Here is a 110,881-nt window from a genome sequence, read left to right on the forward strand (position 1 = left end):
AGGAGATTGAAACGCCCACCCACCCTCCCTATTGGAGGTGGAAGTAGGGGGAAGTGTTGGTGTTTTTGTTTTTTATGTGTCGCGGCAGTCGTGGAGGCGGGGGAGGTCCTTGAAGTGGAGGAATATGGTGGTACCTGAGGATGGGAGGGCCCCGCGGGAGGGGCTGGACTCTCATTGAGGAGCTGGTAGGAACTAATTACGCGTCCATCAGTTGCTGCCTCCGAGCTGGGTTCAACGGCTGGGGGCAAGATGGTGACGTAGGTGTTCCAGTGTTATAAAGTTATTGGGGCTTCTAGGACCTCCCTCGTCATTGGTTAACTTATTTTATATATTTTGTATTTATTCAATAAACGGCTGCTGTGGCCGATTAAATCTAAGCAGTGGTGTGGTGTGTTTATTTCTATGGGTTTGGGGGGAGGGGCTGTGAGTAAGGTGATGGGTAATTTAGTGGGACCGAACAAATAGCCAATGCCCTCTTCATGCACTTTAACTGATTGGAAGCCAATATATGCACTACTCTTTTTGGAGATTTGAGCCCTACCCTATTTTACCATCAATAGATATTTGTCACGAGGTTATCGAGAACCACGGCTGACTCCGTTATACCCGGGGTCAGGAAGTCGCAGCGGTTGGCTGCACACTCTATTTAAGATAGGGCTGTTTTCCTTATGGTAGCTTTCTGGGTTTGCTTTGCAAACCCTTTTGGCTCACTCAGGGATCCGTAGCTCCTTCTGCTCAGCTGTTCCTTGTCCAGCACTCCCAAACCTCCTTATATTCCTCTCTCACACTTCTCTGGTTGCCAGAGATAGAGCTTCCTGCCTGGACATCTATTCTGACCAACTGGAGCTGTGTTGCTGCGTTCTCTGATTGTTGATTCAGAACGCTACCCTCCGGATCCCTGTTGGACCTTTGTGGTCTGCTGTGGTCGCCCACCTGGGTGTTTGTGTTTTGTCTGTGTTTGTCTGTCCTCTCCCTGGTGTTTCCCTCTTAGTGCAGTGGTGCGGACTAGCGATCCCACCGGCCCGTTCACTATCTAGGGCTCATTTCAGGGAAAGCCAGGGTTTAGGCACGTGATCGCCGCACGGGTGAGGAACCCGTCTAGGGACGTCAGGGCAGTCAGGTGCCAGCCGCAAGGTGAGTTAGGGGTCACCACCTTTCCCTCTCCCTTGGGCAGGGCTTTCCCTGTTTTCCTCCCTGTGTGTGACGTCGGTCATTACATTATCTCTGGCCCTTATTTTGTGTAGGTAAAAAAAAAATTTTTTTTTTTTTTTTTTACCTACTTAGAATCCGGTATGGATCAAATTGCTGCTCTGTCCAAACAATTTCATGGCCTGTCTTTGGAGGTGGTAGGATTAAAGGCGTTGGTCCTCTCGCAACAGCAGCAATTACAACAGACCGCAAGCCCAGCGGTTGCTACTGGTAACCAGGTTGTTGCGGAACCCAAGGTCCCTCTCCCTGACAGATTTTCTGGGGGAAGGGACAAGTTTTTGACATTCCGTGAGGCCTGTAAGTTATATTTTAAACTGCGCCCTTACTCCTCTGGTAATGAAGTTCAGCGGGTGGGGGTTGTTATTTCCCTGCTGCATGGGGACCCGCAGTCCTGGGCGTTCTCTTTACCTACTGATTCCCAGGCTCTTCGGTCAGTGGATGAGTTTTTCGGGGCCTTGGGTCTCATATATGACGACCCTGACTGAGTAGCACTGGCTGAATCAAGATTACGGAGACTCTTACAAGGAGAGCGGCCGGTAGAGGAGTATTGCTCTGAATTCCGTAGGTGGGCTACGGATACCCAATGGAACGACCCGGCTCTCAGGAGTCAGTTCTGCTCTGGGTTATCCGAAAGGGTTAAGGATGCGCTTGCATTATATGAGACCCCCTTTTCCCTTGATGCGGTTATGTCCCTTTCTATCCGTATAGAGAGACGCCTTAGGGACAGGTTGAAAGAACCGGAGAAATTGGTAACCCCTCCCAAGCAGCAGTTAGTCTGTACGGACTTAGACGAGCCTATGCAGCTAGGAGGAACTACTCGTCAGGTCCGTCCTCCTGAGGCTCGCCGTAGGCGTGGGGTTTGTTTTTTTTTGTGGGGAGAGGGGTCATTTCATTAATGTCTGTCCTTCTTTCCTCAGAAACAAAAGACCGTCGGAAAAACTACTAACCCCAGGCTGTGTGGAGGATGTCAGCCGGGGGGTATACGTCTCCTCCGTACGTACATCGCAATTTGTGTTGCCAGCGGTTATTATTTTTGGTGATAAGACGGAGACTATTTCTTTCTTTCTAGACAGTGGAGCAGGGGTAAATTTGATAGATGCCCATTTTGCCCGCACTTTGGGTTTGTCTCTCTGTACGTTGCAGAGACCCATTCCCATATTCGCTATTGATTCTGCTCCCCTGTCTCAGAGAAACCTCACCCACATTGTTCATAATTTACACCTTCGGGTAGGAGACCACCATAACGAGATGCTTTCAGGTTATGTTCTGGAGGGGCTTCCCACTCCAGTAGTGCTGGGTCTTCCCTGGTTGGTAGCGCACAATCCAGTAGTGGATTGGCAGGCCAGGGAGATATTGGAGTGGAGTGAGCAGTGCAGAGAAAATTGCTTAAATAGCAATTGCTTAGTCGCCTCCATAACTACCCTACCTACATTTATTTCGGATTTTGAGGATGTTTTTTCTGAAAAGGGTTGTCAGAAGTTACCACCTCATTGTCCTTATGATTGGGGGCGGAGCTTGGCAGCATAGCGAGACACACATGTCGGTGTGAGCTCTGCTCTGGGTCCGGTGAAAACGAGGTTCATTTGCACAGACCAAAGCCAGAAAATGGGCAAGACACTTAGAGATAGGTCCAAGGACACACCAGGACCGAACAAATCCAGCTCTAGGCACGGAGAGATGGATAAATTTGTCCGCAAGCAGAGCGTGGCGGGAGGCAAGCAGGCTTCCAAGATGGCGCCGAGAGCGGAAACTCCTGCAGCATCGGAGGCTTCGGCCGAATCTGACAGGGACAGCGATCATGAACAGGAGCGGGAAGGTGACAATCTGCCGCTATCTCGTAAATTTATGAAGGAGCTCCTGGCTGACACTATTTCCCCTCTCCGAAAAGACCTACAGGACTTTAAGAAAGATCTAAGGCAAGTGAAGGAGACGGTGGAAGGGGTTGAAAGCCGACAAGAGGCACATGTTCTGCACAGCGCGGCGGTGGCAACCTGTTTGGATAGAACACAGGCCCATATTAACCACCTGTATGAGATGGTGGAGGATCAGGACAACCGCGGCCGCCGCAATAATATCAGGCTGAAAGGCCTACCAGAAGAGATAGGGCCTGAAGCCTTGCGTGACGCGGTGACCGAGATGTTCACAGCTCTGGTGGGCCCCGATTCTGTGGGAGATCTCACTATGGATAGGATTCACAGGGCTTTGCGTCCCCCCCCCGAAACAGGGGGAGCCCCCAAGAGATGTGATTTGCCGGCTGTCTAGCTTTTTGTCCAAAGACCAGATAATGAGAGCAGCCAGAGCTAAGAAATCGATTCCTTATGGGGATGTGGAGGTACAGATTTTCCAGGATTTGTCACCAATTACCCTACAAAAAAGAAGATTGCTGAAACCTCTCCTGGACATCTTGAGGAACAAGAGCATTACCTATCGCTGGCTTCACCCTTTCGGCCTGCTGATCAACGCACCCGGCAGAAAGTTAACAGTGCGATCACCTGCGGACATTCCTTTAGTCTGTGATGTTCTAGGAGTGGGCTCGGTTGAGGTCCCGAACTGGCATGCGGCCAGGGATTTGACCGATTTACCGGACTTACCAGGAGGAGAACCGTGGATCCAGGTGAGCCGCCCGAAGGAACGCCGCAGGGGTAGGAGGTCCGGAGACCCCTTGCTGGCTAATCCAGGAGTGGACACTGAGTGAGAAGTCTCTTCTAAGTTATACATCTGATGTGGGACTTTCTTAATGGGCCGATCTGGGCCGGTATTGTCGCCTGTGTTCCAGTGGGTTGACTGTTATATTGACCAATTAGGAGTTCAGTTACCCCTATAGTTTAACCCTCCCAGTTGGAAAGGAATTTGTAGCTATGGTGCGACAGTGAGAGCGCCGCCTTACATGCGCTCTCTTCCGGTCGGCTGCAGGGTGATTTCACTAAGGTGACTTCACTATGGTTTTTTGATTTTTTGACTAGGTCTTACCATTTATGTCATGATACTCGTTATTCACACATAGGACCCGTTTCTTGGTCCTCTCTACCCCCTATAGATGCCCACAGTAGCGTTGCTTAATTCCAAATGTTCTGTTGGGAGCAGACAGTGGGTTTTTGAGGTTTTATCTCTGGAAATCTCATTGTCCTTATGATTGCCCGGTTAACCTTATTCCTGGCGCAAAATTACCCAAGACCAGGTTATATAATCTTTCGGGTCCAGAGAGACAAGCCATGAAAGATTATATCTCCGAGAGCTTGGCTAAGGGACACATCAGACCCTCTTCTTCACCCGTGGCTGCAGGGTTTTTCTTTGTTAAAAAGAAAGATGGGGGCCTGCGTCCTTGCTTAGATTTTTGCGAATTAAATCGGATAACCATCCGAGACCCATACCCTCTTCCTCTCATTTCTGACCTGTTTAACCAGATTGCGGGTGCTAGGTGGTTCTCCAAACTTGATCTTAGGGGGGCCTACAATCTGATTCGTATTAAGGAGGGGGATGAGTGGAAGACAGCGTTTAACACCCCTGAGGGGCATTATGAAAATCTAGTTATGCCTTTCGGTCTGACCAATGCTCCTGCCGTCTTTCAACATTTCGTTAATGACATTTTTAGTCATCTAATCGGCAGGTTTGTGGTAATATACCTAGATGATATTTTTATTTATTCGTCTGATCTGAAAACACATGAGGTGCATGTCAGACAAGTACTGCAGGTCCTACGGACGAATGAATTATATGCTAAGATTGAAAAATGTGTCTTCGCCGTTCAGGAGATACAATTCCTGGGTTATTTTTTATCTGCTTCAGGTTTCCGTATGGATCCTAGGAAGGTCCAGGCAATTTTAGATTGGGATCTTCCTGAGAACCTCAAAGCACTACAACGGTTCTTGGGCTTCGCGAATTTCTATAGAAAATTCATTAAAAATTATTCACTTATTGTAAAACCGCTTACTGACATGACTAGGAAGGGGACTGATTTTTCTAAATGGTCTGACGCCGCTAAAGTTCCTTTTTCCTCTCTAAAAGAGAGGTTTACCTCGGCACCTGTACTAGTCCAAACTGATGTCTCTCAGCCTTTTATTGTTGAAGTCGATGCGTCAGAGGTGGGAGTGGGGGCGGTGCTGTCCTGTCTCAGGGTCCGTCTCCTGGCAAATGGCGCCCTTGTGCTTTCTTTTCTAAAAAACTATCTGCAGCAGAAAAGAACTACGATATTGGCAATAGGGAACTATTAGCTATTAAACTTGCGTTTGAGGAGTGGCGTCACTTCTTAGAGGGGGCAGTCCACCCCGTCACTGTGATTACGGACCACAAAAATCTCCTGTACCTCGAATCAGCTAAGCGTCTCACCCCTAGACAGGCTAGGTGGTCGCTATTTTTTACCAGGTTTAACTTTGTGATTACCTATCGTCCTGGGGCAAAGAACACCAAGGCTGATGCACTATCTCATTGTTTCCCTGGAGGGGGTAATCCGGTGCCCATTCTACAAAGAGGAGTGGTTGTCTCTGCGGTACACTCTGTTTTGGAGGGGAAGGTGTTAGAGGCCCAGGGGGACGTCCTGGTCTCTTGCCCCTCAGAGAAATTGTTTGTACCGTTGAACCTACGTTTCGAATTATTAAAGGAACATCATAATTCGGCACTTGCTGGGCACCCGGGTAGTAAAGCAACCTTGGAGCTATTGTCTTGTCGTTTTTGGTGGCCAAGGTTGCGTCAGGATGTATTGGATTTTGTGTCTTCTTGTTCTACCTGTGCGCGCGCAAAAGTTTCACATACACGTCCTGCAGGGTCTCTATTACCACTCGTCATTCCCAATAGACCGTGGACACATCTGTCAATGGATTTTATCACTGACTTACCTTTGTCTGCGGGCAAAACTGTTATTTTGGTAGTAGTGGACAGGTTTAGCAAAATGGTACACTTCATTGCATTACCCGCACTACCTAATGCTAAGACTCTTGCTCAGGTATTCATCAGTGAAATCGTGAAGCTTCACGGGGTCCCCTCCGATGTTGTTTCGGATCGGGGTACCCAGTTTATTTCTAAATTTTGGAAAGCTTTTTGTTCCCGTTTGGGGGTACACCTGTCCTTTTCCTCAGCTTTCCATCCTCAGTCGAATGGACAGACTGAGCGTACCAACCAAAACCTTGAGACATATCTAAGATGTTTTGTGTCTGAAAATCAAGAGTTGTGATCATCATATTTACCGTTAGCTGAGTTTGCCATAAATAATCGTTGTCAGGAATCCACTGGCAAGTCATCATTTCTTGGTGCATATGGTTTTCATCCCCAATTCTGTACTTTCAAAGAGGGGGGGTCTTCTGGGGTTCCCGAAGAGGAACGTTTTTCGTCATCTCTTTCATCGGTATGGCAGAAGGTGCAAGCTAACTTGAAAAATATGGGAGGTAAATACAAATGCATGGCTGATAAGAGACGGTCGCCAGGTCCGGACCTAGGAGTGAATGACTATGTGTGGTTGTCTACTAGGAATATTAAATTAAAGGTTCCCTCTTGGAAACTGGGTCCTAGGTTTATTGGCCCTTACAAAATTGTAGCAATCATCAACCCCGTGGCTTTTCGCCTGGAGTTACCTCAGACTTTTAAAATTCATAATGTTTTTCATAAGTCGTTACTCAAAAAATATGTTCCACCTCTATAACCATCACCGCTGCCACCCCCTCCTGTTGTCGTGGATGGTAATCTAGAATTTCAGATATCCAAAATTGTTAATTCTCGTCGGGTCCGCCGCTCTCTTCATATCTGGTGCATTGGAGAGGTTACGGTCCCGAGGAAAGAATGTGGGTTCCTGCCTCTGAGGTAAACTCCGACAGGTTAGTTCGGGTTTTTCATGCCTCTCATCCTGAGAGACCTGGTCCTGAGTGTCCGGAGGCCCCTCGTAGAGAGGGGAGTACTGTCACGAGGGTATCGAGAACCACGCCTGACTCCGTTATACCCGGGGTCAGGAAGTCGCAGCGGTTGGCTGCACGCTCTATTTAAGATAGGGCTGTTTTCCTTATGGTAGCTTTCTGGGTTTGCTTTGCAAACCCTTTTGGCTCACTCAGGGATCCGTAGCTCCTTCTGCTCAGCTGTTCCTTGTCCAGCACTCCCAAACCTCCTTATATTCCTCTCTCACACTTCTCTGGTTGCCAGAGATAGAGCTTCCTGCCTGGACATCTATTCTGACCCACTGGAGCTGTGTTGCTGCGTTCTCTGATTGTTGATTCAGAACGCTACCCTCCGGATCCCTGTTGGACCTTTGTGGACTGCTGTGGTCGCCCACCTGGGTGTATGTGTTTGTCTGTATTTGTCTGTCCTCTCCCTGGTGTTTCCCTCTTAGTGCAGTGGTGCGGACTAGCGATCCCACCGGCCCGTTCACTATCTAGGGCTCATTTCAGGGAAAGCCAGGGTTTAGGCACGTGATCGCCGCACGGGTGAGGAACCCGTCTAGGGACGTCAGGGCAGTCAGGTGCCAGCCGCAAGGTGAGTTAGGGGTCACCACCTTTCCCTCTCCCTTGGGCAGGGCTTTCCCTGTTTTCCTCCCTGTGTGTGACGTCGGTCATTACAATATTGCTGTAAATTACTTTGTATGCATTTTGGTTAAAATCATGTTCATTAGATTTTTTGCTCTTCCTATATCTATCATGTATTACCACCTATTGGTCGTCGTCGTCCCCCCCTTTCCCCCATTGTGTGTATGTTTTTATTCCACTGAATCATGCACACTCCATTGTATCTCCTATATTAATTGTATTCAATAAAGATTTTTTGTCAATTAAATGGTCATGTGTATTTCCATGACCTGGGTATGTACATGTAGCTGTAGGTCTTAAATATGAAGCAAGCCTAGTGAAGGTTAGAGCTGAGTCTGGCCTATGGACTTCACAAGCACAAGTGACCAAGAGTTACTTTCCAAGTTCCTGGACACGACTGGATGATTAAAAGCCATAATTATCCTTATTCACTAGAAGCCTTCCGGGATATGGTGAACCTGAATACTTCAGGAGAGGATCCTGCAAATAATGTTGCAGAGAGTTTGCCTGCCGTGAAGGAGAAACACCCTTATTGGATAGCTTAACATAAATAGAAAACAGTATATTTAGTACCTGAGGGCTATAGTTTGGACCTAGAATAATTATAGAAGTCTTGCCTGTAAAGTGTCAGCCTTAAAGAGAACTCCTTAACTGATAATTGCCTAAACCTGATAAAAGGAATACTACTGAACCTATTTCTGAGTCATCACTCATGCCATACAAATGAACTGTTTCTGTACTGACTACCTAAAGACAATTGATTCAGTAAATGTTCAACTGTTTGATTACAACCGACTCCTCATCATTTCTACTACTACACTCTACTTTTGCACCTTGTGGTGTTGGCGTCACGAACACAGGGGCCCGGCCACCAAAGCACCTTAAACACCTATACCATCAAGGGCACCTCAATTTCCATCTGGCTGGTGTTCCCTGCAATAGAGTGCCCTGGAGGATTTAGTGCTGTCTTCCCATCCACTGCAGTGCCGACCCAGGGAGGCTCTGCTAACCGTGAGTACAAACAACTACTACCCCCATCAGCTCACCGTAGCCTCACGTGTTTCCCCTGCAGTCCGGCTCGCTGCATTAAGACCGGCGTCTAAAACGCTGTTCTTAATAATTGACCCCCTTAATGCCCAGAGATCTGATCACTGCCGGTCCTTGCTGACTATGCAGTGCTGACTGGTTAATTCCTCATCTTTATGCATACCTCCCAACTTTGTAAACGAACAAAGAGGGACACACTGTGCGGAGAGCGAAGCGCACCGCAGCAGATTTTTGCCGCACTAGGCCACGCCTCTATCTCTATCCAAAACACAATTATACACTTAATCATACCTAGTCCCTTTAATGCCCCACATAGTAATTATTCCCCCTTCATGCCACCACACAGTATTTATGCCCACATTGTGGCTCCTTCACAGAATTATGCCCAGCTGTGCCCCTAGGAATATGCCCAGTTATGTGCCCCTAATAATATCCCCAGTTATGTGCCCACAGTAATATGCCCAGCTGAGCCCCCAGTAATATGCCCTTATGTGCCCCAGTCATATTGTCACGGATGTTCCCGTGGCAGGTACCAAGAGATCAGAGAGACTGGCAACACGTGTGTTAAATTGACAAGTTCCTTGTGGATCTTATTGTGTCTGTGTTTTGGTGAATGCTACACCCTTTGCTTCAGGTGTTGCTTTTTGGTAATTTACCTTCCCCATAAGTAGCCGCTTCTCACTTTTGGAGGTGCGGTTTATAGATTTTCTTCCTGTCTTCTTACTAGCTGGTCTGTTGTACAGTGTGGTGCTTCTGGGGTTACCTGTTTTCTACTTTAAGCCAAGTCTTGTCTTTTCTTATTGTGTTGTTTGTATCTGGGCCTGAGACAGAGACTTCCATTCGTCCATCTGGGGAGGAATGGGTTGTCTCTGGTCCTAACTGTATTCCAGGGCCTTATAGGGAAATAAGGGCCTAGGTATACTGCATATGAATTTTCCTGAAATTAAAATAAACAGCCTCTGTGAAAGATCAAGGTTGCCAGTCACATGGGTTGAACTGCAAAGGTTTTATTGTACTTACAGGATATAAGAAGGTAACAGGGTATAAGAGTATAAAAATCAATCACCCGACCTGGGTTTCGCTTCAGAAAGCTTTGTCAGGTTGAACGTACCTTGCTCTCTGGCACCCGCATCGCTTCTGATGCCGGCATGGCCTCCCTAGCATCAATAGGATAGGGGTAACTATCAGTTCAGTGGGGGTCCTACCGCTGAAACCCCCACCGATCACACGAAAACTGTGTGTGTGTGTGGGGGGGGGGGGGGTTTGTACCCCATGTTGCCCCCGGAAATGGATGGAGTGGCTGGTCAGAAAAGCATGTCATCGCTCCATTCATTCCTATGGGAGTTCTGGAGTAGGGACAACTTTATATACCCAGAATACCCAGTCAGCACCACCCAGGTCCACGAATTGTGTCTGGTACTATGGTTCAGCTCCATGAAAATAAATGGGGCTGAACTGCAATTTCACACACAATCAGTGGACAGGTGTGGCACTGTTTTTGGAAAAAAACAACAACACAGATATGATTTTCTAAGGCACGCATATGCGCTGCGAACTCCAGCAGTCTATTCCAGCGGAGCAACAGGCCGCTTTCCGGTAGATATGCTGACTTACAGCTGGTTATATTTTTTATCTGGCCAAAAGCCAGCATATATACAGTGGGGCATATTTACTAAGCTCACCTTTTTTTTGGAGTTAAAATAAACAGGAGTATTGCAAAGTTTGTCTTCAATTTGCGCCTCAATTATTATCCCTTAATAAATCTGGTTTGTCTTTTTGGTTTAAAGGGGTTATCCCATCTTAGACAATGGGGGCATATCGCTAGGATATGCCCCCATTGTCTGATAGGTGCTGGTCCCACCTCTGGGACCCGCACCTACAACGAGAACGGAGCCGGGGAGAGTTGTGGCTGGAGGACCCCGGGTTTCCCAGGGTCCATCCACCACCAGGCACAGCTCCCCGCCTCTCCCATTGAAATGAATGGGAGCGCAACGCGCATGCGCGGCCAACGCTCCCTTTCATTTCTATGGGGCCGACGGAAATAGCCAAGCCAGCACTCGGCTATTTTCGGCGGCTTCATAGAAATGAACGGAGGGCGGCTGCGCATGCGCAGTGTGCCCTCCTCCACTTTCTCTGCTCCGTTCTCCTTGTAGGTGCGGGTCCCAGCGGTGGGACCCGCACCTATCAGACAATGGGGGCATATCCTAGCGATATGCCCCCATTGTCTAAGATGGGATAACCCCTTTAAGTCTGACATCTAGTGGTTGTTTCTTGTAAGACAGATACAAATTCACTAAACTGGTCAAAATAGGATGCGCATGAAAATGTGGCGCAAGTGAGCTGGATTTTGGTGCACATCTCCATGAAAGTAGGTAAATTGTGGTACAACTCACCACTCAAAACAGAGGCAGAAAAGTACGCCAGCCCTGGGGTGGCGTCAAAATTGTCCACTATTTTTATGTCAAAATCTGGCGCAAAATAAGGCATGCATACATAAATAGGACGGAAATTAGGTGCATAAGTTAGAAAACGTCTGAATTTTTCTTAAAAAACTCAAAATAGGCGCAACAGGTGCAATGCCTCCAAAATAGGCACAAAAATAGTTTGTAAATGAGACTTAAAAAATAAGACAGTTGTAAACAGGCTTTTTAACTCATGAAAACAGATGGCGACACTTTAGTAAATGTGCCCCAGTGACCGGATCAGAGTGGTAGAGTTCACAATGCAGATGTGAACCCAGCCTTAGGCCTCATTCACACAATCAGTGTTCGGCCAGTGATTTCCATCAGTGATTTTGAGCGAAAACCAGGTGTTGGTCTAAATAGAACAAGTGCAGATTTTTCCCTTAGGGCTCATGCACACGACCGTATGGCTTTTTCAGTGTTTTGCGGGCCGTTTTTAACGGATCAGTTTTTCGTTTCAGTTGTGTTTTCGGTTCCGTTCCGTTTTTCCGTATGGCATATACAGTATACAGTAACTACATAGAAAAAATTGCCTGGGCATAAAATTTCCAATAGATGGTTCCGCAAAAACGGAACAGATACGGAAGACATATGAAGTACATTCCGTATGTGTTCCGTTTTTTTTTTGCGGACCCATTGACTTGAATGAAGCCACGGAACGTGATTTGCGGGCAATAATAGGACATGTTCTGTTTTTTTAACGGAACGGAAAAATGGAAATACGGAAACGTAATGCATACGGACTACATTCTTTTTTTTTGCGGAACCATTGAAATGAACGGTTCCGTATACGGAATGCAAAAAACGTCCCGTATACGGAACGCAAAAAACATTTGCGTGAACGTTCCCTAAGTAACACATACTGAACTAAAAAAAAAAGCCAGTATACTGAACGCAAAAAACATTAGTGTGCATGAGCCCTTATACCTTATGTCTGTGGAGGCTCCATTCCTGGTTTTGGCTCACAATCACTGATGGAAATCACTGACCAAACACTGATGTGTGAATAAGGCCTTAAGCACACAACCCTATTCATTTTAATGTGTGTATTCACACATCAGTGTTTCAGCATGGTCCGTAGGTCTGTTTTTTTTAACCACGGATGCATGCTCTATTTTGTCTGTGTTCACGGATCCATCACACCTATTATAGTCTATGGGTCCGTGAAAACCATGGAGGCCATCCGTGTTTCAAGGATCATTAACAAGAAAGTCTTTGAAAATTATTTTTCAGCTGTTGAGTGTTAGTGAAACACTGATGCAACACAGACAACAAAAAACGGACCCATGGACCCAACACGGATCTGCCACGGGAGAAAACACGGATTGAACACGGTCCGTGTTACCACTGATCCAAAACTGACACGGACGTCTGCATGAGGCCTTACCCATGTAAATTCTGATTGATCCCTTCATAGCACGTACTGCAGCACTGCTCCACTTGTGTGTGTTCTGCAGGGTGTGGTGCTTCAGGTTACTTAGCAAACAGGTTTAGGCTACTTTCACACTAGCGTTCGGCTAGCGTTCGATCGGATCCGTTCTGAACGGATCCGATCATAATAATGCAGACGGAGGCTCCGTTCAGTACGGATCCGTCTGCATTATTTTAGCAAAAAAAAGCTAAGTGTGAAAATAGCCTAGTACGGATCCGTCCAGACTTTCAATGTAAAGTCAATGGGGGACGGATCCGCTTGAAGATTGAGCCACATTGTGGCATCTTCAAACGGATCCGTCCCCATTGACTTACATTGAAAGTCTGGACGGATCCGCACGGATCCGCACGCCTCCGAACGGCCAGGCGGACACCCGAACGCTGCAAGCAGCGTTCAGCTGTCCGCCTGTCCGTGCGGAGGCGAGCGGAGCGGAGGCTGAACGCCACCAGACTGATGCAGTCTGAGCGGATCCGCCTCCATTCAGACTGCATCAGGGCTGGACGGCTGCGTTCGGGTCCGCTCGTGAGCTCCTTCAAACGGAGCTCACGAACGGAAACCCGAACGCTAGTGTGAAAGTAGCCTAAGTCTAGATAAGACTTTGTTTCAATAAATGCACGTACCAACTGAATACAGAAGTACCTAAGTACTACAGTACAGTACAGTACCTAGTACTACAGTAGCCATCTTCCCCTTACATGGACTTCTATTAGCTCTTCCATTCTGACAAAAAAAAAAAAAAAACAGAGACACTGATCAGGGTGTCATATCCTGCAAAATCCTGGAAACCCTTCAAAGGATTGTTCAAGATTCTGTGTTAAGGCCTCTTGCACACGACCGTATTTTCATTCTGAGTCCATTCCGTTTTTTTTGTGGACCGTATACGAAACCATTCATTTCAATAGATCCGAGTCCATTCCGTTTCTTTATTTCCGTTCTGCAAAAATATAGAACATTTTCTATTATTGTCCGCATTACGGACAAGGATAGTACTGTTTTATTAGGTTCCGCAAAATACGGAATGCACATGGATGTCATCCTTATTTTTTGCAGATCCGTTTTTTGCGGACCGCAAAATACATACTGTCGTGTGCATAAGGCCTAAACCTGTAAAAAAAGAAAAAAAGAAAAAGAAACTTTGTAATATATTGACCTTAAAATAATTTTCTTCCACCTTTAATTTTTCAGAGACCCTTTGAAAATAAAAACTGCCACCGAATTTACTGCAATGGGCAACTACCGTATTTTTCACTTTATAAGACGCACCTGATTATAAGACACACCTAGGTTTTAGAAGAGAAAAATCTGAAAAAAAATGTTTTCATCAAATCTCAGATAAGACCCCGCCAACCAGACCTCCACACTTTATCAGACCTCAGATCAGACCCTGAATCTTTATCAGACCCCGCCAACCAGACGCCCAAACTTTATCAGACCTCAGATCAGACCTCCAATCCTCCTCAGACCTCAGATCAGACCTCCAATCCTCCTCAGACCTCAGATCAGACCTCCAATCCTCCTCAGACCTCAGATCAGACCTCCAATCCTCCTCAGACCTCAGATCAGACCTCCAATCCTCCTCAGACCTCAGATCAGACCTCCAATCCTCCTCAGACCTCAGATCAGACCTCCAATCCTCCTCAGACCTCAGATCAGACCTCCAATCCTCCTCAGACCTCAGATCAGACCTCCAATCCTCCTCAGACCTCAGATCAGACCTCCAATCCTCCTCAGACCTCAGATCAGACCTCCAATCCTCCTCAGACCTCAGATCAGACCTCCAATCCTCCTCAGACCTCAGACCAGACCTCCAATCCTCCTCAGACCTCAGATCAGACCTCCAATCCTCCTCAGACCTCAGATCAGACAAAAAATGTATTAATTAATTTACTACTCCTACACCTGGGGCCTGCGCTGCACTGTGATTTGACAACGCACAGCATCAGGTCATAGTGCACGTCTACGGCCGCACTCCTGGAAAAAGACGAGGGAACAGTGAGTACAGCCAGCGCTAGCAACGCTACAATCACCGCTGCCCGTGCCTCCTGCATGTTAATGAGAGCTTCCATAATGGATAATGGAAGAGCCAATTAGTATTCGCTTTATAATAGAAGACTATATGGCAGTGGGTCTTATAAAGCGAATATTACCGTTCTCCATTCTTGCTTTGCACCAATTTTCATCAATTTCTCCCACTGTCTTCAGGCCTGATGGGGGATGTAAGTATATGAGATTGTCTTTCTTTTCCCTACAGGTTTATACCCTTTGGGGGAAATTGTTGGAACATTGGACGACCTCTTTGACAGGGGCTGTGAAATCACAGCAGATCACTGTTCAGACTGCACTCATCTGCTTCACTGAAGCAGTCATTTTAGTTGCCGGCTGAAAGACAGGCTCGCAACACTTTACTCATCCACAGGGTGACTGCTAGCACCTTTAGGTTAGGGCTACAGGCGACATTTGTCACGAGACAACAGTGGCAAAGAATCCATCCCAGTGTCACATCGCAGTTGCAGCATGTCGCAGTGCGACACCATTGACTATCATGACAAAAAATGCCACGCGACACATGTCGCAATGTAATTGTACCCTTTTTGTCACACAACTTATTGGTGCGCGACACGTGTAGCCCTAGCCTTACACAGGGCAAGTATCTGGGACGAGCATTTGTACAAATGCTGGTGCCCGATAATTGGCCTGATTATTAGTGATGAGCGGCAGGTGCCATATTCGATTTCGACGAAATTCGCGAATATTCGTTTTATATTCGTCGAAATCGAATATTCGTCTTTATTCTAGTTATCGCGATTAATATGCGATTTAAATAATCGCGTATTGCGATTTTAACTTAAGGCTACTCCGCTATTGTAATAGCAATGCGATTAATTCAAGTTATAATAATCGACTTTCGATTTCAACTTAGCTCTGCTATATTCCATATTCGTTAATTCTAGCCTAATATGGAATATAGCAGGTCCAAGTTGAAATCGCAATTCGATTATTATAACTTGAATTAATCGAATTGGGATTTCAGCTTAGCACTGCTATATTCCATATTAGGCTAGAATTAACCAATATGGAATATAGCAGTGCTAAGTTGAAATTGAAAGTCGATTATTATAACTTGAAATAATCGAATTGCGATTTCAACGTAATTCTCAAATCCGACAGTACATTCTAGTATATGGAGACGTTCCCATGGTGATGGGAAGTCGGCAGAAGCGGCAACAGGCACTGACTGGAGCAGCCAGGAATCCAAAGGACAGGTAAGAACAACTTTAGGGAAGTGGAAAAGGAAAAAATATAACAATAAAAAAAAAAAAAAGAATATTCGAAATATCGAATTTATAGCACTATATTCGAAATATTCGCGAATTAGCAAAGTGCCGATATTCGCAAAAAAATTCGATATTCGAATATTCGCGCTCAACACTACTGATTATCACTCTACGATGTAGTTTTTTTTTTTCTGTGCGGATTTTAAAATCCGCAGTATGTCAATTTATTTTATTTTTTCCTGACGGGATTTTCTCCATTCATTTCAATGGGGAGAGGAAAATCCGCACCAAATCCGCATGTAAATCTGCACCAATTGATGCGGATTGTCCGCACGGATTTCAGTGCAGATTCTGAACGTGTGCATTTACCCTAAGGGGGTTATCCGGACTGCGTTGCGATGGCCACTACCGGGATCACATGCCACACACTGGGCACATGATCCTTGGCTGGGGTTAGAACCTGCCTCACAAGCGGGAGTGAGTCTGAATCTTTTAGCACAGCACTAGTGAGAGATTCAGATTTACGCATGCGCTGCAGGTTTTAACCTCAGGCTAGGATCATGTGCCCAATGTGTGGCATGTGATCCTGGAAGTGGCCATCTCAAGACCTCACAGCGCTACCCAGATAAACCCTTTAAGTCACAGTTCTAAAAAAAGATTCATCCAGGCTTTTGCAATTTGAAAATTGTGTAACGCCTGCAAATTCCCACAAAATGTCATGCATGCTCACTCATTGTGCGCGGTGTCTTTGGGTTGATGGAGGTACTTCCGTCTGCACTGTCCTCACTATTATATTATATTATATTATATGATCAGATCTCATCAGTCAGATAACAATCATTTGCTCTTCACAGAATTCATATTACAGACGTCATGTCCGTAATTTTACAGCAGATCGTGCAGCATTATAGGAGTTTACTGGAATTTTACTCAAAAAGGCATTAAAAAGGTTTGATTTCTTTAGGGTTTTTTCATATTTTTTAGACTTGTTTCAGATCTTCAAATAAAATCTAACATGGCATTTACCTGTAACATAGGGCATCTTATAGCTTCCTTTAGGTACCGTACACCGTTAGGCCCCTTTCACATGAGTGAGTTTTCCACGAATGGTGTGATGCGTGAAGTGAATGCATAGCACCCGCACTGAATCCTGACCCAATTATTTCTATAGCGTTTTTTTTTTTTTTCACACGCATCTGCCGCGACCGGGCCGCAGGGGCAACACGTGAGCTTCAGTGGGCAGATGGGGGTAGTAGTAGTTTTACTCACGGTTAGCATAGCAGTGATGGGGAAGACAGCACTAAATCCTTCGGGGCACTCTCTAGTACAGGGATCACCAGCCAGATGGTAGTTGAGGTGCCCGTGATGGTGTAGGTGTTTAGTGGGCTTTGGAGGCTGGGACCCCGAGTTGTTCGTGACACCATCACTGTAAGGTGCAAATGAAGTTGGTAGAAAGGATGAGGAGTCAATTGTAGTAAACAAAATAACTTTTACTAGATCAATTGTCTTCAGGTAGTCAGTACAGTTCATGTAAATGGCAAAGCAATAATCCAAATATTGGTTCAGCTGTAATCCTTGTAACAGGCTTGGCAATTGTAAGTTGAGGAGTTTTAACTTCCTTCCACACACTTAACTTAATCAGAATCTCTATATGTGTGTATATATATATATATATATATATATATATATATATACAGTACAGACCAAAAGTTTGGACACGCCTTCTCATTCAAAGAGTTTTCTTTATTTTCATGACTATGAAAATTGTACATTCACACTCAAGGCATCAAAACTATGAATTAACACATGTGGAATTATATACATAACAAAAAAGTGTGAAACAACTGAAAATATGTCATATTCTAGGTTCTTCAAAGTAGCCACATTTTGCTTTGATTACTGCTTTGCACACTCTTGGCATTCTCTTGATGAGCTTCAAGAGGTAGTCACCTGAAATGGTCTTCCAACAGTCTTGAAGGAGTTCCCAGAGATGCTTAGCACTTGTTGGCCCTTTTGCCTTCACTCTGCGGTCCAGCTCACCCCAAACTATCTCAATTGGCTTCAGGTCCGGTGACTGTGGAGGCCAGGTCATCTGGCGCAGCACCCTATCACTCTCCTTCATGGTCAAATAGCCCTTACACAGCCTACAGATGTGTTTGGGGCATTGTCCTGTTGAAAAATAAATGATGGTCCAACTAAACGCAAACCGGATGGAATAGCATGCCGCTGCAAGATGCTGTGGTAGCCATGCTGGTTCAGTATGCCTTCAATTTTGAATAAATCCCCAACAGTGTCACCAGCAAAGCACCCCCACACCATCACACCTCCTCCTCCATGCTTCATGGTGGGAACCAGGCATGTAGAGTCCATCCATTCACCTTTTCTGCGTCGCACAAAGACACGGTGGTTGGAACCAAAGATCTCAAATTTGGTCTCATCAGACCAAAACACAGATTTCCACTGGTCTAATGTCCATTCCTTGTGTTCTTTAGCCCAAACAAGTCTCTTCTGCTTGTTGCCTGTCCTTAGCAGTGGTTTCCTAGCAGATATTCTACCATGAAGGCCTGATTCACACAGTCTCCTCTTAACAGTTGTTCTAGAGATGTGTCTGCTGCTAGAACTCTGTGTGGCATTGACCTGGTCTCTAATCTGAGCTGCTGTTAACCTGCGATTTCTGAGGCTGGTGACTCGGATTAACTTATCCTCCGCAGCAGAGGTGACTCTTGGTCTTCCTTTGTAGTGCTTGATGGTTTTTGTGACTGCACTTAGGGACACTTTTAAAGTTTTCCCAATTTTTCGGACTGACTGACCTTAATTTCTTAAAGTAATGATGACCACTCATTTTTCTTTACTTAGCTGCTTTTTTCTTGCCATAATACAAATTCTAACAGTCTATTCAGTAGGACTATCAGCTGTGTATCCACCTGACTTCTCCACAACGCAACTGATGGTCCCAACCCCATTTATAAGGCAAGAAATCCCACTTATTAAACCTGACAGGGCACACCTGTGAAGTGAAAACCATTTCAGGTGACTACCTCTTGAAGCTCATCAAGAGAATGCCAAGAGTGTGCAAAGCAGTAATCAAAGCAAAAGGTGGCAACTTTGAAGAACCTAGAATATGACATATTTTCAGTTGTTTCACACTTTTTTGTTATGTATATAATTCCACATGTGTTATTTCATAGTTTTGATGCCTTCAGTGTGAATCTACAATTTTCATAGTCATGAAAATAAAGAAAACTCTTTGAATGAGAAGGTGTGTCCAAACTTTTGGTCTGTACTGTATATATGTATGTATATATACTGTATATATATGTAATGCCAGCACCACCTAGGGGTGAATAGATGTAATGACACGCCTAGTAACAGCCTGATAATAGGAATCACAGCTTGATACCACAATACATTAAATATGACAGTTCAAAAGTTTAAAGTGCCCACATACAACACATAGTGGGACACTGCACATCATTTCTGACGTTGCGTGAGAATCTCAGCATGTTCTATATATTTAGCGTTTTTTCACGCAGCCCTGGCCCCATAGAAGTGAATGGGGCTTCAGTAAAAAAAGGCATTGCATCTGGATGCAGTCCGGGTGCAATGTGTTTTTCACTAATGGTTGCTAGGCGATGTTGTTTGTAAACCTTCAGGGTTTTTTTTCGACGCACGTGAAAAACGCATCAAAACGCATTGCACCCGAGCAGGAAAAAACTGAGCGCAAACGCAGACAAAACTGACTGAACTTGCTTGCAAATTGGTGCGAGTTTCACTGAACGCATCCTGAGCCAATCTGTATTGTTCGTGTGAAAGAGGCCTTAGGCCATGCAGGCTCAGATGAAAGAGCATGTTTATTTCAGCAGGTAGAAAGGAATGAACCGCTGCCAGACTCTCTCCAGTGTGAAAAAGTATCAGATATAAAATCCAGCATGTGTGATCCTTCTTTCCACCAAAATCTATTGTAATAACCCGGAGTGCCATGACCACTTCTTTTGGCACCTAGCTACCATTTCCTATATCCTAACGTATAACATCTAATGTATTTAATGTCATCGCCTAATGATGTGCATATTTATTCCTGAAACTGTTATGTTCAAGTGTAAAAACCTGGTCCACCAGCAGATGGCGGCAGCAATTGACAGAGATAGTTTCTATGCAGAGGAACCCTTTGGTTTCTCCCAGCCCTCTCTAGCGAGGGAGGAGTTAGTGAGCAGTACTAGTCCACCCTCCTTAGGAAGAGGTTGTGTGCTGGCTAGCAGAGCACTGTCTGCTCTGCTAGGCCCAGAGGCCCTGCCTCTGAAGTCTACATGGTTGCTTGTCCCCTCCTGGGCTTGAAATGCCTCCTTCCAAACTGAGCCAAAGCTTAAGATACTCTAAAGCCAGGATTAGAAGTTCCTAGGATTATAAATCAGAGACAGACTACAGCTAACTTAAAGGGAACCTGTCACCTGGATTTTGTGTATAGAGCTGAGGACATGGGTTGTTAGATGGTCGCTAGCACATCCGCAATACCCAGTACCCATAGCTCAGTGTGCTTTTATTGTGGAAAAAAAAACAATTTGATACACATGCAAATTAACCTGAGATGAGTCCTGTACGTGAGATGAGTCAGGGACAGGACTCATCTCAGGTTAATTTACATATGTATCAAATTGGTTTTTTTCCACAATAAAAGCACACAGATCTATGAGGACTGAGTATTGCGGATGTGCTAGCGGCCATCCAGCAACCCATTTCCCCCGCTCTATACACAAAATCCTGGTCACAGGTTCCCTTTAAGTTCCAGCAGAAGAGGAAGAGTTTCCTATTTATCCAGCCAAGTATAGCAGAGCAGAGAGAGCTACTGCATAGCAAAGCTGAGATTGTTGCAGAGAAGTATTTGCCTGCCAAAGTTAAGCCAATACCTGGTGATGACCAATATATTGTTTGGAAGCTGTTTGGATTACCAATTTATACCATGTAAAAGCAACTGTTCAACGTTACTACAAAGTGTGGATTCAACTTTGTTCTACACCATCCAAGTTCACCTACCCCCTTTTGCGCTGCTTCGGACCACATGACGTCTGGGATTCACGGATATCCAGGTAGGAACACCGTGACACGTGTATATAACATCTACAGAGACTGTAGGCCACCCTGCACCACTCTGGCAATCCTACCTCTGGGTACCAACATTACCATCTACAAAGGGAGCCTTGTGCTTCCGCTGCTTAACCGCAGCTGGCGTCACGTTTACTTGCTCTATAAGAGGGACATAATTCGTAGAAACCTCCTAAGAGGCAAGGGATCCCCCGGGCGCGGCCTTAGTGGGCCCGTTGCACTACTGTCAAGGGAGAGGGGTACAAGACCCCCGTAAGCATTTCTATTGCTCAATGTTGCCAAAATTGGCATTTTGGCCCCATTTCTTTTAATGATATGTGATGGCCACCTTAACTTTACATTAAAGCCTATGTAAACCTTTGGGAATTTTTTTTTTTAATTATTGCATTCTACTTGGATAAAAAAATGATTTTTATTCGTTATTAAAAATTTTCAACAGTTTTTTTTCTACAACCTTCAGTTTCACTACATCTGCAGACGGATCCTTCTCCTCAGTAAATCGGTCTGAGAGCCGCACTGTTGGCTTGATCTGTAGTCCTTATCTCTAGTTCTCTGACAGCTCATAAGTACTCATTGAAAATGGGTTTTCCAAAATCTTGATATTGATGACCTATCCTCAGATCATCAATATCAGATCGGCGGAGGTCCGATACCCAGGAACCCCGCCGATAAGCTGTTTGGGGATGCTGCGCCACGCTAGTGAGCGCCACAGCCGCCTCGCAGTTTTGAATTTAAATTAGTTAATTTAGAATTAGAATGAGCGATTGACATCAGATCAGTGGTGACAGGGTCAGAAATTGAATGGACACACACTACTGACAAGTTTAAAGGGGTTGTCCAATCCTTTTGTATTGATGTCCTATCCTCAGGACAGCACATCAATATCTGATCGGTGGGGGTCCGACTCCTGGCATCCCTTCTGATCAGCTGTTTTGCTGTAGATCTGGACCACACCAGATATTTATGGCCCATAAAAGGACCGTAAAACCCCTTCAGTGGCCTCATCCAGCAGTACATTTCCATGTTTCGTGGTGTGTGAGTGTAAAAAGAACATAGAAGGACCTCCTGTGTGTTTCCTAATCCATGCGGCTGCTTCCCAAAAGATAGGACATGTCCTACCTATACTTTGCCGCAAAAACATTCAGACCACGGAACCATTGAATCAATCGATCTGCACCATGATGGAGTGTGCACACATACAGCATCCATGTTTTTCAGACCGTACTACACGACTGTATGAATGAGTCAGCATCCATTCCGCAATTTTGCGGAACGGGTGCGGACCCATTCATTTCAATGGGGCCGCAAAAGATGCAGCCCCACAAACAATATAGAGCAGGTCCTATTCTTGTCCGCAATCGCGGACAAGAGTAGGCATTTACCATGCGTTCCGTTGCGCAAATTGTGGAACACACAGAGACGGCATCCGTGCTTTGTGGATCTGCAATTTATGGATCGCAAAACACTGTGCAGTCGTGTGAATGCACCCTATGACATCCCCTTTGATATATCTGGGTTGCTCTGAGCCATGTCCCCTCCCCAGCTGCAAAAAGTGTTTAAAATGCATATTTTACAATATTAGGCCTTACGCACACAGCCGTTGCCTGGCTGTGCCCGTATTGCGGCCCCCAAATCCTGCATCACTTGAATGGCTCTGCAATCCGGAAGGTCCGGTGTGGAATGGAGGCACAGAACCCCACGGACGCACCATGGGGTGCTGCTGGGGGGTTTCTCTCCGAGCCTCCGCACCGCAAAAAAGTAGTGCATGCAAAGCTTTTTTTTGCGGTGCAGACGGTTCACTGGGTCTGGATCCGTCTGCGGAATCCGCACGGATGTTGCCCACAAATTGCAGTCCCCAATGGACGGAATGGCCGTGTGCATGAGGCCTTAGGGTGGATTCACAAACATATTTTTTTTCTGCACTTTTTTGTGTGGTGTTTTTTTGCACAAGGTTATTGGTGCATTTTTAAGGCTACTTAAAAATCCGTCTGAGACGGATCCGCTCATATAATGCAGACGGTGGATCCGTTCAGAACGGATCCGTCTGCATTATATTGTAAAAAAAATTCTAAATGTCAAAGTAGCCTCAGACGGATCCGTCCAGACTTTACATTGAAAGTCAATGGGGGACGGATCCGTTTGAAAATTGAGCCATAGTGTGTCATATTCAAACGGATCCGCCCCCATTGACTTACATTGTAAGTCTGGACGGATCCGTTTGCCTCCGCACGGCAAGGCAGACACCCGAACGCTGCAGGGCTGGACGGAAGCGTTCGGGGCCACTTGCGAGAGCCTTTGAATGGAACTCACAAGCGGAGCCCCGAACGCTAGTGTGAAAGTAGCCTTACTGGAAAACGTGATTATTTTTTTTGTCAACCTTGGTGGCATTTTACCTTTTTTATGCAGCACGTTGAAGAAATGGCATTTGTTCATTATTATCTTCTTTATAAGTAAAAACAGCAGCTGAAAGAAATGGCATAAAAAACTAAACGCAGTATAGAGTAAAAAAGTATTTAAGTGGTTAAAAAAAAAAAAAAAACATTTGCATGTGAAGAAATTCTAAAGACTTATTTTACTTAGTAGTAGGGTTGTTGCAGGTATCGAAATTTCGATACCCAATCAATACTTTTGTCCCGAGATCGATACGATACCGGGATTTCCATTTTTTCGATACTTTTCGAGTCTAGTATCTCTGAACATGAGCGTGCTGCTGTGAGCATGCTCATGTTCCCTCAGCAGCACAGGGGAGGAGGAAGCAGTCTCTCCCTCCCCCCTGTGCCGCTGCCACCAATGAGGAGAGAGGGGCGGGCGCACTGGTTACCATGGCAGCCAGGACGCTACCGAACCCCTGGCTGCCATAGTCTGCTCCCTGCTGCTGTGTGCACTATGCACAGGGCAGCAGGGACAGTGTGAAGTCCTATTCACCCTGATAGAGCTCTATCAGGGTGACTAGGACAAGGGATTAAAAGATCCCAGGTTCTAGCCCCTAAGGGGGAAATAGTAACTAAATAAATTGTAAAAAAAAACAAAAAACACACCAAGTATAAATCACCCCCTTTCCCAATTTTATATATAAACAATAAATAAATAAACATATCGCCACGCCCGAAAAGTCCAAACTATTAAAATATTTAAAAAATCTATGCAGTGAATGCCGGAACAGAACAAATAAAATATAAAAACTCTGCGATTCTCCATTTTTTAAAATTTGGAATGCACATGTTTTTTTGGGTGTTTTCTTTTTTTCGCGTGGTATCGAATGGTATCAAGTATCGCAATACTTCTTTATGGTATCGAAACCGAATCTAAATGTTGGTATGGCAACAATTCTACGTAGTAATCCTCCCACTAGGGGGCCTCAGATAAGCGACCTACTTGTCTATTGCAATCATTTTTTAGTTCAGGAGAAGCTTGCTATGTACAATGACCATGTTCCTAACACACTTTTAATACATGAGTCCTAGACTCTACATACAGAGTAGTTGTAGGCAACCTCCAGCTGTTGTGTAACTACAACTCCCAGCATGCACACTTGCTGGGAATTGTAGTTTCACAGCAGTGGCGTCTCTAGTAGGGATGAGCGAACCCGAACTGTATAGTAAAAGTCCGGGTTCAGGTTCGGTGTTCGTCGCTTTCTTGGCGCTTTTTCAAAGCAGCCAAACAACAAGCGTCATACTACTTGCCCCAAGAGGCCGTCACAGCAGGGGCGTACCTAGAGCATTTGGCACCCGGGGCGAACCCTTTGTTCCTTTGTTTGGCACCCCCCCCCCCCCCAAGAAAGTTAAGAAAACATGCACAAACTTTTTTCAATGTTTTCAATAATATTTATTAAAAATTTTCGGATCCGCAAAACACATGCGGACGTCTGAATGGAGCCTTACAGGGGGGTGATCAATGACAGTGGGGTGATCACCCATATAGACTCCCTGATCACCTCCATCATTGATCACCCCCATGTAAGGCTCCATTCAGACGTCCATATGATTTTTTACGGATCCACGGATACATGGATCGGATCCGCAAAACACATGCGGACGTCTGAATGGAGCCTTACAGGGGGGTAATCAATGACAGAGGGGTGATCACCCATATAGACTCCCTGATCACCTCCATCATTGATCACCCCCTTGTAAGGCTCCATTCAGACGTCCGCATGTGTTTTGCGGATCCGATCCATGTATCAGTGGATCCGTAAAAATCATACGGACGTCTGAATGGAGCCTTACAGGGGGGTGATCAATGACAGGGTGGTGATCAATGACAGGGAAGTGATCAGGAAGTCTATATGCGTGATCACCCCCTTGTCATTGATCACCCCCCTGTAAGGCTCCATTCAGACACCCGCATGTGTTTTGCGGATCCGATCCATGTATTAGTGGATCCGTAAAAATCATACGGACGTCTGAATGGAGCCTTACAGGGGGGTGATCAATGACGGAGGTGATCAATGACAGGGGGGTGATCAATGACGGAGGTGATCAGGGAATCTATATGGGGTGATCAGGGGTGATCAGTGGTTCATAAGGGGTTAATAAGTGACAGGGGGGTGTAGTGTAGTGTAGTGGTGTTTTGTGGTACTTTACACAGCTACCTGTGTCCTCTGGTGGTCGATCCAAACAAAAGGGACACCAGAGGACCAGGTAGCAGGTATATTAGACGCTGTTATCAAAACAGCGTCTAATATACCTGTTAGGGGTTAAAAAAAATCACATCTCCAGCCTGCCAGCGAGCGATCGCCGCTGGCAGGCTGGAGATCCACTCGCTAACGCTTACCTTCCGTTCCTGTGAGCACACGCGCCTGTGTGCGCGTGTTCACAGGAAATCTCGCGTCTCGCGAGATGACGCGTACATGCGTCGCTGTGCGCAGCGCTGCCACCTCCTGACCGCACATCTGCGTTAGGCGGTCCGGAGGTGGTTAATAAAATAAAAACCTGCACCCCCTTAAAAAAATCCAAATCCCCATCAATAAAATGAACAAATCCTGCACCCCCCCCTTAATTACACCCTCTCTTCTCCCCTTAATAACACCCCCCCTTAATTACACCCCCTCCCTGCCCACCTTAATTACACGGTACACCCCCCCTTAATTACACAATTATTTACTTTACTCGTGTCTCACATTTATTTTGATGATGCCCGCCGTCCGACCGCTGGTATAATGGATGGATCCTTCTTCTGATCCGTGAAGGCGGCGGCGCGGCGTCAGCGTCGTGACGTCGTCACGTCATGTTGCGCGCCGCCTGCCGCCGCAATAATCCTTCCACCGGACCGAAGCTGGCGCCTGGCGGAGTCGCGTCGCAGCAGTGGATGGAGCCGGGGACGGGTGACTCCGTCAGGCACCCCCCTTGTGAGTGGCACCCGGGGCGGCCCGCCCCCCCCTTGGTACGCCACTGTGTCACAGCCATGCCTACTATTGGCATGGCTGTGATTGGCCAGTGCAGCATGTGACCCAGCTTCTATTTAAGCTGGAGTCACGTAGCGCCGCACGTCACTCTGCTCTGATCAGTGTAGGGAGAGGTTGCAGCTGCTGCTGTTAGGGTGAGATTAGGCAGTGATTAACTCTGAGAAAACACTTAAGTCAGTGATCGATCTACAGCTGTGGATCATTGAACTGCTGCTATTCAATTGCTCACTGTTTTTAGGCTGCCCAGAGCGTTTTTCAGTCACTTTTTTCTGGGGTGATCGGCGGCCATTTTGTGTCTTGTGGTGCGCCAGCACAAGCTGCCACCAAGTCCATTTAACCATCAATAGTGTGGTTATCTTTTTGCTATATTCTACATCAGGGGCAAGCTGCCACCAAGTCCATTTAACCATCAATAGTGTGGTTATTTTTTTGCTATATCCTACATCAGGGGCTTGGCTGTGCTTGCTATTTTATTGAGGGGTGAAATACAATTGCCAAAATAGCAGTACCCTAAATCTGGTGTTTTAGCTGTGGCCAGCCAATTGTAATACTGTCTGCTGTCTGGAAAAGGATATATTTTTGTTCTGGGTTGAAATACAATTCCCAACTTAGCAATTCTCTAAATTAGTGGTTTCTGCTGTATCAGGCCAAGTTTAAATCTATCCATAAAAGGGTATATTAGATTGAAGGTGCGGATAGGGTCATTCTCAATAACTTCACACACACGCTACTGTGCATTTCCAAGTCTAATTCTGTCCGTAACTGTATACCTGTCACCCAGCGCCTAAATACTAGGCCTCAAATTTATATTCAGCTAAATCTGTGTTTATTGCTGAGGCTTGTCAATTAATTTAGTGTCTGCCAAAGCACAGTTTTTGTTCTGGGTTGAAATACAATTCCCAACTTAGCAATTCCCTAAATCAGTTGTTTCTGCTGTATCAGGCCTACTTTAAATCTATCCATAAAAGGGTATATTAGATTCAAGGTGCTGATAGGGTCATTCTCAATAACTTCACACGCTACCGTGCATTTCCAAATCGAATTCTGCCCGTAAACGTATACCTGTCACCCAGCGCCTAAATACTAGGCCTACAATTTATATTCAGCTAAATCTGTCGTTACTGCTGTGCCTGTATTAGTGTAATACGGTACCTAAATAGATAGCCAGATAGTGTGAGGTGTCTGTAAAAAAAAGGCCTGAATTTGAATAATATTTTTCTTATTGTGGTGAACGGTAACAATGAGGAAAACATCTAGTAAGGGACGCGGACACGGACATGGTCGTGGTGGTGTTAGTGGACCCTCTGGTGCTGGGAGAAAACGTGGCCGTTCTGCCACAGCCACACGTCCTAGTGTATCAACTACCTCAGGTCCCAGTAGCCGCCAGAATTTACAGCGATATTTGGTGGGGCCCAATGCCGTTCTAAGGATGGTAAGGCCTGAGCAGGTACAGGCATTAGTCAATTGGGTGGCCGACAGTGGATCCAGCACGTTCACATTATCTCCCACCCAGTCTTCTGCAGAAAGCGCACAGATGGTGCCTGAAAACCAAGCCCATCAGTCTGTCACATCACCCCCATGCATATCAGGGAAACTGTCTGAGCCTCAAGTTATGCAGCAGTCTCTTATGCTGTTTGAAGACTCTGCTGGCAGGGTTTCCCAAGGGCATCCACCTAGCCCTTCCCCAGCGGTGGAAAACATAGAATGCACTGACGCACAACCACTTACAGTACAGACCAGAAGTTTGGATACACCTTCTCATTCAAAGAGTTTTCTTTATTTTCATGACTATGGAAATTGTAGATTCACACTGAAGGCATCAAAACTATGAATTAACACATGTGGAATTATATACATAACAAAAAAGTGTGAAACAACAGAAAATATGTCATTTTCTAGGTTCTTCAAAGTAGCCACCTTTTGCTTTGATTTACTGCTTTGCACACTCTTGGCATTCTCTTGATGAGCTTCAAGAGGTAGTCACCTGAAATGGTTTTCACTTCACAGGTGTGCCCTGTCAGGTTTAATAAGTGGGATTTCTTGCCTTATAAATGGGGTTGGGACCATCAGTTGCGTTGTGGAGAAGTCAGGTGGATACACAGCTGATAGTCCTACTGAATAGACTGTTAGAATTTGTATTATGGCAAGAAAAAAGCAGCTAAGTAAAGAAAAACGAATGCCATCATTACTTTAAGAAATGAAGGTCAGTCAGTCCAAAAAATTGGGAAAACTTTGAAAGTGTCCCCAAGTGCAGTCACAAAAGCCATCAAGCGCTACAAAGAAACTGGCTCACATGCGGACCGCCCCAGGAAAGGAAGACCAAGAGTCACCTCTGCTGCGGAGGATAAGTTCATCCGAGTCACCAGCCTCAGAAATCGCAGGTTAACAGCAGCTCAGATTAGAGACCAGGTCAATGCCACACAGAGTTCTAGCAGCAGACACATCTCTAGAACAACTGTTAAAGAGGAGACTGTGTGAATCAGGCCTTCATGGTAGAATATCTGCTAGGAAACCACTGCTAAGGACAGGCAACAAGCAGAAGAGACTTGTTTGGGCTAAAGAACACAAGGAATGGACATTAGACCAGTGGAAATCTGTGCTTTGGTATGAGTCCAAATTTGAGATCTTTGGTTCCAACCACCGTGTCTTTGTGCGACGCAGAAAAGGTGAACGGATGGACTCTACATGCCTGGTTCCCACCGTGAAGCATGGAGGAGGAGGTGTGATGGTGTGGGGGTGCTTTGCTGGTGACACTGTTGGGGATTTATTCAAAATTGAAGACATACTGAACCAGCATGGCTACCACAGCATCTTGCAGCGGCATGCTATTCCATCCGGTTTGCGTTTAGTTGGACCATTATTTATTTTTCAACAGGACAATGACCCCAAACACACCTCCAGGCTGTGTAAGGGCTATTTGACCATGAAGGAGAGTGATGGCCTGGCCTCCACAGTCACCGGACCAGAACCCAATCGAGATGGTTTGGGGTGAGCTTGACCGCAGAGTAAAGGCAAAAGGGCCAACAATTGCTAAGCATCTCTGGGAACTCCTTCAAGACTGTTGGAATACCATTTCAGGTGACTACCTCTTGAAGCTCATCAAGAGAATGCCAAGAGTGTGCAAAGCAGTAATCAAAGCAAAAGGTGGCTACTTTGAAGAACCTAGAATATGACATATTTTCAGTTGTTTCACACTTTTTTGTTATGTATATAATTCCACATGTGTTAATTCATAGTTTTGATGCCTTCAGTGTGAATCTACAATTTTCATAGTCATGAAAATAAAGAAAACTCTTTGAATGAGAAGGTGTGTCCAAACTTTTGGTCTGTACTGTATGTTTCCTGATGATGAGGACATGGGGATACCACCTCAGCACGTCTCTGATGATGACGAAACACAGGTGCCAACTGCTGCTTCTTTCTGCAGTGTGCAGACTGAACAGGAGGTCAGGGATCAAGACTGGGTGGAACACGATGCAGGGGACGATGAGGTCCTAGACCCCACATGGAATGAAGGTCGTGCCACTGACTTTTTACAGTTCGGAGTAAGAGGCAGTGGTGAGACCGAGCCAACAGCGTAGCAAAAGAGGGAGCAGTGGGCAAAAGTAGAACACCCGCCGCCAAGAGACTCCGCCTGCTACTGACCGCCGCCATCTGGGACCAAGCACCCCAAAGGCAGCTTCAAGGAGTTCCCTGGCATGGCACTTCTTCAAACAATGTGCTGACGACAAGACCCGAGTGGTTTGCACGCTGTGCCATCAGAGCCTGAAGCGAGGCATTAACGTTCTGAACCTTAGCACAACCTGCATGACCAGGCACCTGCATGCAAAGCATGAACTGCAGTGGAGTAAACACCTTAAAAACAGTGCAGCATGTGACCCAGTCAGTGGGCTGGCGGTAAACAGTGAGAAGGCCGCGGCGCTACTGGAGCGCCGGTGCCTTCTCAAGCAGCTGATCGGCGGGGGTCCAGAGTATAGATCATCAATTAAATTAAAGTGCAGAACCCCTTTAACTTTTAAATCAGGAAGATTCTGGGGCAGCCGCCAGCCAGCTCTCCTCTCAGACTCAGTCAGAGTCAGATCTAATCTCTCTAGTTAGAATAGAAAGAGACCTAGTCAGTCCACTCAGTCACTACTTGTAAGTTGTACCTTATTATTATTAAGTTAACCTGCTACACACCGTCACCACTAGGTAAGGCTCAGTCCAGTCTGTTCGGTATCGGTAGGGTAGGGTAGGGCCACGCCACACACTGTCTTTTCTCTAGTCTGGGCCTGGCCGGCTTAAAGGGCTTCTGTCACCCCACTAAAGTCATATTTTTTTTTTTGCCAACTTAAATTCCTTATAATGCGATATATCAATATATAATCACGATGTAAAGAGAGGAAAATAATAAAGTTGCGGCACTCACCAGGATGTAAGCAGGTATCTTTATTCAAACTCCCTTAGAAGTCGATACAATGGGGGTCCAGGGGCGGACACAGTGTTGCAAGCGGCGACGGCCGTTTCGCGCGTGAGATTGCGCTTCCTCAGGCCGCTGGATACGTCATGACGCAAATACGCGTTTTAAAGAGGCGGACAGGGGACGGCCGACGCCGTCAACCACAGCTGTGCGCCCTAGGATAAATGACATATATTAAAAACATGCAAGCAGCAGTAATAGATGCGGATACAATCAGATAAGCACAAAAACAAATATGATTCACTTGCTACTACCCACACCGACTGGGACATAAGTGCGAGGTCATAAACAGGTGGCGTGGATATAGTACGAGATCAGTACATATAATGATTCAATGGATGAGGGAAGCGCATTATGTTGGCGCAGTCAGAGACGGCCGTATGACAGAGGGCAAGGGATAGAAGCAAAACGCACCAGATAGGAAACAGAAAAATCTGGATATGGGCTGGTAGAGTATCGAGAGACTGAAACCTATGGGCGTGTGTCCACAAATATTGAGCACATACAAATTATAGAAAGACGGACATATCGTTCCTGTCATTCATGCCCGCTGGGCCCATAGCGCCCGTCTGCATTATCCACCTTGCCTCCCTCTGCAGGAGTAGGCGGTGCCGGTCACCCCCACGAGGGATGGGACGGACATGCTCCACCCCCGCAAAGGAGAGGCAACGTGGATGAGCATCATGGGCAGTACGGATGTGGTCAATGAGACGTGGGCGAATACGCTCAAAGAGAGGGCGAATAGTTTTACCTATATAAAACCGTCCACAGGGACAAAAAACTACATACACCACGTAAGATGTGCGGCAGTTAATAAATTCCCGCACTGTGTGTGTTACCCCCCCTATGTGTAGATGTTTGCTGCATACATTGAGTGTGCAAAACGAACAATGACTGCATTTAAAGTTGCCCTTTGGCTTACTAAGCCAGGTCTCGCTCTTGGGTGTAGAGAAGACACTCCTGACGAGTTTATTTTTAAGTGTTGGGCATCTCCTAAATGTGATCAAGGGTTGTTCGTCCGTCACACTACTGAGAGAAGAATCCCCTCTCAAGAGGTCCCAGTTCTGATTTATCACCCGTTTAACTGTGTCTGCGGCAGCACTGTATTGAAATGAAAAAGCGAAGCGAGATTTTGTGGAACTAATTCCTCTCTCCTTAAGTAGGGAGATGCGATCCAATTTGGCGGCTTTATAAAGAGCCGCTGAAACATCATTCGATGGATAACCCCTATCCAGGAGTCTATTACGAAGCTCCCTGGCTTTCCTAAAAAAGCCTTCATCAGTGTCATTGATCCTACGTAATCGGACAAACTGTCCATAAGGGACAGCACGTTTAACTGAGGGTGGATGAAAACTGGTCTGGCTGGCCCTGTCTGCATTCAAAATCTGGCGCCTGCGCCGTACCGGTCTTCAGTAGGTGCAGGCGCACTGAGAGGAGGACGCTCGCTCGGCCGCTCCTTCCTCAGTGCACCTGCGCCGGGTGTAGATGTGATGTCATCGGCGCATTGAGGAAGGAGCGGCCGAGCGAGTGTCCTCCTCTCAGTGCGATTGCGCCAACTGAAGACCGGTACGGCGCAGGCGCCAGATTTTGAACGCAGACAGGGCCAGCAGAGGACGAGCGCATTCGCTGGCCCTGTCAATCAACATGAGGAGGGGGCATCTTTATGAAAGGAGGATGCGGCTGCTATGAGCAAGTAACCGCCCTACTTGCTGGTAGAGAGCTCATTTACATATTATAAAAGTCAGTTTTTTTAAGAAACTGCCCAACCAAAATGAGTAAGAGCATTATATATTGATAAATCGCATTATAAGGAATTTAAGTTGCCCCAAAAAAAAATATGACTTTAGTGGGGTGACAGAAGCCCTTTAAGAAGCTGCTGCCAGTAGTTGAATGAATCAGAATCAGCTAGTCTCGACTAGCGGCATGCTGATTTATGCACAGCACTGCCACTGAGTTTGACTGAGTCTGACTCAACTTGTCAGGTCCTGGGGCCGGGCGGAGCTGGGGGCGGGGCCGGGGCGGAGCCGGGGACACGGCAGCGGTGGGTGGAGACTAGAGAGTGAGACCACAACGGCACCAAGTCCGAGACTCAGTCAGATCATCAGATGTGAAGAAGATGTCCGGTAGGGCTGCCTAGTGCCTACACAGTGCACAGCAGCGCAGCATAGACCATCCACCACCAAAATGAATGGGGGACATTTTAGTTGGGGGGGCACATGGGGGGCACAGCTTGATGTAGGGGGGGCCGTGGCCCCCTTTGGCCCCCCCTGGCGACGCCACTGGCTGTTAACCCTTGCTTTGTGTAACAGATCTGGAACCCCGACTCGATAGATGCTCCTAGTGCTTTCCGAGGACTCCAAGCACTCCACTTGACACCGTACGCACTGCAGACCCCACGAACCGCCGAAGCTTGGTTGAGGTCTCACCGTCTCCTACCCACCCTGGACCTACGAGAAGGCTCCAGGCTCCAGTGGGTGAACCTCTCCTAAAACCAGAGAGCAGGAACAGCTCTTACAAGAGCTAGTAGTTATGCCAGGGGAGTATAGCAAATCTTCAGCATATAGCAATCCCCCAGTGTCGATCAGTTACCCAAACACCAGCCTCAACATGGTAAAGGGTAAAAACAGGAACTCTTTATTTGAACACACAGCATTGATTTATACACATCTTCCAACAAGGTTACCACCCACAGGGTTTTGTAAAAACAGCCAATAACCACGTACAATACACTCAGACACTCCCACACAAAATCCTCCCCTCTGCATGTGATACAATTACCTCACACTGGGTTGATGTAATCATCACAGGCAGGAGAATACACAATGTCTTCTGTCCTGGAGACAACCGAGACGTAATTCAATTATCTCTCAAGACAAAGGGGCATCGCCAATACACACAGAGAGACAATGGAACAGACCTCACTACTCAACGTATACAGTGTCCCACCCTTTAAAATACACATAGACATTTAATATCCCAAAATGGCACGAATTAGATCAGGGGTTCAAGTTAGTATAAGTCCTTTGTGAACAAAGGAGGCCTGGCTGATGAGAGGGCCCGTAATCCAGGGGCAGGAGGCGGGCAAACAGCCCCCTCCAAAACACCGTAGCGAAGTGGCTTTCGCCACACTTTGTAACTGGAAAAAAATATTAAAATGGAAAATCTGCCAAAAAAGTGACATTTTGAAATTGTACCTCTATTTTCCATTAATTCTTGTGGAACACCTAAAGGGTTAACAACGTTTGTAAAATCAGTTTTGAATACCTTGAGGGGTGTAGTTTCTAGAATGGGGTCATTTTTGGGTGGTTTCTATTATGTAAGCCTCACAAAGTGACTTCAGAGCTGAATTTCAAAATTTACTTCTAAACTTGTAACGTCCCCCAAAAATAAAATGTCATCCTAACATGATCCTAACATGAAGTAGACATATGGGGAATGTAAAGTAATAACTATTTTTGTAGGTATTACTATGTATTATAGAAGTAGAGAAATTGAAACATGGAAATGTGCAAATCTCAGAATGGCCTGAATAAGTCAAAGCGTTTTAAAGTTATCACCACTTGCATAAAATGGCCGTGTCCTTAAGGTGAAATAAGGCTGTGTCCTTAACCCCTTAAGGAATAGGCTCATTTTCAACTTCAGGACCAGGCCATTTTTTGCAAATCTGACCATTGTTACTTTATGTGGTGATAACTTTAAAACGCTTTGACTTATCCAGGCCATTCTGAGATTGTTTTTTCGTCACATATTGTACTTCATGACACTGGTAAAATGGAGTAAAAAAAAAATCATTTTTATTTATAAAAAAATACCAAATTTGCCCCAGAATTTGCTAAATTTGCAAATTTCCAAGTTTCAATTTCTCTACTTCTATAATACATATTAATACCTACAAAAATAGTTATTACTTTACATTTCCCATATGTCTTCTTCATGTTAGGATCATTTTGGGAATGACATTTTATTTTGGGGGGATGTCACAAGGCTTAGAAGTTTAGAAGTAAATCTTGAAATTTCTCAAAAAAAACTACTTTTTAAGGACCAGTTCAGGTCTGAAGTCACTTTGTGAAGCTTACATGATAGAAACCACCCAAAATGACCCCATTCTAGAAACTACACCCCTCAAGGTATTCAAAACTGATTTTTACAAACGTTGTTAACCCTTTAGGTTTTCCACAAGAATTAATGGAAAATAGAGATTTTTGGCAGATTTTCCATTTTTATATTTTTTTTCCAGTTACAAAGCAATGGTTAACAGCCAAACAAAACTCATTATTTATGGCCCTGATTCTGTAGTTTACAGAAACAACCCATATGTGGTTGTAAACTGCTGTATGGGCACACGACAGGGCGCAGAAGGAAAGGAATGCCATACGGTTTTTGGAAAGCAGATTTTGCTGGAATGTTTTTTTTGACACCATGTCCCATTTGAAGCCCCCCTGATGCACCCCTAGAGAAGAAACTCCAAAAAAGTGACCCCATTTTAGAAACTACGGGATAGGGTGGAAGTTTTGTTGGTACTAGTTTAGGGTACATATGATTTTTGTTTGCTCTATATTACACTTTTTGTGAGGCAAGGTAGCAAGAAATCGCTTTTTTGGCACTTTTTTTTTGTTATTTACAACATTCATCTGACGGGTTAGATCATGTGGTATTTTTATAGAGCAGGTTGTCACGGACGTGACGATACCTAATATGTATACAATTTTTTTTATTTATGTAAGTTTTACACAATGATTTCATTTTTGAAACCCAAAAAAATCATGTTTCACTGTCTCCATAGTCTGAGAGCCATATTTTTATATATATTATCCTAGGTAGGGTCTAATTTTTTGTGGGATGAGATGACGGTTTGATTGGCACTATTTTGGGGTGCATATGACTTTTTGATCGCTTGCTATTACACATTTTGCGACGTAAGTTGAAAAAAAAATGGCTTTTTTTACACCTTTTTTTTTTTTTACGGTGTTCACCTGAGGGGTTAGGTCATGTGATATTTTTATGGAGCCGGTCGATACGGACGCAGCGATACCTAATATGTATACTTTTTTATTTATTTATTTAAGTTTTACACAATGATTTCATTTTTGAAACAAAAAATATCATGTTTTAGTGTTTCCATAGTCTAAATGCCATAGTTTTTTCAGTTTTTGGGCGATTATCTTGGGTAGGGTATGATTTTTGCGGGATGAGATGACGGTTTGATTGGCGCTATTTTGGGGTGCATATGACTTTTTGATTGCTTGCGATTACACTTTTTGTGATGTAAGGTGACAAAAAATGGTTTATTTAGCACCATTTTATTTTTTATTTTTTACGGTGTTCATCTGAGGGGTTAGGTCATGTGATATTATTATATAGCTGGTAGATACGGACGCGGCGATACCTAATATGTATACTTTTTTTATTTATGTAAGTTTTACACAATGATATCATTTTTGAAACAAAAAAAAAATTCATGTTATATTGTCTCCATAGTCTGAGACCCATATTTTTTTTTTTTTTTTTTTTTGGCCCATTGTTTCATGTAGGGGCTCATTTTTTGTGGGATGAGGTGACGGTTTGATTGGTACTATTTTGGCGTACATGGCGTACTTTTATTACCTTTTTTGGAAAGTAAGGTTGGCAAAATTTCAATTTCCTCATAGTTTTTATTTTTTTATGGAGTTCACCGTGCAGGTAAAGTAACATGACCGTTTTATAGATCAGGTCGTTACGGACGCGGCGATACCTAATATGTTTAATGTATTTTATTTTTAATTTTTATTCAGTGATAAATGTATTTTTTTAATCTTGACTTTTTTCACCTTTTAAAAAAAAAATTGACCCAGACCCACTTGGTTCTTGAAGATCCAGTGGGTCTGATGTCTGTATAATACAGTACAGTACACTATATAGTGTATTGTACTGTATTTTACTTACACTTTGTCTGAACAGATCTATGCCTTTAGCACAGATCTGTTCAGTACCATGGACAGCAGGATGCCTGAGAATGCGTCATGTTGCCATGGGAACCTTCCCCGTCTGCCACAACTGAGCAGACGGGGAAGGGGAAGGAGGAGGGCTCCCTCCCTCTGTGACACCATCCTGTCTGGGGGCTGCAAAGGCACAGCAGCCCCCCGATGGGAGAGGGAGGGAGCTCCCTGACTGTTAACCTTTTCCATACCGCGGTCCGTACGGACCGCGGTATGGAAAGGGTTAAACGGATGACATCACAGCACAGATGCCAGCCGTTTATACCAGAGTGTCAGCAATGTGCTTACACTCTGGTATACCCACTGGACGCCAATGAATATTCAATTCCCCCTGCACCACCCGCCGGCATAAAATCATTCAGGGGTGCAGGGGGGGTGAAAAAATCTTTATTTGGGGCATTTTAAAGTTTCTGTCAGGGACCGTGGGGATCAGAAACTGCAGAAAGGCCTGCAAAGAATTGACCTGTGGTCTGCTGTGATCGCCGATACGGGGGGTCACATGACCCCCCCCGGCGTTGTGACAGGATGCCCGCTGAATGATTTCAGCGGGCATCCTGTTCCGATTAACCCGCGCCACAATCGCGTTTTAAACCCATGACGTACCGGTACGCCATGTGTCCTTAAGGACTCGGGAAACATGCCGTACCGGTACGTCATGTGTCCTTAAGGAGTTAAGGAGTTAATCTGTATTTTGTAGAAGCAGGTATAACGCACCCCTCAATCAGTATTTTGTGGAAGCCGGTGTATCATAGGCCTCAATCAATATTTGGTGGAAGCAGGTATATAGAACCCCTTAATCAGCATTTTGCAGAAGCATGTATATCCCACCCCTTAATCAGTATTTTGTGGAAACAGGTATATAGAACACCTAAAACAATATTTGGTGGAAGCAGGTATATCGTACCCCTCAATCAGTATTTTGTGGAAGCAGGTATAGCAAACCCCTTAATCAGTATTTTGTGAAAGCAGGTATATCGAACCCCTCAATCAGTATTTTGTGGAAGCAGGTATAGCAAACCCCTTAATCAGTATTTTGTGGAAGCAAGTAAATCTCACCCTTCAATCAGTATTTTGTGGAAGCAGGTATATCGCACCCCTTAATCGGTATTTTGTGAAAGCAGGTATATCGCACCCCTCAATCAGTATTTTGTGGAAGCAGGTATATAGAACCCTTAATCAGTATTTTGTAAAAGCAGGTAAACCGCACCTCTCAATCAGTATTTTGTGAAAACAGGTATATAGAACACCTGAATTAATATTTGGTGGAAACAGGTATATCGCACCCCTCAATCAGTATTTTGTGGAAGCCGGTGTATCGCAGGCCTCAATCAATATTTGGTTGAAGCAGGTATATAGAACCCCTTAATCAGCATTTTTCAGAAGCAGGTATATCCCACCGCTCAATCAGTATTTTGTGGAAACAGGTATATAGAACACCCGAATCAATATTTGGTGGAAGCAGGTATATCAAACCTCTTAATCAGTATTTTGTGGAAGCAGGTATATCGCACCCCTCAATCGGTATTTTGTGGAAGCAGGTATATCGCACCCCTCAATCAGTATTTTATGGTAGCGGGTATAGCGCACCCTTCAATCAGTATTTTGTGGAAGCCAGTATATCGCAGGCCTCAATCAATATTTGGTGAAAGCAGGTATATCACACCCCTCAATCAGTATTTTATGGAAGCCAGTATATCGCAGGCCTCAATCAATATTTTGTGAAAACAGGTATATAGAACACCTGAATCAATATTTGGTGGAAGCAGGTATATCGCACCCCTCAATCAGTATTTTGTGGAATCAGGTATATCGCACCCCTCAATCAGTATTTTGTGGAAGCAGGTATATAGAACCACTTAATCAGTATTTTGTAGAAACAGGTATATCGCACCCATCAATTAGTATTTTGTTGAGACAGTTGTATAGAACCCCATAATCAATATTTGGTGGAAGCAGGTATATAGAACCCCTTAATCAGTATTTTGTGGAAGCAGGTATATAGAACCCCTTAATCAGTATTTTGTGGAAGCAGGTATATCGCACCCCTCAATCAGTATTTTGTAGAAGCCGGTGTATGACGGGCCTCAATCAATATTTTGTAGAAGCAGGTATATGGCACCCCTTAATCAGTATTTTGTGGAAACAGGTATATAGAACCCCTTACGCCTCATGCAGACGTCAGTGTTTCACGGATGTGTGCTGTACGTGTTCTCCACAGACAGCACACGTCCCTATTTATATTAATGTGTGTATTCACACATCAGGATCTGGAACTGCTGCAAAAAAATAAAAAATCACTGCAGCAGATGTTCCAGATGTTGTTCTCTTTTTACAGGTACCAATAAAAGCTGTGGTGGTGCACGACAAGTCCCAGCAGGCAAATTTACAGCACAGAGGGGCACAGGTCCGCTCCGCATGCAGTCGCCAGCTAGAATGGCTGCCTGCAGAGGGATTCTTCCTGTTCCCTCTAATACTGTAGCGCTGCCATTGGCTGAAGCATTGTTCCAGCAAATCGCAGCACCGCCAGGCGACGCCAAACACTGAAGTCCCCTGCCTGACCTCTAGGGAAACTGGTGCTGACTAGTTCAGCACCGGTCACCTCCCCATGACCTCCCCCCGATGCAGCTCCATACTGATTCAGGCGCTGCAATGGTCCGGTCTTCATTGACCGGCCAATCGCAGCACTTGGAGCTGCAGGGGGGCGGAAAGACACTGTGCTGCCCTTAGCCAGCATGGAAGCCTGCCGGTAAGAGCAGCCATCCCGCCCCGATTCCCCCGCGATCTTCCCCCAGAACCCGACGGACCTTGCGCCGTACATGTACGGCGCTCTGGTCCTTAAGTAACACCCATCTGCGCCGTACATGTATGGCGTGGGTCCTCTATGGGTTAATATTATGCCTGTGAATAATAAAGTAATACTTTTTAGGCACAAAAAATCCTATGCCTATTTTTTATTTTATTACAATTAGGGCTCATTCACACGCCCATATGAACGGATCCGCACGGTCTGCGGATCCATTCATTTCTATGGGCCCTCAAAAGATGTGGACAGCACACCGTGTGCTGTCCGCATCCGTTATTCCGTACCGTGGCTTCGCAGAAAAAATAGAACATGTCCTATTCTTGCAGACAAGAATAGGCATTTTCTATTATGGTTGCGCCCATGTGCGGTCCGCAAATTGCAGAACGCACATGGCCGGTATCTGTGTTTTGCAGATCTGCAATTTGCGGATCCGCAAAGCACTACGGCTGTCTGAATAGGCCCTTAATGTTAATAAAAATTAAGGGGCAAAATCAACATTATCGGTAAACAGCGTAAATAAACATGATGCAAACTTTTTTCCCTTCTTAAGCACAGAATATTACATCTTTCCAACATGTCAGGTGTATAGTGTAATGGTAAGGATTCTGCCTGCCATACAGAAGATTTGGGGTTTAAATCACCCCAGAGGCCTATAAATTTATTTCTTTAGTAAAAGTCTATGTTCTGGGATAGGACCCCTGACTGCAGTACTGCCCTGATGGCGGCCCTTCATGTATTTGTGATGCTGTCTTGTACTAATAAGCATTATTACATTCCCCATGTATTATATTCAGTGTCGGACTGGGGTACTTCCACAAGCACTGTGAAGTCATGGATATGGATTATCGCACACGGTAATGCCACAGTATCGGAATGATTTGTACATAATAGGCAAAATAAACCTCATGATGTCACAGCTAAGGGTGGCAGTGATGTCACAGCACAGAGATAATAATCACAGGTGATAATACAAGGATAATGTTCACAGTGATGTCACACTAGAACAGTAATACATACAGCGACATCACAGAACTGGAATAATGAATATGGAGATATAGTTAAATGCCTGGTAGGAGGACCCTAAATCAAACTCATGTAGCAGAATGTCCTGTGAACTCCTATGTCAGATGATGATGATCAATGTCTCTGCTCTGTCTTTAAAGGGGATGTCTGCTTTAAGCAATCCCTTTTTGTTCATAGAGGGATCCCATGAGATGTGCAAATGTTGTCCTGAGGCAACCAACTGCAATCTGTTGGAGAACTCTGCAGCACCTCCACAGGATAGATGAGGTATTACACTGTTCTTAATTAAATCAGTGTGCTATCTTTGAAGCCACTCACCGCGTCTAACAGATGAGGGCATTGAATAAGAGACCCTATTTATCATACTTGGAAATATGTCTAGTCCCTGTGTCCCGATTACTAGTAAAGCTATGTAGAATGGTTGCCGCACAATTTCACTGAAGACATGAGACATGCTAAAATACCATAAAGGATAACACTAATAGAACGCAGCATACATTATAGGAAGATAAAATACTGCTGCACATGTGGCCATAAAAGCTAACCAGATGTGTTATAAAACATATGGATCATACTCTCCAGCTGGGGAAGGAATTATCACCTTATTCCAGGAATGTGTTGTGTTTTAGGTACTGCCATCAAAGAGGAGAACATCTGAAATAGTCTGTATTCTCAGAACAGGAAATTACTGATATTTTATTTCCTACCACAAATGGTCCATGTGCAGGAAATAAATCAGAAAGGCAGATACTGATGCCAGGACCTCCACTGAGCTAAAGTGCATCATTTGACCACCTCCATGCAGGGCTGCCATCAGGAATTTCAGTGGTCCATACAGGCAAGTTTTGTGCCCCCTCCCACGCTCCTAACGGCCCACATTGCATGTGCCCATCCCTTCCCTGTACACCTACCTTCGGCATGTTGTCTGGTCATACAAGTGAACACAGCACTACATACCTCTTACATCCAGCTGCTCTTTCCGCATCTTCTCCATTTGGACCAGACTGCCATGATGACTTATTTTAGCCACGTCTCGCCTCTGCAGGGTTTATTGCACAGACATTTTAGATTCCTCACTTTTCCATCAGTGTCCCCACCTTCTCAACACAAACCCCCGACCCTGGCGCTACCCTAGCGCTTTGCCCGCTGTGCTCCTCATAACCCCAAATGCTATTCTTCAGAAAAAAATTGTGCCCCAAAGTAATCCTAGTATTAATAATGCCCCTTATCATGCACCCAATAATAATAATCCCCCCTATCATGCCCCCAGTAATGATGTCCCCTTCATAGCCCCAAGTATTAATAATGTCCCCTATTGTTCCCTCAGTTATAATAATGTCCCTGTAGCACCTCCTGCAATAATAACAATGCCGCTTATCATGATCCCAGTAATAATGCTGCTATAGTACCCACCAATTCCACTAATGTCCCCTATTGTGCACCTAGTTATAAAAGAGCCCAGAGTAATGTTCTTTAATGCCCCCAGAATTAAACATTTCCCCATAGCGTCCCAGTAGCCCCCTATAGTGCCACAGTATAAGGCATATCCCCATAGGGAATCCAATTAGTGTCCCCAGGATTAGACATGTTCCCATAGTGCCCCCTATGGTCCCCAAGTGACCAGGAAAAAAAAAATCTAATCCCCACCTGGGTCCCGTTCCCCAATGTTGTCTACGGAGTAGTTCACAGGACTCTTCCCACTTGCAGTCTGATGTGGGCGGTTGTGAAAATGTCATTGCTTATGCCTGAGGAGTTGAGGATGGCAATGCATTTGAATTTAGAATGTGGACCTATGGCTGCCAGCTAGTTACATGAGTACCTAACGCCGGAATGTTATGACATCAGAATGCCATGTAGTCGGACGGTGGCCCCTTAGTGGGGCCAGAGCCCAGTGTTGATTGTGCCAGCTGCTGGGTCCCCCAAGCTTAGATTCTCATTGAGCCCTTGATAGGAGTGTCGCTAGTACTGCCTTGACTATATGGAGTACCTAGACTACGAAGAGTGTCAGTTATTGTCCACTGCAGGGTTAAGCATTCCAGTTTATGAAAAGCCTAATTTGTCTCATAGGTCGACTGAAGGCAATCAAACCATTCAAATAACTTTCAACCTCCCCTGGGTCCAAATCTCCCATGACTTCCTCTACAAGTCTCGGTAATGTTGTTGACCCACAGAAATCCGCCAAGGAGGTCATACAGTCATTTGTGGTGCCCTGTGGATTACGTTTACTCATGGTCGACCCTTTCAGACTCCGGACTGCGCTAATACTCTAAGCCAGAGGTGGTCAACCCAGACATATTCTGCGGGGCTTTGAAAATGATTCTTGACTCCATCAAAGGCAGCATAACACAGGGCTTTGCTTCAGGTTTGCAAGAAAAAGAAAAAGGTTAAAAAGCATTTTTTTTATTATTCATTTAAATTTATTTTGGGCTAAAAACATTTAAAGTTGAAGCTTGATTTGAGCATAAATTAGGAGAGATGATCGTACAGGAGAGGTCAGAGTCCTGGAGACAGTTGTTAGACAAGTCTAGTGGAGATTTGTTACAGACAGCTTTCCGCCGCTGCTGTGTATTGGGAAATATAGAAGCTGCAGAAGCCAAACAGTTAAAAAAAAAATAATAAAACCCTATTACAAGCATTTTCCCCTACTTTTCTACGCTCCAATGCTCCCATTGGTCAGTAAATATGATCAAAGCTAAAGTTATCCTAGAGATTATACATGGTGACCAACCTAGTTTTAAAGCGGTTGTCTCACTTCAGTAAGTGGCATTTATCCTGTAGAGAAAGTTAATACAAGGCACTTACTAATGTATTGTGATTGTCCATATTGCTTTCTTTGCTGGCTGGATTATTTTTTCCATCACATTATACACTGCTCATTTCCATGGTTACAGACCATCCTCCAATCCATCAGTGGTGGTCGTGCTTGCACAATATAGGAAAAATCACCAGCCTATGTGCGCTCCCATGGTCCCCGCCACCAGAGAGGCTGATGCTTTTTCCTATAGTGTGCAAGCACGACCACCACTGATGGATCGCAGGAAACGAGCAGTGTATAATGTGATGGAAAAATGAATCCAGCCAGCAAAGGAAGCAATATGGACAATCACAATACATTAGTAAGTGCCTTGTATTAACTTTCTCTACATGATACATGCCACTTACTGAAGTGAAGTAATAGCAGAATACGGATATAAGCATATCTCAGAATAGCATATAGCAATAAGGCTACATCCAAACAACAGTTAAAAATGGCTGTCTGATGGCCTTTTCAAGAACAGAAGCAGTCTATGGGATTATTCATACAGGTTGTTATTTTTATGGTCTGTGTATAACATAGGACAGGTCCAATTTTGTCCGATTTCATGGACCAACATCTCCCATAGTGGGGGGGGGGATGTTTTTCAGTGGAACAAAAAAACACCCCATTTTACCCAAGATACTTGTCTTTTGAATCTTTGAGTTATAGCCACATCGTGATAGAAAGTTCTTTTTCTTGGGCAGAAGAGACCACCTTGTAAATCCAAATGGAATTTTTACTTAGTCTTTCCATATGTCCAAAAGTAAAAGGAATCCAAAGTGGCTAAGAAGGATTTACTGAACATAATGAGAAAAACAAAAAAGCATTTAAAATGCCGAAGGCCGAGGGTCCAGAAAAAAAAGAAGCATTCTGGACAGCTGAACAGGAAATGTAAATGGATAAAAACATTAGCTACAGGTAATTGCTAATAACATTAAAATAAATCCCCAAAACTTTTATAAATATATAAATCCAAAAAAGGTAATAATACTTGCCCTCTAAAAGTTAACCATGGGAATATAATAGTAGAAGACAAAGGGAAGGCAGAAATATTAAGCTCTTAGGCCCCTTGCAGACGAGCGTGTCCGGATTAGGTCCGGATGCGTCCCGGTGCATTGTGGCAAACCCGCGCGCGTAGGTACGCAATAGCAGTCAGTTTTGACTGCGATTGCGTTCCGTTGTTCAGTTTTTATCGCGCGGGTGCAATGCGTTTTGCACACGCATGATAAAAAAATGACTGTGGTACCCAGACCCGAACTTCTTCACAGAAGTTCAGGTTTGGGTTCAAGGTTGTGTAGATGTAACTATTTCCCCTTATTACATAATTATAGCATTCTAAATACAGAATGCATAGTAAAAAAGGGCTGGAGGGGTTAAAAAATTTTAAAAAAATGATTTAACTCACCTTAATCCACTTCTGTCTTCACCTCTGAGGAAAAGTACCTTTGATGACATCACTACGCTCATCACATGGTCAGTCACATGATCCATCACCATGGTGATGGATAATGTGACGGACCATGTGATGAACATATAGGAAAAAGAGAAAATCCAGCTTCCAAACGACCAATTGAATGCTTTAATGAAAAAACGTGCTAAAATCCGGACATGTACACCAGGTCAAATGTGATGAATGTGATGTCATGAACGCAGTGACGTCATCAAAGGTCGTATTCCTCACAGAACAAGACAGAAGAGATGCCGGCAGCGCGAACAAGTGGATTAAGGTGAGTTAAATTATTATTATTTTTTTTTTAACCCCTACTATGCATTCTGCATTCAGAATGCTATTATTTTCCCTTATAACCATGTTATAAGGGAAAATAAGAATGATCGCGTCTCCATCCCGATCGTCTCCTAGCAACCGTGCGTGAAAATTGCACCGCATCCGCACTTGCTTGCGATTTTCACGCAACCCCATTCATTTCTATTGGGCCTGCGTTACATGAAAAACGCACAAAGAGGAGCATGCTGCGATTTTCACGCAACGCACAAGTGATGCGTGAAAATCACCGCTCATGTGCACAGCCCCATAGAAATGAATGGGTCCGGATTCAGTGCGGGTGCAATGCGTTCACCTCACACATTGCACCCGTGTTCACCAGTGAGCTGCCAGTGCCAGATATCATTCAGGGGGGCAGTAATCAAGGATCTCTGTCAAATATCACCGTCTTAGCAAATTAAATATGGATAAAGCCCATGGCCCAGATGGTATACATTCATGGGTACTGAGGGAACTGAGTTTCGTAGTTGATAGACCATTGGATCTCATCTTCTTAGACTCTTATTTATCAGGGTCAGTGCCACAGGACTGGAGGGCGGCTGATGTGATGCCAGTATTTAAGAAAGGTAAGCTGGAAGCGTCCGGTAAGTTTGACATCTGTGATAGAATACCTTCAAAAACTTTATATAAGAGATAAGATCATAAGAATAAAGTAATAGCTGATGACCAGCATCGATTCACACAGGACTGGTCCTGCCCAACTGTATAGCCAGGTATTTTAGTGGTTCTCTCACCTTTAATTCCTTGTATACTTCGAGGCCGCATTCTTGAGATCTGAAGTAGCTGTGCATGCCCTACACCTTTAGTAGGAGCCAGGAGTCTAGAAAACATCTAGCTATGTAACAAAGAGTTTAGCTCTACTGAGGACAACATCAGGGTAAGATGTGTTTTTCTACCACCATCTCTTGGTGTCATACGAATGTCGGCCGGGTGCCATGTTGGGAAATGGTGGATGGGGAGCTCGCTCATCTGTTCACGGCTTTGGTGACTTTACTCTGTATGTCATCTTTTGTAGATATCTTTTATCATAGTTTAGTAAACTCTTTATGCACCTAAGTCAGATCTCACAGTAATACACTAACCAACACGTGTTTCTATAAGGAAGCAAATTTGGATGTTGGTTATGGTGCAGATGTGATATATCTGGATTTTCCAAAAACATTTGATACTATACCACACAAGAACCTTGTGCTAAAGCTACAAATGCAGGGACTAGACGACAAGGTATATGCTCATGGGTAAAGAATTGTTTATGGGACAGAAAACAGAGTTGTTGTACATGATACATACTCAAAGTCAGCAGCGGGGTACCACACGAATCCGTTAGCCCCTTTGGATCGAATAGAGAATATATTGTTAGTTTTTGCAGAGGAGACAGAACTGTGTAGGATACTTTAAACTCAGCTTGGTTGTAAAATATTACCTGCATACTGCCGAGAAAATACAGCTGCGTACAGAACTCTGGTACCCATGGCAGAAACCCGGCGGACCCCATTATAGTGGTTCAGATCCATTGAGTGCCGGTGGTGTCTGGCATATGGCGGATACAGCAATTCTAGTATTCTGTGTCGGAACAGAATACCGAAATTTTTAACGTCAATGTGAACATAGCCTAATACAGTTGCTCTCACTGCTGGGGATTGGAGATAACTCCAATCCCAGTTGTTAGATGTACCTAGACTGCCATAGATTTCAATGTTTTTACACCAGAAAACTGGCATAAAAGATGATAAATATGCCACACCAGCTGTCCCCGCCCCCTCCTCAGAAAGTAACGGGGCGACACAAACGTCACTAGCGCCATCATTTAGGTTTAAAAAGTCGAAAAAACACAGTGAGACAAGTAAAGAAATTAATAATTTTTTATTGAAGTTAGTGATCTCAGTTTACCGAAGATTTGCAGAAAAAAATAAAAATACATTTCGTTGTGCATAAATCAATCACACTGTGTGACATACAGCGGAAATATGCGAGATCACATGGCAGGAGTCTCACGAGGGACACGATGATGACTGAGGCCACAGATCTGATAAAACGTTCTTCATTTATAAAATAAAAACACCCTTCAGAAAAATGGAGAATAATTGGATTCCAGTGCTAATAACCGCCCTGAGACAAGGACCCGTTCATAGGAGACACACAGGTGAGGAGGACACAAGAGTTTGGTCAAGGAAGCGCAGTCGTTGTAGAGCAGATTGCACACGACGTGCTCCGGGATCTTGAAGTAGACCCCAATAAATATTGTGTGGTCACAATCTCTCTTTAGAAAGGCTCGTGGTTAAGAAAGCGGCTCAACATGACAAAGGCAGAGCTGGGCTTGTCTGTAGGCACCATATGACCCGCTCCCTGGCAGAAGAAAAAATAAAAGTGAATATAGACTGTAGAACGTGACAAGCATAACATAACACAGACACTATGAGGGTCATTTATTAGACACAGACGTTTTACGCTGGTCTTTGATAGACCTTGTGCTGCCGGAGGATGCAGGCCTCACCATTTTAGGGTGCATCCTCCGCCAGTCCATGCGCCTAGAGTGAAATATGCTCCAGCATTTGACTGGAGTACATTTCAAGCTTAACCCTTTCACACATGTACGTCATCGGGAGTGTGTTTAAACATGGCCCCCGCTGCGGGAGCGCCATGGTCGCGGGTGGCTGCCTGCTTCTTTTAGCAGACACCCGCGGCTAATGTCCACAACCGGCAGTAATGCCGATCGCAAACATTTAACCCCTCAGATGCCGTGGTCATCCTGAACACGGCATCTGAGCAAGCTGAAAACCGAAAGCTTTCGGTTGTGCTCCGGCTCCCCCAGTGTGGCGATTGGAGGAGCCGAAGCGTGTTTGCAGCAGCCCTTGTCTTTATGAATGACAGGAGGCAGCTGCATAGTATCTCCTATGGAGCCCTTGCCTGTAATAGGGCTCCATAGGAAACATGCAATTTTCTCCTAGATTCCAATGCAAGTGCATTGGAGTCTATGAGAATAGCAATCAGAAGATTGCATGTTAAAGTTCCGTAAGGGAAACTATAACAAAATATAATATATAGTATAAAAATATAATAATAAAAAATATATTCCCTATACGGCAAACAACAAAACGGATAAAAGCGTCCAAAATAGCTGATTTGCTGTTTTTAGTCGCTTCATTTTCTACAATTTTTTTTTTTATAAAAAAGTGATCAAAAAGTTACACACCCCAGAATGGTATCAATAAAAAGTTCAGATCACCCCCCAAAAAATGAGCCCCCATACAGCTCGGTAAACATAATTACAAAAAAGTTATAGGGGTCAAAATATGGTGACAAAAAAACGCTAGAAAAACTGTACATATAAAAAAGGTATCGCCGGATTCGTACTGACCTGTAGAATAAAAGTAACTGGTCAGTTTTAACGCGCATCGAACGTAAATAAAATAAAAAAAAAAAATAAAAAAAAACTTTCACCCCATTTGGAATTTTTTCCTCGCTTCCCACATTATATGCAATATTAAATGGTGGCGTTGGAAAGTACAACTTGTTCTGCAAAAAACAAGCCTCATATGGCTATGTGAACAGACCAATAAAAATAAGTTATGGCTCTGGGAAGGCAAGGAGCACAAGACGGAAGGGAAAAAAAAAAACACTCCGGAAGGGTTAAATATTGGCGATATGGGCCTGGCACATTCACACCACCAGTGTCGAGGACAGAGTGAAAATACAGCATGCAACTAAATATAGTCACGTGGGCTTTAAAAACTTGCAAAATGGGGTCCTGCAATGCTTATTACCACCTAAAAACTGTTGTAAGAATGGTTAATAAATGACCCCCTATAAGCCCCTCAGACCTCTCCATAGCTCAATTTGATGAAATTGGGACTGGCAGTTAAAGGGGTTATCCCATGATTCATGTAAAAAAGGAGAATTATACATAAACTAGTACATGACAACCTCCACCTAACAAAGCTGGAACCAGCCCTGTACCTCACATGGATCCAGAGATCTCCTATTCATTGCTAATTGTTCTGCTAGATTTATATCAAGCTGTCAGCTATGGGGGAGGGGGTGTACTTTCTTAGAAGGCATGTCCTTTCTGCTGCAGCTGGTGACAGTTGAAGGATGGAACTGAACATGTGCATCCACCTCAGTGAGCAGGACAGAGAAATTAGAACACGAGCAAACAGCAGGTGGCGCTATACAGATAGAGGTCATTGAAAAACTCAATTTTTAATTACTTGCAATTTCTTAAGTATTCAGATCCAGGTACTGGCTTTAAAACTGTAGAATATTATTTATGGGACAGCCCCTTGAACTTCAGCGGAAATAGCCAAAAGTGGCCATCTGTCTATTGAGACTCAGTGGTAAAAGTGAATGCTGGCGGCGGTCTTGGTTCACCTAATGTAATGGCACCCCCCATCAGTCATTTATAGCATAGCCTGTGGACATGCTGTGAAAGCTTGGACAGGAATAGCCTGAAGTGCCAGCGGCACACGTCTAGGTTCATACAGGTTTTACGATACCTTGATTGTAAGGAAACTTAGGTTGGAGAACTCCTTCACAAACCCTCCAATCTGCTGCTGGCCTCCATCTGGATAAAGCCATGGCCGGCGCTTTACCTGCAGCTAAACATCGGAAAGGGGTCAAATCAGTAAATAGATACGTATTTTGCCTTTACTTATGTGGTTTATTTGACCACAATGCAGTGTAAGCGCCCATGAACACGACCGTATGCCGCCCCCCCCCCCCCCTCCCCCCGAGATATACGGCCATATGTCCCGGAGCAGCATTCATCGTGTGCATGGGAGGTTACTATGACGTTGTGAGCGTCAGGACGCCCATGGGACTACTGTCCCGCACTCTTAAAACATATGCATTATAGAACTGGTCATCAAGAATATATTAGGCCAGGCATGCTCAACCTGCGGCCCCCCAGCTGTTGTAAAACTACAACTCCCACAATGCCCTGCTGTAGGCTGTTCGGGCATGCTGGGAGTTGTAGTTTTGCAACAGCTGGAGGGCCGCAGGTTGAGCATGCCTGTATTAGGCGATTGCTTTAAAGGGGTTGTCACTTCAGTAAGTGGCATTCATCATGTAGAGAAAGTTAATACAAGCCACTTACTAATGTATTGTGATTGCCCATATTGCTTCCTTTGCTGGCTGGATTCATTTTTCCATCACATTATACACTGCTTGTTTCCAGGTGTTACGGCCACCGCTATATGAGGTTTAGGGGACAGGAGCTGCTGCATGTCTATGTACGCTCTTAAAGTCCTGCCCACCAGACAGGATGGCGGTTATTCCTATAGTGTGCAAGTGTGACCACCTCTGCTGGATAGCAGGGTAGTCGTAACCATGGAAACGAGCAATGTATAATGTGATGGAAAAATGAATCCAGCCAGCAAAGGAGGCAATATGGACAATCCCAATACATTAGTAAGTGCCTTGTATTAACTTTCTCTACATGATAAATGCCGTTTGCTGAACGGAGACCACCCCTTTAAGTAAATGTGAAACCTTGAAAAATGATTTTGTTTACATTTTTTGAATCTCAACAGGTCTAAAATTCTGTGACAATTAAAGGGGTTTTCTGAGAATTTCCTACAGATGACCTACACTCAGGATAGGTCATTAATATTTGATCGTGGGAGTCCAACTCCCGGCACCTCCACTAATCCAGCGCTTTGGTGAGAGTGGCTTCTTCCTAGGCCAGGGACGTCACATTCGTCAGTCACATGGCCTAGGTGCAAGCTCAGTCCCATTCAAGTGAATCGGGCTGCGTTGCGCTACCAAGCAAAGCTGTTCTACAATGGATGGCACTGTGTTGGTAAGCTGCGAGGCGCTCCTGTGAGTGCAGCAGCCTCTTCAAACAGCTGATCGCTGGGGGTCCCAAGTGTTGGACCCTAGCCAACCTGAACCCGAGGATAGGTCATCAATATCCGAATCTCGGAAAATCCTTTTAACTCTATAATGTCACAACAGCACTGGAAATCCCTAAGCCCCGTAATTTATTATCAGTGCCCCCTAAGTGTTCAATGTTCCCAGTTGCCCACCTAACAGTGGAACGTTAGGACGTACCCAGTGGAACCTCCGGACGTACCCAGTCTGCACATGTTTAGATGAGGGATATTCTTCTGCATGTATCTGTGCACTTGCTGAATATTTTCAGCGCAATCACGGAAGTCTGTGCTTCCGGGACAGTGATCACATGGCTAAATCATGTGACTGCCACCATCTTGATTCCTGCTGCTCACGTATTCGATCTTTGAACAGTGGGTGCAGGCAACACAGAATCAGGTGCTCTGGTAAGGAATGAGGGACTTCGGGTTTCCTATGGTACAGGCCACAAGGTTATAGAACTTTAGATTGTTTTAGAAAATAGTCAACCCCTTTAATATAACTTTATAGCAGCTGGAACTTGGTCTGATACAGAGCTCCAAATGCCCTGCGTGGGCACAGATAAAACACATAACATGGTGGATGTCTGCAGCTGCCCAGCATGGAAACCTGATGCATACTGTATGCATCAACCTCGATAGTAAAACTATATGAAACAAGCACAGAACGTTCAATCCACAAACGACATCAGGAGAAAAGGCTGAAATGTATTTTACGCCAATTCAAGGATTGTGGAATGGCTTAAAGGGGTTTTCCTATCTGGCACAATGATGGCATATCACTACGATATGCTCCCATTGTCTGATAGTTGCGGGTTCCACCTCTGGGATCTGCACCCACACCAATAACGGAGCGGGGAAGGTGGTGGAAGGAACCCGGGTTTCACCGGGTCTACCACCGCCAAGCACTCTCCCCTGACAAGCATATGTGAGCACACCGCGCTTGCGCGGTCACCGCTCCCATTTATTTTTATGGGGCTGAAGGAAATAGACTCGGCTATTTTCGGCGGCCCCATAGAAATGAATGGAGGATGGCTGAGCATCTCCACAACTTTGAGGCCTTTGTTCTTGGTGTAGCTGTGGGTCCCAGCGGTGGGACCCGTACCTATCAGACAATGGGGGCATATGCCAGAGATATGCCCCCATTGTCTGAGATGGGAAAACCTCTTTAAAAAGAGAGAAGGGGGAACCAACAGTATTTACCTTCTGCTGCAGAGAATCCACAAACCATTCGTCACCCAGGAAATTGCAGGCCATGTCTACATCTCCATTATACACCAGAATACGGTATTTCTGAAAAGAGCAAGAACCGTGTCAGAGGAACATACACATGATTAAGGGGGCCTGGGCCTGACATGTGTGTGATCAGGATACAATGAAGACTTGGGGTTCTGTGATAGCTAGGAATACGTGAATCCTGTAGTAGTAGTGCATTGTGGTCACTACAATAAGGCAAAGTGGCTCTTTATCGGCACGTGTTGCGATTAAGGTCAGAGGAACACCGTAATGTTCAATCATATAAAGTCCACGTTATTCTAGTAGGCTTTCATGAGGCCTCCTAATCCTGGTATACTCTACAGCCCCACTTCTCTTACCAGAGTGCTGAGCAGCTTTAAGTAATGGTCCTTCATGGTCTCGTACACGCGCCCATAGTTCCGGTAGACATCAAAACTGCAAAAACATCAATGTGTTAATAAACGCAATACCACAAGTCCCATACAAATACAGTAATGTAGGCCCAACATATCCACCACCATATGGGCTGAGATCTAATGGGCACACTGCACATATACTGCCTTAGGCCTCATGCACACGACTATCCCTTTGCGGAACGGACATACGGAAACGGAAACCACACAGAGAAACTTCCTCTTTTTGTGTTCCCATTGAAATGAATGGTTCCGTATAAGGTCAGCAACCCAGATCCTCTGCTGGATTTCAAAACCGGAATTTCACTTATTTTGAGCTAAAAATCTTTTATTTATTTTTTTTCAAATCAAAAGACAGAAAAAGCTTCAAATGAGCAGATAGATTTTTAACCCCTGTATCTCAAAAACAGCTGAACATTTTTAATAACGACCCATTTAAAGAAAGAATTTTAGCCCACAATAAGTAAAATGCAATTATTTACAAAATAAAAAAATTAAAAATTAAAATTTGCCCAAAAGGTGAGGAGAGTAAGAAAGGAGTCCTCACCTGCACACCTCCCATTTGTTGACCTCAGGAGAAACATGCAGGGCCTTCCTCACAAATGGGTCGTTTAGGTAGGTGCTGGAAGCCGTACTGTTCACACACGGTGGGTCCATTTTAACAGGCTTCGCTACGCTGGAGAGAAGAACCAGCTTCTGCATCGCACAGAAAAGGTCACAGTGAGCAATAACCTAACACCTAGATCGTAGAAAATACTCAACACTAAACATTTACCAATGTGACTGCACCTAGACCGCGTCACAAAATGCCCCAAAATTTGACACATCTTGTTTTAGAGAAATCCACTGCATGTGACTTATGGGCTCTTTATACTGCCTGATGTTCTGGGGCTCGTTGGCGATAATCTGCTGGTGTAAAGGTGCCGCCGATTTCCTGTTGAACAAAGGAAACGCTCGTTCCTTGGGTAATAGGATAGTTCGAGCAGACACCTAAATCATCGTTCGCCGGCAGCACGGAGGGGATGGCTGCATGTAAACGCAGCAGTCTCCTCCACTGATGAGCAGGACCTTGCCGGGAAGGAACGCCTTCTACATCAGGTCAAGTAAAGTGGCATTTCGTGACATGGCCTTAGATGCATCTACGTGCATGAAAATTTTGGCAAACAAATCTGTCGTAAAATAAGCCAGGCAACAGGTGATATAAAGTTTGCCAAAAGGGTCTAGCACCAAATGTATCAACCCGAGTCGTCGTGATACATCAGATCAGACTGCCTACGTTTATACTGTCTACATTTTAGACAGGATTAGTAAATCTGCCCCAATGTACCAATGCAATTCAATGCTTAAACATGGGGTTCCATGCAGGCAAATACGAGCTGTGGTCACTTATAAACAGGTAAGCCCCATCAATTAGAGCAACATGTCAAAAATAAGGAAACCAAAAACAAAGAAGGAACCAGTTTTCCCTATTTTTTTTTAGTTACACCTCTGTATGTGAAGATAGGTGACAACCTGGATGGGGACAATTGTGATCCAGCTCTTCCAAGCTTCAACTGTATCACCATCCTGAGGACAGCAATACAGTTGAACTCAGGAGGACATCTGCGGCCACCAGCCAGGTGTAGAAGTACTTGATGCTCCTAGCACCAGAACATTATGTACCCCATGAGGAGGGCTCAGGCAGCCCACCAGAAAATTTATGTATACGCTCCATGGCGAGTTTGCCCCTGTTTGCCAAGCCTCAAAGATAGACCTGATGTAATCAGACAGGGAACCAACACAGAGGAAAATGTCACATCACCGCATCGGAGTGCAGGAATCGGGGCATTACAGATAAACAGTCACAAATAGTAAATGATATCATATGTTGTTTCCTCTCAATGGATGCTGAAATTTGCAAAACTGGAATACCCGGCTGTGTCACCAGGATCACCCCTAATAAACCAGGCCTGGTAGGGATGATCCTGCAGTGTATAATGATACCTTCCTCCTCACTGTCGCCCCCATGGTCGTTGATAAAGCATACTTGTATTCCTTTGCTGGCAGGCGATTTCAAGCACCAGGAGCAGGGTTTTTCAGTACCAGCACCGCTATGCGATGCCTCCCAACATCTAACCACCCCTTCCTCCTCTGGATAGACCAGGTCCAAGTCATACTCTAGTGCTGTCAATCAAGGGAGGGGAGTTTAGACATCAGTAGGCGCCCCATAGCGGTGCTCATACAGTGAGGAGGAAGGTATGATTTTAAACTGCAGGATCAACCCTACTAGGCTATGTGCTTGGTTTAATAGGGGTGACCTGGTGACTGAGCCACTTAATGGCTACTTTCACATCTGTGCTTTGGTTTCAGGTTTTGAGATCCGGCAGAGGATCTCAAAACCGGACCAAAACGGTTCTGTTTGATTTAACACATCAGGACTCATCCGTTCAGTTACGATGCGGTTGTGATAAATCGAAATGCAACAAACCGGATCCGGCACTAAAGACCATGTAAGTCAATGGGTGACTGATCTTTTTTTTTTTTTTTTGGGATCCGAAAAAACTGGATCCGGCACCATTGACTTACATTGTTTTTAGTGACGGACCCGGTTTGTTTCGTTTTGATGACCGGACACAAAACGCAAAATGGAGCAAACCCCATTCACAATACATTGGACCTAAACACAACCATTTTGGCCTGGTTTTGGGATCCTCTGTCGGATCTCAAAACATTGATGTGAAAGTCGCCTAATGGAAGACGAGCGGTGGACCAGTCTCTACGGATTTTTCAGAGTATACATACTATGCACTTACTTTCTCAAAGTGCACATGCATTTTTGGTGAAATTAGCCCGGGGTAATAGACAGCTATGTGATCTCCTTTGTCCCTGTAAAACAGAAGTAGCACGGATTAGGAAACCCTTAGCTGCAGTATAAACCTATCACTGTACGTAATGTTACATCCTACAATTTTCATTTTCAAATTATATCAGTCTCATTATTCCAGGTGCAATGATTGGAGTGTAGCTCTCGTTTGAAGTCACGGAACAGGGGTTTTCAGACCCCCTTTTCAAGGGTCAACGCACAAGCGAGGATTGAGAATAAACGGCTAGTTCCCAATCATTGCCTGACCATTGAGCCGAGGCGATCGCTGCATTTACATGCACAAACGTCTCCTTGTATGGTGACAAACAATCCCTAGCGCGATCGTTTGTCCCCATAAATGTTCACTGTTTGATAGCAGCCGATCCACGTTTCCATAGGAAGATCGGCTGCCAGCAAATGAGGATTTCATGTGCCACATAAAAGATGTGAGCATTCTGCTTCTCTGTCGGGTGATCGGTGGAATATTTCGATAGGGCAATTATCAGGATGAGTGTTTGGGTAAACTCTCATTCCTGATAATTGCCCTTTTACCCAAACACTCATCCTGATAATTGTCCCGGTCCTTGGAAGGGTCTTCAGGAGGCGAGGAAGCCGCTAGGGACATCAGGAAGAAACATGACAGCCCGTTACGGTCTCCCCCCCCTCAAGGGGACAATCTTGGCACTGTCATTCTTTTACCAGTGGATGAGGTTATGTGCTGGTTCTCACCTCTTTGGTGCAATAAATGTGACAAGATGAGGGGTTGCACATCTAATGAACCCCATCTGTCCACTCCATGACGTGAAAGTCTACCAGATGACAGATTATTGGTCTCTTCACTTGTGATAATTTTGTGCACACAGACCTAAGTGGCATTTAGGAGCTCTGCACATGCTGAACCTTTACTATTAGGCCCCTTTCACACGGGCGAGATTTCCCCGCGGGTGCAATGCGTGAGGTGAACGCATTGCACCCGCACTGAATCCGGACCCATTCACTTGTATGGGGTTGTACACATGAGCGGTGATTTTCACGCATCATGCTCCATTTTGTGCGTTTTTCACACAACGCAGGCCCCATAGAAGTGAATGGGGCTGCGTGAAAATCGCAAGCATCCGCAAGCAAGTGCGGATGCGGTGCGATTTTCACGCACGGTTGCTAGGAGACGATCGGGATGGGGACCCGATCATTGCTATTATTTTCCCTTATAACCATGTTATAAGGGAAAATAATAGCATTCTTAATACAGAATGCATAGTACAATAGGGCTGGAGGGGTTAAGGGTTAAAAAAAAAAAAAAAAAAAAAAAAAGGGAAATTTTTTAACTCACCACTTGTTCGCGCAGCCCGGCATCTCTTCTGTCTTCATCTGTGAGGAAAAGGACCTGTGGCGACGTCACTGCGCTCATCACATGATCTTTTACCATGGTGATGGACCATGTGATGAGCGCAGCGACGTCACCACTGGTCCTTTTCCTCACAGTTAAAGGTAGAAGAGAAGCCGGGCTGCGCGAACAAGTGGATTAAGGGGAGTTAAATTATTTTTAATTTTTTTTTAACCCCTCCAGCCCTATTTTTACTATGCATTCAGAATGCTATTATTTTCCCTTATAACCATGTTATAAGGGAAAATAATACAATCTACACAACACCTAACCCAAACCCGAACTTCTGTGAAGACGTTCGGGTACCAAACATGCCGATTTTTCTCACGCGCAAAACGCATTACAATGTTTTAAAATCGCGCATTTTCCCACAACGCACCCGCATCTTATCCGGCCCAAAAATATGACGCCCGTGTGAAATAGGCCTTGGGAGGATCTGCACATCCCAGGCTTGTAGCTGCAGACGATCATTTTTCAGCATTTTTTGTAAAATGATACCCTTAGATGCAAAATTGCATGAAGGCAGCCGAGTGGCATTTCCACATTTAGCTGGGTATAATATGATTTTTGTATTATTAGTAGTAGCATTTGAGTTATTATTTGTAACGTTCAGGCTTTATAATGTCAAAAATGTGAGAACGGTCCCTGCAGCAAACCTGCCAATACTCAGCAGATACATACGGGATGATGCTCATCTCCTGGCAGTAAACATGCATGCTCACTGGTTAGTTGTGCCGACAGTAGGACTATAATCCCATGAAGGGCACATTGTAGTCCTTTCAAATGTATCAGCATACATACCGGATCTCTCCAGGGGCCCCGCCGGGACAGTTCTCATACAGATTATAGATGTTCAGTCCACTGCTGTATACATCATGCATGGCCTCCTGCACCTGCATACACACAGAAGGCGGCATATCAATGGTTAAATACAGAAAAAAAAAAATTCTATATTTCTGCAATAATTATTCAAACTAAAGATGCTTCCTCTTTACAAACCCCTCCGTCCATACCCGCAAGGCGGCGCGGACTTACCCGCAGGGAGCACTCAGTGTCGGGGTTGTTGTAGAACTGACAAGTTCCCTCTTTACAGCAGAATTTCTGCAATTCAGACCAAAGGCTGCAAGATACAGAATGTAAGGCAACGGTGAAAACCAATATCTACAACTTCCAGATTATAGCGGTTTTCGGACGTCAGATTACTGTCCACACGCAGTCTAATAACTACCGGTGCTGACAGATCGTTCCACGTATCTGCAGTCAGGGCGGGTAAAGGGTTTCTCCCACCTTCTTAAACCACAGCTGTGGCCCATTCATTTTCAAAATCAGTGATAGTCCCAGAGACTGGACCCCCACCGATCATAAAGTAATAGCGTATCATAAGGACATGGCATCATACAGTAAGATGGGAATACCCCTTTAAATTGTCACTGCACTTTGAAAAAAAAAAAAAAAATAAGATGTATGTCAGAGACAAACAAAAAGTTTGGGATGGCAGAGGTCAGAGTGCTGAGACCCCCACCAACTGCTACATTGAGGAGAGAGAAGCACTCGCACAGTGTCCTCTCTTCTCTCTGCTGGAGACTCAGTGTTATAGTCTATGGGCCAGTCTCGCTTTTGGCATGCTTTGCGAGAGCTTCTCTCTCCTTATTCTAGTGATCGGTGGCGGTCTTGGCCTTCAGACCCCCACCCATCAAAACCGTTGATAGGTCACTGTGTGTCTGTAGGTGTGATCTATCCCTGCTTATTTGTTCTGTGAGCTCCAGAGCTGAAAACATAGTGGGAAGTAAGGGGAAGGAACTCACAGCAGTACAGTGCTAGCAGATTTCACATAAGAGAGACATCCCCTGCTTCTGAGTGAAATGCATCTAGCTGTGCAGCTGAAGAGGAAAATAATATGGCTGAATGAGGCATTAGGGAAGCCCAAAAAAGACCTGGCTCTCTCACAGTTATGATTGTACAAAGAAGCACAACCATTATGCAAACTTTTTTGGAAAACTCAGGTACGGTTTAATAACATCAGTAATAATAAACATCAGTAGTGATAATACTACTACTACTACTACATAATAATACTATTGCTACTTACTCACTGCCCAGGATTCCATGGTAATAAGCAAAGAAAACCAGAGAATTGTCATTAGCCTCGTAGCTGCTCAGTCCATTGCCAACAGCAATTCCCTAAAAACATACACAGAAAAAAAAAATCCTCATAAGTACTATACATGCGCGTGAAATCCATCCCCCATAGTATTCATTACCCTGCCTCAGATTTATACATAGTCCTTAAAGTGGACCTTTCGTGTTTTTATTTATTTATTTTTTTTAGTTTAGATAAATACCTTTACTTGTGGAATATCCCCCACTGATGCTGCCACCCTGCCTGTTTTTTTTAAATATCATTCCTACACCCTGCTGTGCCCCCCTGCAGTTTTCCCGCTGGGTATGCTAATACTGAGCATCGGTACAGGGAGGAGGAGATGACAGGGTTTCTCAATGGGAGTCTCCTTCTCCCTGGCTGTGCCGCGATCCAATCACAGCGGAGAGCGTCACAACCAGGGGGAAGGAGACGCCCATTGAGAAACCCTGGCGTCTCCTCCTCACTGTACCGATGCTCAGTATTAACATGCTGAGCGGGAAAACTGCAGGGGGACAGTGGGGCGTAGGAGCGATATTTATAAAAAACAAAACAAAAAAAACAGGCAGGTTGGCAGCATCAGCGGAGGGTACCCCACAAGTAATGGTATTTAGCTAAACTATATAAAAAAAAAAAAAAAAAAAATAAGCCCGCTTTAAGATGGCCATACACATTAGATCTATGTCAGCAGAAGTCGTCTGACCAGTGTATGGCGTCCCCGACTCTGTCAGGGGTGATAAAGGATCAGGCATGTTGGATTTTAACTGCCCGATTGCTTTGTTCTGCCATGGGCGCGTGGTGACGACTTCCTTCCCTCTCCTCGTTCATTACATAGGCACGCTCGGCAAGCCGCATCCTTTGACTGAACGAGCGCCTATGATTTATCCTAATTACAGCGTCCTGCACCCAATGTACGGGCGATCGGCGTGCTCTTGGTACATGGCACCCTTTCCAAATATCAAATCCCTTCAGTGAACATTTCAGAAGACAAGACAAATCTCTTACTTTAAGATTTATACTGGCGTCTTGGGAGACTTCCACAGCCAGCGATGGGACATAAACCCCTCCATAGCTCTCCCCTGTGATGAAAAGATCGCTTTTACTGTATTCTGGGAAGAGCCTGTAAAATTCCTTCAGGGCCAGATAGTTATTATGGGCAACCTGCAAAACAAAGGCAAGATGGATCAAAGACAAGCAAGTACTTCTACAGAGAAATTCACACATTATACGCAATGTCTGGGAATTTCTTCTATCACTACAAGCCACTGCCGTCTGGAATCGGAGATGTCATCCGTGTCCTGTCTGCATCCCTACCGCCTATGCCACAAATTCTAGAAAATGTCTTATTCTTGTCCGCTTTGCAGACAAGAATAGGCATTTCTTCAATAAAGCTGGAGAAAAGTGCGGGATGCACACAGACCAAATCCGTATTTTACGGACCGCTAAATGGATGCTGTTGTGTGAATGTCCCCTTACGCTACAATCATACGGTTGTATCCGTTTTGCAGTCCACAAACTGTGGATCTGGTCCATGTGCATCCTGCATTTTTTGTGGGCCCCATGGTATAAATGCCTATTCTTGTTAAACGGACAAGAATAGGACATGTTCTATCATTTGAGGCCATCTGCATTTTTGGTGGCCCCATAGAAATCAGAAGCGGATGCGATGCTAGGGAGGCTCGTCCCAGTCACCGCCTGCCATTGGCGGCTCCTTCCCCCTTCACCGGATGTTTTCATCCACGAACAGGGAGAAGCAGCAATAGCGTTGTGGGGACCAGGGAGCGGGGAGCCAGGCAAGTATATTCAGTGCGAGGGGCCCGGGCATATGCAGTACAAACCCCTTTACATATCTTTACTTGCGGGGTACCCTCCGCTGATGCTGCTATTCATGTTTGTTTGTTTTTCCCAAATACCCCTCGCTTGCCCCGCTGCATTTTTGGCACCTACTATATTATTACTAAGCATCAGTACAGGGAGGAGGAGACGCCAGGGTTTCTCAGGGGGCGCCTCCTTCTCCCTGGCTGTGCCACGGTCCATTCGCAGCAGAACACATGACAGCCAGGGAGGAGGAAAGCAGTGTTTTTTTTACCTGGGTGCGATTTGTTCCGCTGCAATTGGACCGTGGCACAGCCAGGAAGGAGACGCCCCCTGAGAAACCCTGGCATCTCCTCCTCCCTGTACTGATGCTTAGTATTAACATACTGCAGGGGGGCACAGTGGAGCAAGCGAGGGGTACCCAGAAAGTAAAGGTACTTAATTAAACAAAAATAATTCCATGAAAGGTCCTCTTTAATGCTGGCCCTACAGTCTATTGGCCCTGCCTATAACCGGAATAGCCGCACCATTAGGGGCGATCCCATGTCAGGAACCTCCTATATGTCCCTGGGAGTCCCTGACAAGGGATAGATACCACCAGCAGACTTTTTAAACAAAATTTGGAGTGTTTTCTATAAAGCCCTTTCTGGCATTATATGACTTGTACTTGGAATTTCTTTTAGTAATTTTCTCCTCTGTAGGCTCCTCCCAGATCTAGTAGGTGGACACTAGCTTCCATCCACTGCACCCAGAAAGTAAAGGAGAATCTGCTTCTTAACTTTCTCACAGTCACTCAGAATGAGCCCTAAGATCATAGACGAAATTACAGTGAAGTACTGACCTGTACTGATTTGCATATAGCACTTGGACTGAGATTACTATCTAATTAGCTGTGCAGTCTCTCTGGTTGTGTGTATGTCTCACTCACTTCCTGCTCACTCCCCCTCCCTCCCCTCCCCATACACTTGTATGGGATGATGATGCCTGATCCTTCAGTGCGCCGAGTCTAATCCTGGTCTCACCAAGATGGATTTCTCATAAAATTTCAAAGGAAGTAATTTTATAAAAGGAAAGGGGAAGAAACAGCTGATAACTCTAGAACAAGGCATTTTATTCTGATAAAATATATTACAAAGTTTCTTAGGGCTGCTTGTACTACTGATAGTTATGTTGATAGCAAAGTTATGTGAAAAGTTAGTGACCATTTAAGATCTATAGATTTAATGCCACATCTTACGCCATTTCTAGTAAATTTCCCCCATGAACATCTTTTTTCATGACTTCTGATCTTGACAAATGCATTATGCCATGATAAAAAAAAACAAAAAAAAAAAAAACATACATTATCTATCCACAGGCTAGGCTCCTGAGTCCTCCATTCCTTCTCACTGCACAACTGTGAGCATTCACCCTGTGACTATATTCAATGTCTATGGGACTGACAGACAGTGAAGTACTACAAAACCATGGAGTACTTCGCTGTCTGTCAGTCCTAATGGAGCAGCACAGCAATTAAAGTCCTCCCCACAGTGGGACCCCTGTTCTGGTGATTAGTGGGGGGCCCCAGGGATCATAGACTTATTAACTATCCTGTGGGTTAATGTTTTTTGTAGGATAACCCCTGTATCAAAAAATGTATCCCAAACTGTGTGTGTGAGAAAGGACTAGGAGGGAGGATATATGTTTCCTGTCCCTCAACCATTTTCAAAAAATGAACTTAAAGGGAATCTGTCAGCAGTTTTGACCATGCTAAACTGCCGTCAGCACTAGGTAGGGGCTGGGGAAAGCAGGACAAACATAACTTTTGTGGAGCTTTTATCATCAGGTTCTGCACCTGGCAGCGCCCAGGAGGCAGGTCTTCATGCGTCTAGCATCCAACCTGGGAAACAATACAGCTGTCACTCAGAGCAAAGGGGAGGGGCTGTGAAAAGGTTCAATGCAGAGGGGTCTACACAGTGAAGCTCCACCTCCTGGACCCTTGCAGGAGCAGGACCGAGTAGTATAAAATTTCATATTCTCACTACTCCTGATAATAAACGTTCCACAAAAGGTGTGTTTGTCCTACTCTCCTCAGCCCCTACGTAGTGCTGTCAGCAGTTTTGCATGGTCAAAACTGCTGACAGATTCTCTTTAAGTGAAATAAGTAGAAACAATTAGTAAATGGGGTATAGCTATTCTGTGACATGGGTCTTCTTACCTCAGTATCATTGGTCTTATAGTTCTTGTCATCAGCATAGGAGAAGCCTACACCGGCTGGAGCCTCAAGATACAAGACATTTGCAATCTAAACATAAAACAAAAAAACTGTAGTAGTCCTAAAAGTGAGAACAAGAGCACGAATAAAACTGCCTGCAGGTGTTACCATGTTCCAAGAGAAGTCGTTGTATTCCAGCGATGTTCCATCGGGTTGGATCTGCAACCAAACCAAGCATGGTCATGGAATGACAGAATAATACAACCTCCAGATACAGACGTCTGAACAGTGACCTACAATGAAGGGTCCATGTTCTGTCAGCAGTCCATCCAGAGAGCTACAGCCAGGACCGCCATTCATCCACAGGACCAGGGGTCTAGAGCTGGGATTCTTCTGAGCCTCTACGAACCTGGAGATACACAATATATAAGGAGTAGGGGATGATGCAATACATGCCATCGTTCTCAGAACTGGGGGAATCAGATTTTGGGATCCCATCACTAACTGGACACAAAGGCAAATCGTTATAGGGAAGCCATAATAAGATTTGAGTCCCCTAAATCGCTATATAGGGACTAGAGAAACATTTCAGGACATATGCATGTATAGCAGCAGTCATACTGCACATTTAACAACTCCTGTGCCATATGCAAATTACATTTGTCGCGCAACATTTTGTTGCACCAATGTCGCGCGACTATTTTTATAATGGTAGTCTATGGTGTCGTACTGCAACATGCGACATGCTGCAACTGCGATGCGACAGTCGCAAAAAATCCATTCGAGATGGATTTTTCCGCGACTGTCGTGTCGCATGTCACAGTGCGACACCATAGACTACCATTATAAAAATTGTCGCACGACATTGGCGCAACAAATGTTGCAGTGTATTCTGCCCCATCTGTCGCTGGATAAATGTCGTCGTGTAGACCTAGCCTGACACGTGGCTGTTCTGCAGTTTTACACATAAAATCTCAGTCTGATCTTTTACAAACCCATTCTGTGCATCAAAAACTATAATTCCATATTATACATTAGCCCAAAAGCTTGACCTACCCCCACCCCCAGCACTGATGCAGATTTGTTTCCATTACAGCTGTACTACAGTTGTGTATAAACCTTACACTATGTATCTTTATAGATGCATATACAGCTCAGCTACATGTGTCTTCTCCAGTCCCCTAACATCACTTTGGCTGAATGGCTTCCTATACAGCCCTGCTACATCTTTATTCTACTCCCCCCACTAGCAGTGTGTCTGAAAAGCTTCATATACAGCTCTGCTACATCTGTCTGTTTATCTCTTCAACCAGCACTGTGTCCGAACAGCCGCATATTCAGCTCTGCTACATCAGTTTCTCTCTTCCACCAGCATTGAAGCTGACCTGACACATATACAGCTATGCTGCATCTGTTTCTCTCTTCCACCAGCATTGAAGCTGACCTGACACATATACAGCTATGCTGCATCTGTTTCTCTCTTCCACCAGCATTGATGCTGACCCGCCACATATACAGCTCTGCTACATCTGTCTATTCTCTTCCCCATTAGAACTATGTCTAAACAGCAGCATATTCAGCTCTGCTACATCAGTTTCTCTCTTCCACCAGCATTGATGCTGACCCGCTAAATATACAGCTATGCTATATCTGTCTATTCCCTTCCCCACTAGAACTATGGCTGAACAGCAGCATATTCAGCTCTGCTACATCCATCAGCCCCCCCATATGCCTCCATCAACCCAAGTGCCTCCATATACTTACATGCGCTGTGGCCCGACGCTCCTTCTTGTAGCTCACCGGTCTGTGCGGCGCATTGCTTATGCTTATAGCAATGCGCCGCACAGACCTGTGACGAGTTACAAGAAGAAGGAGCGCCGGGCCACAGCGCATGTAAGTATATTGCTGTAGAGTAACTGACCATGGCAGCCAGGACTTCAGTAGCGTCCTGGCTGCCATGGTAACCGATCGGAGCCCCAGCATTACACTGCTGGGACTCCGATCAGAACTGCCGCTGTCACCAATGATTTGGGGGGGGCCCTTTAGCAGGAGCCTGATCAGGCTTAGATATACCATGGCAAGCCGGGTGCCTGTGAAGGCGTCCGGCATCTGGGCTGACACAGCAGCGCAGCGCCCGATGGTGGGTTCCGCCCGGCCATCCTGAAATCGAAAGAAGTGGGGGGCGCAGTTATACACAGCAGCGGACAGCTCCCCTCCTCCTCCTTCTACACTATTCTCTGATGCGCTGATCTATAATTATTTGTGCCACGTTTAGAATATAGACCTGCGCATGCGCGGCCGCCCAGAGCCGTGCTCGTTCGCGCTTGCGATGGAGGCGGCCACTGGATGCCGGAGTTCTTCTGCGCAAGCGCAGCCCATGGATGCGGCCGGCGAGCGGTGTCCGTATCCATGGGCAGCGAAGATAAACAATTGATTAGGAGAATTTGATTTTACAAAGAACAGTACGTTTTTTTTTTTAATGCTATATATTTAGAAAAACGTTTAATTAGGGGTATACAATTCAAGCAAATGAGGATGATGATGATGATGATGAAGATGGGAATACCCCTTTAAGGCCCCTTTTCTAAGCCATACTATATTACCGGTGCTACACGTGGTTTGGAGAAGTCTTCCTAGCCTCTGTGTACAAGTCACAGAGTTGTATGGTGTCAAAACTGATGACGACAGGTTCCTTTTAGGCCTCATGCACACTACCATATGCGGATCCGCAAAAATGACAGATGCAGTCTGGTGCCATCCGTATTTTTTATTTTTTTTGCAGACCCATGGACTTCAATGGTCCACACTTTGCAGAACGGACAAAAGAATGCAGAAACCACAAAACAGAATGTGGCCTATACTTGACCGCAAAACGCGGACCACAGACCCATTAAAGTCAATGGGTCCACCAAAACTTGACAGAATCCATATTCTGCGGATCTGCAATAGTTGTGTGCATGAGGCCTTCATCGTAGCGATGGTTAATGATCTGGAGCCCAGTTTGTGAATGTGACAGCGGAGGATCACTCACATGGAGGCAGTGGCGTCACACTTACCAGTAGTGGAGATGCTTTCCTCCAGGCACGTCCAAGTAGCCTGAGAACTGGCGGAAAGATGGCTGCTTCTTAAGCCCCGGCAGATAAGTGATCTCATCGGAAGAAGGTGCAGCATCTACTGATAGAGCTCCCAGGAGCACAGCGCAGAACAGAAAGGGAAGCATCTAGGAGGAGACAGCAAAGTCACAACAGTGGAGACACCATGCAGTCCTGCAGCCCCCCCCCCCCCCATTATTACCGGAAGGATGGCGCGTGCTGAAGATTGGATTTCCGGAAGGATGGCGGGCGTTGAAGATTGGATTTCCGGAAGGATGGCGGGCGTTGAAGATTGGATTTTAGCGTGTCCAATTCTTTCGGAAATCCAAACTTCTGCATGCCCCATCCGTCCGGAAATCCAAAGTTCAACACACACCATCCTTCCGGAAATCCAAACTTCTGCATGTCCAATCCTTCCAGGAGGTTGGATTTCCGGAAGGATGGCGGGCGTTGAAGATTGGATTTCCGGAAGGATGGCGGGCGTTGAAGATTGGATTTTAGCGTGTCCAATTCTTTCGGAAATCCAAACTTCTGCATGCCCCAACCGTCCGGAAATCCAAAGTTCAACACACACCATCCTTCCGGAAATCCAAACTTCTGCATGTCCAATCCTTCCAGGAGGTTGGATTTCCGGAAGGATGGCGCGTGTTGAAGTTTGGATTTCAGCATGTCCAATCCTATCGGAAGGATGTGCGGCAGGGTGGATCGTGTTGAATTCCATTTGTCTGCTCCCCGGGGAGGTGCTTGGCAGTGCCCTACTCCTCTCCCCATTCAGAACACAGTCACTGTTGGCCGAACTGCCTGCACCCCGCATGGACCATCCAGAAGATATGACAGGATCAGGCTGAGGGGGTGATCACTGGTCACAAGATCTCCTCATCAGAGGTCGCTATGCAATGGCTCCTGCTGTGGGCGGTTGACCTTTATCAAATCCAAATTGTCACTCTTTGCCTCGAGATTAGGGGGAGTCCAGGACTTCTATTTTTCCGGTAGACGTCCATTGGGTGTGTCTGGCATTGCAGCCCCCCCCCCCCCCCCCATACTGAACTTAAAGGGCTTGTCCTGGACTAGGTTTAATCAAACGCAGTGCTGTGTCTGGCATTGCAGTCTTGGGGTGAGGGGGGTGTAGGGCTGCAATGCCAGACACAGCACTGCGTTTGATTAAACCTAGTCCAGGACAAGCCCTTTAAGTTCAGTATGGGGGGGGGGGGGGGGCTGCAATGCCAGACACAGCCAATGGACGTCTACCGGAAAAATAGAAGTCCTGGACTCCCCCTAATCTCGAGGCAAAGAGTGACAATTTGGATTTGATAAAGGTCAACCGCCCACAGCAGGAGCCATTGCATAGCGACCTCTGATGAGGAGATCTTGTGACCAGTGATCACCCCCTCAGCCTGATCCTGTCATATCTTCTGGATGGTCCATGCGGGGTGCAGGCAGTTCGGCCAACAGTGACTGTGTTCTGAATGGGGAGAGGAGTAGGGCACTGCCAAGCACCTCCCCGGGGAGCAGACAAATGGAATTCAACACGATCCACCCTGCCGCACATCCTTCCGATAGGATTGGACATGCTGAAATCCAAACTTCAACACGCGCCATCCTTCCGGAAATCCAACCTCCTGGAAGGATTGGACATGCAGAAGTTTGGATTTCCGGAAGGATGGTGTGTGTTGAACTTTGGATTTCCGGACGGTTGGGGCATGCAGAAGTTTGGATTTCCGAAAGAATTGGACACGCTAAAATCCAATCTTCAACGCCCGCCATCCTTCCGGAAATCCAATCTTCAACGCCCGCCATCCTTCCGGAAATCCAACCTCCTGGAAGGATTGGACATGCAGAAGTTTGGATTTCCGGAAGGATGGTGTGTGTTGAACTTTGGATTTCCGGACGGATGGGGCATGCAGAAGTTTGGATTTCCGAAAGAATTGGACACGCTAAAATCCAATCTTCAACGCCCGCCATCCTTCCGGAAATCCAATCTTCAACGCCCGCCATCCTTCCGGAAATCCAATCTTCAGCACGCGCCATCCTTCCGGAAATCCAATCTTCAGCACGCGCCATCCTTCCGGAAATCCAATCTTCAACGCCCGCCATCCTTCCGGAAATCCAATCTTCAGCACGCGCCATCCTTCCGGTAATCCAAACTTCAGCATGTCCAATCCTATCACAGTATTTATTTGGCATTCTGCTCTTGAAACCTAAGAGCTGTGCCCGCTGCTGGCTGTTTTGACAGTTTCTGCCCCTTTAAGAGCCTGTCGTCCAGAGCTGCCCACACAGCACTATTCAGCGCCACCCTCCGGCCGACAGCAGGGAGGAAGCACACCCAGCTCCCCGTGCACTCACCGTCTCCCCGGGGTGCGGTACCGCTCCTCGCAGCCGCTCTCCTTCACTTCCTCTTTCTCAAACGTATTTGTCTCGCTTCTCCCACTTCCTCGCACTCATATGATCCGTGTCACATGACTGGACACGGTGGCCGGAGAGCACGTGACTCGGCCCGAGGTGGCAGGAACTACAACTCCCGAGATGCCTCGCGAGCGGTCGCAGCACTGCTGTGCTGTGTGTCCCTGCCTCACATACACCGGACCCGGAGTCATTTTTAGGGAGTTGCATAATTAGCATTTTTCCCCATTTAATACAATTATGGCAATCCGTTCTTGCGGTGGCGGAGGTCAGATGTGAGGATTTGTATTCCTAATACTGAGGCTTCTTGTGTGAACTCTGCGTTGTGCTGTCCCTCTGTTATTCCTCCTGAAAATCTGTGGACTAAACAGTTTACAATAGAGTGTGTTCCTTCCTACACTGACACTGACAGCAGTCAGCAAAAAAAAAAAACACCCGGAGCCGCCTACACTACTCCAGCGCCATCACTCTTCCCACCAATGTGTCCGTAAACCATACATGATCGCTGCAGCCAGTCACTGATCTCAGCAGTCTGATGCCGTATACCACTGAGGCCAGTGATTGGCTTCAGAGACTACCTGCGGTACAGGGGTGCATCATCGCTACAGCCAAACACGTGACGCCATGGCTGTAGCGGTGAGGAGCATCGGAAAGGAGGGGACCCAGAATGGTGGGTGTAACTTTTTTTTTGTCATTTTAATACTTTCACTTCCCTAAAAATTTAAGGGGTTATCTGCACAATGTACTTACCTGGCACTCGCACACCCACCGCTGCATCTCCCTGTTGCGCGGATGAAAACATCTGGTGTCGGGGGGACAGCCAATAGCAGACCGTGTCGGGGGCGATGCTAGGGAGGGAGGCTCGTCACCGCCTGCCATTGGCTGCCCCCTCCCCCATCGCCGGATGTTTTGATTTGCGCAACGGAAAGATGTAGACGTCGGCGTGCGGGCATCAGGAGCGGCGCAGGTGCCAGGGAGCGAGGTAAATACGATCTGTGTCATATGAAGAGGGGGGGGGGGCATTTTTGGGGTTGGATAACCCCTTTAAGGGTAAGTCCACACAGGACAGAATTGCTGTGGATTTTACCTGCAGACTGGCACAGTTAAAATCCGCAAAACCTGGAAAGCGGATAAGATTGTACAAATCTCATCCAAACGCAGCGAAAAAATGTCCAATCTGAAATGTTCCTGTGGTGAGAATCTTGAAATCCACAGAACGTCCTTTTTTGTTGCAGATCTTCCCTGCAGATTTCTGCCGGGGCGAAATCCGCAGCAGGAAATATCCACCGCGTGTGGCTCTAGCCTAAAAACGTGTGATTTTTGCAAAACTGTGCCCCAAAACTGTGCCATGACAGCGACATCTATATATAAGGGCCCTTTACATTATTGATCACGTTGAATTGGCCGGGTGTCGGGCTTCCCCTACATGGCTCTCCGCCTCACCGCCAGCAGCTGTCTCAGGACGCCCAGACAAGCTACTGCCTTTTTTTAAAAATAGCAGCAGGCTGCATGTCATCTGAGCCGTGTGCTGGAGCAATGGCCGTACAGTCCCAGCCATTTACAGGCTTCCACCACGTCCACGGTACCAACATTCGGATCGACCCCACAGGGACTCAGGCTACCAGAGTCGAGAGCTTCGCTAATGGCATCTGCTTCAGCCGAGACCCGCTGGCGCCCGGGCAGCTGTTTTTGGTGGAAATTGAAGAAAAAGAACTGGGCTGGTGCGGTCACCTAAGAGTCGGGCTTATAGCCCGAGATCCTCGCAGCTTGGACATAGTACCAGAGTATTCACTACCGGACCTTGTCAACCAGGGGGACAGCTGGATATTTGCCATCACTCGGAACCACAACAGGGTGGTGCCAGAGGAAGAGGAGAAGGCATCCAGCTGGGGAAAAGACCTAGCAGAACCTTATCTAAAAGTGGGCAAGTTTAAGATTCCTCGGGACAAACTGATAGCACGTAGTAGGCCTGGTCGTTTCAGTCACATCCTGGACGACTTGTACAAAACCAATATTCTGCCGCCCACTGCTCGCCGAAGCCGGATCGGGGTGCTGTATGACCCCCAGGCAGATGGCACCTGTCATATGCACTTCGTCATTAACGGAGAAGACATGGGTGCCAGCGCTCGTGGGATTCCAGCGACTCATCCATTATATGCCGTGATCGACGTCTTTGCCTCAACCAAGAGTGTCCGAGTGATCCAGTTAGAATATGGATGTATGTATCACCGTCAGTGGGGGGGGGGCACACGCTTTCATAACTAAGGAGGTGGGGGAGATTTCCAAATAAGACAGAGCCGTCACCCTGCCCTTTGTCATAGTGGTAGCTTTCTATTGATAGTCCGCTATTCACACTGTTGTTACGGGTGGAGACACATCGTTCTGCACTTCATTAGCCAAGTCATTTTAGGAACGACATACCTGCCCTAGATTCTGAGGGACAAGCTGAAAACTGTTACCTGAGCGCTATAATTGAATGCAGCGCCTCACAGCTCTTGCCTTTAGCTTGGGAGTCCCAAAAGGCCCTTACCCACCCCAATAGAAAGAGATGCCCTAGTGAGGCGGTAAAGGGTATTGCTGGACTTATTAGAATTTTGGGTATATCAGTAGTAACAAGTCGGGGCAACTGGGCTTGTTGTATTTTCTCTTCAAGACTCATCTGACTGGTTTTCTCAATTAGAATGACTTGTACGATCTGGCATTAAATACTGGTGACTCATGCTTCAGTCACCATGATCTGTTTATTATAATCGACACAAGGTCAAGGACCTCATGGAGGTAAGGCTTCGTTCACATCACCGTTCTGGCTTTCCGTTCTCCTGCTCCTTCTAGGTCGGACACCCAGGACCCCTGTTGAGCTGCTGTGTGATAAGGCACCGGTTCCACTGTCTTCTAGCAGCTTAGCCTAGGCCTGTGATGGCTAACCTCCGGCACTCGAGCTGTGGTAAAACTACAACTCCCAAGATGCACAATTGCCTGGCTGTTCTCAGAACTCCATAGAAATGAATGGAGCATGCTGGGAGTCATAGTTTCACAACAGCTGGAGTGCCGGAGGTTAGCCATCACTGGCCTAGGCCATGCAATGTCACGCTTAGGGGCAGCTCAGCCCCATTGAAGTGAATGGGGCTGAGCTGTGATAACGAGCAATGTACAGGTGAGCTGAGAAAGGTCACGGTGCTACTGCAGGAGCTGGTTCCTTCTCAAACAGCTGATTGGCAGGGGTCCTGGGTGTTGGCTCCTCACCAATCAGATACTTATGACCTATGCAGAGTATAGGTGATCAGTATAAGGCTCTTGCACACGGCCGTTGTGGTTCCGTTCCGTGCATTGGGGACAGCAATTTGAGGTCTCCAATGCACGGGCAACATCCGTGTGGCCGCCGGGACAGATCCAGACCCATTCAACTTGAATGGGTCCGTGATCTGTTTGTTCCGCAAAAAGAACAAGTTCTATTTTTTGAGGAACGGAAGCACTAATCGGAACCCCACGGAAGTACTCCGTATGTGCTTCCGTGGGGTTCCGTTCCACACTGCATCTCCGGGTTTGCGGACCCATTCAAGTGAATAGGTCCACATCCGTGATATGGAATGCACACTGCCGGTATGCCCACAGGAGCACAACGGCCATATGCAAGAGGCCTAAAAGTCTCTGAAAAGCCCTTTAATTGCATTTGCATGACTGAAGCTATTAAAAGTGATTAAACTGCCTTGGGAAAAAGCCAGTCGGATGACTCGAGAATCGCCTTCAAGAGAAAATGCACGTCAGGTTGCTGTGGATGAATGAGGGGAACACTCTAGACAGGTCAACTAGAATAATACATTGAAACGATTTACAATGGGACCCATTAGGATAGCCCATTTTCCTATACCGTTTTAGAGAATTCGGAAATAATAGATGGGGTCCGCTCATCAGAATCCCCATCTCTTGGCCGCAGTGAAGAGCAGTTACAAAGGGCGTCTATTGCTTTGGAGGACCTGTCCTGTCCTGCATTGCACAGACAGCCCATTGTTTTAAATGGTAACTGTGCAATGCTTCATTTTGCCATGTGGTGGCGCTGCAGGGAAATTGACCACTTACTGCCAGATTTCTCAGCAATGTTCAGCTGATTTAGGTCCCTGCAGGGAAACACTTTAAAATTAGATTGTTAAACCAAAGCCGAGAACCCTTTTAAGGGGGCTTTCCTTGTTTTTAATAATGATGACGTATTCTCAGTGATGTCCAAATTCCATGCATCGTTGAGGAAATCCCGCGCCTGCACCGTTCACTTCTGTATTCGGCGCAGGCGCAGTGAGTGAAGGCCGCGTTCCTGGTGCCGGCTTCCTCACTGCGCCTGCACCGAATAGAGAAGTGAACGGCGCAGGCGCGGGATTTCCTCAACGATGCATGGAACTTGGACATCAATCAAGAGGAGCGGGGCGAGCAGAACGGAAGACCTGGGCGGGATAAAGGGTGAGTAGACGGAGCTTCTAGGTGCTGAATCTACACCCGCATAGCACCTAGAGGCTTATTAGCATATTGTAAAAGTGCGCTTTTTAGCTGAACGGCCGCAAACATAAGTTTAAAAAGAACACTGTTCTGTACTGCTGACATTAGCGCATCGCCAGTGTCCGTCAGCTACATAACAGTAATTCTGATGGTAGAAGCCCTTTAAGCTTTTGTGATTCCTTACATCTAAACTTTCGAACGTCTATGCTATCACATGTATTAATGGAGTAAGAGTAGAAGGAAAAAAAGATGAATGGGGCTGAGCTGCAAGCAGCAGTAGTAGCGCTGTGTCTGGAAAACTCGTCTCATCAGTCTAGCGGAATATTTGTCTAGGAGAGAGCAGTGTATACAATACCTATAATGGACTATCTCCATAGTTGTCATCCACTAGATTCTATCTGCGCACCACGGTGTGCGTCCTTTCCTTTTTTTTTTTTGTCTAAAGGTACTTTCACACTAGCGTTTTTCTTTTCCGGCATATAGTTCCATCCTAGGCGCTCTATACTGTAAAAGAACTGATCAGGCATATCCCCATGCATTCTGAATAGAGAGTAATCCGTTCAGGATGCATCAGGATGTCTTCAGTTCAGTCTTTTTGACTGTTCAGGACGGAGATAATACAGCAGCATGCTACGGTTTTATCTCCGGCCAAAATTACGGAACATTTGCTGGATCCGACATTTTTTTCCATAAGAATTTATTAGTGCCGGATCTGTCCTTCCGGTCTGCGCAAGTGCAGACCGGTAAAAATGTGGAAAAAAAAAATTGAAACGGATCGGCTTGTCCATATGACAAACGGACAGATGGATCTGTTCTTGCAATGCTACAAATGCTGTCTGTTTGCATGCAGATTGCCGGAGACCGGCAGGCAGTTCTGGCGACGGAACTGCTTGCTGAATCACTCTGCCGCAAGTGTGAAAGTACCCTAATATGGTAAGGGTGCTTTCACATTAGCGTTTTTCTTTTCCGGCATAGAGTTCCGTCCTAGGGGCTCTATACCGGAAAAGTACTGATCAGTTTTATCCCCATGCATTCTGAATGGAGAGTAATCCTTTCAGGATGTCTTCAGTTCAGTCTTTTTGACTGATCAGGACGTTGATAATACCGCAGCATGCTACAGTTTTATCTCCGGCCAAAAAACTGAAGACTTGCCTGAATGCCGGATCCGGCATTTTTTTTCCATAGGAATGTATTAGTGCCGGATTCGGCATTCCAAATACCGGAATGCCAGATGCGCAGACCGAAAAAAATAAATGCCGGATGACACCGGAAAGACGGATCCGTCATTTCAATGCATTTTTCTGACTGATCCTGATCAGTCTTACAAATGCCATCAGTTGGCGACGGAACTGCCTGCCGGATCACTCTGCCGCGAGTGTGAAAGTAGCCTAAATGTGATGAATGAGGTGACATGTGGTGACGATAACAGACGTTTTTCTCTCAGTTCCATCCCTGCAGACCTTGTGCCGCCTAGTTATCCAGAAGCACGTGGTCCACAGACTGGCAATCGACTGGCTGGATTTACCGCAACTACTAAAGAATTTCTGCAAGTATGAGTGATGAGACCAGCGGCGGTCTATTAGGAAACAGACAGCACCATAATATGGACTAAGCAGAGTCAGAAAATGTGCTGCAATCTCTACTGCTGGGCGACGTCCTCCTGAAACTAAGGATGTAGGAGAAATCCACCAATATGAGGCCATCAGCAACACCTCTGGACTGTGCTGTGATGGCTGACCTCCGGCACTCCAGCTGTGGGAAAACGACAACTCCCAAGATGCCCCCTTGCTTGGCTGTTCTCAAAACTCCATAGGCCTCTTTCACATGAGCGTGGCGGATTGGCTCCGGATGCGTTTAGTGAAATTCGCACCATTTTGCAAGCAACTTGTCAGTCTTGTCTGCGATTGCGTTCAGTTTTTTCCGCGCGGGTGCAATGCATTTTGATGCATTTTTCACGCGCGTGATAAAAAAAGGTTTACAAACAACATCTCTTGTTGTGAAAACCATCAGTGAAAAACGCATTGCATGGGCACCTGCTTCCGGATGTGATTTTCACGCAGCCCCATTCACTTCTATGGGGCCAGGGCTGCGTGAAAAACGCTGATTATAGAACATGCTGCGTTTTTTCATGCAATGCAGAAATGAATGGGTCAGGATTCAGTGCGGGTGCTCGCGTCACGCATTGCACCCGCGTGGAAAACTCACTTGTGTGAAAGGGGCCATAGAAATGAATGGAGCATGCTGGGAGTCATAGTTTCACCGCAGCTGGCGTGCAGGAGGTTAGCCACCACAGACCCTGTGCTACCAAGGCCGGGTTCACATCACTGTTTTGTTTTCCGTACTTCCGCTCCGTTAAAAGAACAGTGGAAAAAAAAATATTCTTTATTTTGAGCATCCGTTATGTTCCTTTTGCATCGGTTTAGCCATTTCAGTCTGCAATTTGGTATTTTAGATGGAAGAAAAAGTCCTTCCTCCGGAACATGTTACCATAAAAGGAGGCCATTGTAACTAGAACTCCCTGGAAAGCACAATCTACATCTTTTGGTCTTACAATACGAAGACGCAGGGTGTGACCCTGTAAACTCTGCCCCTTGCTGCCACCATGTTACCTACAACCTGACATATTTCATCAAGAACGCCAATACCCCATACAAGTGACATGATCCGTGACACTAGTACCACTGGCTTCTTGCAAAACATACCACGAGCTGCGATATCACTGCTAGGCACTGCGCGGAGGATGAGGATGCGCTGGATGCCCACCATCCTCCCATATCTGCATATTGGCTCTGGCCAGGATGATTGCAGGTATCCCCCACTGTGTCCCAGGGGTAACACAAGTGACATGATCCAAGCAGCTCATTAGTTTTTGGAAGAGAAGCCACATTGTGCAATGGAGGAGTGTGACGCCCTCACAGGTGTAACAGACGACTGGCTGTTCATAGATTTCTTTGGTGTCGACTAAGGATGAGTGAATCAACTTCGGATGGTGTAAGTCGAGTCGCAAAAAAAAAACGTTGTTGTAATACTGTACGGAGTTCCCACTCCGTACAGTATTAGAATGCATCGGCTCCGATAAGCCAAAGTAATTACTTTGCAAAGTCGCGCGAGACTTCGTGTAATAACTTTGAGAATTAATTATTACTGTAAAAAACCTTGGTTCCGAACTCTGGTTCGGTTCCTAGTGGTACCTTGGGATCAAACCCGAGTTCGGTACCAAGGTTTTTTACAGTAATAATTAATTCTCAAAGTTATTACACAAAGCCTTGCGCGACTTTGCAAAGTTCTAACTTTGGCTCATCTGAGCCGATACATTCTAATAGTGTACGGAGCAGGATAACCGTACAGTATTAGACAACATTTTTTGCGAATCAATTTCGGATGTACCATGCGAAGTTGATTCGCTCCTCCCTAGTGTCGACTTGACGATTCTGATCTGATGTTTTTTCTGTAAACCTTTCCTTATGCATTTATAGAGTTCAGCCACGTTCACACGACAGTAATAAACAGACATGTGACAGACGTTTTTTTACCAGCCGTCATGCATCCGTTTTAAGAACAGTGGTATCTACGGGGTTATTCAGACAACTGGCCAGTGAATTACGGACGTCAAAAAATAGAAAATGTTCTACGATCATATGAGTGCAGGACAGTAGTCCCACAGGCGGCCCGATGCGCACAGTATCCTAGTAACCTATGATGCTGTGCGCTCTCGTGTGCACAATGTATGCCGCTCCGGGACATATAGCCCGCTCACGGACCGTATGTCTCGGAGGGCATATGGTCGTGTGCATGAGCCCTTACAGCCACCCATACAATTGAAGGGGACAGTTTTTAACATCTCTCAGAAAGTCATCAGTGAGAAAAAAGTCAGCTTAAAATGGACATTTTATTCAGCGTCATGTGACACGACAGGGAATAAAAAAATGGGCATTAAAAATGGATGAATGTCATTGTGTTTTTTTTGTAATATCCCAACCCCTGCAGTGCCCTGATTATATATTATCCATCCCCACAGTGCCCCCAGTATAAATAATAGCCACCATATTGCCCCCAGTATCTATAATACCCCCCGGTAGTGCCACCGATGTCTATAATGGCCACCATAGTGGTCCCAATATATAAAAGGCGCCAACACAGTGCCCTCTGTATATAAATATTGCCCCCTATAGTGCCCTCTATTCTGCTGGGTCAGAATTGATTTTTATTCATCCACTTGAATGTGAGTGAACACTTGCTCTACATGTGATGTCACGACGCTGGGATCATCAGGTCCTGCTCCCTCCAGTGCAGAGCGAGTGCTCCCTTGCATTCAAATGGATGAGGCTTTTTTGTTTTTTTTTTAACCCCTGAAAGGCAGTTTTACCTGTTTTTAACGGCCATTACATGGGTGAACTTGTGTCTAAACAGCCATTTGATTTCAATAGGGTCCCGCTGGCCATGAAAACTGGTAAAAATAGGACGTCCCATTTTGTAAAAGCCACAAAAAAACAGCCATGTAAATAGCTCCATAGACTTCTACTGGTTCTGAAAATGGCCGTCACACGAATTCTATGCCACAAAATCTGAGGCAGAGAAGAATAGAAATCTGCCTCTGAGAACAGATTGGTTTTGACAGTGTAAATGCTGCCTAATACACGCCACATTCACCTCCAACTCGTCAACTGTCACATTAACCTCAATGGGGAGGGTGACTAAACTACATGCCACTTCTGAAGCCTTGGTGAAAACAGCCGCATAAAAACACACCCATGTGCACTAGGCACCAAGCTGCTGGCGGCACGCTGGACACATATTACGGCATATAAAATAGCTTTCTCCCCATGTGAACATAAGCAGATACTCGATATAAGTATACGTTTGCTTTCCTATTTGCTACAATAACACAGTAAGGGCTCTGTCACACGAGCGTGGAATCCGCTGCGTAAAAAAGAGTGCCAAGCCCTGCACTAGACTGCAGAGACACGGAGCAGTAACATGATTGATAATTCTCTGTGATCTTTTTACTACTAAGTCACAGTGAGATAAAGTTGTCATCGTGATTTTGTAGTAAAAAGATCACAGAGAGGCACGGAGCATTATCAGTCATGTTACTGCTCCGTGTCGCTGCTGTCCGGAATGGGGCTTGGCTGTCTTTTACGCAGCGGATTACCTGCACGGGATCTACTCATGTGAAAGAGCCCTAAAGCAAACAGTTCTAGTAACTTTCTAACAAGAGAAAAAAAATACGTCATGACGTGGTTTTCCAGATGTGATCATCGTCACTACTGCCTCCATGTGTAAATGTACCCTAAGGCTCATTGACATGTTGGATTTGACATCGATTTTGGTGCACATTGCACGTCAAAATCCATGTGAAAGCCGGCGAAAATCAGCCATGATTAGGAGTTCAGTTCTGCAACCACACTCACTTGCAAGGCAAATTTGGGATATTTGGCGACAGAACAGAATGATCTACTGTGGAAACAAGCAGCACACATGGTGTGCCATCCGCATCTTTTGCGGCCCCATTGAAAATAAATGGGTCCACACCACTTCCACAAAATTGCGGAACGGATGTGGACCCTTTATGCGGACGCGTGACTGGACCCCTAACTTGTGCCTCAAGCACATGGCTGCATTATGACGCCATAAAAACCAGAGTCTTAAAGGGCATCTGTCAGCAGATTTGTACCTATGAAACTTTCATACGTGCCTACATTGCTGAGAAAATTATGTTTTAATATATGCAAATGAGTCTCTAGGAGCAACGGGGCGTTTCCGTTACATCTAGAGCAGGCATGTCCAAACTGCCGCCCGCTAGCTGTTGCAAAACTACAACTCCCAGCATGCCCTGATAGCTGTAAGCTATCCAGGCATGCTGGGAGTTGTAGTTTTGCAACAGCTGGAGGGCCGCAGTTTGGACATGCCTGATCTAGAGGCTCAGCTCTCTCTGCAACTGCCGCACCCTCTGCACTTCAGTTGACAGGCCAAGCAATGAAAAACACCATCCACACCCTCTCCGCTTTGATTGACAGCGCCAGGCTGTGAAAACGTGATCACACCAGGCCCTGTCAATCAAAGTGCAGAGGGTGCGGCAGTTGCAAAGAGAGCAGATCCTCTAGGTGTAATGGCGACGCCCCCGTTGCTCCTAGAGTATAATTTGCATATATTAAAACATCATCTTTCTCAGCAATGCGGGCACATATGAACATGGGACCAACACAGGTGACTTCAGCTGCCAAGAGCACATGTGACAGGTCAGCCAGTGTCATAGGTACAAATCTGCTGACCCCTTAACACAGCACCCACAGGAGTGTATTGGGCCCTAGTTTTTTTCCTGTGGGAATCCATAATAAAAAAAAAATAAAAAAATAAAAAAAAAGATTGTGCCATGATCCATTGGACGCCATATTAAAGCGATATTCTCCCCATGAGCTCTGAAATATGCAGTCCTATGGAACACCATATGGCAGTACACGGAGTTGCAATGGCTTTTGTGCTGCTGTACGGCGCTGCCAGGATTTCGTGGAGGAACACAGTGAATCTTGTGAATAACTGAACCATACAATACTGATAAACCAAGCATAAGTGAAGAAAGACGTTGGCGTGTAAGACTTTATCAGTCATCTGCTCATTTACACACAGTGATAGCAAATGTCGTCCTAAGGGCACATGTTCTTCAGTCCCTGGCCATGGGAATTTACAACCGTACACCCGAACCTCAGTGTTACAGAGCGGACCCCATTCTAAAGCTTCACTTGATCATAGGGCCCAATCCATGCGTCTGCCAGTTCCCTTAGAGTATTATAGCGGTGCTGAAATGTCTCCTCACTGCACTCTGCTAGTAGCACCGATATCTGGCTCGTCAACGAGTTAGCAAGGAGCTGTGCTTCTGAGACATTGTTCCCTTTGGCCTTCATGATTTCCAGGGTTTCTGGTGCCATAGGGGACGTGGATTTCAGTCCATTAGCCTGCTTCCTCCAGGGCGTGTGGAGCATATCCGGCTGTAGGATCTCCTCGCTGGCATTGAGCACAGACAGGATGTGGCGGCAGGGAAGCTGGGTGCTTTGATAAAAGCCGCACGTGCAGGTCTTTTGTACTCCAAAACTAACCATATTTGGGTTCTCAAGGATCTGAACACACACTGTGTCTTCAGTGGTCCCCACAAGTTTGAAGGATTTCTGGGTAACTTCCAGTTCGTTCTGGCAGAGTCCGAGGGCTGCAGGGTTACAGATATCATTCAGCGACGTGCACATCAACGCTGCCGCTTCAGGCTCCATCTGGGGTCCAAGCGCTACACTTTCAGATGTCTCCACTTTGCATTTTATTAATGCTAATTCTTCGGGACTACAGGCCCGGGGTTCTGGTAGATTTTTCCCCACAGTCTGCCCCAAGAGAAATGAAATGAAACCTCTCGTGGTCGTTATCAAACAAGGTGATGTTTTGAAGACCGCATTCAACTCACAGGTCAAGGTCCCCACCATTCTAAAATACTGAGAGCAATCATTCCAACTTCTCCAGCGGTGCAGTGCCCAGATCCGATCGGTCAGGAGCCAGTCTGGCTTCATGTGCATTAACATACGGATGCATTTGCATGCATCTACAAAACGCTGCAGTATCTGGCGCATACTCTTTAGATTTCCTTCCGTGGCACAACACACTGTATTTTTCAGAGCAGTAAGCAGGATGTTCTTGGCCTTCTCTGGTAGGAAGAGGTCGTGGATATATTGCTGGATGTGTGCATAGACATGGCAGGCGGAAAGGACCACCTGAGCAGAGGGAAAGGCCTCATGGATGGACTTAAGGTCTGTGAAATCAGGATCCACCAAAAATACTTGAATCAAAGGCCAAGAGGGGTTGAGTTCTTTCATGATGTGGAACATAACTGCAAGTCCCTTTGGGGTCTCGTTAGGAGGTATAGCAACATGGACTATTCTGGTTATCTCAAAGGGTGCACTAACACATGGCCCATCTGCCAAAAAAGTGTACAGAGCTCTTTGCTCAACGTTGTAGGAGCGGATCATCAATAGGACTTCAGGGAACTTACTAAATACTTCGCTCATCATGGTGGTCTGGAGACTGAGATAATTTATACTTGATTGTAGGCCGAGCTGGCAAACAACTTTTGAATTCGAGTCTTTAGTCATAAGTTCCTGCAAAAATTCTGCATTCATTTTCACAGCAAGGTCCGGATCCCAGTGTTCGAGAATACTACTGTAGTACAAAAAAAGAAGCAATTTAAAGGATATATAAACTTAAAGGGGTACTCCAGTAGGTATAAGTTATCCCCTAGCCACTGGTTGGGTTCCTACCGCTGGGTCCCCCACAGATCACGAGAATGGGGACCCCGTACCCCCTGCAGGCCCCTTGCTGCTCCCCTAAGATGATGGAGTGGCCGCTTTATTGATTTCTATGACAGTTTCCGGAGATAGCCGAGTACAGCGCTTCCTATCTCTGGAACTCCCATAGAAATGAATGAAGTGATTGTGCACATGTGTGACCGGACACTCCGGTTATTTTAGGGGACACTCCGGTCATTTTAGGGGAGCAGCAAGGGGTCCCCGTTCTCATGATCTGTGGGGGTCCCAGAGTGCCTGTGCCGTGAGCCGGTCTGAAAACAAGTGCGGTGAGCGGGAGCAGGCAGTTCCGAGAACAGCCACCGGGCTGTTCTTGGAACTGCCTGCTCCTGCTGACCACACTTGTTTTCAGACCGGCTCACGCACAGGCACAGGTAAGGGCTTACCTGTGCCTCGGTGGACTTGTGAAAAAAGATGGCAGCCTGCATATGTTCGCAGGCGAACAATGCGAACTGGCCATCACTGCTTGCTATTACTCACGCTCCGAGGTCACCCGCCTGCCTGCACTGGATCCTGACGTAGATACATTGTCAGGACATAGCGTACATAAGTGCGCACTATGACCTGATGCTATGTGACTTCAGGTCCCGTTTGAGCACGTGAAGAAGAAGATAGAACATCTCTGGAGTGTCAGCAGTGCCCCTACAGGAAAGGTAAGTATTTTAGTTCACTGGCGCTGTGGCTAGGCACTGTTGGCTAGGAGGGGGAGTGGGGAGCTGGTGGCATTGGAGAGGGAACTGGTAGCACTGCTGGAGGAACTAATTACATTGGAAGGGGAACAGGGGGGGGGGGGGGCAACTGATGGCACTGGGGCTGATGAGTTTTTATAGAAAACGTTCTTTTAGGCTACTTTCATACTAGCGTTTTTTGCAGATCCGTCATGGATCTGCAAAAACATTTCCATTACAATAATACAACCGCATGCATCCGTCTTCTACAGCCATGACGGATCAGTCTTGAACACGATTAAAAGGCAATGGGGGACGGATCTGTTTTCTATTGTGTCAGAGAAAACTGATCTGTCCCCATTGACTTACATTGTGTGCCAGGACGGATCCGTTTGGCTTACTTTCGTCAGGCGGACACCAAAGCACTGCAAGCAGCGTTTTGGTGTCCGCCTCCAGAGCGGAATGGAGACTGAACTGATGCGTTCTGAGCGGATCCTTTTCCATTCAGAATGCATTAGGGCAAAACTGATCCGTTTTGGGCCGCTTGTGAGAGCCCTGAACGGATCTAACAAACAGAAAGCCACAACGCCAGTGTGAAAGTAGCCTTAGTTAGTTTTTTCTTATTAGAGTACTTCATTGGTAAAATAATTGATAGCTGCAGCCCTACGCCCCTGTCTATGGGATGTGTCTGGTTTGGAGCTCAACTTCATTGAAGTGTATGGGGCTGAGTCTCAATACCACAACCTGCGGATGAGAGGGCACTTTTTTTTTTTTTTAAAGCAATTTTTTTTTGTAATTCTGGACAATCCCTTTTACATTAAAGGGATTTTGTCACCTCTCATAACACAAATTCAGATTTTAAACCAGTCATGCTCCACAGATTACCTTGAATCGGCTTTGCTGTTTTATACTGTAATCCGTCCAGTAGTTTTGCTGAAAAACGACTTTTATAATTATGCTAATTAATCCTGAAGGTGCCCAGAGGGGCGTTATGTTCCACTTTGTGTGCCCAGTAACGCCCCTCTGCAGTGCCCAAAACGCCTTCCTCCTGAATCCCTAACCGCCCACAGCGTCTCATCCCTCTCCTCCCCCTCCCTGACGGCCGAGCGAAGTCTCGCGCAGACGCAGTACCCACTGAGGGCTGCGCCAGTGCGATTTGCTGGAGACTGAGGGCAGGAGCTTGATCGACGTCACTGGGCATGCGCCGAGCCCAGTGACGTCCGATGCTCGCTCTTCCCTCAGTCTCCAGCAAATCGCACTGGCGCAGCCCTCAGTGGGTACTGTGTCTGCGCGAGACTTCGCTCGGCCGTCAGGGAGGGGGAGGAGAGGGATGAGACGCTGTGGGCGGTTAGGGATTCAGTAGGAAGGCGTTTTGGGCACTGTGGAGCATGACTGGTTTAAAATCTGAATTTGTGTTATGAGAGGTGACAGAATCCCTTTAAAAGTCCTCCAGTGAAAAACATGATCAGCTAATTGTCGAGGGCAGACGTCTCGGCCTCATGCCAGCTTCAGCCCTATGTAAACATACCCGGTACTAAAGGGGCTGCTCCATACTAGACATATGTAACCCTGTGTTTTGGCTGCAGACCACATGATCAACCCTGCCTGGCTGTATGTGAACACAGTGGGGCTTACGTCTCAGTATATACCACATACAGGAAGACTTGTGGCTGCGTGACACGATTAGAATATCGCACTGCTACATCGCAACGCACTTAGTGCAACAGGTTGGGGTTGGCAGAAATCCTTGCTTGGCCACACTCAGCATCATTAAAGGTTAGGGGATAACTATTAGATCGGTGTGGGTCCTACGACTGAAACCTCCACCGATCATGAAAACAGGGCCCTGTACCCCATGGAGCCCCCCTGAAATGAACAGAGCAGGTGGTCAGAAATGCGAGTGCCTTCTCCATTCATTTCTATGGTAGCTCCAGAAACAACCAAGCACAGTGCTTGGCGATTTCCGGTGTGCCGTTATTTTTTGCTACCCGTGAAATTTTTCTACCCTCGCTACCCTGTTATGTAGCAGCACCAGAAGGTTTGTGAAGGAGGTGTGTCTCGCTGCTCGCCACCAGAGTGGCTGAGAAGGAGGTGTGTCGGCGCAGGCGCGCAACGACGAGGTAGGCAAATTTCACACTTAGAGTTGCTGTGAACGCGCCGAGGGTAGTTAAAAATTACGGGCAACTGGGCATGCGCGCCATGGGTATGAAAAAATTACGGGCCACTGTGCAAGAGTGACTGTCATCCTTTGCTGGAGCTAGTGTCCTCGCGTGACTAACCGTCATCCTTGATGACACTAGCTCCAGCAAAGGTTGACGGTTAGTCATGCTTGCGCAGTGACCCGTACTTTTTCCCTACCCTCGGCGCATGCGCAGTGACCCGTACTTTTTCCCTACCCTCGGCGCATGCGCAGTGACCCGTACTTTTTCCCTACCCTCGGTGCATGCGCAGTGACCCGTAATTTTTTACCTACCCTCGGCGCGTTCACAGCAACTCTAAGTGTGAAATTTGCCTACCCCGTCGTTGTGCGCCTGCGCCGACACACCTCCTTCCAAACCTTCTGGTGCGCTACATCACAACAGGAAGTGACGAGGGTAGCAAAATTTCACGGGTAGCAAAAAATAACAGAACACCGACACTCCCATACATAGAAATGAAAGGAGGGGCGGCACGCATTTCCGACCAGCTGCTCCGTCCTGTGGATAGGGTATAACGTTCTCTAAGCGGAATACTCCTTTAATTGCAATTCTAGCAGTGCAATACCTTGATCCAAGGCCTTAGGTACGTGTAACGTGGGTGCAACGACCCCCGGTCCAGGTGCTGGTCTAATGACCCAAACTCGCAGTATCATAAGGGCCGGCGACGCTGTAAGTTCAGGTCATTAGATCAACTGTCAGGACGGTAAACTGCAGCATCCCACATTACACCTGTCTGAATGGGGTCTTATGCTGCGTGGCCCTAGCCTTCCCCTGCAGTGCTGCCATGGGTAAGCAGTCCCAATACTACAACCTGTACCAAAATAATAGCATACAGCCATAGACTTCACACTGTACACAAGACCCCAGGGAGTGTCACAGCACCGCACGTTACATGCCCCACACCGGGCCAGCTGCACCTATTTACCTCCGCAGGTAACCAGGAGGCGCCGCACTTCCGGGACACAGCGCACCGACGTCACCAGGCGTGCGTGCCACAGTGGAGTGCTCTGACTGGTGACGTCATCGTCATGCGACTCGGCCACGGTAGATGGGCGTGACTTTGTGTACACTAGGGGGCGTGGCTGGAGGTGCGGTCCACAATGCAGGGAGGGAGAGTAGTCTGCTAGCAGCAGTATCCACCCAAAGCTGGCACCCTCCCCCCAATGTTACATTCAGTGCCCCCCTGCATGGGTACCTCACAGTGAGACCTTATCAGGGGAGTTTAATTATGATTCATTGGGCCCCAAAATGGGGTCCCCACCACCTACTGAGGGCAGCATAGTTAGCAATAATTAAAGGTCACAATCTGCTGTGAGGACATACCCTAAAGGGGTTTTCACAGGCAGTGAGCCATTACGCTTGTGTGCATGAAGCGTAATGGCTCACTGCCCGTGCTGCAGACCAGAAAGAGCGGTCCGCAATGCACAGGCACCGGCCGTGTTCACTCCGTGTGAGGATGCTGACCCATTGACTTGAACGGGTCCGCGATCTGCAAGTTACAGCCAAAGATGGAACATGTTCTTTCTTTTTGTGATGCAGAGGCACAGACCCGAAAGCCCGCAGAAGAGCTTCGTTGTGCGTCCATGGGCTTCCGATCCGTGCCTCCGCTCCGCAAAAGATAGGTGAAGTCCTAGCGGCAGGCGGATCTGGCAGATTGCAGACCCATTGAAGTCAATGGTCTGCAATACAGGCACTGAGCCCTAAAGTATTAAAGGCGTTTTCCAAGACTTTGAGACGGATGACCTATCCTCAGGATAGATCATCAGTATGTAAACGGTGGGGGTCTGACACTTGGGACCCCCGATCAGCTGTTTGAGAAGGCATTGCTGTTCCTGTGAGAACCACAGCCTTCTCTCAGCTCCCCAAACACAGCGCCATATATATCATATAGTGGTTGTGTCTGGTATCGCAGCTCAGCCCCATTCACTTCTGTGAGGCTGAGCTGAGCCTAGGCCGTGTGACTGATGAGCATGACGTCACTGGCCAAGGGAAAGCAGCGGCGCTACTGTGAGCACTGGTGCCTTCTCAAACAGCTGATCGCCGGGAGTCGACCCCCCCACCGATCAGATACTGATGACCTATCCAGGGGATAGGTAATCAGTTATAAAGTCTTGGAGGGCTTGTTCTTTGCGGGACAAGTTGTAGTTTTTAATGCACCATTTTGGGTACCTATAACTTACTGATTGACTTTTATTAAAGGGGTTGTCCGGGTTCAGCTCACTAAACCCTGCCCATCAGTGCCGGTGACGTCAGTGGGTTCACTGCTGGACGGAAGCCTCCACCTGGCAGCCCTAAGGAGAGCCCTGCTCGTCACAGGAACTCCAGAAAATACCTTTTTCCTGCGCAATTCAGCGCAGGGCAAAGGAGAGCATTGGAGCATGAACTGCTCCAATGCTCAAGTCAGGGGGGCTGCCTGGGTGAAAATATAGGTTTGTCCGGGTTCAGCTCTGAACCTGGACAACCCCGTTAACTTTTTCTGTGAGGGAGATGGGAAGCTTTTACATTACGTTACTCTTTTTTAGCGGCGTCGATTTTTTTGGCATAAATAACATGATAACTTTACTCTCTGGGTCAGTATGATTAGAGTGATACCAAATACATGTAGTTTTTTTTTATTCTTTACTACTTTTGCGTTACTCTTTTAAAAAGAAAATGTTTTTCATTGACCCATAACTTTATTTTTCTTTCCAAGGAGCTGTGGGAGGCCTTGATTCTTGCAGGATGACTTTCAGTTTTCATTGGTATGATTTTGGGGTACATAACACTTTTTGATTGCCTTTTATTCAGTTTTTTTTTGTGGCAAATAAGCAAAAGGCAGCAATTCTGGTATCCACCATACAGAATAAATTACATGATAACTGTGTAGTCGTTACAGATGCGGCGATACCAAATATGTGGAGATTTCATAAAAAAAGAAAAAAAAAGGTTTTTTTTTTTTTTTTACTTCTTTTAACCATTCAATAGTCCCACAAGGGAATATTCCTATAGTACAATTAATTTTAATGTGCTATACTGACATTCACCAGCAAGCCACACCAGAGAAGCGCAGCCTGCTGGCAAACACTGGAGGCAGACCTAGAGCCTAGGCCCAGGCATCACAGAGGGAATACAGGTCCTTCTAAAAAAAAATAGCATATTGTGATAAAGTTCATTATTTTCTGTAATGTACTGATAAACATTAGACTTTTCATATATTTTAGATTCATTACACACCAACTGAAGTAGTTCAAGCCTTTTCTTGTTTTAATATTGATGATATTGGCATACAGCTCATGAAAACCCCCCAAAAATAGCATATCATGAAAAGGTTCTCTAAACGAGCTATTAACCTAATCATCTGAATCTAGGGGTGCACCGAAATGAAAATTCTGGTCCGAAACCGAAAATTCTGGATACCCCTTGACCGAAACCGAAACTGCCTTTTTGCCCAAATACTTTTAAAAGACCCCCCACCCCATAGCAGTGCCATCCAAAGACCCCCACCCACCCCATAACAGTGCCATCCACAGACCCCCACCCACCCCATAACAGTGCCATCCACAGACCCCCCCCCACCTCATAACAGTGCCATCCACAGACCCCCACCCACCCCATAACAGTGCCATCCACAGACCCCCCCACCTCATAACAGTGCCATCCACAGACCCCCACCCACCCCATAACAGTGCCATCCACAGACCCCCCCCCCCCACCTCATAACAGTGCCATCCACAGACCCCCATCCACCCCATAACAGTGCAATCCACAGCCTCCCCCTCCCCCCCCCATTGTACAATTAATAGCGGGGAGGGACTGGGAGGAGGAGCTGGGGGCCGGTGCGTTCACTGTTCTCCGGCCCCCAGCTCCAGTAGTTATAAAATGTTGTACAATTAATAAGCATTCTATTCATGAGGCCCCCTCTGCAGTAGAACATTCAATACAGCCACATCCTACTCACAGGGCCGTTATCTTAATGCTGGCCGGCCGGGCAGACGAGCGGCAGCGTCACAACTGACGTCATGTGCCCAGCCTACTTTCTGAATTAAGGAGGCGGCGCAGGCATGTGACGTCAGTCGTGACACTGCCGCTCGTCTGCCCGGCCGGCCAGCACAGCCCTGTGAGTAGGATGTGGCTGTATTGAATGTAATACTGCAGAGGGGGCCTCATGAATAGAATGCTTATTAATTGTACAACATTTTATAACTACTGGAGCTGGGGGCCGGAGAACAGTGAACGCACCGGCCCCCAGCTCCTCCTCCCAGTCCCTCCCCGCTATTTCCGGCCGATATGTAAAAATATCGGCAGAAACAGATTAGGTGCATTTTCGGCCGCCGAAATTTCGGTGCACCCCTATCTGAATCAACTAATTAACTCTAAACACCTGCAAAAGATTCCTGAGGCTTTTAAAAACTCCCAGCCTGGTTCATTACTCAGAACCGCAATCATGGGTAAGACTGCCGACCTGACTGCTGTCCAGAAGGCCATCATTGACACCCTCAAGCAAGAGGGTAAGACACAGAAAGAAATTTCTGAACGAATAGGCTGTTCCCAGAGTGCTGTATCAAGGCACCTCAGTGGGAAGTCTGTGGGAAGGAAAAAGTGTGGCAGAAAACGCTGCACAACGAGAAGAGGTGACCGGACCCTGAGGAAGATTGTGGAGAAGGACCGATTCCAGACCTTGGGGGACCTGCGGAAGCAGTGGACTGAGTCTGGAGTAGAAACATCCAGAGCCACCGTGTACAGGCGTGTGCAGGAAATGGGCTACAGGTGTCGCATTCCCACAGTACCCACAGTCCGTGATGGTCTGGGGTGCCATGTCAGCTGCTGGTGTTGGTCCACTGTGTTTTATCAATGCAGCTAGCTATCAGGAGATTTTGGAGCACTTCATGCTTCCATCTGCTGAAAAGCTTTATGGAGATGAAGATTTCATTTTTCAGCACGACCTGGCACCTGCTCACAGTGCCAAAACCACTGGTAAATGGTTTACTGACCATGGTATTACTGTGCTCAATTGGCCTGCCAACTCTCCTGACCTGAACCCCATAGAGAATCTGTGGGATATTGGGAAGAGAAAGTTGAGAGACGCAAGACCCAACACTCTGGATGAGCTTAAGGCCGCTATCGAAGCATCCTGGGCCTCCATAACACCTCAGCAGTGCCACAGGCTGATTGCCTCCATGCCACGCCGCATTGAAGCAGTCATTTCTGCAAAAGGATTCCCGACCAAGTATTGAGTGCATAACTGAACATAATTATTTGAAGGTTGACTTTTTTTGTATTAAAAACACTTTTCTTTTATTGGTCGGATAAAATATGCTAATTCTTTTAGATAGGAATTTGGGGTTTTCATGAGCTGTATGCCAAAATCATCAATATTAAAACAATAAAAGTCTTGAACTACTTCAGTTGTGTGTAATGAATCTAAAATATATGAACATCTAATGTTCATCAGTACATTACAGAAAATAATAAACGTTATCACAATATGCTAATTTTTTTAGAAGGACCTGTATGCTTACAAGCCAAGCTCTGTGTCTCTGCTGCCTGGCAGACCATCAAAGGGCGGTGTCCCAGCCTAAGGTCCTTTAGTGACCACCATAAAAAGGCGTATTGGTGGTCACTAAGGGGTTAAGGTGTACCTGTACTCCTAAAAATCATTCACTATGCCCTAGTGACATATGAAAGGCTTTGATCAGTGGAGGTCTGAGTGCTGAGCCTCCCATCAATCACCTTGAATCTTATCCAATTTGCTGCTACTGTAATATGCCCGTGTGAGGGTTAAGACTCCATGTTTGTGTTTCATACTGCCTTTTTTGGGGGGTAATGAACTGTGAGCTTCTTGTGGAAAGTTACTGTAACTTCAAGGTCACTCCTAACCCCCACCAACGCTTGTTAGAAAGGAATATTAACAAGCACTAGGAGTACTGGCATGTGGCTAGCACCCACAGTTAAGATTAAGGAGACGTTCTAGGCGTATAGAAGATGCTCATTTCAGATTGTGTTTTTAATGAGTTAATGACGTAAATGGTTGACTACATCTTCAGTTGGAAATGATCAAGAAAATAATCGATTTATCAACCTCTGCTTTCTTTAACCCCTTAAGGACACAGCCTTATTTCACCTTAAGGACCAGGCCATTATTTGCAGATCTGACCAGTGTCACTTTAAGTGCTGATAACTTAAGTGCGGATAAAGTGCTGATAACGCTTTTACTTACCCAGGATGTACCTAATTTACTAAAAACTTGAAAAAAAAAAAAGCTAATTTCAAAGTTTCAGTTTCTCTACTTCTGTACTACATAGTAATACCCACAAAAATTGTGATTACTTTACATTCCCCATATGTCTACTTCATGTTTGAATTATTTTGGGAATAATATTTTATTTTTTGGGGATGTTACAAGGCTTAGAAGTTTAAAAGCAAATCTTGAAATTTTTCAGAAATTTACAAAAACCCAATTTTTAGGGACCACTACAGGTTTAAAGTCACTTTGCAAGGCTTACATAATAGAAACCACCCAAAAATGACCCATTCTATAAACTACACCCCTCAAGGTATTCAAAACTGATTTTACAAACTTCGTTAACCCTTTAGGTGTTGCACAAGAGTTATTGGCAAATAGGGATGAAATTTGAGAATTTCATTTTTTTGCCTAATTTTCCATTTTAACCAATTTTTTCCACTAACAAAGCAAGGGTTAACAGCCAAACAAGACTGTATCTTTATTGCCCTGACTTTGCCGTTTACAGAAACACCCCATATGTGGCCGTTAACTACTGTACGGCCACACAGCGGGGCGTAGAGTGAAAGGTGCACGTTTGTTTTTTGGAAGATTTTGCTGGACTGTTTTTTTTGACACCATGTCCCATTTGAAGCCCCCCCTAATGCGCCCCTTGAGTAGAAACTCCATAAAAGTGACCCCATCTAAGAAACTACACCCCTCAAGGTATTCAAAACTGATTTTACAAACTTTGTTAACCCTTTAGGTGTTCCACAAGATTTAATGAAAAATAGAGAGATACAATTTCAAAATTTCACTTTTTTGGCAGATTTTCCATTTTAATATTTTTTTTTCCAGTTACAAAGCAAGGGTTAATAGCCAAACAAAACTCAATATTTATGGCTCTGATTCTGTAGTTTACAGAAACACCCCATATGTGGTTGTAAACTGCTGTACGGGCACGCGGCAGGGTGCGGAAGGAAAGGAATGCCATACGGTTTTGGAAGGCAGATTTTGCTGGACCGTTTTTTTTTTTTTTTACACAATGTCCCATTTGAAGCCCCCCCGATGCACCCCTAGAGTAGAAACTCCCAAAAATTGACCCCATTTTAGAAACTACGGGATAGGGTGGCAGTATTGTTGGTGCTAGTTTAGGGTACATATGATTTCTGGTTGCTCTATATTACACTTTTTGTGAGGCAAGGTAACAAGAAATAGCTGTTTTGGCACCGTTTTTATTTTTTGTTATTATCAACATTCATCTGACAGGTTAGATCATGTAATATTTTTATAGAGCAGGTTGTCACGGACGCGGCAGATACCTAATATGTATACAATTTTTTTATTTATGTAAGTTTTACACAATGATCTCATTTTTGAAACAAAAAAAATCTAGTTTTAGTGTCTCCATATTCTGAGAGCCATAGTTTTTTCAGTTTTTGGTCGATTATCTTGGATAGGGTATGATTTTTGCGGGATGAGATGACGGTTTCATTGGCACTATTTTGGGGTGCGTATGACTTTTTGATCGCTTGCTATTACACTTTTTGTGAAGTAAGGTGACAAAAAATTGCCTTATTACACCGTTTTTTTGGTTAGTTTTTTTACGGTATTCACCTGAGGGGTTAGGTCATGTGATATTTTTATAGAGCAGGTTATTACGGACGCAGCGATACCTAATATGTATACTTTTTTTATTTATTTAAGTTTTACACAATTATTTCATTTTTAGTGTCTCAAGTTTTAGTGTCTCCATATTCTGAGAGCCATGTTTTTTTCAGTTTTTGGGCGATTATCTTAGTTAGGGTCTCAATTTTTGCGGGATGAGGTGACGGTTTGATTGGTACCATTTTGGCGTACAAACAACTTTTTTTATCGTAAGGCGGGCAAAATTTCAATTTCATCATAGTTTTTTATTTTTATTTTATGGCTTTCGCCGTTCGGGTAAAGTAACATGACCGTTTTATAGATCAGGTCGTTACGGACGCAGGTGATATATAACATGTGTAGGGAATTTAATTTTTTTCATTTGTAATCAGTGATAAATGTGTTTTTTTATTTTTAAATTTTTGAAACTTTTTTTTTTACCCAGACCCACTTGGTTCTTGAAGATCCAGTGGGTCTGATGTCTGTATAATACAGTACACTATATAGTGTACTGTACTGTATTTTACTTTGTCTGAACAGATCTATGCCTTTAGCACAGATCTATTCAGCACCATGGACAGCAGGATGCCTAAGAAGGCGTCCTGTTGCCATGGGAACCTTCCCTGTCTGCCACAACTTCGCAGACAGGGAAGGGTAAGGAGGGTATCTGTCTGGGGGCTGTCTGAGGGCTCTCTCCCTCTCCCATCGGGGGGCTGCAAAGGCACAGCAGCCCACCAATGGGAGAGGGAGGGAGCCCCTTCTTACTGTTAACCTTTTCCATACCGCGCTCCGTATGTGCTGACACCCTGGTATACCCACTTGCCACCAACGATAATTCTCTCCTCTCGCACCGCCCGCAACCCTCCCCCTGCACCTCCCACCGGGATAAAATCACTCAGGGGTGCAGGGGGGGGGGGGGATCAGAAACTGCAGAAAGCACAGCAAACCGCAGGTCTGAATTGACCTGCAGTTTGCTGCGATCGCCGACATGGGGGGGTCTCGGGACCCCCCCGCGCATTTGCCCCAGGTGCCTGCTCAATGATTTGAACAGGCACCGGGTTGCGATCACAGCCAGCCGCACGGCAGTGATCGAAAATACACAGGGCGTACATGTACACCCTGTGTCCTCAAGTACCAGGACATAAGGGCGTACCTGTACGCCCTATGTCCTGAAGAAGTTAATAAAGTAGAAACTCTTGATTAGGGATCGACTGATATTGATTTTTTAGAGCCGATACCGATAATCGGCGAACTTTCAGGCCGATAGATGATAATTTATACCGATATTTTATATCTCATAATATATATTATATTAGGTGATAGTGGCACTAGTATATTATACATACAAATGATAAATTAATAAAGCCCTTAGTTGGTAGTCAATTTATAATTTACATTTATAACATACTAGTGCCAAATGCCAATTCCCACACCATCCCCCCTCCTCACTGACTTTATTAACCCCTATCAGACCTTTATTAACCCCTATTAGACCTCAGATGAATAAAATAACTCCTCACCTCTCCTGCACTGTGGCTCCTCTTCATCTCCGGGACTGGCGTCTCGCTCCCCAGTCTTCTCCGGCCATGCTGCACTGTCACCTGACAACATGCAGCGTCAGGTCATCGGGCCCCATCAAAGAAGACCTGGGAGTGTAAGTATCAGAACTGCTTGCTGCGCTTCTTCCCCGCTCCCGGCACCCGATGCATAATGGAAGCGCTCACTAGTATTCGCTTTATACGCATGATTGGTATATCGGCAAGGTTAGATACCGATAATGTACAAAATCCTGAATATCGGCGGATAATATCGGTACTTCCGATAATCGGTCGATCTCTACTCTTGATACACAGCTCTATGCCTGTGTTGTTTTTTCTCTATGGATATCCATAAATTCTAATTCGGAGTCCACTGCTCATCCGGCATTGGGGTTTTTGCCCCAACACTTGCAATTCCACAGCGCAGTGTATCCGCCCTAAGGATCCACCTGGATCTTGGAAAATCTCTTTGAGTACTATCGAGCCCACCACTGCATCACAATGATTCTGTATAGGGAAGAGTGATGATATAACAATCGCTCCTCCCTATACTGAGGAGGAGATCGCTGCATGTAATAGTAGCGGTCTCCTCCGCTAGTGAGCAGGCAATTGTCAGGAAGTAGGGAGGAGTGAACTTGTGTTTCAAGTTCGGTAAACAAAGTTTGGGATATCTAAGAATTCCGTTATGGATTCCGCTACCACGGACCATAACTTATAACTTAATAATGCCTCATTCACACGTTAGCGTTCGGACAGTGATTGTGATTGCCAAAACCAGGTGCGGCTCTAAACTCGGAACAGGTGCAAATCTTTCCCTTATAACAGGGGTGCACAACCCGCGGACCGCATGCGGCTCCAGAACCAAGTTGTGCGGCCTCCGTCTTTCAGTCACCTCTTGGGGACAAATTATGTGGAGAAAATAAGTAAAAAAAAAAATTTAGAAAACTAAACTAAAAAATATAAGCTATAAAGAAAAAATAAAATAAAATATTATGTAGCAAAAATTAGAATATTATAAAAAAAATACAATAAAAAGAAAAAAAAGCGCAGAGTTTTCACTCTCCCCGAACAGTCTTTTTATGACCATTTGGGGAACATATGTGTAGAGTTGAGCGGACACCTGGATGTTCGGGTTCAACGGGTTCGGCCGAACTTCACAAAAAAGTTAGAGTTCGGGACCCGAACCCCATTGAAGTCAATGGGGACCCGAACTTTTGAGCACTAAAATGGCTCTAAAAAAGTCATGGAAAGGGCAAAATGTGGTTAAGAGCATGGCACGTGCTCTGCAAACAAATGTGGATAGGGAAATAACTTAAAATATGTAAAAATATTTAATAATAATCTGGATGTGGCGGTGAAGGTGAAAGCAGTGGTGGAGGAGGAGGGGGTAGCCTACACTGCTTTTTTTAATTTATTTAGTCTAAATTAGGGTACACCCCAAAACATTGGGAAATATAACCTGTGATAACCCCATCCAGTCATGCTAAACACACGTTCAGATAATACACTAGCTGCAGGGCAGGCGAGAACCTCCAAGGCGTAAAGGGCAAGCTCAGGCACAGGCGTACATAGGAATCACTGGGCCCCATAGCAAAAATCTGAATTGGGCCCCTTAACCCCGCCCACTACCCACCATGGCCCCTCCCACTTCCTGACCTTGCTCCTCCCATGCCACACCCCCATTAAATAAATTTATACATGACCTACAGAAACTGTTAGGGGTTTCCTGGGGGTGACCTGTCACATGGGATATCTGCTGCAGCCTGCAGGTCTCCTTATTTGGGGTGCCATGTTAGGCTACTTTCACACTTGCGTTCGGGTCTCCGCTTGTGAGTTCCGTTTGAAGGCTCTCACAAGCGGCACCGAACGGATCCGTCCAGCCCTAATGCATTCTGAGTGGATGCGGATCCGCTCAGAATACATCAGTCTGGCTCCGTCTGTCCTCCGCTCAGCAGGCGGACACTTGAATGCTGCTTGCAGCGTTCGGGTGTCCGCCTGGCCGTGCGGAGGCAAACGGATCCGTCCAGACTTACAATGTAAGTCAATGGGGACGGATCCGTTTGAAGTTGACACAGTATGGCTCAATTTTCAAACGGATCCGTCCCCCATTGACTTTCAATGTAAAGTCAAAACGGATCCGTTTGCACTATCATGAACAAAAAAAAAAAGAAGTTTTTTTTGTTTTTTGTTCATGTTAATGCAAACGGATCCGTTCTGAACGGATCTAAGCGTTTGCATTATAGGTGCGGATCCGTCTGTGCAGACACCAGACGGATCCGCTCTGAACGCAAGTGTGAAAGTAGCCTTAAAGGGAATCTGTCACTAGCAATTTACCCCCAATTTTTTTTTCATGAATCCATGTTTAACAGAGTACCTGTTTTCCATCTGTCTTGTTCCTTTGATTGTGAGTCTTGTCATGTCTTCAAAAAATCGATTCTTATGATATGTAAATGAAGCTGTAAGGAGCCCAGAGGGGCGTTATTCTTTCTCCACGGTGCCCAGGAACGCCCCTCTGAAGTGCCGTGCCCGGCTAAATTTGAAAAGTAATAACGCCTCCAAGTTTATCTAAATCGCCTCCCAGAGGCGCGGCTAAGTGCTCAACACCCCCCCTCAGTGCCGCGCTCTGCGGCAAACACCCCGATCCTCCTCTCGCCGGCATCCTAAATCCCGCGCAGGCGCAGTGCCATCAGTCATCTTATCATAGCGCAGGCAATCGCCGGCACTGCGCCTGCGCGGGATTTGGGATGCCAGCGAGAGGAGGATCGGATTTGGGAGGCGATTTAGATGAACTTGGAGGTGTTATTAGTTTTCAAATTTAGCCGGGCACGGCACTTCAGAGGGGCGTTCCTGGGCACCGTGGAGAAAGAATAACGCCCCTCTGGGCTCCTTACAGCGTCATTTACATATCATAAGAATCGATTTTTTGAAGAAATGACAAGACTCACAATCAAAAGAACAAGACAGATGGAAAAAAGGTACTCATGGATCCATGTTTAATAAAGTACCTTTTTTCCATCTGTGTTCTTCTTTTCCATGTCAGTCTTGTCCTTTCTTCTAAAAATCGATTCTTAGGATATGCAAATGACGCTGTAAGGACTGGAGCCCAGAGGGGCGTTATTCTTTCTCCACGGTGCCCAGGAACGGTGCCCCTCTGAAGTGCCGTGCCCGCCTAAATATGAAAACTACTAACGCCTCCATGTTTAGCTGAATCGCCTCCCAGAGGCGCGGCTAAGTCCTCAACACCCGCCCCCCTCCTCAGCGCTGCGCTCTGCAAACACCCGATCCCTCCTCTCGTCGGCGTCCCAAATCCCGCGCAGGCGCAGTGCCGGCGATTGCCTGCGCCTGCGCTCTGATAATACGGCTGAGGGCAACAGCTTCAACATCGTCACTGGGCTCGGCGCATGCCCAGTGACGATGTTGAAGCTGTTGCCCTCAGCCGTATTATCAGAGCGCAGGCAGGCAATCGCCGGCACTGCGCCTGCGTGGGATTTGGGACGCCGACGAGAGGAGGATCGGGACGGGTGTTTGCAGAGCTGAGGAGGGGGGCGGGTGTTGAGGACTTAGCCGCGCCTCTGGGAGGCGATTCAGCTAAACATGGAGGGGAGGGGGAGCGGCGCGGCTGGGCCCGGGGGAGTGGGCGGGGCCAAATAGTGTGGGCGGGGCCTTATCTGCGCTACGGGCCCCCCAGTGCCGCGGGCCCCATAGCAGTGGCGTGGTCTGCCTCTATGGGCGGTACGCCACTGAGCTCAGGCCATGTGCCCAATTCGGAGACCCAGAAGTTGAAGGGGGCAGACACATCATTAAGTACGTGTAGGCGTGTGCACACATACTGCTCCACAATGTTGGTGAAATGCTGCCTCCTGCTAAGACGTTCCATATCAGCTGGTGGTGCTGGTTGTTGTGGCGTACTGACAAAGCTTTTCCACATTTCGGCAATGTTAACCCTGCCTTATGAGGTGCTGGCGGTGCCCCAGCTGCATTGGCGACCTTTTCCTCGTCCTCTGCCTTTGCCTGGTGCTTCCACTGTGCCCCCGCTGTCAGGTGGGAATGCCACCAGCAGCACATCTACCAGCATGCGCTTGTACTCGCGCATCTTACGATCATGCTCGGAATTAAGGACGGTACGTTGTCCTTGTAACGGGGATCCAGCAGCGTGGCCACCCAGTAATCAGCACAAGTTAGAATGTGGGCAACTTGGCGGTCGTTGCGGAGACACTGCAGCATGTAGTCGCTCATGTGTGCCAGGCTGCCCAGAGGCAACAAAAAGCTGTGGGAGGTGTATCGTCTGTATGCTCTGTATGCCCCCAGCCACGCACCAGTGATGGTCATGAGCTGGTTTGGGTGCCACCCTGCTGTGAACACGGTTCCTCCTCCTCCATCTCCTCATCCTCCAGAACTGTGCCCTGGCTAGATAATGGTGTACCTGGCGTTTGTGGGTGCAGGAACCCACCCTCTGAGCCACTTGTGAATGATTGGCCTGAAACCCTATGAAATGATCCCTCTTCCTACTCCTCCTCCTCCTGTGCCACATCCTCTTCCATCATCGCCCGAAGCATTTTTTCAAGGAGGCATAGAAGTGGGATAGCAACGCTGAGAACGGCGTTATCGGCACTGGCTATGTTGGTGTCACCGTCAGACATCTGAGAAGCTCTGACAGACGTTCTTCAGAACCTCCTGCTTGAGGTTCTTTTGTTTTCCTTTGTTTTGTCATCTCGTTTCCCTCTCTCAGCTGTCATCTAGTTGCACTGATTGCATCCCTTTAAATCCCCTCCCATACTGCATCACTTTGCGGTTTATACAACTTCCTGGAGTGTGTACATGTTGGATGCTACAACTGATGCTTCTACAGATAAGTCTGTTCATTGATTTGTGTTTTCCTGTTTGCTTGATCCTAGGTGACCCTGACTCCCTCCGTATTAAGTGTAGGGAGCCGGTGGTCGTGTCCCCTCACTATTATAGGGTGTTCAGGTGTCATACAGTCGAGGCACGAGGGCATGCAATTTTCTATCATAGAGATCTTTGCATGGGCTGAGAAGACAGGAAGAGTTTCAGGGCTTAAATAGGGGTCACCCTTTTGTTCCTTAGTTTTGGATCAAGCCAGTCGGATCCTTATTTGTAACTTCTTGTTTTCTGTTACACCATCCGTGACATTATAAACCGCCAAAACCGTCTTAAGAATGAATCCGGTTTCAACCTTGATTGACCGCATGCAGGGTCTTTCACTGGAGGTAGCAGATCTCCAGAAAACTCTCTCAGTTTGAGGTGACCGTTTCTGCCTAAAATCTCGCTTCCGGATACGTTCTCCGGGGGTAGTGAGAATTTTGTGCGTTTCAGAGAGGCTTTCAAACTCCATTTTCGCCTTCTTCCCCATTCCTCTGGTGATGAGGAGCGGAGGTTGGGGATCATCATCTCGCTGCTCAGGGATAACGCTTAGTCTTGGGCCTTTTCGCTGCCGGTGGTGGCACGGCCCCTCCGTTCAGTGGATTAATTTTTTTTAGCCCTGGGTCAGATATATGATGATCCGGATCGTATTGCTCTGGCTGAGTCTAGACTACGTCTTTTATGCCAGGGTAAACAGTCCGCAGAGATATACTGTTCAGAATTTCGGAGATGGGCAGCTGATACTGGTTGGAATGATGCTGCACTCCGAAGTCAATTTTGCCATGGTCTTTCAGAGGGATTGAAAGATGCATTTGCCTTTCATGAGAGGCCTACTTCCTTGGACTCTGCCATGTCTCGGGCCGTTCGTATTGACAGGCGTCTTAGAGAGAGAGGAGAGATCATTCCTTCCTGTCATACTCAGTCCAAGGACAGTGCAGCGGTCTCATTCAGTGCGCAGGGGTCTCAGTCTCTCTCAATCCCCTCTGAGCAGGAGCCCATGCAGCTGGGTTTGCTCTCCTCTGACAATAGAAGATTCAGCTCTCAGGGGATGGTTTATTTATGTTGTGGAGGTATAAATCATTTGGCAAATGTTTGTCCCTCTAGGAGATTCAGGCAGTTTTTGAGAGTAATAAAGAAACAAAAAGAGAAAAATCCTCTAAAAACGTTCCATCTGTTACTATTGGCAAGGTTGATGCGGAAATTGAAGGTTTTCCGTTTGCTTGTAGTTCCCGTTTTGTCCTACCTGCCAGGGTGGCGCTAGAGAGCAAGAAATTTTTTTTGTGAGATTTTTGTAGATAGTGAAGCAGCTGTCAATCTCATTGATAATCAATTTGCTATAACTCATGGTTTCCAGGTATGCACTTTGGGAAAGGATATACCTGTTTTTGCTATAGATTCTGTTCCACTTTCTCAGAAATCGTTAAAGGGCATAGTTCACAATATCCGTTTGATTGTGAGTGATAGTCATGTTGAGGATGTGTTATGTTTCGTCCTTAGCGGTTTGCCTACTCCTCTAGTGTTGGGGCTACCCTGGCTTACTAAACATAACCCCACCATTGATTGGCAAGCGAGGCAAATAAATGGTTGGAGTGACTTTTGCAGAGAGAATTGTCTCACGACATCTGTTTCAGAGGTTTCTACTAAGACTGTACCATCTTTTCTCTCTGAATTTTCAGATGTGTTTTCTGTTAGTGGTGTTCAGGAGCTGCCCCCTCACCGGGAGTATGATTGCCTTATTAATCTCATCCCAGGCGCCAAGCTGCCTAAATCTCGTTTATACAATCTCTCCCAACCTGAAAGGGTCGCTATGCGTGCTTATATCTCAGAGCCTGAGAAAGGGACACATACGACCCTCGAAGTCACCTGTTGCCGCTGTTTTTTTCTTTGTTAAGAAAAAAGATGGTTCCTTAAGACCTTGTCTGGATTTCAGGGAGCTGAACAATATCACAATTCGTGACCCTTATCCGCTTCCTCTGATCCCGGATCTGTTTAACCAGGTTGTTGGGGCTAAAGCAGGAGACTGGGTGGGAGACAATGTGAAGGAACTGGATCCACTGTCAGCAACCCAATCTACTATCACCTGTACTTGTTCAGGCCTCACCATTCGTAGAGCCGCATTCGGCCTGACCAAATACCGCTGAAGGTTCTGTCACCTACTCGCACCTGAGGAAGGGGTTTCACTTGTGCGCGTAGCTGGCACAGATCGACCACTTCCTCTCCCTGCAACAGGAGCTCCTACTTCCTACTGAAAAGTTTGGGTTCGAGTCCGGGGTCCAAAAATCCTAAAGTTCGGTACAAACCCAAACTTTACAGTTTGGGGTTCGCTCAACCCTAATTATGTGGCAAAAATATATTTAAAAATAAAAAAATATACAAATAAAATGGAATAAAAAAACACAAATAAAATTAAAATAAAAAAAGTGCAAAATAATATAGTGTTCATTGTCCTCCAACAGACTTTTTATGACCTCTTGGGGGACATATTATGTGGCAAAAATATAGTTAAAAAAAATAACTAATAAACCAATAAAAATATATAATAAAATATTAATAAAATACAAATAAAAGTAAAAAAGAAAAGTTGCAAATTAAAAAGAAAACAGGCAGTGTCCCACAAAGGTGTTTTTAATCACCTCTTGGGGGATAGTTAATGTAGCAGAAATCTATTAAAAATGAAGTTAAAAAAGAAAGAAAAAAAAACACCCACACCAATCAAAACAGTCACCATTACCGCCCTATTCACGTGAAACTATACATATTATATAACAAAATGGCCTACACAAAATAGGTAACTAATTATAATTATTTATTTTGGTGTCAGTTTCCATATTTAAAGAATAAAGATTTTGTACAGTTTCCCCAAAATAAAACTACAAAAAAATAAGTTAGAAAAGCCCTATGTGTCACGTAAAAAAAATTGTTCAACAAAAAAAAAAAGGGTTTGGTCATTAAGGCCTTTTCAAGCCTGGTCATTAAAGAGTTAACCAATGAGCTCCTTCCCCACTAGTAAGGCCTCATTCACACATACGTGGATTTTCGTGAAAACCCGTCCTGCCGAGTGCACGGCGTCATTGGTTGCTATGACGCCGTGCGCTTCATGCCGCTGTACAGTAATACACTTGTTGGCGTCATAGAAACCAATGTAGCTGTGCACTCGGCAGGATGGGTTTTCACGGACCGTGGTCCGCTGCCTCCATCTTCCGGTCCCCGCACTGTTTACACCTGGCAGCGCATGGCCATGGTCACATGCACCTCTCCAGCCAATGACTGGCTTCAGCAGTGACATATGCTGCTTGTGGCCACATCACCGCTGAAGCCAATGATTGGCTGGAGAGGTGCATGTAAACAGCGCGGGGGGCCAGAAGATGGGGGCAGTGCAGAGGACCAGAGATCAGGCAAGTACAACTCTTCGGTTTCAGGGGCCATGCTGCAGCACGATATTCAGGACAATTACTTGGAAAAAGTGTCCATAGCAGCGCTCATATGTTATATGTGGCCGGTATAATCGTGCCGCTGATCAGTCGATAAACAAGGAATCGCTCGTGTGTCGGCTGATTTTATCAGGATGGAAGGTTTACAATTATCAGCAGCACATCTCCTCGTGTAATCAATATAACTAAATGAAGGCGGAATGACTGTAAGGCCCCTTTCACACGGGCGAGTATTCAGCACGGGTGCAATGCGTGATGCAAACGCATAGCACCTGCACTGAATCTGGACCCATTCATTTCAATGTGTACATGAGCGTTGGTTTTCACGCATCTCTTGGGGGTTGCGTGAAAATCGAAGCATGTTCTATATTCTGCTATTTTCCCGCAAAGCTGGCCCCATAGAAGTGAATGGGGCTGCGTGAAAATCGCATCCAAGTGCGGATGCAGTGCGTTTTTCACGGATGGTTGCTAAGAAATGTTGTTTGTACCTTTAGTTCTATATCACGCGCGTGCAAAACGCATTAAATCGCATTGCACCTGCGAGATAAAAACTGAACGCGATCGCAGGCAAAACTTGCTTGCAAATTCGCGCATCCGGACCTAATCCGCTCACGGTCGTCTGCAAGGGGCCTAATAGCGATCATTCCTCCCCAGTCACTTTGCATTGGTTTGTGTAATGGGCTAATGCAAATGAGAGCCGATCGACATTTTATTTATTTATTTGCAGCCCCTTGAAATAGAGCGATGTGACAATGCAACCCTCAGACCAAAAAAGGTTGTGCACCCCTGCCTTATACCTGATGTCTGTGGAGGCTCCAGTCCTGGTTTTGGCTCACAATCATTGATGGAAATCACGGACGTGTGAATGAGGCTTTATACACTTAGGGGAGATTTATCAATGGTGTAAAGTAGAAATGGCTTAGTTACCCATAGGAAAAAAAAGTGCGTGTACACTTCTTCCTGGATACTGCTCAAGGACAGTGATGGTCAGTTCGCCAACGAACACATGCGGGCTGCCATCTTTAGTAAGGTAGACTCACCCGTCCGGCAATGCACAGGTAAGCCCTTACCTGTGCCGGTCTGAAACAAATGCGGTCACCGGGAGCAGGCAGTTCTGAGAACAGCCGCTTGGGGCCTTCATCGGGCTGTTCTCGGAACTGCCTGCTCCCAGTGACCACATTTGATTTCAGACCGGCTCGCGGCGCAGGCACAGGTAAGGGCTTACCTGGGCATCGCCGGACTTGTGAGTGAAGATGGCAGCCCGCATGTGTTCGTTGGCGAACTGGCCATCACTGCTCAAGGATGGTCAACAAAGTCAAAAGGAAGGGGAGTAGTTACATAATAAAACTTAACTTTTAATTTATTCAAAAAATACTCCCATAACCAGGAGTTAAAATACCCCCCTTACAAACATATATAGACATACAGGTGCAGGACCTAAAATGAGTGTGCCACCTAGAAAGCAGCGAAACACCAGGCTAGGTGTATACCACCAAGGGCCTAATAACACGCCAAACTAGTGCATAAGGTCCCTGAAATTAGATACCCGGACGTTAGGGACACTATGTAAAAACACGGAATGGTCTTACCGGTTTAGTGGAGAACCTGACTATTCACAAGGTGTGGAATGTTTTAGTGCTGCCTTAATGCCGTCTTAATGTTCTGTCAGCAACCCCCGGCATTCCAGCTGTGGTGAAACTACAATTTCCAGCATGCACACTTGCTTGACTGTTCTCAGAACTCCAGTACAAGTGAAGGGTGCATGCTGGGAGTTGTAGTTTCGCAACAGCTGGAGTGCCGGAGGTTGCTGACCCCTGGTAACAGTTCTGAGACGGCTGCAGGCATCCCCAGGGCTGAACGGCCAACTCTGGTCTTCACTACTGAGCACTGAAGCAACACGAAGATACAGAGAATAAGGGCTCATTCACACGAACATGTGCTGCCAGTTGCCGTATTGTGGCCCGTATTTGCGGATCCACAATACATGGGCACCGTTCCGTGTGCATTCCGCATCACGGATACGGACCCATTCACTTCAATGGGTCCGCATATCCGGAGATGCGGAACGGAAGAACAGAAAACTCCGTTCCGTGCCTCTGCAAAAAGATAGAACATGCTCTTTTTGCGGAGCGGACGGATCGCGGACCCATTCGATTCCCTTGCGGCTGGGCCACGGTCGGTGCCCGTGCATTGCGGACCGCGCACAGCAAGGGTTTCACGCGGTCATGTGAACAAGCCCTAAGGGACATGGGAGAACACAGCAGAGGTGAGGACTGATTCCCCTTCACAGGGATCAGCTACCTTCAGTACTCCAGCTGCTATGAAACTACAACTCCCAGCAAGCAAATATGCTTGGCTGTTCTCGCAACTCCCATAGAAGTGAATGGAGCATTCTGGGAGTTGTAGTTTCAGAACATCTGGAGTGCCGGAGGTGGCTGATCCATACGGTCATGTGAATGAGCCCTTATGGTGGATTCACACTGCACAATTGTGGCACCAATTATCAAGAACAAGCGTTCGTAGTAATAGGTCGATGTAAATGTGCTGCCGATCAACTGACAAGCGAGGAAAACTCCCATTCTTCGTTCATACAGAAAATTAAATCACAGTTTCTGTGCTGTGTGAACAGGCATCTGCTGCCCAGAAACAGTGACTCTGTAGGAGGACGAGCGATGGCATTAGCGATCGTTCAGCCCCATACACTGGAGGAGATTTCTACAGGCAATTATCGGGACTGAACGGCCCCTTCCCGATAACTGCCTGCTCAGTCTGCACATGTAAATGCACCTTTACATGATAGAGCATTATATATATTTATGATTAACATTTATAACCTTTTCTAAAATTCCAATGAAAGTTATTAAATTAATTACACAAAATAAAGCTCATGTCGGTACTTTTCTACCGACTCCCAACTCCACCCAAAACTAGCTTCCACAGCCCTGAATGCGGTAAGAAACAGACTTTTTAAATAAAAATATAACATTTTTGTGCACTCTGAAGCCCATGAGCACATATTACTGGAAGTTGTAAGCTACCAAGGAGAACAGCAGGCTACATCATATTGATAACATATAATGCCCTTAAAGGGGTTGTCTAGCTATGGTAGTCTTTTACCTGCCCCCCCTCGCCTCACTGGATGTTTAGAGGGAAGCATACTTCGATTCCCCACTTCCGCTTTCTTGTCCCCACTTGTCTTCTTCCCAGTTGGATGGGGGTCACGTGTGGAGCTGCAGCCAATAACTAGCAGCAGCGGTGACGTGTCTCCCATGCGGCGATGACATGTGCCCCCAATACGACCCAGTGATGTGGCACGTGACCCCCGTCGATTCCAGAAGATGGCACAAAGGGAGTGGATGGCTAACGGTACTTTCACACTAGCGTTATTCTTTTCTGACATGGAGTTCAGTCACAGGGGCTCAATACCGGAAAAGTACTGATCAGGCATATCCCCATGCATTCTGAATGGAGAGTAATCCGTACAGGATGCATCAGGATGTCCTCAGTTCAGTCTTTTTGATTGATCAGGCAAAAGAGAAAACCGTAGCATGTTGCGGTATTATCTCCGGCCACAAAAACGGAAGACTTGCCCGAATGCCTGATCCGGCATTTTTTTCCATAGGAATGTATTAGTGCCGGATCTGGCATTCCAAATACCGGAACCGTCCTTTCAAAATGTAATTAAAAATGCCGGATCCGTTTTTCCGGATGACACAGGAAAGACGGATCCGGAATTTCAATGCATTTGTAAAACGGATCAGGATCCTGATCAGTCTTACAAATGCCATCAGTTGGCATACGTTTTGCCAGATCCGGCGACGGAACTGCTTGCCGGATCACTCTGCCGCAAGTGTGAAAGCAGCCCAAGACCACAGTGGTGGAACAAAGGGGCCTGAAGCAAACGGCAAGGAGCAAGTAAGTATGCTTCTTTTTGCATGTCCAACAAGATGGGAGGGGCGGCCAGAAAGGCTGCCAAAGCTGGACAACCTCTGTAAAAAATAAAAAAAAAAACACACAAAACTTTACATAAACTGTTGCATCAAACTGTACAGAACTTTTTCAAGTATTTTACTACAGTAGTTTACTTTATGTTCAAGTAGACGTACAAGTCGCATGGACAGCGTCCTACTGATACCAATGCGACATTTGCACCGTTGTTCATACAGGTTTTTTTTTTTTATGATGCCGATTTTATGATATGGCACCTCTTGATGCATATTCCATTTGAAATCTGTGCCAAATTTCCCACTGAATGAAAGCTGAAAAACGTACACCAAAATACACATGAAACAAATGTTGAAAATCTGGCATATACTTTTGAAATTCACGCCGTAATTTTCATCCTCCACAGTACGCGATCCCAGACAACCAATCAGCCTGGCTACGAACGCTCCATCTAAGCTCCCACTAGCTTAAAGGGGTTTTCCAGGATCACAAGAACATGGCCGCTTTCTTCCAGAAGCAGCGCCACCCCTGTCCACAGGTTGCGTGTGTTCTGCAACTCAGCCCCATTCACTTTAGAGGAGCAGATGTGTGATACCAGACACAACCGTGGACAGGTGTAGCGCTGTTTCTGGGAGAAAGCAGTCACGTTTTTTGTAATCCTGGACAACTCCTTTAACGCTTTATGGGCAACAGAGATACCCTTGTTTCAAGTGTTTCTCACGAGAGAGTTCCTCTAAAGGGCATCTGTCAGCAGATTTGTACCTATGACACTGGCTGACCTGTTACATGTGCACTTGGCAGCTGAAGACATCTGTGTTGGTCCCATGTTCATATGCGCCTGCATTACTGAGAAAAATGAGGTTTCAATATATGCAAATGAGGCTCTAGGAGCAACAGGGGTGTTGCCATTACACCTAGTTGCTCTTTGTGCAACTGCCACGCCCTCTCCAGTTTGATTGACAGGGCCAGGTATTATGAAGTTTACACTGCCTGTTCCTGTCAAAGTAGAGAGGTTACGGCAGTTGCATAGAGAGCAGATCCTCTAGGTGTAATGGCAACGCCCCCGTTGCTCCTAGAGGCTCATTTGCATATAATAAAACCTCATCTTTCTCAGCAATGCGGGCACATAGGAACATGGGTCAACACAGATGCCTTCAGCTGCTAAGTGCACATGTAACAGGTCAGCCAGTGTCATAGGGACACATCTGCTGACAGATGCCCTTTAAGGTAATTGTAAGGCGCAGTTTTTGAAAGAAACAAGTTCACCAAATATCTACTATAGATCTGGACAAGTCATTTTCCACTCAGGTTGTTCAGGGTCTAACGACACAGCTCGTAGCCAGAACCATTTTCTCCTCTATTGGCTCTTTCTTCACCCATCGGTATGGAAGCTCAATCGCCATATCTTGCATCGGATACTCTTTCTTGCCACTTGGGTCATTGTGCCACGTATCAACTATCATCTGTAACGTAGAAACCCTGACTTGCATTTCTGATGCATCACATCCCACAAGGAGATTACTGAATTCCTTCATCAGGCTCTTGATCAGGTGGAGTCTTGCCATGGTTTCAGACTTTCTTTTAGTATGGCGCAGGACCTTACCATACAGCTTGGAGTCCAATATGGGTTTCACATAATTCTTACGCCACCTGAAACTAACCATGTCCTCCTCTATTGGCTTTTCGTATGAATAAAGCATACTCAATATATGACGACATGGCAATCTATAGCCCGTGTTAAAATAGCATGTACAGGAGTGGCCACTTAAAGACACCCTGTGGGTCTCTTCTAGCATCTGGACAGCAGTGAAATCTGTCTGCTCACTGATCAGATGAACGGATCTCTGAACTACTTCCCACTCTTTGACACACAGCGAAAGCCAACGTCATTGCAGAACTCTTTCAGGGACAGTAACATTTTATTGGGCAGCCTAATTGGCCTCCAGACACCCAACGTAGGGCGCAGAATGGATTCATTGTCCAGAGTGCTCTTTTTATTTGATTGCCCGGTTGTCCTTCATGTGTTTAGTGGAGACCTCGGAAACAGGTGGAGGAGCCTGAAGCGCAGGCAGGATCGGGTATAGTTTTTTTAGATTCTTTGTGGCTCGTGCTTTGGGAGCGTTCTTGGAACCACCATCTCTAGCCCTTTGTTGATGAAACCATCTGCGGATTTAAGAAAGTCTTGGATAGCGTTTTCCATTGAGCTGTGTCTCACCATACAACTGGAGATGGCCTCATCGATCATGCCTATGCTCTCCATGTAAGTGCTGCAAGAATGCGCGCCTTTCTTTACATGCGTGTACCACAGAAGCTCATTGGAAAACCAGTCTTGCAAAGTTTAGCATACAGATCTCGGTCCAATTTGTGCTCAAGTTTCTCGGCCAAGAAGTTTAGCTTCTGTGGAGTTGTATTGCAGACTGCTTCCTCAAGCCACTTATGGACACAATCTTAAAGTCAGCGGGTCCTTTGATTTTTCTTCAATGAGACGTGCCGTGTGATACACCGAGAGCAAGACCTGCACCGATGGAAATGCTTCCTTTAGAGGATCCATTTGGCCAAAAGCTACAATCTATCTGGATAAACTTTACCTTTGGCCATTCAGAATTAAAAAGTTTAAACATTTCCAGCATTTTGGAGACGTTCTTTGCATTGTCTTCTTCTACAAAAGAAAAGTGAACTATTTTACACAGGCGCTCTTTGGTTTCCACTAGGAAGCATACACAATGTAGCCATGTTTGCGGAAACCCTGTGGAGCAAAAGGCTCTCTGGGAACTTTAGGACCAGCTAGTCATGCTAGGTGTTTGAAAGGATAGCTGCTCTGGTTGGTTTTGACCTCCGGTGGTCAGTGAGGCTTGTGAGCCAGCATTTTGCTTTTTGAAAGTCTTTCATGATGTTGTCGAGGTTTAAATTATCTATGGATAATGGTTGAGGACTGGAGTGTTCAATGGTAGCAGATGAACATTTGCTATGGCCTTCACCAATATCTTGCATTTCTACAGGCATATTACTCTGGGGCTCACATGGAGATGGAATCTCTTGTGGAACTGTGCCCTGGTCATTTTCCTTCTTGACAGACAGTGATGGACTTTTGTTGCAAGTCTTTTTAGAGGGGACCTCCAAGTCAGGTGGCTCATGTTCTCCTGCTTCAAAGGGATGAACGAGAGATGCTGGAGATGGGTTTGTCATATTAGTATGGAAGTGAGTCAAACATTCTTCTTTAACCACCAAACATCAAGGTCCATATCATACTGCAGAAAGAAATAGGCTGGACAGACACCATCTTGGGGCTTTCTTTTACCATTGTGCCTTTGGAGGTTGGAGCAACAAACTTCACCTCTGTGAACCTGAAAAGCAGAAGTAAATGCATGACTACGTAGCTAATGAAATCTATCAACCAACTATAGAGAAAACTAGGGGGAGAAGAAGTCATTGGTAACCAGTAGTATGGGCCCCACAATGGGAGGTGTTAAAGATCACCAATTAACATCCTTAGTTGACGCTCATACTACCTGACCCAGGCCGTTTCTTGGGCCGGGTGGTGCCCGGGGCGCTGTCAGAAGGGGGTTGCCGACCAGCGAGGAGGCTCCTTGGCCGGTGTAGCGACTGCCACAAACACCACACACTGGTGGTGACTTAAAAAGTCTGCACCTGCCCTCCATAGTGACTTTAAGATATCACTATGGATCCTGTGGTCATAGATGTCACATCACTGCCATAACACTAAGGCAACAGGCCAACTAGCGGCAACAATTAATTTTGGAAAGGTAGCATATTGCAATTTATTTTTGAAGATAGGGCAGATTAATTTTTTAACCTTTACTCGTGGACAAGCCCTTTAAAGAGATTGTCCAACCCTATACAAGTGATTTTCAGGAGAGGCCATAATTCTTTCATCTCGGGGTCTGACAGCCCGCACCACCCACACCACTGATCAGCTGTGGCACTACACACTCTCTGGTCTGCATTGTGCTGGATAGTGAATGGGGATCAGCACTGCAGTAACCAGCTCTGTCCAATGCACATGGAAGGATCTGTGTAGTTGCTGGCTCTGGGGGTCCTGCAGAACCGCTGATCGGTAGGGGTGCAGGATGTCTGACGCCCCTGACGGCCATTCCCTGGAATAAAATAATACACTCTAAGTGGCCGTGTTACAGCTTTCCAAAATCCTAATCCAGATCTGCCTATATATGCAGTAATTCGGGGCAAGTGACGTACCCGAAGGAAATTTTTATTTATTTTTACATTTTTATCTAATACAATCCTTACGTTACGTCCGGGCGGATACTGGTGCTGAAGCGGCTGTTGTGGTGCTGGACAGACACGCTGCTCTGAATGCTGTAGCTGGATTTGGTCTCGTCCTGGTACGCAGTAAAGCGCTCCTTGAAATCCTCATAGCTGGTGAAGCAGGCGCCACGCTGCATGGCGATCCGGATGATTGGGTTTCTTCAGGGATCTGATGCATTGGTACTTATATCCTGTCCAGATCCATCAGCGCAGGTCTTCTATATGTCTATAGTTTAGGAGCTGAACTTTGAGCTCCTGGACTAGTCAGTTCCTGCCAGCTTGTGGCACCTGTGGCATGCCACAAACACTGACTCTATGCCCTCACCCTCGTGCTCCAACTGATGTTATCAAGCCATTAGCTTCCCCTTTAACGAGTTTGTTTTTATACTAACCTGGAGGCACCGCCCACAAACACTGACCAATCAGAAACACGCCTCCACAAGCCCCCTCAACATTTCACCAACCAATAAGTAGAACGCGCGGCACGTGACCAGAGAACTAGCCAATCCGACGCCGCATTGACTAAAGCGGAAGCTGGCGGTCAACTTAGCCAATGGAATCGAGACATGGAGGCGGAGTTTAACCAATAGCCCGCTGACAGCGCTTTGTTGCTC

At 46.0% G+C, this 110,881-nt stretch overlaps 3 protein-coding genes and 1 pseudogene across 3 annotated transcripts; 1 reads left to right on the plus strand and 3 right to left on the minus strand.

The window, feature by feature from the left end:
• Nucleotides 1-47,120: 47,120 nt before the first annotated feature.
• On the minus strand, nucleotides 47,121-68,750 carry CTSA (cathepsin A). Its single transcript, XM_044299313.1, has 15 exons — nucleotides 68,596-68,750; nucleotides 66,217-66,380; nucleotides 63,458-63,569; nucleotides 63,329-63,379; nucleotides 63,164-63,250; nucleotides 60,157-60,312; nucleotides 59,104-59,195; nucleotides 58,050-58,134; nucleotides 57,816-57,907; nucleotides 55,581-55,653; nucleotides 53,336-53,484; nucleotides 52,735-52,810; nucleotides 52,343-52,432; nucleotides 49,766-49,867; nucleotides 47,121-47,618 (listed from the first exon to the last, which is right to left on the minus strand). The coding sequence occupies exons 2-15, from the start codon at nucleotides 66,378-66,380 to the stop codon at nucleotides 47,535-47,537; spliced, it is 1,413 nt and encodes a 470-aa protein (XP_044155248.1). The 5' UTR covers nucleotides 68,596-68,750; the 3' UTR covers nucleotides 47,121-47,534.
• Nucleotides 68,751-69,671: 921 nt separating this feature from the next.
• On the plus strand, nucleotides 69,672-74,996 carry NEURL2 (neuralized E3 ubiquitin protein ligase 2). Its single transcript, XM_044298999.1, has 2 exons — nucleotides 69,672-70,870; nucleotides 74,582-74,996. Exons 1-2 carry the CDS (start codon nucleotides 70,162-70,164, stop codon nucleotides 74,695-74,697), a joined length of 825 nt encoding a protein of 274 aa, XP_044154934.1. The 5' UTR covers nucleotides 69,672-70,161; the 3' UTR covers nucleotides 74,698-74,996.
• A 4,822-nt stretch (nucleotides 74,997-79,818) lies between these two features.
• ZSWIM1 (zinc finger SWIM-type containing 1) lies at nucleotides 79,819-85,370 on the minus strand. The gene is made up of 2 exons (XM_044298163.1): nucleotides 85,268-85,370; nucleotides 79,819-81,333 (listed from the first exon to the last, which is right to left on the minus strand). The coding sequence occupies exon 2, from the start codon at nucleotides 81,291-81,293 to the stop codon at nucleotides 79,866-79,868; it is 1,428 nt and encodes a 475-aa protein (XP_044154098.1). The 5' UTR covers nucleotides 81,294-81,333; nucleotides 85,268-85,370; the 3' UTR covers nucleotides 79,819-79,865.
• Nucleotides 85,371-107,296: 21,926 nt separating this feature from the next.
• On the minus strand, nucleotides 107,297-110,841 carry LOC122940335 (annotated as a pseudogene).
• Nucleotides 110,842-110,881: the final 40 nt, after the last annotated feature.

The sequence above is a fragment of the Bufo gargarizans genome, chromosome 6 (assembly GCF_014858855.1).
Source record: "Bufo gargarizans isolate SCDJY-AF-19 chromosome 6, ASM1485885v1, whole genome shotgun sequence".
NCBI lineage: Eukaryota > Metazoa > Chordata > Amphibia > Anura > Bufonidae > Bufo > Bufo gargarizans.

Bases quoted from the DNA above. Each gene is read 5' to 3' on its own strand.
- ZSWIM1 (XM_044298163.1), bottom strand. From the start codon at position 81,293: ATGAATGCAGAATTTTTGCAGGAACTTATGACTAAAGACTCGAATTCA.
- CTSA (XM_044299313.1), bottom strand. From the start codon at position 66,380: ATGCTTCCCTTTCTGTTCTGCGCTGTGCTCCTGGGAGCTCTATCAGTA. The intron at 60,313-63,163 runs GTAAGAAGACCC...TTTGTTTTGCAG, and splicing joins ATAAGACCAATGATACTGAG to GTTGCCCATAATAACTATCT. The intron at 47,619-49,765 runs GTATCGTAAAAC...TTCTTCTGCCAG, and splicing joins TAAGTTTCCTTACAATCAAG to GGAGCGGGTCATATGGTGCC.
- NEURL2 (XM_044298999.1), top strand. From the start codon at position 70,162: ATGTCATCTGAGCCGTGTGCTGGAGCAATGGCCGTACAGTCCCAGCCA. The intron at 70,871-74,581 runs GTATGTATCACC...TTTTTCTCTCAG, and splicing joins GATCCAGTTAGAATATGGAT to TTCCATCCCTGCAGACCTTG.